The sequence below is a fragment of the Phoxinus phoxinus genome, assembly GCF_949152265.1.
Source record: "Phoxinus phoxinus genome assembly, chromosome: 23".
NCBI classification, from domain to species: domain Eukaryota; kingdom Metazoa; phylum Chordata; class Actinopteri; order Cypriniformes; family Leuciscidae; genus Phoxinus; species Phoxinus phoxinus.
In genome coordinates, this window is record NC_136898.1 from 1,800,056 (window position 1) to 1,944,234 (window position 144,179).

The window sequence follows — 144,179 nt, forward strand, 5'->3', positions numbered from 1 at the left end:
CCTCAGTGCGTGGAATTCACTTTTGTAGAACAAAACGTCGAAGTAAGCTATCGTCAATTTGTTTACCGGGGAGACCAGGGACAGTTGTAACACTTTTAGCAATACATCAAAAACCATTTATACTGGAATAACCAATTTATTATATTATAAACTTCAATCTGTCAACTGCTGAAACAATGTATTTAAGTGGTTTTATGAAATATGTACAGGTTGCAAAATTTATTTTAATACAGTCTCTCCACTGTTACAACCGTGTACAGGGACGGTTGTAACATGTCTATAATATACATAATGAATCAATCATATACGCAAAATGGAAAATATTATTTATCAATCATGTTATTGTGACTATTAATTTCATGTTTTTAAGTAATGATTACCTTTTTTTCATATACATGACAAAAAAAGAGGTGCAACCGTCAAATTATAATGCAAGAAAATGATTTAATGGGTAGAACACCTCAAAAAAGTTTACATTTAAACTTTTACATTTCATTTGCAATGCACAGTGCTCATTTTACTTTTAATTAGCAAATTAAAGGGATTTTTTTTTTTTTTGCTTGATTAGTTTTTAAAATATAGGCCTAAATGACACTTGGTTGGTGATACAGTTGTAACGGGCGTTACAACCGTCCCAGTAACACCAGCCATGTTTTCATCTCATGTGAGCTAGCTTGACTGCAAGTTTGACACTTGTTAGCCATTTTTATTTTTAGCTTACACAACAGTGATTCTAAATAATACTTGTTTGAATTCATAGACATTTGATCTTATAACAGTATCCAAAAAAGTTCATCAGAAAGAAAAGTATTTTTTTTTTAACTCAAAAACAAACTTTTGTAGATAACTCCGTCAGGAAGTTTCAAATGTGGCTCCTTTTTGGCCAGAATGGAGGGAAACTATAAGCATGAGCACAGTGAGTGTCATCACTCTAGGTTGTTTCTGATGGGAGGAATTCAAGGTGTTGAACAGAGTGAGCCAGCAGGGGTCACCAAACTTTTTTCTCTGGGGGCCACTTTATGTTCCTGACTGTGCTGGGGGGCGGGGGACGGGGCCGGGTCAGCTATATAACATAGAATTGTATGACCCAGACCAAAATGACAACCAGCAGGCCTCATCTAACCTTTCCATGGGTAGCTAGGTGAGCAACCTTATAGCTAGCTAAGGACAGCAGCCTGGTTGCAGCCAGTCCGCCTTTCATTCTCCGAATCCTGTCTTCTCTTGCTTGCCCTCGCAAGCTAGCATACTGTTAGGGGGGGCTAACAGTTATAAGACCCGAGACCAGATATGTAGAAAAGATGACCAGGAGTCATGAGGTTCAATCAAAAAGATAAAAATTTACTGAAGAATAGTTTGCAGTTTCATTGGTAGAGCGAGCGTCAAAGTCTCACGAGGAGGTCGCAAGCCAACTCTACCTTACACAAAATCATACACCAATTATACCATTTTGCAAGGGCAAGCATAGCATCATCATACATCTGATTGGCTGAGAGAACATAAAACCATAAACAATTTAACACATGTGAGCAGATAAAAGGTGCCTATCGCCATTAGTTAGGATAGCTGTCGCCAATCCTCAGATTTAGGTCAGCGTTGACCTCGCAGGTTAGAGGAGAGCGCCAGTATGGCTGAGCGTTGTGTCCCCAGTGCCTATGTAGAAAGTCAAACGCACACACACACAGAACAACACCAAATAACATCACCAAGGCCAAAGAGTGCTTGAGCTCTGCATTATCAGTTAACCAAAACATAGCTCCTCAGGAAGAAAGGGAGAGAAATTGCATTGCTCTCAAGAGAAAAATATAATTTCACAAGCACCAAAGAATATAGAAATGATTATGTGATAATGCATATACTTGATTATTGATTATTATAAAAGTAATGTAAGCATTCAAAAGGATATGGAATGAAATATATATATATAACTGACTGAAGAGACAAGGGATTTTGACCAACCCTTCAGTCCCCCGTTTTAGACCTATGTGGGGCCCAATACCGCCACGTCTGGTCTAACAAGTGAGGTCACTACGGAAGGTGGAGTGGTGACAAATGCTTCCCTGGCGGGTCACAAAACTAAAAATTCCAGTCCCCATTCCGAGGCTCTCCCACCTTCCACTCACAACAGGGCATCAATGTTGTTCTTTCTCAGTTTATCGCTCAGGCGGTTTGTCAGCTTTATCAGTCTGCTTTCCTCCTCGGCAGGATTCAACTTACTGCAAGAAGACCTGCAAATATATGAGAAGAAGAAACGAACACACATACACACACAAAAACAAAGAAGAGCCAACCCACGCCTCCACTTCTATCCCACCAACCTTTCTGCATATTGAGGGTATTACAGGGATAATTTGGGGAGTGACCAAGCCAAAAGGTCACCGTCTCATTTCCGTCCAAGCGATAGCAGCGATCATTAACGTTCTGATACATGGTTGGAATTAAATTTAGACCCTCAGTTGAATTTAGGCATGGGTATTGAACCCATGATGGACGGTTATCAATCTCCTCACAATCCCAGTGAGTGGAGAACGCATGAAGTCTACCGGTCCAAATTGAAATCTGAATCCATCAGGAATGATAAGGCTATTATAATCAAAGCCACAAACGAGAGAGGGAGTGCCAATCGAATGATGGCCCACCTCACTTTCAGTCGTTTGGTATTTCGCACTTCTTCCTAAAGAATTAGCAGCTTCAATATATCGCCGGATTCCGCCATCTGTAATGATAAAACATTGTTACAGAATTTTACACTATCACACATATAAACGACAGACTGTTTACGAGATAGTTCGTCATTATGATGCGGTGATTTGGTTGGAACCTTTATCGAGTGGTTTCACCTGTGACCAATGTCTCCAGACAATACCCAGAACCCCTCTGTCAAGTAAAACAGATGTATTAGTTGTCAAGAGCACCTGGTAAGGTCCATCGAATTTTGGACCTAGAGGAGAAACAATCTCTCTTTGCAACATTACATTGTCACCTATTTCAGGCAAGGCAGGCATGTAACGACCTGTCATTATTTCACAAGGGCTGATCTGAGTAGTTTTGTTAGGACTGGCTCTCATACTTAAAAGAATCATTGGAACAGCTGCGTGCCACCCTTTCCCCCACTCCAACAATCTCTTTCTCAATGACGTTTTAAGTGTTCTGTTTGTACGTTCAATGGAGCCGCTAGACTGAGGCCTAAACGGGATGTGGAAGTGTTGTTTCACTCCCATCAATTTATGACATTTTTCATTACCTTTCCCGTGAAATGTGTACCCTGATCTGAATCAATTTGTAAGGGTAAGCCCCATCTTGGGAAATTTCATTCAACATTACTTTTGCGGTTGCGTCTGCGGTGCAGTTTCTCAGTGGAAATGCCTCCAACCATCTGGAGAAAAGATCAACAATCATTAGAATGTATGTGAACCCTCCACTAGGGGGCAATGGACCTATGAAATCAATTTGGAGGTGTGTCCACGGACCCTGAGGTCGAGGGGCATGTCCTAAGGGAATTTTCAGCTTTGAGGAAGAATTAACCTTAAGGCATACTAAACATCTCTTACAGAAATCATTGCAAGAAGCCCTCAGCTTTGACCACCACCAGGTTTTTGAAATCATTGCATGTAATTTCTCAGGCCCTGCATGTGCCAACCCATGATACAAGGACATAAGTTCAGTTCGAGCAGAAACAGGGCAAACAAAGCGTCCATTAAATTTCCAAAGTCCTTCAGAATTTTTCTGTGCTCCTAACTTTGTCCACTGTTCTATCTCTTCAGGGTCATCCTCTGCATAAAGTTCAAAAATGTCTCTGGAAGTTTCATTCTCCTGAAGGGAAAGAGTCATCACACTCACACATGATTCAGTCAGTTTTGCAGCCTTTCTGGCAGCAGCGTCTGCAGCGTGGTTCCCTTTGGCTTCCGGGGAGCTGTCAGTAGCGTGCCCGGTGACTTTGATGACTGCTCCTTCTGCGGGAAGATCACAGGCATTCATAAGTTCTTGTACCTGCTGTTGATGTGAGATAGGAAGTCCTGCAGTAGTCAGAAATCCCCTGCGCCTCCATACGGGGCCGAAGCGTGTTCCCTGCTCATGAAAGCTGGAGCCGTCCACGAACAAGTTCATAGCATTAGACAGGGGTTCAGATTGAAGAGGGCTTTGGCTGTCCGCCTCGATCAGTCGGGCACAGTTGTGTGCAGTTCCTTCTTCTGGAAGCAAGGAGGCAGGATTGATAGCAGTTTCAATGTCAATTTGTATGTCCACATTTTTACTCAAGAGAGTGGTCTCCCATTTGGCTCGTCGTTGATTAGAGATGGAGCCTAAACGGGTATTTGTTAACAGTTTCAAAATCTGGTGTCTGGTGTGCAGTATCACCTTTTGATGTGTCACAATGTCACTGCCCACTCTGCACAGTCACATATCAACAGGCACGGATGTTGCCCTGCCATTGAAACAGAAATAGGAGCAGAATAATATCCTACCATCCCATACGAGTTCCGGCCCAGAACCTTTTGACCCAGAGCAGCGGAGTAAGACCGGGTCCCCACCCATGTCCATAGGTGGAAAGGCCTGCTGGCATCGGCATGTCGTAATGCTGGGGAGGAAGCAAGAGTTTCTTTGATACTCACGAAAGCCTCCTCCATCTCCTCAGTCCAGTCGATCAAATCCGATCCAGGTCTTCCTCCTTTCAGTGCCTCTGTGAGTGGTTTAGAGAGTTTAGTCTATTCAGAAACATACTGGCGGCAGTAATTCAAAAGACCCATCACTTGCCTTAAACCAGTGACAGTGTTTGGCTTTGGAAGTTCAATAATAGCTTTAACTCGTTCGGGGGGGATGCGTCGGCCACGCACCCCCACAATCTGTCCCAGATAAGTCACTTCAGGTAATGCTAGCTGTGCTTTCTTCAAGTTCACTTTGACTCCCCCGTTTTGGAGGGCCTTCAAAACAGTCTGAATAGTTTCAGCTCCCTCTCGTGCTTCATTTCTCAAAGGGTATTGTCTTTTGGCTTCATGCAAGGGACCTGGAATGCTCAGAGGCTGAATCTGTGCCAGACCACAATCATATTTGTCTTTTGCCCATACATTTGGGAATTTAGAAATTATAAACTTCAGCGATACTCACAGAATCAGCCACTGCACATCTCTCCTCATGGTGGGGGCCAGTCTGAGATAAGCGAATTGTTTCATTGCAGCCAAGCACTAGCTTATTTTTAGAAAGCTACAGTGTTTTCTCCTACCCAAAATTCAGTCTAATATACATTTTCAGAGTTAGAAATGGTTAGAGGGACAGAAACAGATTTGTGATACACCTGTTTGCCATTTAGACCTTCTATATACAAAGTTTCAGAAGTGATTTCAAGATCGATTGGTTACAACAGCCACATTCAACAGTCCGCGCACCTCAGTATAGGGTCCATCATACTGGTTCTCAGTCTGACCGGCTAAAGCTGCCGCCTGAACAGTCTGAGAAGAGATGGTGGGGGCGGAGGGAGCACGAGAGACCGTCTCACATTTCGCAGCTCTCTCAGCCTGATCACACACTGCCTTTAGACCTTCACTCAAACTGCACAGATCAGATCCTATCTCTCGTCCGATAATTTTTGTCATCCTATCACGTTGAGCAATCAAGCTGGACCACCCATTAATCATGTTAGGGATTGTTTTTTTTTTGTTTGTTTTTTCAGGAGTTATTGGTATACCACCCATCTTACAAATCCATGAATAGGCAAACACAGATAAAAATTTGACTTTATCAGCTTCTTTTTTGTTTGCAGCCAGTCTAACTGCTGTGTGATTTTCCACTCAGAATCAAACCCCTGACTGACCATTTTCTTAATGAGCTGTGCGTATTTCTTTGATCTGAGCTCGTCAGAGCAGAGCTGTTTACAGCGTTCGCTCTCTTCCATTTGGTCAGTACTTTTTTCTTTATCAGTCATTCTTATTGGTCACAGATGAAAAACCACCACAGAAAACGATTTAGCAGCCACAACAATAAATTTGGCGGAAAAATACGTTTAGCAACAATAGTGAGACTTCTACACAATGAAACTGCAAATTATGTTTCGCTTCCCAAGTCACATAAAACTGGTCTATGCCAATTTGGGTCAGACTATATATATATTTATATGTTTGGGACCGTTCCTGATGCATCCCTGGCAAACAACCCTATATTTTACTATTTTAATTTTATTTTATTGATTTAACTAACATCTTGTTCCCTATCTGCCTGAATCACTAACTTCGGGGATCCCCTATCTGAGATGGAAGAGATTGATCAGGTTTTGCGGTGCCACTGGACCTAATCCAGGGACGCCCTCTGCTGGGGTGGTGTACCACACCAGTATTGCCCCACTGGGCCCCCACAGAGTGCGTTTCACTTTTGCTGTTTTAACCAAAACAGCGACCCTTTATACTCTCGTAGTATAAATAATCTTCACTCGCCTCGTCGGAGTGAAGCTCTCCCGTTCCCCTTCAAAATCTCTTCCAATCAGACAGCCCTAATACTTAATAAAATCTTTCTACCTTGTTTGCTGATTTGCCAGAGATGTCACCACAGAATGGTTTCCCGCCAATCCTCCACCAAACTGTTAGGGGGGGCTAACAGTTATAAGACCCGAGACCAGATATGTAGAAAAGATGACCAGGAGTCATGAGGTTCAATCAAAAAGATAAAAATTTACTGAAGAATAGTTTGCAGTTTCATTGGTAGAGCGAGCGTCAAAGTCTCACGAGGAGGTCGCAAGCCAACTCTACCTTACACAAAATCATACACCAATTATACCATTTTGCAAGGGCAAGCATAGCATCATCATACATCTGATTGGCTGAGAGAACATAAAACCATAAACAATTTAACACATGTGAGCAGATAAAAGGTGCCTATCGCCATTAGTTAGGATAGCTGTCGCCAATCCTCAGATTTAGGTCAGCGTTGACCTCGCAGGTTAGAGGAGAGCGCCAGTATGGCTGAGCGTTGTGTCCCCAGTGCCTATGTAGAAAGTCAAACGCACACACACACAGAACAACACCAAATAACATCACCAAGGCCAAAGAGTGCTTGAGCTCTGCATTATCAGTTAACCAAAACATAGCTCCTCAGGAAGAAAGGGAGAGAAATTGCATTGCTCTCAAGAGAAAAATATAATTTCACAAGCACCAAAGAATATAGAAATGATTATGTGATAATGCATATACTTGATTATTGATTATTATAAAAGTAATGTAAGCATTCAAAAGGATATGGAATGAAATATATATATATAACTGACTGAAGAGACAAGGGATTTTGACCAACCCTTCAATACTCTTTGTGGCGGGTTTCGTGGTGACGACGCAAATTATATTCTTTGAAAACTGCCACACTTTCTTTACTACAAACTGCACGGTCCTTACACTGAACAAAAAACTAATCGTTGGTCCACTGTTCTTTGAAAACTCTACACTCTCTATCAACTTTTCGTTTAACGCTAGCCATTTTGCTGTCCTGAACACTGACAGTTCTCTGCATGTGCGTTGTCTGTCACTGCTTGATCTCGAGCATGTCGGGTGACAAAAATTTGACAAATTCATAAATAAATATACATTTTTAACTGAAAAAAATCAACAAAATACCAGATGCAGACATGTTATTATTTTCCAAAAAGCAATAAAAAAAATAGGCCATGACGACTTTTGGGGATTGCCTCATAAGGCCGGTTCAAGTAGTGGGGGGCAGAGGGGCTGGGGGGGCAGTCAAAGGGGGGTGAGGCCTTAGTTTGGTGACCCATGCACTAAAGGGACATGGATGGTGAAGAAAAAAAAATGAGTTGGGAGAAAAAAATTAATCAATGTTTTTGCGTTATCTCGCACAACTTTGCATTCCATTGAGAAACTTTGCGTTCGCTCGCAAAAAAACGTTTTGAGCTCTTTGCGAGAGAATTAAATGTCGCAAAAGCATTAAATTATTATTTTCTGTAAAGCTGCTTTGAAATTATATATTGTGAAAATCGTTATATACTAAACGTGAATTGATTTTAATATTTTTTCCCCACCACCATATCCATAGGCCCGGAACCACAGACCTTATTTTACTCATGAATTGGAAAATCCCATAGGAGATGGGACAAAAATCTGTTTTTCAATAATGTTACATTATGATTAGAATCAAATTACATCAAGGTAGGACCCTGTTTAAAAAAATTGACAAAATTCATCCTCAAAATAAATCAGAAACAACGCAAAACACACATAAACAGTTGGAAAGTGGCAAACTTTAAATTTGTGCAATTATATTAAAAAACAGATATTTGAAATTGAAAAAAGTTGAAGGGGGGTGCGAATGGGTGTCCCTTATTTTGCCACACTGAAGGTGGCAACCCTACACGTGACACACCTTATAAAGTTAGATCTGTAAATGCAAAGCGAGAGCCAGACTTCAGGAGGAGGAAGACAACTCTGCGATGATGAAGATGATGAAGACTCAAGACTGGATCGACTCGTCGATACGAGCGTTTTTCTGCTTGACTGGCATCACGGGAAACTTCTGGCTGGGTTTGCGTTCCCTTCCCAAATCCAAATCTCAAATGCGTCCCAATGACCTCCTGTTCATCAACCTGGCCGTGTCCAATCTCATCACCAACTGCCTGGTGGACCTGCCCGACACACTGGCACAGTTCGTCAACAGCTGGTTCATGGGTACGGGCTACTGTGGCGTGCTTCAGTTCTCCTCCGACCTCTCGGAGACCAGCAGCATCTTCTCCACCATGTTCATCACCGTGTACTGGCACCAGAAGCTGGTCGGGTCCATCAGACGCGGAGGCGCGCCGGTTCCGATGGACAACCTGAGGCTCGTAACCGCGTTCCTCGCTGGGAGTTGGTCCGTGTCGTTGATGTTCAGCGTCCCTCACTTTTTCATCGCGGAACATGATATGAATGAGAGTTTAGAAGTCTGTGAGGAACGTTTCCCAACGCTCGCGGAGAAACGCACGTTTGACGCGCTGTATCTTATCCTGGCGAACGTCGTTCCTCTGGTCGGGATCACGTACGCCAGCGTGCAGATCGTCTTAGTGTTGCTGCAGAGCCAGAAACGGGTTCTGGATCTCTCTAGTAGTGGAAGTAATAGTTCGGGAACGCAAGGAACGAAGGCGGTGAACGGGCAGGTGCGCGCGGTGAACGGGCAGGTGCGCGCGGTGAGCGGCCAGGTGCGCGCGGCGAAGAGCGTGGTGGCGGTGGCGTCGATCTTCATCCTCTGCTGGCTCTCGCACCTCGTGCTGCGCGTCTACAGCAGCTTCAGGAACTCCGTCCTGGCTGTGAAGCTCACCAACTTTTTTGGAGCATCTTACACTTGTTTCGTGCCGTACGTGTATCTGCACGGGGTGAAGAAGCTCGACTGCTCCTGCTGGTAAGGACTGGTGCGAAAAAAAAAAAAGAAAAAAAAAAAAAAGATGTTCTGTGCAACATAATAAAGGCAAATTGTCTAAAATGTAATATCAGGGTTCGTATACGAAAAATGTAACATCCAAAACTTTCAAGGACTTTTCAAGCACCACTTTTTTGGTTTTCAAGGACAACAATCAGAGATCTCACTTATCAAGCAATATCTTTATTATCTTTTAAATGATAAAAAAGGTAAATCGATAAATAAATAAAAAATAATACAACAAAAGGGTAGGCCTACACATTAGGTAATAATGACTAACCATTAAAAGGATACTGTGACAAAGATTTCCTTTTTTTGGATATATATATATATATTGACCTGAAGCTCGACTGCTCCTGCTGGTAAGGACTGGTGCAAAAAATAAAAAAAAACGAAAAAAAATGATGTTCTGTGCAACATAATAAAGGCAAATTGTCTGAAATGTAATGTTTAAATATCAGGGTTCGTACAGATACTGTGAAAAATGAAACATCCAAAACTTTCAAGGAGTTTTCAAGCACCACTTTTTTGGTTTTCAAGGACAACATTCAGAGATCTCACTTAGCAAACAATATCTTTATCTTTTAAATTATAAAAACGGTAAATAAATAGAAAATAATACAACAAAAGGATACGCATTAGGTAATAATGACTAACCATTAAAATGATACTGTGACAAATATTTCCTTTTTTGTATATATATATATTGAGCTGAAGAATGAAAGCTGTATAATATACTTGAATAATTTCAGGTGAAACTCGAAAAGTTCATTTATTTCAGTAATTCAACTTAAAAGGTGAAACTAATATATTATATAGACTCATTACATGCAAAGTGAGATATTTCAAGCCTTTATTTGTTATAATTTTGATGATTATAGCTTACAGCTTATGAAAATCTTTTCACAATATTCTAATTTTGGGTTTTCATAATCTGCCATAATCATCACAATTATAACAAATAAAGGCTTGAAATATCTCACTTTGCATGTAATGAGTCTATATAATATATTAGTTTCACCTTTTAAGTTGAATTACTGAAATAAATGAACTTTTGCACCATATTCGAATTTTTTTTTCGAGTTTCACCGATCAATTTCACTCATAGATGGCTCTATGTCAATATGGGTGTGAAAAAGATTGTTTTTATCAATAAAATGAAACTATTTATAGCCTATTTTCCTCCAATAATTCAAGCACCTTTCATAAATATGTCTGTTTTCCAGCAAAAAAGTCAAATTCAAGAACGTCAAGCACCTGAACTACGAACCCTGAAATATGCAAAATGTTTTAGGAATAAAGTGTTGATGATATATGAACGAACCCCTCAGTAAAAACCTTCAGATTATAGATAACACTGTAAAGTTTGATGTGTGTAAAGCTGCTGAAGTGGAGGATATTTTTCTGCATATGAAATATACAGATGCAAATAAATAACGTGCAATAAAATGTTTTCTTTCCAATAAACACGTGATGAAAAGCATTTAAAATTGACCAATGCATTGAAAAAAAAAAATCTAACGGCATGAACATGTAAATAAAGTTTGAATAATTAGTCGTGCATGTAAATAAATCTGTTATTTCACATTTTTGTATGAATTGCGTGTGAATATATATAACTGCTGTATCATGTTTCCACCACCAAAGCAAAAACCTGAAATGATTGTCCCTCCTGCGCTTTAATAATTGCTGCCAGCAATCACAGTAATTATGTTCGCTATGCCACTTAACAAATTATAATCTGCATATGAATGCAATCCTCCTCATGTTATTTTTTTGATGTGACATCAGCATAAAAATCTGTTAAAGACAAAAGATTATACAAGACATCAAATTATACAAATATATTTACATTATACAAGTAGCCTATATAAAATTAGCAAATTACAAATAACAGTTAATGAATTGTTTATACATCGTTTATAATTTGCCATTTTCAATTGTGTGTATATATACCTTTTAATAATTTGTAAGAAAAACATTTAATTTATAACAATATCTCTCTATAAATACAATTAAATTAGACTAAATTAAATAATACAATTAAACTATAAATACTATTTACAATTAGCAAATTACAAATAACAGTTAATTGTTTATATATGTTTATAGCCTACATCGTTTATAATTTGCCATTTTCAATTGTGTATATATATATAATTTTATAATTTAAAATAATTTGTAAGAAAAACATTTAATTTATAACAATATCTCTCTATAAATATATATATACACTAAAAAATGCTGGGTTGTTTTAACCCAATTTTGGGGCAAATATGGACAAACCCAGCCGTTGGGTTAAATTTTTAAATTGCATATTTGACCCAAAATTGGGTTAAAACAACCCAGCATTTTTGAGAGTGTTTATATATATATATATATATTTAAATAATGTAAATTATTTATAGATGATGTAAATTACAAAGAATATAGTAAAATATTTCAGAAAAACAAAACAAAAATTCAGAAAATTATACATTTTACACAATTGTGATTTAAAAGAAAACTTTTATTATTTTCAAATCATTTGCAATACATATTACACAAAACTAAATGGTGGTTGAAAACGATTCAGACTTTCATAAAAATGAGTAATTTTCATAAAACAGTCCCGCTAGTACAAAACGCCCGAGAGCATGATGTGTCCATTCAGAAGTGTCATAACTTAAAAGAAAACAGCATTGATGGGAAATTTGCCATAGATATGGTGAATATTATAACGGGCCTGCTTCATCCTCAGCGTTTGCACACGTAAAAAAAAAGTGTCACCGCACTCTCAGAAAGTGTTTTATCAGTAGAAAACATCTAGAATAAGGGAGTTTATGAACAAATACTGTACAGATACCAATGATTATCGATAAACACGAGAAGATTTACCCTCATATCTGGAATTCTCAGCACAAAAACCTCCGCAAACCCAAGAATGCACATCTGAAGAGTTTATTCTGCCGTCTGTCGGGCATTTCCAGAGCTGGATGAGTGAACATTATTCAATTTCTGGCCCAAAGGCAGCAGTAAATCTACAGACTGAAGCCCTGCTGTGATGAGAAGTCCATCAAGCGGACACGAGAGCTGTAAACACTGATGAGGATCCGCAAGCGTCCTCAGTGGAGCTTCTCCAGTTTGGCCTGAAGGGATTTGAAGTTGCGTATGATGTCCTGCAGGGCGGCGTTCGGACTCAAGGACTGCAGCTCCACCAGATAACCACAGATATTATCCAGACAAGCGTTCGTAAACCTCCGCCTGAGAGAGAGAGAGAGAGTGTGAGAGAGAGTATGATGTGAGATGTAGGAAAGATCTGGAGAGGATGTGTACCTGTCATAGGTGGGCACACGGCTGGGATCGTCCACGTATCCCGACAGGAGCACATGGATGCACTGCACCAGATGCAGAGGTCTCTTCAGGCGCTGCCAGCACGGGTCCTGCAGAGAAACACACATTTATTGCTGAAAAAAAAAAAAAATTGTGTGCCTATACACGGGTTTCTGTGCAACGTCATCACACAGATGCGCGCGCATCTAAGAGGCAGAAAGCAACAGTCTTTACGGCTATATCCAGCAGAAGCAGAGATGACGCGGAGCTGTTGTGCTGTAAACTAACCTAAATGCATAGGGTATGTCATGTTTTTATGATTCGCAAACTTAGTTGGACAATTTCATTCTAGTCAAGTAACTAACGTTTTACATAATGTTATATTAATATGCAAATGAAACACAAGCAAACAGATCCAACTCTGAAATTGCAGTTTATTATTGAGTCAACAAGAATTTACAAACAATGCGAAATCTACGTTAATTACAATGTTCTTTTACAGAACTCGGCATAACATATAGCGGTCTTGCCTCGTGGATGCGCGCGCATCCGGTATTGTTTGTATACAAGAAACCTATGTATATAAATATATATATATTTATATTTGAGTGAAAGAACCAAAAAATCATTTTTTAATACATTTTAGGGTTAATTATTTAATATTTTTTTACAAATAAAATATGATATTAAAACAAAATAAATAAACTTTAAAACTATAATATATAACTACTATATTTAAATAATTTATATAACTAGCATTAAGCAATCCTTAAAAGTATTATGGATTAATTACTAAATAATAAAAAATAAATGTTTTTAAAAGTAAATAAATAAATAACTACCGTTAAGCAATCCTAATAGGATTATGGATTTATAAATAATAATAAAAATACTGATTTTTATATATATATATATATATATATATATTTAAAAGTAAATAAATATACGTTAAGCAATTTTTTAAAGGATTATGGAGTAATAAACAAATAAAAAATCCTAAAAAAATATAAACAAATTAATAAATAAATAAAAAGTAAATAAATATAGAACTACCATTAAGCAATCCTTCAAAGTATTATGGATTAATGTATAATAAAAAATACTGAAATAAAATAAAATAAATAAATAAATATATATAGGTAAATTTTTTTTATATATATATATATATATATATATATATATATATATATATATATATATATATATATAAAAAAATGGTTTTCTTTTTTTAAAGAATATTAATTAAACAAGTACTCTAAAACAATCCTTAAGAGGATTATGGGAAAACCGAATGCACAAACTGAAGAGAGCTTGAGCTGGTGATCTGAACGGCGCAGTGGTTTTGCAAGTTTTAAAGGCGCTATATATAAAATAAGTGTATTATTCTCATTCTCGCACCCGTGTCTTGAAGAGCTGGTCGTAGACCTCGAGCAGACGCGGCAGCTGGACGCCGATCTCCTGCGTGGTGAAGGTGACGAAGCCCACGTCCCAGTTTAGCCGGCACACCTCCTGCTCCAGGAACTTCACCAGGAAATCTGAGGAGCACAGCGAACAGCATCAGATCACGTGACCTTCACAAACACAGCGGAGTAGGGCTGGGTATCAACGGTTCTCCACACGATACCATGACCAGGGTTCCTGAACCATACTTTTTTTACAATACCAATTTTATGAACAGAAAATGTTATAGCGGAGGCTGAGGCTGTACATTAATAAGATACAAGATACCTAGTTTAATCTGAGTTAATTTCGTTTAACCCGTTTTAATTTTTCAGGATTCAATATTTTTTTTTCCCCGTTTTAATTTTTCTGGGTGGTTAAATTAAGTTTTATTAATCAAAAAGCATATGTAATGAAGGAAGTTTCAATCATAAAACTTTTTTTTTTTCAATTTTTTTTTTTTTACCAAGTTCTGTGCTTTCCTTTTTATTCAGTCTATATTCCATTTTAATGGTTTAATCAAAAACATATCTAATTAATTTAATTCATAAAAACTATTTATTAATTTGTATACAATAATAGGGCCCTAATTAAATAATTTTGTAAAAGTTTTTTTTGCATTGTGTATTTTAATTTTTCTTGTAATAAAATGAAGGCATAAACATTAATGTATCTTTCATTCAAATGAAAATTAAACAAGTCCTTTAATTTTTGTAACAAGTGATGCACAACAATTCTACTGTTAAAATTATAACATGGAAGAAAATTAGTTTTAATAATAACTGTATTATTATATTAGCAGTATTACGATATACATTATAATGTACAAGAGTAATATATTTCTATTACAGTTTTTTTTTTAAAAGTTAAACCAAACTTTTATTTTGACGGGTTGCCGTGTAGAGCTTCTTCTGTGATAGTTTCTCTCAACTTAAATATTGTGAGAATCAGTCAGTGCCTAACAAGTGTTGACCTCGACACCCAGCCCTTGACCTCTGAACTGATCGGGGAAGCGGTACCTAATGGAAAGTATCGTGGCGTTCCAGCGTACAACTTTCCCAGCGACACGAGCTTCAGGCTCAGCGCTCTCATGCGGTCCGCTGGGCTCATGGCCACACTGTCACTCAGCTCTGAAACACAAAACAAGCCGTCACACACACACATCCACGACACACACACACACACACACGACCTGGAGAGGTTTTACCAAAGACACTAGATGACCAGCATGCAACCTTTAGCCAAAGAAAGGGTAAGAGAGAGATAGATAGATGTCTACGCATGTTAAAGTATGTGAGATAAAGTCTTTTACATTGAAGGTAAAGCGGTGGTATAAAATAAACCAGAACTGCACACACATTTAAATATAATAAATGTTTGTTTTATTTAGTTATTCACACCAGTGTTGGAAGCATCCTTACCACAGGTCATTAAGGATTGTATTTGAATTTTGAATGTGTATAAATTACATGTTAGTTTTATTCTATGATTAGTATTAATTTTTTAGAAAAGCCTTTCTAGGGACCCGAGATGCAAATTAGCTTATGCTATACTCTCGATGTGCAATACAATTTGTCCAGTTTTTGACTGGAATCATGTTTTTTTTTTGGTACTGTCCTTATATAAATAAAATCTCCCCAATATAAGAGCATCTCTGGTTTTACCCTTCTCAATGATCTCCTGCCACAGCGAGTGCACCAGGATCGGATCCGAATGTCCCGCACAGTGAATGATGGCCAGCTTACACTCCGACAACCGGAAGTGATCCGCAAACTCGCCGTACAGCTTCAGAGAGGAAGACAACAGAGGAGATGTTAGCGGTGCAGCGGATCACAAGATCCACGGTCCGGATCATTCACGGTTATTGAGCCACGGATCGGCTTTTCATTTATTACTTAAAGCTCGCCTGAAGTTCTTCGATACCACATCAAAAACTACTAGCCTAACTTATACAGTTCAAACATTATTAAAAACAAGTGAACCGTCAGTAATAAAATAAGAACAAGCAGAGATAAATACTAAATAGCAAAGTTAAAGTCTTAACAGTTGTACTCAGGTACAGAAATGAATAATTAAGCCTGAATGTAAAAAAACCACTTTGTTCACTGTAGAAATTAAATATAGGTTCATCTTTGTTAAAGCTTTATTCTGTTGTTTTATTAACATTAACGACAGACAACAGCAGGAATATTAGGCTGCTGTCTCTTTAAGAACGCATAAACTGACAAACATCCGGTTTCTTTCTCAACTGTTCACTGATGACAGAACCGAGAGAACACTTGCAGAGATATTTAGGGTATTAAGACATAATTGTGTGTATTTTCAAGGGCAAGGAAACGCGAATGAGGAATCAATTCTGTGTTTGAGCTCTTGTCTGAAACACACCTCTCTCTCTCTCTCTCTGTGTGTGTGTGTGTGTACTTGTACAACTATCTTTGTGAGGACCAGTTTGAGTTTAAGACCATCAGAGTGAGGACAAAGAGAGTAAAGTGGGGACATTTTGGCCGGTCCTCTCTTTCTGAGACCCTTTAAAGGCCTGTTTGAGGGTCAAGACTTTGTTTTAGGGATCAGGCTATGAGGTTAAGGGTCGGTTTAGGGTCAGGGGTCGGGTTAGGCACTTAGTTGTGTTGGGTAAGGTTAGGGTAAGCTGCTAGAGATTGCATTGTGTCAATGAATGTCCTCATAAAGATAGATGTACAAGAAGTGCCAACTAGCCTCTCCCTATGGAGAATCCCTTTCCCACTCTACACAAAGCGTTGTCGGGATGATTTCAGTTTCGCGTATCTCCCCCGAAGTGATAAAATTCTGTCTAAAAATGTTCAAGGCCAGACAAGTAGTTTGTTAAGGCTTTGAATTACAAGCCTGCGCACATATATTCAAACGCGCATAACTATAGAATTAATTCTTGATGCGCACGTGAGCGGCATCAGTGTTTCTCACAGGTTCAGTTTAAAGTCTGTGTAGAGAAAACGGTGTCGTCTTAGCGGTCTCTAATTTAATAACTAATGATTTTTTCGACGGAAGTGAATCAATCAAAACTATCTTTAGCTGGACAATATCTTTATTCAAGAACCGCTATAAAGACAAAACAATCTGTTACCTTAAATTATACGTTTATCTCTGTAAAGCAGCTTTGAAACAATCTACATTGTTAAAGCGCTGTATAAATGAAGATGACTTGACAAGAATGTGTGTGTATGCGCACAGATAACGCGCCAGTTACGAGTTTCGCCTCTTCTTTTGTGTTTAAAATGGTTTGAATGTGTAAATTGTGAAGACAAAACACATCCAAATGATAAACTTTCACTCAATGAGGGTTAAATGTATCAGTTAATCCACGAATCACACGCGTGCCGATCCGTGGGACCCGATCCGTACGGACCAACTGCGATCCGTTGCACACCTAGGAAATGTTCATACAACACAACAGAAGCTCACATTGGCTGAACTGAACCGTCGTCTTCGCTTACCTTGGTAATGTCCATGAGCTCAGAGTCGAGCTGTGTCATGGCTCCCTGCACTGAGGGATGCTGGGAATACTGTCTGCGCAGGGATTCCTGGATCTGCACCTGAATCCGCACCACCTGAGGATCACAGCAGCATTACGGCTCTGCAGGACTCATGACGCTGCATTAAAGACCGGTTTAAGGCCTTTAAAAGACCAAGAACAGATTTTAAGGAATAAAGTGCATATTTTCCGGACTATAAGTCGCACTTTTTTCATTGTTTGACTGGTAGTCAGGTGTGACATCAAAATTAATTCATACTGACTGAGATGAACCAAGAGAAAACATTACCGTCTACAGCCGCGAGAGGGCGCTCTAGTTAGCGGAGTTGTTCAGAAGCGACACCGAGGAAGAACTCAATGGATTCAGTGTTGAGGAATGAGATCGGGAGCTTGGTGAACTTGCTTACCGGTAACTTGTTGGACTCGCTGGCTAATGTTAGTTTAGCCTATTCAGCCTCCCAGATATATGTTCTTTATGCTGTTGTGTAGCTGAATAACTGTGAATGTGTTACGCTAACACACCGGACACTGTAGTCAGTAATTTCATCCCTTAAAACTCATCTTTAATCAACAAAATGACACATGTAAACGTTTTTCCTTGAAAAACAATGTTAAAGTCCCCCCTGTGGTGAAAATCCAGCTTTTAATGTTGTTTATGTGGTGTTTTTAATATGTTTTAACGATGTATAAAGTCGACAGCATTGCTGAGTATTTTCTGCTTAAAACTGCAGTGAACCAAAGACAGTCTCAAAAACACGCTTTGAAATCGCTGGTGTTTCTGACGTCACAAACTACCTTGTAACCAATCAGATCAACGTGTGATCGTCCACCAGTGGATCTCTGAGTGAGTGAGTGAGTGGAGGCGGGGCTCATTTGCATATTCATAGAACCGCGTATACTAAATGAGGCAAGGGTGTCGAGTTACATTCAAGATATTATAAGGCATGACGAAGAAAAATGCCTTAAAAAAAATGACTCCATCTGAGTTAAGGGATAAAATGATTGACAGCAGTAGGTGAGTACTTAGTTTGTCACCCATGGCTTTTAAATTTTGGCTTTATTTTTGTTCAATAAATAATGACACAGTATAATATGTCATGTGTTGTTCATCTGAGGTTGTATTTACCTAATTTTAAGACCTGCTAACGACCAGACGATTTTTTTATTATGTCCTGATAAATAAAACCATAGAATTGGAGGTGTCCATTCTTTTTCACATGACTGTATATATATATATATATATATATATATCATTGTAAATAGTATGTGCTAGGATTGTACAAACAAAGTTATGCTTATAGAAGAATGACATTTATGACAAGTGAGTCATCCATCATTCCTCCTAAACTGTAAACAAACAAAGCTTCAGGGTTGAGTGCTGGACACACCCTTACACACAGTTGTGTTTGTACGTTTTAAATAGTAACGTGGCAGATGTCGAACAGGTCTGGCTCCATAGCTCAGTGGTTAGAGCACTGGTCTTGTAAACCAGGGGTCGCGAGTTCGATCCTCGCTGGGGCCTGGGAATCAATTTTGCATGAGTATCAAAAACAAATTTATACAACTTTTAACAAGAGAAACACTTATAAGTCATCACATGTGTGTCTGACTCGTGTGTGCTGAAGACCTGCAGACTATGTGCTGAGCGCCTACAAAAACCTAAAAGGTATCTATTGTCTATATGTAGTATCAGATTTATATACAAAGTTTTTAAATTTAAGAAATTTAACTATACAAATTAAAATGTTAATATTAGTTTTTAAATATTATTATAATATTTCTTAAATAACCATTTAAAATGTTACAGTACAGAGTTACATTAGCTAGATTTCAGACCCTGGAAATCCAGAGTTCGCTCAGCGGGTTACTCTGGCGTTGAGTAATGATGCTCATTAACTATGCCCTTGTAGCCGAGCTGGACCAATCACGTTGGGTTATCTGATATAGGCGGGATGACGACAGCGCTGTGACGTCGAAGTCATTAGTAAACGGTTATGGATGAACACCAGTCGTTTGAAACAGCTTTAGCCGCTACAATGAACGAGTTAGACGTGGCTTTTCATCTAAAAGAGGAACACAAGATGGCGCTCGAATCGTTCCTTTGCTAGAGGACGTTGTTGCCGTCTAGCCGACCGGATACGGCGAGAGTATAATCTACCAGTTAGCTCCGCTGGTAGCTAAGCGTTTGTGATTGGTCGTAGTGTTATCCAATTGCGTGCAGTGAGATTTTCAAATGCATGCTTGGTGCCGCCCCTCGAGTTGGCTGATTTTCATTACTCAATGCCAGACCCTTAGGCCTCATCCACACTACTGCGTTTTAGTTTACAAATGGAGGATTAAAACGAATACGATCTCCGTCCACACCAGAACGACTGAAAACGCGGATCACGTGACCTCACCAACACTGGGCATGTGCGTGCGGTGTAAACAGGCGCATGTAGTCAGTGTTAGCATTGTAAAATGCAGAATTTACTTGCACAACAGCTGCTAGCAAAGACATCAACGTCAGTAACGCTTGTAATTCGTTATCAGTGTTGCAGTCACTAACGTTACGTAGTCCAGGCTGGTTTTGTATGCTTTCTTACGGGGACGGGTCATGTGATGGATGACTGACGAATCAGAGAAGGATACGCCATGACTGATGACACCCAATCATAGAGCCGAGCGTGAGCCTCTGCGTCATCGTTTCTATAGTCCTCTGTTATGACCGTCTTCACTAAAACGCCCTCCGGAGATTCAAAACGCAAAACGGGGTCGGCCGCGTTTCTAAACTTCTCCGTTTTAGGTTTTCTGTAGTCTGGACGGGAGGTGCAAACGTAGCATAAGGTCTCCGTTTCTAAACGAAAACGCAGTAGTGTGGATGGGGCCTTAATCTTTCGGATTTGGGTCTGGATTTTCAGGCTAGCTTCAAAAACCCTGGAACCTTTTTATTTACCATAAACGTCACAATTAGTTTACACAAATGGCTCATTCAGTGAACACATTGCTTCGGTGTCATTACCTCCATCTTCTCCTCCAGTTCATGCAGGAACTCTCCGTCGGCTCCCAGTGAAGACGCGCAGGACGAGCTCTTGGCCGAGAGGATGGCCCTCGAGATGTACTCCAAACGCTGCTTCAGGGAGATCTCCGTGCTACACACACACAGAAGCAACACTGACCACTCACGTTCATCTGACACCAACGGATCGAGGCAAATTGAACCTTTATGGGTTCATATGAATGTAAAAAACAGGAATACCAAAAATAGAAACATTAAAATAAGTAATGCTTGAAAAAGCATAATTATTTTTAAGCATTTTTTAAATAAAAAGTAACAAAAAGAATTGTTCATGGAATTAAGAAATCAACGGTTCACAGATAATTGAATTTGATTGCAATAATTTAATTAAAATAACTTTTTTCACTAAATAAATATAAATAAATTAACTAATATAAAATGCTGGAATGAATAAAAAAACAAAAACAACGTTCAAGTAAAAACAACTAAAAACAGTAAATAGCAAAAATAAAAATATAGACAGATAAACATAGAAAAACCTAAAAGAACTAAAGTAAATAAGTAAATAAAACTAAAAATGAATTAAAAAAGCCGGAAAAAAAAACAAAACAAAAAAACTAATAACCAATTTAAAAAGTCGATAAACATTTTATAAATATAAAAAATGCACGAAAAACTAAAAATTAAATTGCAAATAAGCTAAATAATAAATATGTGCACTAAAAACTAAAGAAAAATACCTAATTAAAAACAGATTCCTTTCCCACAAATGTTTAATAAATGTAAATGAAGAGTGATTTTGAACCAGTAAGATGTCAGTGGGCGGGGCTGACCTGTGCATGTCTGCCAGTCGCGCCAGCACGTGCGCCGCTTTGCCAAAGCTCCGGTTCTTCTCGTAGTATCGCCACAGAAGGTCCATGTTACGCACTTTACTCTGGTCCTGTTTGATCATGTGCATCAGGTGATCCTCGAGGTATGGGGAGTTCACCTGCACCGGAGGAGAGAGGCTGCTTAACACTCGCAGCAAAGAGACCTTAACCGATGTGGCACAACTCTGCATCATTTCTGTCATACCTCCAGAAGTTTGTCGGTGAGATCGGCCTGGATGAGCCAGTTATAGAGAGCGATGTGGAAGAGCTCGTCTTGAGACCTCTGAGCGAGACCCAGCATCTGCTCAAACTGTGGGAGGAATCAGTGCCGTTAACATTAAAGATCCTGTTCTTTCACTGAAATTAGGCTGGAAATAACATAACACAAGTACTAGGGGGAAAACGTAAACTAAAATTAGAATTAAAAAAAATAAAAAAAATCAATTGATTATTTAGTTTAATTAGTTTTTCTAAGTCTGTTTGTTAGTTTTAGTAGCAATTTACTTTTCAAGTTTTCGTTTTTTACATTTAATTTAAATAAAAAATTGATATACACTACAAATAAAATCACTAAAGCAACTAAAGTAAATAAAACTAAGTAAAAAACTACAATAAATGAACTGAATTAAAAATAAAATAAAAAAGCAAAAACTAAAATTTGGAATTAAATGAAAAACAAAAATATATACACTGAAAACCTAAAAAAATTAATAAAAAATTATTTATTTTCAGTTTAAGGTAACTATAATAACCTTGGTACTAAATTACTAAAACAGACAAATAGTAATATAAAATAAAAATTGCAATAAAAAAAAAAAAGTTAAAGTTTCTAAAAACAAAATAAATTAAGGCTAAATAGAAACAAAACAAAAAACATTTGCACATAGCAAAATTACTAAAACTTCAACCAAAATGAAAACTGAAAATATATAAAAAGATAAAAGCCAATTGAAAATATTAACAAGTACTTCCATTGGAAAATTAAAATATCACGGCATCAAACAGTTTTAAACTGAAGTTCTAGCAGGTGGCGTGTAACTCACATGGGCGGCAGCGTCCTCATTGCTCAGCATGTTGGGGTCAGAGGTCATGACGGGCGGCCCGGGTTGTTTAGGCACGCTGGGAGACTGAGGGGCCGCTTTACTCTGGTTCACCAACTCCTGCATGGTGTCCGTGATGCATTTATAACAGGACAGTCTGGACAAAAATGTAATATATGGCTTTTATTATTTATTTATGGCCGGATTCAAACCTGCAACTCCCACCTGAGCACCTCAGGATCCAATATGAGGAGTAGGGCTGTCACATTTTTTTTTTTTCTAATTTCGAAATATTCGTCGAATAAAAAAGAAAAAAACCTGCATATTTTGAATGCAAAAAAACTGCACATCGGCCAGAGCTGAGCGTGTGTGTTCATCAGCTGGAAACACTGTCAGCAGAAAGCGCTCCGCACTCGCTCAGATCAAGCCGAGCGTCCGGTGTTTCTGATGAACTATATGTAGATGTAGTGAGTAGAAGTGTGTTTCTGAATGCCAGTTTGCTATTTAGTGTTCATGTAGTTCATTACGCGTCTGTTGAAGAGTGTTTTCTCAGGTTTTCTGATGCACTAACACACTTTATGCACGATTGTAACCTAATTTTTCTTGCATGCACATGATTATATTTTATTTAAGAACAATTGTTTCAAAAGTGAATGCACTTTAAAAAGTAAATGTCATTTCAATGAAAGATGCGATGCTGGATTTGGGTTATATTTGCTTATTGCGCTCGCTTGCGCCCTCTCGTGGGCATAGGAGACAATACAGTACTTTTTTCCTTTAACACAATATTGCCTTTAAAATTCAAATATAAATTTAGGTATTTTACACTTAAAGCCCTGTTTTCAGATCGTTTCTGATGAAATAGAACGGTTAAGTTTAAAATTTGGACACATGCTGCTGTCCCGAGAATTTTCCTTTTCTTTCGCTTTTCAACGATCTGAAAACAGGGCTTTAAGTGTAAAATACCGAACTTGTCCTTTAAGAAAGAAATTTGAATTTAAATTTTCAGCCATTTTGACAGCCCTAATGATGAGTATGTGTATGTATGTGTGTGTGTGTGTGTGTGTGTGTGTACCGACCTCTCCTGGAAGGCCTGCTGGCCGGTGGAGTCCTCCTCTGGTTCTCCGTTCCTGTAGAAGTGCGGCCCCAGTTTCTGAGGGTCTTTTTTATCAGCGGCCGTGAGACACAGCTCCACCACTCCCTCATAGAAACGCACTGAACGGGAGAGAAGGGGGTCAGTTTGCAATATAAAGATCGTACAGTTCCTCTGCATTTTAGGGATGCAACGATACCATTTTTTCAGAATCGATCCGATCCGATACCAAACATTCTGAGTATCGACCGATACCAATCCGATACCAGCACAGTTTTTTTCTTTTTAATCAAGTAGAATTTCTATAACTCTGTGTGTTGAACTGATAATCACTCTTTTGTGTGTTAAAAACAATCTACTTAATACAGACAACTTCATTATAAAGAAAAACAACAAATAAAAAAAAGATATGATCATAATCTGTGACAAAAATGCTATTATAAACTAGATAAGTGGATAATTCAGTAGTAAAATTTAGTCTAGAAAAAATCACAAGTGCACAATAATTGTATTAAATCTGAACATGAAAAAATATTTAGTGGGGAACAAATATGAGACAATAAGTGTAACAATAAATTTGGTAAAACGTTACACATTACTCTTTGTATTGTTGTAAAATACATTCATGAAAAACAAGATAACAAAAATCAAAAAGATTAATTATTTTATAGCCTACTATAAAATTGAGACATGTTTTAAATGTATAGCAAAGCGGTTTAATGAGGCAGCAACATATGATATATACATAGGACAGAACTAGAAAAGCTATTAATAATCGTTCATTGCGTCACTGTATTATGATATGAAAGGCTCCAATACAGTGCGGCACACAGCGCTTATGCGCATCCCGAGCGCAGAATGATGCGCTTGAAGCAACACGAGTCACAGCGCGCAGCGCTTCGAGTCCGCATTGAAAAGTTCAAATCACAAAGGAAAGACATATTGATGCGTAGTGTATTATACAGAATCTATATATGCAATAGTTTATTGAGAATTTTCTTTTAACAGTTTTAAATGTCAGTTACTGTGCGCGTGAAGAACAATTATAGTGCTCTGACTCCAGTGTTGTGAGAGACACCCGGTAGAAAGTAACATGATGCAGCAATAAAGTCCAGCAAGATAAAGTTGTTTAATGCAAAACTATAGACCTTTATCTACAGATCAAGTATAATTATAGTAACTTTGAATCATCTTGGAGAGAGTTTTTCATCGTGTTGACTCGTAACCGAACGCGACGCTGTTTGATGATGAATGGAGAATGACTGACAGCCGCAGCGGAGGGAAAAGTGTACGTGATCTTGAATTTAATGACTTAAATATTCATTTCTATCTCACATTATACTATATAATGGCTTTCGAACACTTATAATATAGTGCAGGACAACTTTATGGTGCTTTATAATGTTTTTGTGCCTTTTGTGGGGCTTAACAATAGCACAGAATAGTATACGCACAATATCGGATTTGGATCGGCCTCGTCTGACCGATACCCGATCCGGCAAAAATGGCAGTATCGGAGCCGATACCGATACTGAATATCGGATCGATGCATCCCTAGATAGTTCACCCAAAAATTAAAATTAACCCATGATTTACTCATCCTGAAGCCATCCTAGGTGTGTATGACATCCTTCTTTCAGACGAATACAATCTGAGTTATGTAAAAAAATATCCTAGCTCTTCCAAGCTTTATAATGAGAGTGAATGGGTATATTGGTTTGGAAGTCCATCTATCCATGATAAAAGTGGCACTTTTATCATAGATAGATGCACTTTTATGATGGATAGATGCACTTTTATCATAGATAGATGCACTTTTATGATGGATAGATGCACTTTTATCATGGATGGGTGCACTTTTATGATGGATAGATGCACTTTTATGATGGATAGATGCACTTTTATGATGGATAGATGCACTTTTATCATGGATAGATGCACTTTTATGATGGATAGATGCACTTTTATGATGGATAGATGCACTTTTATCATGGATAGATGCACTTTTATCATGGATAGATGCACTTTTATCATGGATAGATGCACTTTTATGATGGATAGATGCACTTTTATGATGGATAGATGCACTTTTATGATGGATAGATGCACTTTTATGATGGATAGATGCACTTTTATGATGGATAGATGCACTTTTATGATGGATAGATGCACTTTTATCATGGATAGATGCACTTTTATCATGGATAGATGCACTTTTATCATGGATAGATGCACTTTTATCATGGATAGATGCACTTTTATGATGGATAGATGCACTTTTATGATGGATAGATGCACTTTTATGATGGATAGATGCACTTTTATGATGGATAGATGCACTTTTATGATGGATAGATGCACTTTTATGATGGATAGATGCACTTTTATGATGGATAGATGCACTTTTATCATGGATAGATGCACTTTTATCATGGATAGATGCACTTTTATCATGGATAGATGCACTTTTATGATGGATAGATGCACTTTTATGATGGATAGATGCACTTTTATGATGGATAGATGCACTTTTATGATGGATAGATGCACTTTTATGATGGATAGATGCACTTTTATGATGGATAGATGCACTTTTATCATGGATAGATGCACTTTTATCATGGATAGATGCACTTTTATCATGGATAGATGCACTTTTATCATGGATAGATGCACTTTTATCATGGATAGATGCACTTTTATCATGGATAGATGCACTTTTATCATGGAAAGATGCACTTTTATGATGGATAGATGCACTTTTATGATGGATAGATGCACTTTTATGATGGATAGATGCACTTTTATGATGGATAGATGCACTTTTATGATGGATAGATGCACTTTTATGATGGATAGATGCACTTTTATGATGGATAGATGCACTTATCATGGATAGATGTACTTTTATCGTGGACGGATGCACTTTTGTCGTGGATGGATGCACTTTTATCATGGATGGATGCACTTTTATCATGGATGGATGCACTTATCATGGATGGATGCACTTTTATCGTGGATGGATGCACTTTTATCGTGGATGGATGCACTTATCATGGATGGATGCACTTTTATCGTGGACGGATGCACTTTTATCGTGGACGGATGCACTTTTATCGTGGACGGATGCACGTTTATCATGGATGGATGCACTTTTATCGTGGACGGATGCACTTTTATCGTGGACGGATGCACGTTTATCATGGATGGATGCACTTTTATCATGGATGGATGCACTTTTATCATGGATGGATGCACTTATCATGGACGGATGCACTTTTATCGTGGACGGATGCACTTTTATCGTGGACGGATGCACTCTTATCGTGGACGGATGCACTCTTATCGCGGATGGATGCACTTTTATCGTGGACGGATGCACTTTTATCGTGGACGGATGCACTTTTGTCGTGGATGGATGCACTTTTATCATGGATGGATGCACTTTTATCATGGATGGATGCACTTATCATGGATGGATGCACTTTTATCGTGGATGGATGCACTTTTATCGTGGATGGATGCACTTATCATGGATGGATGCACTTTTATCGTGGACGGATGCACTTTTGTCGTGGATGGATGCACTTTTATCATGGACGGATGCACTTTTATCGTGGACGGATGCACGTTTATCATGGATGGATGCACTTTTATCGTGGACGGATGCACTTTTATCGTGGACGGATGCACGTTTATCATGGATGGATGCACTTTTATCATGGATGGATGCACTTTTATCATGGACGGATGCACTTATCATGGACGGATGCACTTTTATCGTGGACGGATGCACTCTTATCGTGGACGGATGCACTCTTATCGTGGACGGATGCACTCTTATCGTGGACGGATGCACTCTTATCGTGGACGGATGCACTCTTATCGTGGACGGATGCACTCTTATCGTGGACGGATGCACTCTTATCGTGGACGGATGCACTCTTATCGTGGACGGATGCACTCTTATCGTGGACGGATGCACTCTTATCGTGGACGGATGCACTCTTATCGCGGATGGATGCACTTTTATCGTGGACGGATGCACTTTTGTCGTGGATGGATGCACTTTTATCATGGATGGATGCACTTTTATCATGGATGGATGCACTTATCATGGATGGATGCACTTTTATCGTGGATGGATGCACTTTTATCGTGGATGGATGCACTTATCATGGATGGATGCACTTTTATCGTGGATGGATGCACTTATCATGGATGGATGCACTTTTATCGTGGATGGATGCACTTTTATCGTGGATGGATGCACTTTTATCGTGGACGGATGCACGTTTATCATGGATGGATGCACTTTTATCATGGATGGATGCACTTTTATCATGGATGGATGCACTTATCATGGACGGATGCACTTATCATGGACGGATGCACTTTTATCGTGGACGGATGCACTTTTATCGTGGACGGATGCACTTTTATCGTGGACGGATGCACTCTTATCGTGGACGGATGCACTCTTATCGTGGACGGATGCACTCTTATCGTGGACGGATGCACTCTTATCGTGGACGGATGCACTCTTATCGTGGACGGATGCACTCTTATCGCGGATGGATGCACTTTTATCGTGGACGGATGCACTTTTATCGTGGACAGATGCACTTTTATCGTGGACGGATGCACTTTTATCGTGGACGGATGCACTTTTATCGTGGACGGATGCACTTTTATCATGGATGGATGCACTTTTATCATGGATGGATGCACTTTTATCATGGATGGATGCACTTCCAAAAAAATATACCCATTCAATCCCATTATAAAGCTTGGAAGAGCCAGGATAGTTTTTTGAATATAACTCTGATTGTATTCGTCTGAAAGAAGAATGTTATACACACCTAGGATGGCTTGAGGGAGAGTAAATCATGGGCTAATTTTAATTTTTGGGTGAACTATCACTTTAAAGCGTCAGATGTGGCTCAGACGCTCACCTTGCCGGTACTGTGAGCACACGAGGGGCAGGTCTGTGTGGTGGCTGATCTGCTGATAGAGACGGAGAGACTCCTTCAGCGTCCGCTCCTTCTCCTGCTTGTTCTGGATCTGTCTGGAGCTCTGGAGAAGCTCGTTGGCCTGCGAGGAGCGACAGAGATGTGATATCAACCTTATTCTCAACCGGTTACAGGTTATAAAACACAGAGACCTTTAGTTGCATACTGACTGGTTGCTCATACGACAACATGTAGATGGATAAACAAAAAAAAGAAACATTAAAATGCTTATGCTTGAAAAAGCATGATTATCGTTAAGTATTTTTAACTTCAAAAGTAAAAAAAAGAATTGTTAAGAAGGCATGGCAAAGAACCAAAGTGGAAATAAGATCATATTGAATTTTATTGAAATAATTGAATGCAGAATTTAAATTTAAATTAAATAAATAAAAATCTGACTATTTCACTAAATCAATGTAAATACAAATTAACTAAAATTAAATTAAAAACTAGAATTAATTAAATAAAATAAAATGAATAAAAGAAAGTTAAAAACTAAAAACAATAAATAAAAATAACAAAAAACTAAAATAAAGTAAACAAAACCCATTTTTTTAAAAATATATATTTTTTAATGAATATTAAAAATGCACTAAGAAACTAAAATAAATAAAACGAACTAAATAAGTAAATAAATAACAAATACATAAAAATAAGCTAAACAATAAATAGGTGCACTAAAAAACTAAAGAAAAACACCAAAATGAAAATTATCTAAATAAAACTGTGTATGATTCCTTTTCCACAAATGTTTTAAAAAAAAATTGTTTAATAAAAAATGAAAAACTGCAATAAATAAATAAGGAAAAAAAAAAATAATCAAATAAATATAAAACATATCATTACAGACAGACAAATCCCCCAAAATAACTGAAGTAAACTAAAACTCTAAATAAATTAATAACCAACTAAAATAAATAAATAAAAAAGAAAATAGGCTAAATAATAAATGCATACTCTAATAAAAACCTAAAATAAATGAACTAAATAAAGCAGTGCGTGCGATTCCTTTCCCACAAAAAAAACTAAAATGAAAAACTGGAAGTAAAAAAAAAAAAAAACACCTGAATAAATAAACATAAATACAGACAGACAAACAAAGATCCCAAAATAACTAAAGTAAATAAATAAATGAAAAATATAAAAAATAATTAAAACTCTACATTAATAAAAAAAAAAATAATAATAATAATAATAAACGAAATAAATAAAACAAAATAAATTAGGATAAATAATAAATAAATACACACACAAAAAATTATAATGAATCCTTTCCCACAGTTGCCTCAAGTATTTTTTCCATCTCTGTACTGTGTGTTGTGAGGATGTGCGGTACCTTGGAGCAGGTGCTGTCGTCACTGCTGTACAGCAGAGGGCAGATGTCCCTCAGGTGAACGCTGACCGTGTCGACACACGCGCTGTCTTTGATGTACACGTTAATGAGCGCGGTGATGAGCGCGCCGCTCAGCTCGCGTCCATACACAACCACGTCCTTAAAACTCACGCCCTTAATCTGATCCTGAAACTCCTGGCAGCGAGGGGAACGATAGGAACGTTTCAATATAGGGCTGCATGAAATATATATTTAAAAAAATTCTTAAATTTTGCTATCGCAATATGGCTTGGTATTAATTAATTAAATAAACATATGCGCTACCAGTTAAATTAAAGGGTTAGTTCACCCAAAAATGAAAATAATGTCATTAATGACTCACCCTCATGTCGTTCCAAGCCCGTAAGACCTCCGTTCATCTTCGGAACACAGTTTAAGATATTTTAGATTTAGTCCGAGAGCTTTCTGTCCCTCCATTGAAACTGTATATACAGTATACTGTCCATGTCCATAAAGGTAATAAAAACATCATCACAGTAGTCCATGTGATATCAGTGGGTTAGTTAGAAGTTTTTGAAGCATCGAAAATACTTTTTGGTCCAAAAATAACACAAAATAAGACTTTATTCAGCATTGTATTCTCTCCCGGGTCTGTTGTGAATCTGCGTTCAGGACTCCGCAGTGACGCTGCTGACGTAAGACGCTGATGACGTGTTATCTGGTGCGCCCGAGCTTCGTTTACAGTCTGAGGGAGACGCACGCTATATTCAAGCTATTCTACATTGTTTGCGTGGATATCATTTTTTTTAATGGTGCGTAAATGTGCATGTCGCGGATGAGACACTTTTACAGCGTGCGTTTCCCTCAGTCTATAAATGAAGCTCGGGCGCACCAGATAACACGTCATCAGCGTCTTACGCCATCAGCGTAACTGTGAAGGATTGACAACAGACCCGGGAGAGAATACAATGCTGAATAAAGTCTTATTTTGTGTTATTTTTGGACCAAAAAGTATTTTCGATGCTTCAAAAACTTCTAACTAACCCACTGATGTCACATGGACTACTGTGATGATGTCTTTATTACCTTTATGGACATGGACAGTATACCGTATATACAGTTTCAATGGACGGACAGAAAGCTCTCGGACTAAATCTAAAATATCTTAAACTGTGTTCCGAAGATGAACAGAGGTCTTACGGGCTTAGAACGACATGAGGGTGAGTCATTAATGACATTATTTTCATTTTTGGGTGAACTAACCCTTTAACAGTGCCGTGCTTCATTCTGAAACGAGCAGTGCATTTTTTTTTTCTGCCCGGCAACCCATCAAAATAAAAGCTCAATAGTTCACTGTTTGAAAATTAACAGTAAAAACAAAGTTTTTTTTGTTTTACAGTACAATTATATTATTATTTTAATTATTTGAATCCCCCTGTAGTCAATCATTTTATACCTTAAAACTCCAAAATGACATTTTAAAGTTTTTTTCCTTGAAAAAAATTCTTCATTCCTTAAAATATCTTGAATGTAATTTGACACCCTTGCCTCATTTAGTATACGCGGTTCTATGAATATGCAAATTAACTTGCATATTCAGCGTGATTTTCTTTGACTTTAAAATAATAATGATTTTATTGTGATTATTATTAGAGTCATATTGAATTGGTCAAAAACACTGAACTTGGCCTATGAAAACTTTCCTCTTTTCATATTGCACAAACACACAATTTTATTTTTTTACATTATCACGCACCCCATTTCAATATGAAAGCATGAGAGCGATGGGTCGTACCTTGGGCATCTCAGCGATGATGAGGCTGAACTGATGATCGCACAGAAGTTTCCAGAGCGCCAGCGTCTGACACGAGCGATGGATCAGCTGCTGCATGGCCTGAAGAGACGCTTTCTCATGCGCCTGCGCCTCCGCTGAGGAACAAACATGAGAAGATGGAGAATATCTGAACATCCAGACACACAAACCTACAGACAGGGGCTGCACAATATATCGAAACTATCGAATATATATATATATATAACGGTTAGTTCCAATCCTTGATTCTAATTGGTCAATAGCCGTTTTATTCACGATAAAACACGGCTACACTGAGACTCACTGTGGTACTTCCGCTGAAGCTCCTGCTGTACTTGTTGAGAGCTGGAACCATCCGGTCGCATGAATCCCAGAAGTCTTTGCTGTAGGTTTGCTGGTGAGCTGAAACTGAGGAGGTCGAGTAAGTTAGAAAACCACATTTGCTATAAGAAACATGCATTACGTCCACATTAGCGAGACGAGAGGAGGTGACGGGGACCTACTTGGCCACACCCAGGGAAGTCGGACTAAACTGGGAGTTTTTGTCCAGGAATTCCTTCAAACCCTGAAGCTCCATGAGGACGAGCTCCAGATCGGATGAACTAGCTGTGCTCTCCAACTGAAGATCAGACGACATTATCAACGAACCACGCAAAGAGGCGCTGAGATTTTACACCAGAGACATGTCAACCTGAACCTAGTCTCAGATTTGGCTGAACGTCTGATCAATATGGCACACAAAATCATTACGGAAAATTCGAAGTTGAAAGCATGTTAAGAATGTTTAGACTCTTTAAAATACGTCCAAGAGTTTTACAAGACAGTCTGGTATTGTAGGGATATTGACTTTACATTTTCACGCCCCTAAACATAACGCTGAACTGTGATTGACTGCTTTACATATACGTTAGCTGGCTTCTGGGGCAGTTCTTGGCCAATGAAAGACATTATGACATATCAAACTAAAGGTCTGGCAACGCGAAACTAACCTGAACCTAAACACACAAAATGATTGACAGGTAGAGAACTTTTCTGATTGGATAAAAAGTTGCTGGAAGTGATGCACTACAAAAACTCGAACGTAAAAGTAAAAATGCTCCAAAATCTGTCGTTACTCACAATACACAAAAATAAAACCACATTTTTTTAACCAATAAGACCAATAACTTTTTTGTAAAAAAAATCCAATATCTGTCATTGCGCACAAAAAAATAAAATACCCAAATTAATTAATAAAACAAAATACACGATTTGTATAAAAAAACTCCAAAATCTGTCATTAATCACAAACAAAATCAATAAAAACTAAATACAGACAATAAAGCATTAATTTCTCTAAAATCTGTCATCACTAACAATAAAAAAATTATGAATTAATAGAAACATTTATAAAACGCACAAATGTTTTACAAAAATGTAAAAATGCTCCAAAATCTGACATTACACATAATACACAAAAATAAAAACAAAACGCATTTTTTGTAAAAAGAATTATCCAATATCTGTCATTTCTCACAATAAAAAAAATATATATAAAAAGCATTTTTTTGTAAAAATGTTCCAAAATCTGTCATTAAAACAAAAAATCAATAAAAACTAAATGCATACATAAAAGCAATTAAGCTTTGAAATTTCTATAAAATCTGTAATTACCCACAATAAACAATACAATAAATAAAAACAAAAAGCACTGCTCCAAAATCTGTCATTAGCAACAATATAAAAAAATTATGAATTCATAGAAAACTTTATAAAACACACATTTTACAAAAATGTAAAAATACTCAAGAAATGTCTCATTACTCACAAAAGTCACAGTCTGACTCCCTTTGTTGATGATGGTCTCCATCGAAAGACTCCCGTCCCAGATGTTCCTGTTTCAAAGCATCAATATAAAGCAAATCTTTATTAAAGAAACAGACTTTATTAAAGAAACAGACTGTTATGAGCTTTTGTAACGTCAAGGCAAGCATGTATTAAGCGTAACGCTGACTGACCCCAGTATACGTGTGAAGTAAATACAGATGCCGTTGTGTTTTCCAGAGAATATGACCTCAGGTCCAGAGGACATGGCTGTGAGAGTGGCACCGCTGTGCATCATGGGAGTAACCGGCATGTAAGGGGTCGACATGGTTGGCGGGAACATGCCTGAAGAGTCAAACACAGATTTTAAAGGTGCAGTGTGTAAATTTAGCGGCATCTAGTGGTGAGGTTGCGAATTGCATCTAACAGAAGTTACAGTGGCCGACAGGAAGTGATGTCGTCGTCTGAGACAGCAGAGAGTAGCCAGTTAAACAATGAGGTTTCTTTACAAATATAAATTAAGAAATGTATTCAGTAAAACGATGTTATTGCGAATATTATTGTTCCTTGTTCATCATTGTGTCTGTGTTTTATTCGCTGTCTTTAGCTTTAGCTTCTTATCACGAAGAACAACATAGTGACGAAACGCGTTTGTCCGCTCAGGGCCACCGTAGAAACATGTCGGTGTAAGCGGACCCGCGGTGTGTGTAGAGAGAAATGCTCATTCTAAGCTAATAAAAACATAACGGTTCATTAAGTAAGGTCTTTATACACCACTGACAACAGAGTTATGTATATGATATTGCATTTCTGTCAACAGATCCTCCTAAATATTACACAGTGCTCCTTTAAAAACAATATTCAGCAGGAAGTAACAAGATAGGATACATCCATCAGGATTATTCGACTGTGATATTATTGGATTAAATTCTTCATTTAGAATAACATGCAAAACAACAAGACAAAGACAACAATCAGATGCATTATGGGCCTGGAATAGAGACAGACACACAAACAATTGATTTCTTGTGTAGAATGATTGCATTAAAGAGGACCTATTATAATTTATTTCATGTTCATCTCTTTAGTGTGTTATGTTTCTGAGTTCTTCTCTATATCAGTGTTTCTGAACTCCTGAAACGCCTCCATTGTAGTCTCGAGTTTCTTCCGGGAATGAACACGTCACAATATTCCTCATTATAATAATTGATACGCAGAATAAAGGGGCGGGGCCTGGTTGAGTTAGTTAGTAGTGTGTTAAACTGGCGGTTATGGTAAGGGGCGGGACATTTCCCAAACACACTCGAATCGCTCGACCAATCACAACACACTGATCCAGCCGACCAATCAGAGCACAGTGTGCTGTTCAGAAGGAGGGGCTTCATAGAGACAGGAAGTAAACAGAGCGTTACTGACAGACTGGGAAGAGAGGAGCCGCAACAATGGAGAATATGAGGAAAATAATCAACATTCAAGCAGGAAAACCTGTTCTAGTAGAGCATAAAAACTAAATAATAGGTCCTCTTTAACATCAGAAATACCAGTACACAGATTAGAGAAGCGGTCACTGGTCTGAGGGGTAGTTTTATACCTGGGGCAGGTGTGGCAAGAAAACTGGGGTTTGGTAGGGGGCTGCCGACAGGCATTGGGGATCCTACAATCACATCAGACTACAGATTAGACATTAGTCAACACTGACAGCTTCTAGTGTGATTTGACAGGGTTAATGGTTACCACTAGACCTGTGTGGCAGGTTGAAATGTTTCTCACCTGGCACGGGGGAGCCGAAGAGCGGGCCGACGTTACTGGGAGCAGAAATGGCAGATGGGAAACGCATCTGAGCCTCTCCACCGTACCTGAAAAAAAACACCTTCTGTGTTAATGCATCACGTCAGATCACCAAATCAAATATTTCCATGATTTTGTTGGCTGTAGAGTTGTCAAAGTACTGACTTCTGTTCCAAGAAATTTTAAAATTGTGACGCTTTGAGCGCTGTTGAGCAGAATCGTAAACACCTGATTGGCTGTTGTGTTCACGAGCTCATCGGATACGTCTATGATTGGCTACAATGATCAGCGCTTCAAAAACATGTTGTTAATATACATCAATGACGCTCTTCAGATGGAGTGTTTGGAAGCAGGGCCTGCTTGTGCTTTGAAACCCTCCATCTCCTGTTTTTTAAACACTTCCGTGTGCTCTCAAACGCTCCCTTGCGTTGAGCATTGTAGCCAATCACAGACAGACCCGATGGCTAATCAGAGGCGTTTACGATTCCGCTCAACGCTCAAAGCGTAACAATTAAAAAATTTAAGCACCAACTTGGTACTTTTTGACAACTCTAGTTGGCCGTATATTCACAATTTGTGAATTTGCAATGGTTTTAAAGTAAAATTGTTTTATCCATTGAATGAACTGGTAAAATGTACCATATTTTCCAGAAAATAAGTTGGACACGGTCAAAATTACACTGAGAAATTAAACACATAAGTCGCATCTGTGTATAAGTCACATTTTTTAGACTAATTCATTGAAAAGCGAAACTAAAACTAGTGCAGTGTGGGAAATGCGTTACACAAATAAACTTGGCTACACTTATCTCTCATTCGCATGAATCTGCATGTTTTGCGTGCTTGACGTTAATTTAATTATACAAGATGCTTTGGAATAAGTCTCATCACATTTTAGATTAAAAAAAAGAAGAAGACATATATTCTGGAAAATACGGTAAACACTGATCGAGTCGCTGTGGAAAGCATCAGCCAAAATGCATAAATTGAAATGTAATGTACATTTCCTAACGAGTGTGCATTTCAGTCAATCAGAAAATTCAGCTTTGATCACAGGAATAAATTACTTTACTATATATATATATATTCACATAGAAAACTACTGTTTTACATTGGAATAATATTTCAATTTTTCAATTCAATTCAGTTTTTACTGTATTTTTTTATCAAATAAATGCAGCCTTGGTGAGCGGAAGAGACAGTAGTGTGTGTGTGTGTGTAATTATAGTGCTGTTAATTGCTATACTGGTGCAAGTAAAATTAAGAGAAAAAAGAGAGATTAGATATTCTCTCATGTGTTCACTTGATTTTTTTATTATTATTTTAACACATTTTTTTATATTTGTCTGCTATGACTGTAACAAAAAAAAAAGGTTCGTCTGATTTAAAAACAGATAAATCATAATATCTGACCTGAAGAACGCTCGAGTGGCCCATACAGACACTTCTCTATCACACGCTGCAGTGGAACAGGCCAAGATCAGCGCCGTGGCACACGCCTGCTCTTCCTGTGAACGGACATCAATATTTATTAGCTGTGTAACGATGCCCTCATGTCACGATTCGATACATATCACAATACAATATTATTGCGATACTCCAAGACATATGATTCAAGTTTAACAAAAAGTGTACCTTGATTAAAATTTGATATTACATAGTGTGTGTAAATGAATAGGATGGACTTGGTGTTGATAACCCAAAGCACAGGACAATAGAGACACCAGAATAACAATATTCATGATTCTGAAGCTGAAAATACAGAATTATTTTAAACAAATATTCTTGCACTGTTACTGACTAGATATATTTAAAATAATTTAGGCCACAATTTATTGGTAACATCAGACATTTGGCATTATCAGGACACACAAATATTCCCATATTGCATTATTATACATTATATTCAACATTGTATATAGTAGTTTAATGTAGTACTGACGCTAAAACTCTTACAGAGTCTTTTTTTTTTTATATATAACTACAGGTGAAACTCGAAAAATTATAATATCGTGCAAAAGTTAATGTATTTCAGTAATTCAACTTAAAAGGTGCAACTAATATATTATATAGACTCATTACATGCAAAGTGAGATATTTCAAGCCTTTATTTGTTATAATTTTGATGATTATGGCTTACAGCTTATAAAAAAACCAAATTCAAAATTAGAATATTGTGAAAAGGTTTTCATAAGCTGTAAGCCATAATCATCAAAATTATAACAAATAAAGGCTTGAAATATCTCACTTTGCATGTAATGAGTCTATATAATATATTAGTTTCACCTTTTAAGTTGAATTATTGAAATAAATTAACTTTTGGTCAGTATTCTATTCAAATTTTTCGATATATTGTGACACGATATATTGTTACACACCTAATATTAATTGACAAATGCATTGTTAGGATATTAAAGGAATAAGCATGACGACACATACCCTGTGCAGCTTAAAGAACCTCTCGATCTCCTCGCTCTCGCCTCCAGCGCTGCTCACCAGTAGGTGGCGCAACTGATCCACCGGCCTCAGCTTGTGGAAGATGTGACTCCCCTGCAGACGGCAAAGCCAACAGTAAGAGAAGGAGAACGTGAAGAATATCACAGAGTGTCATCAACAGGAAGATAAATCACACCTGAGCGGACAAGAGGATAAATTTCTGTGGCGGGATGTTGTGTTGCTGAACGACTAAAGGAGAATCAGTGACTGGAATGAAATCTTTATTCAGAGGAGTGAGGATTCTGGGAGATTTCGTTTCCTCGATTGAACACAGAGCCCACGAGTGACCGTCCACATTCACGATCATCTGAAGAAAAAGATAAAAAACAAGAGTGCTGTCTTAAAAAAACAGACTAACAATAAAGAAAGTTTTTCATAGCTATAAGCCATAATCATCAAAATTATAACAAATAAAGGCTTGAAATATCTCACTTTGCATGTAATGAGTCTATATAATATATTAGTTTCACCTTTTAAGTTGAATTACTGAAATAAATTAACTTTTGCACAATATTTTTCGAGTTTCACCTGTATATATATATACAAGACATTTGTTTCATAGCGTTATAACATATTGCACATATGCATTTCTATTTACATCGTTTTTGTTTGTTTGTTTGTGTGGCTGTTTTTATTTTAAACCATACAACGCCACAATTCTCAATGCTGTAGACATTGTTAAACAGGGTCTCTCTGCATGGCGTTTAAAATCACATTTAAGGCTTTTTAAGAGCTTGCAGCAAGATCTGTGGAAACATTCAAACCATAAAATGACAATCTAAACATCTTTGCAGTTCAAATCATACAGATTTTGACAAGAACAAAAAGTTATATGAAATTATACAACTAAAATTTTAGTTTAAGCCATTTTTTAAGAAAAGGGATGTCAAAATTATAAAGGATTATATTTATATTCATTTAATATGGTTTAATATTCACATTAATCCATTTCATGATGCTGTTTTTCTGTCTCCAAATTTAAGACCTCTTGAAATTATAATTTTCTCATACCAGTTACGGTATTTAACATAGGGATGCACGATATATCGGCCACCATATCGGTATCAGCCGATATATGTTCATTTTTAATGTTATCAGCCCAATAAGAAAATTTGGCCGATATATTAAAGCCGATAAATGTATTATTTCCTTCAGCTGAGACTCTTCAGATGTGCACTGTTCAACATGATGGTTTTGAATTGCTTGAAATATGATAAGAATCACTTCAAAACAGGAAAATACAGTTCAGTGCAACATGTGCAGCGCTAGTCTGTCATATCGGCTACATAACATTATAATGAGAACATCATAATTGTGTGTTTGGGACATGGCTTTTAATGGCGAGACTGTTTTTGTAATTAGGCTCTCAAAAATGATTAATAAAAAATTGGATTTAGATTTATCGGTCAATATATCGGTTATCGGCTTTCAAATATAAAGAATTATTGGTTATCGGTATCGACCTAAATTTTCATATATCGATGCATCCCTAAACTTAAGACTTTTTATGGCCTTAAATTAGCTACAACTTAATTTAATACTTTAAGGACGCACAGGGACTTTGCTTAAAATAAAGAAAAAGAAACCGATCGGCAGAAAGTGGCTTCATCTCTGACCTGAGCTTCCATGAGGGGCTTTTTAAAGGGAAAGGAATCGTGGTTGATGCACCACAGAACATCGCTGTCTTCGGTCTCAGACGAGGCCATCAGCAAAACACCTTTACTGTACAGGGCCTTGTGGACTTTAGCTGGTTTCTGGAGTGTGGAGGACGCAGAGAATCCGGGCGGCAGACGCACATGAACCAGTGAGAGGATGCTGGGTCGGGCCGGGACGTGTTTGGCGTTTGGTGGAGCAAAAGGGATGCTGCTAAAGTAAAGACGCACACCTACACAACACACAGAAACACAGCTACATTCAAACCAACATGTATTCGGACACTTTCAACACTTCTCACATTATCACAGTTTATTTGCTATAGTTTAGTAAATGGTAGTAAAATATGAGCAGAACTGATATTTGACTGGTTTTATCCATCCTTCTGTTAGACTGTCTCACACATGACTTATGTTGAATATCTGTCAGCTGTTAAATTTAACTACACAATTAGATAATACCAGTTTAGCTCAACCAGTGACCAAGCAATGCTTCATTGTGTTCAGTGTGTGTGAAAAAAAGAGCATTAGCAACTAGATAAAGTTTGTTGGCAAACTTTAAAGCTGCAGTCCGGCACTTTTTTGTGTTTAAAAATATCAAAAAAGACATTTTTGATAAAAAACTTAACCAGCCAGTGTTCAAAACTATCTGCTTGCCTTACCTCGATTCAAAACGGTAAGCTTGTAATAATGATTTTAATTCCAGTGGTACTGGTGGATTTCCGCGGGAATTTCGAGCATGTCTTTGCGTCATTACGTCACTTCTGTACACATAGAGAATGAGTCCCGGCTAGTCGGCTATATAGCGTGTGTGGATGATGGTGGAGATTTAGCTTAGCACTTGGTATGGCGGATCCCTAAAGTTTAAAGCGACAATCACCAGTGACAACTGGAGAGTCACCAGTTGTAAAACCCAAAAGACTTCGGACTTCAGAGTGGCTACAGAAAAAAAGAGACTGCAACCGAGCCCAAGCTAAAACAAGGATAAACATCGACAGGGCTTTTGAAAGGTGGCGTGAACTCCGTGTTTTAAAAGGGGTTCGAAATGTATGTGAATAAAATTTGATTATATTACAGTTTTAAATAAGCATTTGATTACACATACGTGTGTGTTTTTTATGTCAAAGAGGAACAGTTATAAGGAACATTAATTTGTTGGTATGACAATTAGAATTTATACTGCACAGAAATGAAAACTGAACTACAGGTAGCCCTAATACACATTAAATGTAGTCACGCAATAATGATGTAGTTAACATTAATAATTTGAGAACAAAATATATTTTTCACGTTTTGACGTGATATAAGCAATCGTTAGATTTAATCAGCATGATATAGCCTAGCCAACTGCAATGCTTCCCCCCACCCCCCGAATTTGGTCAGAACAAAAGTGAATGTTACTTACTGTTCAGATGACATTTACCGATGAAAATTCTAATGTTGGTTATACACTTTCAAAAAGTATACTCTGACATTGCTGATGACAGTACAGTATCCACAGCGACGCGGCAGCGACATGTTCTCCTCAATACATTGTGTTCATCCGCGCTGTTTCATGCCGATTTACTACCCATGCACAGTTAATAATTCCGCGAATAACTGCAATTGCAGATTTCGAACAGAGATGGCGACAAAGAGGAAAAACAACGGACTGCAGCTTTAAGTTGGCTTGAAAAAGCCTAGCCAGAAAGTTTGAAGGCAATACAGTCCGATAGATAGATATATAGAAAGAAAAACTAGGTAGAAAGAAACAAAGACAGACAAAGAAAAGAAAGAAAGAAATAATGAAAAAAGATTAGTTAAAAAGAAAGAGAGAAAGATTAGTTAGAAAGAAAGAAATATTAGTTAGAAAGAAAGAATAGTTGAAAGGAATGATTAATTAGAAAGAATAGTTGAGAAAGAAAGAAAGATTAGTTTGAAAGAAAGAAAGATTAGTTTGAAAGAAAGAAAGATTAGTTTGAAAGAAAGAAAGAAAAAGAAAAATTAGGTAGAAAGAAAGAAATATTAGTTAGAAAGAAAGAATAGTTGAAAGGAATGATTAATTAGAAAGAATAGTTGAGAAAGAAAGAAAGAAAGATTAGTTTGAAAGAAAGAAAGATTAGTTTGAAAGAAAGAAAAATTAGGTAGAAAAATTCATTAGAAAGAAAGAAATTAGTTAGAAAGAAAGAATAGTTGAAAGGAATGATTAATTAGAAAGAATAGTTGAGAAAGAAAGAAAGAAAGAAAGAAAGAAAGAAAGAAAGAAAGAAAGAGAAAGATTAGTTAGAAAGAAAGAAATATTAGTTGGAAAGAAAGAATAGTTGAAAGGAATGATTAATTAGAAAGAATAGTTGAGAAAGAAAGAAAGAAAGATTAGTTTGAAAGAAAGAATAGTTGAAAGGAATGATTAATTAGAAAGAATAGTTGAGAAAGAAAGAAAGAAAGAAAGAAAGAAAAGTTTGAAAGAAAGAAAGAAAGAAAGAAAGAAAGAAAGAAAGAAAGAAAAAGAAAAATTAGGTAGAAAGATTAGTTAGAAAGAAATATTAGTTGGAAAGAAAGAATAGTTGAAAGGAATGATTAATTAGAAAGAATAGTTGAGAAAGAAAGATTAGTTTGAAAGAAAGAAAAAATAGGTAGAAAGAAAGACAGAAAAGAAAGAATGACAAAAAAAAGATTAGTTAAAAAGAAAGAGAGAAAGATTAGTTAGAAAGAAAGAGAGAAAGATTAGTTAAAAAGAAAGAGAGAAAGATTAGTTAAAGAAAGAGAGAAAGATTAGTTAGAAAGAAAGAGAGAAAGATTAGTTAGAAAGAAAGATTAGTTAGAAAGAGAGAAAGATTAGTTAGAAAGAAAGATTAGTTAGAAAGAAATATTAGTTAGAAAGAAAGATTAGTTAGAAAGAAAGATTAGTTAGAAAGAAAGATTAGTTAGAAAGAAATATTAGTTAGAAAGAAAGATTAGTTAGAAAGAAAGATTAGTTAGAAAGAAATATTAGTTAGAAAGAAAGAATAGTTGAAAGGAGGAATGATTAATTAGAAAGAATAGTTGAGAAAGAAAGATTAGTTAGAAAGAAAGAGAGAAAGATTAGTTAGAAAGAAAGAAAGAAAGAATAGTTGAAAGGAGGAATGATTAATTAGAAAGAATAGTTGAGAAAGAAAGAAAGATTAGTTAGAAAGAAAATATCTGGTGTCTGAATAATTTTAAGTTTGACTGTATATATACAGATCGATGCTTCATTAGGGCCCGAGCACCGATGGTGCGAGGACACTATTGGAATTGCTCTGTTTATTATTATTATTATTATTATTATTATTATTATTATTATTTTCCGCATTTGATCGCATTTTTGAGGGCCTAAACATGCACGAAAACTCACGAAAATTTGCACACGCGTCAGAACTGGCGAAAATTGACATCTGATATGCGTTTCAGAATTGGGCGGGGTAAAATGGCTCGATAGCGCCACCTATAAAGGTTCAACGGAGTGCGCCTCCCGCTACGTTTCACGTACGTGTACGAAATTCGGTACATACATGTAATGACCCAATACCTACAAAAAAGTCTCTTGGAGCATAGCCTTAAACACAACAGGAAGTCAGCCATTTTGAACTTCCTCTCTGATTTTTGTGCAGTTTTTGGCATTTTCAGGCCTCGTACTTTAACGAACTCCTCCTACAGTTTTAATCTGATCATCTTCAAATTTGGTGAGTGTAATCTTAAGGCCTTTGCGACGTTAAATTGCGAAGATCTAGAGTTTTCGTCGAAGGGCGTGTCCTCGGCGGCCTGACAAATTTTGATGTTTCGCCATGAAACAGGAAGTTGCTGTAACTAAGGCAAACAATGTCCAATCTGCCCCAAACTTCACACGTTTGATAAGCGTTCTGTCCTGAACACATGACCATGCTCAAATTCAGTTACAGTCATAGCGCCACCTGCTGGCAACAGGAAGTGACATGTTTAACACCGTTTTGGACTCCTAATTAACATATACAAAATTGCCAGCAAGTGCTAAACATGTTAACACCATACTAGAAACATGCTAAAACATGCTAGCAAACATTAGCTAAGTGCTAAAGCATGCTATTACTGCAATTAAATAGGAATTTGCTGTAACTCAGGCATTGAATGCCCAATCTGCCCCAAACTTCACACGTTTGATAAGAGTTCTGTCCTGAACACATTTACATGAGAATATTCAGTTATAGTAATAGCGCCACCTATTGGCAACAGGAAGTGACATGTTTAACACTGTGATGCTGTACTAGCAACATATTAAATAAACCATTGAGTTATAAACATGTTAGAAACATGTTAAAACATGCTAGCAATTCTTAGCTAAGTGCTAAAGCATGCTAATGCAATGAAACAGGAAGTTGTTGTTACTCAAGTAGGCAATGTCCAATCTGCCCCAAACTTCACAGGTTTGATAAGAGTCCTGCCCTGAACACATCTACATGAGAATAATCAGTTAGAGTAATAGCGCCACCTGCTGGCAACAGGAAGTGTCATGTTTAACACCATTTTGGACTCCTAATAACATAAAAAATTGCCAGCAAGTGCTGAACATGTTAACAACACACGGGAACCATGCTAAAACATGCTAACAAACATTAGCTAAGTGCTAAAGCATGCTATTCCTGCAATTAAATAGGAATTTGCTGTCAGGCATTGAATGTTCAATTTGCCCCAATTTCACACGTTTGATAAGAGTCCTGCCCTGAACACATCTACATGACACTTTTCAGTTATAGTAATAGCGCCACCTACTGGCAACAGGAAGTGACATGGTTAACACTGTGATGCAGTACTAGCAACATATTAAATATGCCATTGAGTAATAAACATGTTAGAAACCTGTTAAAACATGCTAGCAATTCTTAGCTAAGTGCTAAAGCATGCTAATGCAATGAAACGGGAAGTTATTGTTACTGAAGAAGACAATGTCCAATCTGCCCCAAACTTCACATGTTTGATAAGAGTCCTGCCCTGAACACATCTACATGACAATTTTAAGTTAAAGTAATAGCGCCACCTACTGTCGACAGGAAGTGACACGTTTTAAACTGTGATGCATTGCTAGCGACATATTTAATATGCCATTGAGTTCTAAACATGCTAGAAACATGCTAAAACATGCTAGCAACACTTATCTGAGTGATAACGCATGCTATTATACCCATGATAAAGGACATTTTTGTAACTGACTTTGACATACTACTCCTATTTTTACCTACTTAAATGCACATTGCCCACCGTGCTCTGTCTTCCTAAAGCCACCGGGTGGCGGTGGCACGGGTGCGAGGGCCCTTTCATCGCTGCTTGCAGCTTTAATTAGTATTAGTCTCCATTTATGACTGAAGTGTTCATACCAGCATGAGTGACGGCCATCAGCTGACAGTCTGACGACTCGGAGCGATCGATCACTGCGATCTGAACGATGGGCTTGAACACGGAGCGATCAATCGTCCTGCAAAAAAGACACACACATAAAATTATAAAAAAAAATGTAATCATTCAAATTGTAAACTCATATTGGTTACCGGTTATCTATTCATCAGCCAAAATGTTTCTCTAAGCGCATCCGTACAGAAAACGCAGGTGATTCTGTACCTGGCGATGTTTCCAGCCGCTGAGACGACAGAGCTCTGAGACATGGCAGCGACTCGACTCATTCCCTGCCCATCAAACCCGAGATCATACACCTGACAGACACCAGAGCACATCAGAACCACACTCATAACCATAAACCCCACAGAGCACGATTCATTATCAGAGCACACACCTGCAGGACACCCTTCTCCGAGCGCGTGTACAAAATGTTACGGGAATTGTCAACAGCAATTTGGACGACAGGATCTGCAACAAACAACATAGTTTCGATAACACTATACAATAAGGTTCATTAGGTAACATGAACTAAGAATTAACAATACTTCTTAAGCATTTATTAATCTTAGTTAATATTAATTTCAACATTTACTAATACGTCATTTAAATCAAAGGTTGTGTGTTAACATTAGTTAATGCACTGTGAACTAACATGAACAAACAATGAACAGCGGTATTTTTATTAAATAACATTAACAAAGATTAAGAAATACTGTAACGTATTGCTCATTGTTAGTTCATGTTAGTAAATACTAGGGGTGCACGATATTGACAAAATGTGATATTGATAATGAATATTGCGATATCGATATTAATTTCGATATTTCAATTCCGATCGCTCAAACCACTTCTGGAGGTCTGGGCCGGACAAGTGCATCTGGTTGTTGAAACCACATGTAAATTTTACTCCAAACAAAAATGCTAAAAATGAAATGAGTGAGAGCGTGTTATAGGCTATATGTCATGTTATAGCCAGATATGGCGACGCTACTGCAGCCGCATCACCGAAGCTGAGCATCGATTCATCAAGCCAACGTGCAAACTATCGCAAATCAAAGTGAAAGTAAGTCGCAGACGCTCAACACACAATCATCATTCAAGTGAAGAAATGATCTTACCAGGGCTGTTGCCGCTCTCTCTTATTGCCGTCTTTGATTTAGAAATTTTAGCTGATGATCAATAAAATGCAGCTCATAACTGTTGCTTTCGGTGACGCGCACTCCATTAAATCTGCATATAGCGTGGGAATTGAAGATCGGATTTATATAATAGACTTTCGATATAATATCAGGCAACGTGATATCGCGATAACGATATTGATTCGATATATCGTGCACCCCTAGTAAATACTAGGCTTGCTACGATAGTCGGTGTTCAGAAGCAACACCGGTTACATCACTTGCCCACCGCCACCCACTGTTGATTTGATTTTTTTTGTAAACTCATTTAGTTCAGTTAGAGAACAGACACTACAATTAAAAACATAACGTGTCTGCTTAATAAATCATGAGCCGAACGAGAGACGCAGCACAGATCACCAGCAGGAGTCAGATTTCATTCATCACGAGAGCGAGGAACTGACTGACAAGATGGAGGAATATTTGGTGTCAAAGCGAAATGTAAAAGTGCCTATTTATTTTATGTTTTTCATTAAGAATAATAGACTAATGAACTCACCACTTAAGCAATTCTCCCCCGAATTGGCGACAATTTGAAAGCGAAACTAAAATGCGCACATCTATTCATAATGGTGCGAGTCCACGGCAAGGATCGAGCAGAACAGAGAGAGCGTTTTTAGTTAATTATTATCCAGAGGAATTAACTGAAAATGCTCGCTCTGCTCCGCACCATTATGAATACCCGTGGACGTGCGCATTTTAGTTTCGCTTTTAACCCTTAAAAGACCTATACGGCCGCCGCCGGCTAAAAATAACTATTGTTCTTTAAATGTTTAATAACTTTTGAACCGCTAATCCAATCTGTATGCTTTTTTGTGTGGTATCGGGTTAATCTCGTTTGGACATTCAGAGGCTCCGTAGTGAATGTGATTGCGTCATCAGGTTTTGATCAGCATTGATTCGTCAAAGAAACCATGCGGTTTGTTTCTCTAAGCCAAACAGGAATGATTGTTGATGCTTAGTCCTAGGGCTGGGCGATAAAACGATAACGATAATTATCGCGATATAATTTTTCTCGATAAAACGATATCAAGAGCTCGATAAATGTTCGATAATGTTTTTGCGCCAAAAGCGGAACGAATCTCATTTGAACCGCGCGCGCCACACACGGACCGTTTATCCGCTCGGCTCAAAGTCCAAACGGCAGCGCAGCGCGAGCTCACTAGAGCAGACGCGTTTACTCTGATCGGCCTCGGTCACGAGATCCAGTGAGAAGCGCTTGTATTCAGCGAGGAACACACGTCTCAGTGATTTAAACCAGTTTAAAGGCAGATGAGACCGCGCTGACGAACAGGAGAAACACTGTGCGCAACGATACAGAGAAGGCTTTTCCGTCGACACATTCCCATCATTTACCACGGATTTAACGTTACTGTAACGTTAGCCTAGTAATGTTAACTGCACCATGAAATGTGGGATATATATATATTGAATTGTATAATATTATTAATGTAGACAATGTAAGGACTAATGGAATATAATTACAGTTTTTAATAATGTATTTAGGCTACTGGTTTTCATAGAAACCATAAAGTTACATTTTATCTGTGGTTATGATCTAAATGCATGATGCTGGATGACCAATGGTTAATTTTAATAAAACTAAAGAATATTACATTTTACCAAATAAAAATAATGTTGTTACTTTTTTTTAACAGATGTAAGGCTACTGTTTTTGTTAATGAACATACATTGTATATAGTTAAATCTGCATCCTAACTCAAGCTAATACTACTGAAATAAAGATATTTATTTTGTTAAGGAAAAATGTCAAATGTTTGAATGTTCTACCTCAGATTTGTGAAATGTTCGCCTGTTTGGCAAGTGTTTGTCATGATATGTTCTGACAATAAAGAGTAGTTTAAAAACACAACGCTCTGGTTTCTACAGCTTTCACATAGGAGTACAAATCTGTCTTTAAACTTGAAATAAATAAAGATTTGACATTTATCGATAATTATCGATATCGACTGATATAAAAAAAAATATCGTGATATTTTTTTGGGGCCATATCGCCCAGCCCTACTTAGTCCCATCCTCATGCCCAGATTGGTTCATATATATATACATGTCACTTTTGCTTCAGTGTTCTATTACAATGTTTTCTATTTATTTTACTTCCTGAACTTTTTTGGACACATCTACATTGTCAGTAAATTAAAAAAAAAAAAAAAACCCAGCTTTTCACTGAAAATCGTCTATAATAATGTTGTAATAAATGGCTATAATTTACTTAGGGATTGTTACATGTAGTCAAAATTAAATCTGGATATCTAGAATATCCAAAGTAAAACTTTCTAAATGAAAAAATCAAAACTTCAGGAGAATTTGTTTGAATTGAGTAAAAAAAAAAAAAAAACACTAAAATTGTGCTACCGGTTTTTTTAAATCTGGTAAATTCATCCATTCCAAGACAAAATGAATGTCAAATTGGGAATTTAAATGAGCTAGATGGAAACTTCAAGTTCTCCTGTTTAAAATGAAATATGGCACTTGATGCTGACCGCTATAATGGGTTAGAAAAACAAGGAAAGGAACAGGCGAGTCAGGTGCTCCAAAAATGTTCTAGGTCTTTAAGGTTTAAATTAGCACCAATTAAGGGGCAAATTGCTTGAATGGTGAGTTCATTAGCCTATTATTCTTAATGAAAAACACAACAACAATACAGAAACAAAGACAAATTCACTTAAATAAGCGCTTTTATATTTCGCTTTCAAATTAGCGATTTAAAAGCCCCCGTGGTGACACCGGTGTGTTCTCACGTCGATTAACCGGTGGGAAAATATCTTCACCGTCACATCCCTAGTAAATACATTAACTAGTGTTAACTAATAAACCATATTGTAAAGTGTTAGCCAAGATTCATGAGATAAAAGCACAAAGCAGGCAGTTTTCATCTTCTGACTGGCGTTCTCACCGTCCTCAGAGAAGGAGAACTGCAGCAGTGAGGGGATGAGGAAGGACAGGCTGCTCTTGGAGTGGTTGATCTTCCTGCAGCGCTGACTGAACCAGCCCGCCTCGGCCTGATATGCGATCTCGTACAGGCAGCCGTCTTTACCCGCCATGAAGATGCGGCCCACGTCCGTGGAGGTGATGGCCAGCAGGTACGTGTTATCCGTGGGGATGGAGTACAGAGGATCCGGCAAGAGCTGCATCGCTCCTGACATGCTGTCATTCAAACCTGCTGGAATATAAACACAGATAGGGCCGAGAGTAAATTAAAGCTTTACAGTCAAACCAAAATTTATTCAGACAATTCTTACATTATCAGTTTATTCGCTATAGTTTAGAAAATGGTAATAAAATATGAGTAGAACTCAGTTGATATTTGACAGGTTTTGTCCGTCCTTCTGTTAGACTGTCTCACACATGAATTATGTTGAATATCTGTCAGCTGGTAAATTTAACTACACAATTAGATAATACCAGTTTAGCTCAACCAGTGACCAAGCAATGCTTCACTGTGTTCAGTGTGTGTGTAAAAAGAGCATTAGCAATTACAGACAAAACACTTCAGCAGAACATGAACATTTTACTGGTAGTCACTGTTTGTAAAAATATTTGGGTATAATATGTCACAGTTTACTTTATTTTGCTCTCCTCACTTACAGAAATGAACTATAGTGTCCTGCACACACTAGTGAAGAAATATCAAAAATAAAATCTGGTGTCTGAATAATTTTTGGTTTGACTGTAATTGCTGTCTCCTAAATATATCCTGCTAGCACAGTCCTAAAGTTATTAACACATTAGAGTGATAAAGAAACATGCATGAATAAGAGCACTTAAAGGGCCCTATGAATTCCGAGATGCAGAATCCAGTCATAAAAACTGAATTTATTAAATTTTACGCAGAATTTTCAAAATTTTGATGAATGAGTAAAAAGCAGGTCAGTACACTTAATTCAAGACAAGTGTCTGTGAATATTAAAAAACAAAAATACTTTTTAAATATGAATCCTGTATGTTCTGCGTGCCTTTGTGTGAATGAATGGCTCAAGGTTTAATTTACCACATGCACGCACGCTATGCACACATACACACACACGCGCACACACACGCAGTGTTTTCAGCCTCTGCCGCCTCACTATATGAGGACATGAACTTAATTTCCAGAGTCACTTCAAGAGCATTTTGCCGTTTAATTTGAGAAAAACTATCTAAAACTATCAAGGTCTTCACAGCAACCCGTCAAAACTTGAAATTGTGACAGAAATATATTACTGCCGTACAGTAGAATTGAGCTACGTCTCAATATAATAATAAATTATTATTAAAACAAATTTTATATAAAAGTTTGTTTCATTTCATATGATTAAAAGATAAATTAAATTCATGTTTTATGCCTCCTTTATTAGATTGCCAGAAAAATGTAAACACACAACTAAAACAATTTATTAACAAATTGTTGTTTTTATGAATTCAATTGATTAGACATGCTTTTTGATTATTAAAATGGATTAAAAACAGAAAAATTTAAATCGAAAACAGAATTTTGTTTAAAAAAAATAAAACTTATTTCATAGGGCCTTTAAATAAATTGCTGTTAAATTGTATAAGTTTCATAATTTAAATTTATTAGACAAGCTTTTTGATTACGACATTTTTAATTTAACCATTAAAATAGGGTCCAAAAAAACAACAACGTCAGCTTTTAATAAGAATCAATTTATAATTCAGACAGTGAAGACTAGGCAGTGTTTTATTTTTTACATTTGATCATTTAATTTCTGAAGTATTTCTTAGTGCATGTTTAATAAAACTGAAAAATGTATTTGTCCTATTGTTTGTAATTTACTTTCCTTGTTCAATATATATCATGATCTATATCGTTAAATTAAGATTTTGGTCATAATCCTAAGTGAAAACATGCAAATGTCGAACAAATCCAAACATGACACTCACCTGTCTGGACTTTTGGGAAGCTCAAGCCCAGGATCACAACATCCACCGGTGTGGCCAACACTAACAGGAAGTGGATGTGAGGCTGAAAAATACCTGTAACAACAAAAGTCAGTCCAATATTTATAATATGAACACAAATCAGTGGTAGATCAATAAAAGATAATTCCATAATCTCCAGAAGGGAATCTTTTGATGCATTACAGGTGTGTTTTAAATTGTGCACAACAGAAAAACCAACTAACCTGGCTTTGGTTTGACCAGTCCAACTGACAGTATGGTTTCACTGAGGCCGTCAAAATACGCCACATCACTCCTGAACAAGACAAATAAATCATGTAATCACATAAAACATCATGCATCTGAAATATCTGACTGATATCCGACCTGTCGATACTCACCCATCCTCATAATTCCACATGAAAATGTCATTATCAATAGTGAGCCACGCCCTGGAGATTTCAGGGAAAACTCCCATCATGCAGTTGCACTGCATATCTGTTCAGTGTCAATTAAGGCATCGCAAACAACTTAAAAGTCGGCATGAAACAAAAGTTGCGCTAGTGTTCTCTTCCCTAATGTGACGTACAGTCGAGTAAAGCTGCTTCTGGAACAAGAACAAATGTGGGCGGGGCTTGATTGTGTCTGTGGGGAATTGATTGGATGGTTGTGGTTTTCTATTGGTGGATCTAATGTGAGTGACAGGTTGCCCCGCCCACATCAAGAGGAAGTTATTCTGATTCATGATTACCAGGAACATGATTTTAAAGTGCCCCTATTATGTTTTTTTTAAAATATTCACTTTCACGCAGTGTGTAATATACTGTAGCTGTTTGTGAATGTAAACGTCTGCAAAGATGTAAAGTCAAAAGCACACAAAGTTATAATCTCCCAAAAGAAAGAATCAACTCTGAACCGCCTTTACGAGTGTTTATTTAGTTTCGAATCCCACTGCGTTACGGTTCTACGCCATTAGAAAATACATTTGCATATAAAGCCCGTCTATGTTGTCCGCCTGCGAACTTGACCGCCATTTTACTGACGACTGCTTCTCAAATCAACGCGAGTTCTTCCAATGTTTCGTCATTGGACTCACGCTCAGATTGACATGGTAAAACCAAGTAATCGGTCCTGTCTTTACTGTGTACAATCGCTGAGCTTTAGAAACCTCCGGAGCTGAAGTTCAATTATGGTAATGGACGTTTTGCTTCCAACGGTAGACCAATCACAACAGACTGAGCTGTCTAGCCAATCAGAGCAGAGTAGCTCGTGGAAAGAAGGGATTTAGAGAGATTGATTCATCAGAGGAGTCGTTTGAGAATCATTGAACAATGTGGTTGTGTTCAATGCATGTTGTGAGAAAATGAAAGTGTTTTTTGACTTTTGATGCATGTAAACCTGCAGGAGACACCAAAACAACATTAGGAGCCTTTAAAAGGATAGTTCACCCAAAAATTTAAATTAGCCCATGATTTACTCACCCTGAAGCCATCCTAGGTGTGTATGACATTCTTCTTTCAGACGAATACAATCTGAGTTATATTTAAAAATGTCCTGGCTCTTCCAAGCTTTATAATGGCAGTGAATGGCCGTTTGTCTTTGGAAGGCCATTAAAGTGCATCTATTCATGATAAAAGTGCTCCACGCGGCTCTGCGGGGGTTAATAAAGGCCTTCTGAAGTGAAGCGATGCGTTCAACACAAAGACAAACGGCCATTCACTGCCATTATAAAGCTTGGAAGAGCCAGGACATTTTTTAATATACTGTATTTTCCGGACTATAAGTCGCACTTTTTTTCATAGTTTGGCTGGTCCTGCGACTTATAGTCAGGTGCGACTTATATATCTAAATTAATTCATACTGACTGAGATGAACCAAGAGAAAACATTACCGTCTGCAGCCGCGAGAGGGCGCTCTAGTTAGCGGAGTTGTTCAGAAGCGACACCGAGGAAGAACTCAATGTATTCAGTGTTGAGGAGTGAGATCGGGAGCTTGGGGAACTTGCTGACCGGTAACTTGTTGGACTCGCTGGCTGATGTTAGTTTAGCCTATTCAGCCTCACAGGTATATGTTCTTTATGCTATTGTGTTGCTGAATAACTGTTAATGTGTTACGCTAACACACCGGACACTATTCAGCTGTTGTGGAGCTGAATAACCTTTCCAGATTAAATGTCTGTTCTTGGTCTTGGATTTTGTGAAATAAATTTCTAAATAAATGCGACTTATAGTCCAGTGCGACTTATATATGTTTTTTTTCCTCTTCATGACACATTTTTTGACTGATGCGACTTATAGTCCGGAAAAAACGGTAACTCTGATTATATTCGTCTGACAGAAGAATGTCATACACACCTAGGATGACTTGAGGGCGAGTAAATCATGGGGTACTTTAAATATTTTGGGTGAACTATCCCTTTAAGCCAGCACAATAGGGCCACTTTAAAACAATAATGATGTGCACGGATCAATAATTTATGATAAATACTTGTACAAGACACATTCTTTGCAGAGATCATCATCATTAATAACCGTTTGGATGGTAGGATACGACCGAACTGCTCCACGAGCTCCGGGGGCAAAGGAACCCTGCGGATGGTGCTGAGCTCGGGAAGACTCGGCACGCTGATCAGACCCGGTCCTTGAAGAGGGTAATCCATGTCCGACACGCCCGTGAGAGACGGCATATCTGCCAAACACCAGACACAAGCATGAGGAGTGTTCGCTTGTCCCCGTAGGGACAGTAGTTTGCAGCGAGCTCACACAGACATTTAAAGAATCACAGTTGGCCAATACAAACAACAAATTAAAGGAGCACTGTGTAATATTTAGGAGGATCTGTTGACAGAAATGCAATATCATATACATAACTATGTTGTCAGTGGTGTATAAAGACCTTACATAATGAACCGTTATGTTTTTATTAGCTTAGAATGAGCATTTCTCTCTACACACACCGCGGGTCCGCTTACACCGACATGTTTCTACGGTGGCCCTGAGCGGACAAACGCGTTTCGTCACTATGTTGTTCTTCGTGTAAAGAAGCTAAAGCTAAAGTCAGCGAATAAAACACTGACACAATGATGAACAAGTAACAATAATATTTGCAATAACATCGTTTTACTGAATAATTACTTAAACCTAATTTCTTAATCTTTCTAAAGAAACCTCACTGCTATCTCAGACGACGACATCACTTCCTGTCGGCCACCGTAACTTCTGTTAGGTGCAATTCGCAACCTGACCACTAGATGCTGCTACAAATTTACAGTGCACCTTTAAAACAAATAAATCTAATTTAAGATAACCAGACCAGCTGACCATCAATCAACACTAGAGGAAGAAGAATTAAAATAATTGTTTGGGGGATAAAAGATCGTTTGGACGTGTTTTTCATGCATCTGGGAACACAGTACCGTCCGGCCAGATGGCAGTAATTCAAAAGCATAAGATAAAGGATGCCCGTATCATTCACAATAATGCACTCTCTTTATACTTGTTAACTTAATTCCCAACAAGTGTCAACATGCAGTGCATTAACTAGAGGCAGTTTAACAGGAGGAACGGTGACTCTTACTGTGTGACGGGACATTGAGCAGCTCTGACAGGTCTGGGAAACAGCGGTCCTCCTGCAGATGCCTGTCAATCAAGCGTCCCGAGTTTTCCAGAGCCTCCTGAAGAACTGCAGCGGGACCGCTGGGGCCCAGACTGGACGGCATGATCACTGGACTACACAGACCACCTGGAGACAGAAGAACATTCACATTAGCGTTATTATACATCGGATGTTGTGCATATATATCACCATATTCATGAAAATATATACATATTTAGTAAAAACTTTTTTTTTTATAGATTTTTATTTATTTTAATCAATTTATTTAGTTAATATAATCTTATTTGATTTATTTTTACACTTATTTTTAATTTATCTAAATAAAGTTAATTTATTGTATTCAGATTTTATTTATTTAAATCAAATGTTTGATTAATTTATTTTATTTAAATTAAAATGTATTTATCTTAATAAGTTTAGTTAGTATAATCATATTTATTTTTACACTGCATTCCTTATTTTTATTTATCTAAGTCAAGATTTCATTTTAATCAAATGTTTAATTTTTTTTTAAATTTAAATTACATTTTATTTACCTTAATCAATTTAATTAGTATAATCTTATTTATTTTTACACTGCATTCCTTATTTTTATTTATCTAAGTCAAGATTTCATTTTAATCAAATGTTTAATTTATTTATTTTATTTAAATTACATTTTATTTACCTTAATCAATTTAGTTAGTATAATCTTATTTATTTTTACACTGATTTTCTTACTTTTATTTACCTAAATCAAGTTAATTTATTCATTTTAATTTGAATCAAATGTGTTATTTAAATAGAATTGTATTTATTATTTTTAAAGGGGGGGTACAATGGTGTTTCATGTATTCAGAGTTGTTTACAGTGTTAAAGAGATGGATTCTCATGCTAATAATGGCCAAAGTTTGAAAAGTTATTTTGAACGAATAACAGAGAATTTCTGTGCTGAAAATCATACTTCCGGGTTGCAACACGTTTCGGCTGGTTTTTTTCTATCGTAGATCTAATGACGTAGACCAGAGTGGAACTCCTTATATGAGCATTGCTCTCGGAAAAGCGCGTTCACGCACACGTCGACCAGAGGAGAGAAAGACCGCGCTCATCGACGGGCTACTACTGGAAATCATCATCAGCAGCGCTAAATAGGAATGGTTGATGTCAAGAATGTCTCCAAAAAAGTGTGTTTTGTGATGTGAGGGAAAGTTTACCTTGTTCAGCTTCCCAAAGAACCCAGTGTTACTGGAACAGGGGATGCAGTTTGTATGTTGTGGATGCTCCCGCTTGACTCTATAGCTCCGCCCACGCCCAGAATCAAGGACCTCGGCTTTTTCCGGATAGAATCGGAAAGCTGTATTTTTATTTTATAAATATGATGAAACTAAAGACTTTTTGGAGATATGAAGGACGCACTATTACTCTATAGGTACTCAAGATTAACATGAGATTGACTGAAACTAAGTATTTTACCCCCCCTTTAATCAATTTGTCTATTTAGTTATTTACACATATATACAAAAACAAGGAGGTAGATGTCTGTATTCATTCCAAAAAGATGTAACGTTAACCCAAAATGAAGAATATTAATCTGTGAAGCTGCTTATGGCTAACGTTATATAACGTTAGTGTAGAAAGTAACATAAATAATAATAACCAAAGTAAGTCGTGTCATTGTCATCACATAATTTCTTTATATAGCCCGCTAATCACCCGTGACTGTAATAACAGCCATATCCAAACATAATACTCACATAATGTGGTTTTATTCACCTGATTTGAAAGTAAACACGTATGATTATTTCACATTTAACAACATGAGTAACGTTAGCTTTAGCCGTACAGCTAATTCAAAATACACAGCGCCCGAAAGACTGACGACATCCTCTGAACAGCTTCACTAGAGCTCTGATTAAACATAAAAAAACACAATAATCTTACCTCTGATTGAAAACTATATTCATAAAATATCAGCTGAAATTGGAAGAGGAAAGTGAGTTTGTGAACTTCAATGACTCCCGCCAAGCGCGTGCGGCTGCAGCAGTGAGTGTGAAGCGCGCTGAAACCACACACACACTCACACACACACACACAACACGGCTGCATTTCAAAATAAAAGTCACCAGTTTCTCCTGCCATATACAAGATGTTAATTATTGTTTAATTATTTAAGTTGTGATTCATATTTATATTTAAAAGGGCAGAGCGCATGTTCATTTACACATATAAAGTGTGTTATTAAATATATTTGAAGATAAATAAACTTTTCTTTATTTATAAATCTTTATTTATTTAAACTTTTTTTTACAGTGACACATACTTTATTGTAATAATATAATATATAAAATATTATATAATATTTATTGTATAATACAATAAATACAAATATAGCATATAAAAAAACATAATTAATTCATAAATGATAATTTAATATAATGTAATTAAACCTTGAGATATCATACAAAAGAAAACCATAAATAATTAATAAATTATAATATAATATAATATAAAAATAAAACCTTGAGATACCATACACAATTAAACAATAATTAATTAATTATAATATCATATAATATATATAAAAAAACGTAAGATACCATACAAAATGAAATCATAATGAATGAATTAATTAATTATAATGTAATATAGCATATAAAAAACTTGAGATTCATAAAACCATAGTTAATTAATAAATGCTAATATAATACAATGAATAATAATATAGCATGTAAAAAACGTGAGATACCATACAATATAAACCATAATTAACTAATAAATGATAATATAATAAATACTATGTAATATAATATATAATAATTATATTACATTTTATAATAAAACATTGAGTCACTATATAAATAAAAATGTAATTAATTAATTAATTATTACAATACAATATAATCTAAATAAAACAATATAAATAATACTAGCCTATATCATATAAAAATAAAACTTTGTGTCACTATATAAATAAAACCTTAATTAATAAAATTATAATATAAGTCAAGTCACCTTTATTTATACATCGCTTTTTACAATACAGAGTGTTTCAAAGCAGCTTTACAGAGATAACAGGAAAATAATGCAACAAAGTTTGTTTCTAGAAGAAAATAGCGTTCAGTGATGATTCATTTTGAATGAATAATGACTCTTTTTTTTTGTTGTAAAAAAGTTATTAATTGACTTCATTTATATATATATAGCCTCTCTGGAGCTCAGTTCAGTTCTCTTATAATGGTGTCAATGCAGGCAGATCAATAATATTGTTGAATAATCCTATAAAACATTTATGCGCTTATATTAGCATAATCACATGTTGTACCTCCTCCCCTGACCCCTGCAATAAATGAGAATATGCAGGTATATTGTGTGATATTGTGTTATGTATGTGTTCTGCCACATGTGTGATTGGCGTGTTTCTCCAGATGATACATTAAAGTGGGCGTGGCCACGCCGTATCTCTGCTCGCGGATTGGCTCTCGTGCGACCAATCACAGCAGGTTGTACCGACACCCATCATAAACATCATCCTAATGTACTAGAGATCGTTAGTCTCTCTAAACCACAGCATCCCTGCAGAGATCGGATCGAGACAGACAGGTGATGATATCAGTCTTATGATATATATATATATATGTGTATAAGTATCGGTAGCGGTGTCGGTTATTATTGCGGCTCGCCACACCCTGCGCGCGCAGCTCTGACTCACGAGGACACACTGTCATCCTGCGCACATTCACATCCACGAGCAGCGCAGCACCTCGGCACACATCACAGCAGACATGGGAGGTAAGAAGACATTCGTGCTCATCTGTGGAAATACAGCAGTTTGTGTGGATGACAATCTGTGTGTTTGTTTGCAGAATCAGAGACGCGTCAGAGGCTGCTGCGCAACGTCAAGAAGGAGGTGGGAGATTTTCTGGATCATTGTTTATCAAATATGCCCTAGATGCCCAAATATAATCATCCTCGTGCATCCTGAAAATTAAAAGGCAGCTGTAAAGACCCTATTAATACTGTGAAACATTAATATTAAAATATTTAGTTTCTAATTACGTTACATCAGTACGTTTTTTTCTACTTACTGTAGGTGTATTTTTATTCATTTAATCAAATTTTAATGTAATGTATTATGTATTTATTTAAACCTAATTTCAATAATTTATTCATTTGGTTTAATCTTATTATTTTCTTTTCATTTAATCTAAGAAAAGATCATATTTTTTATTTATCTATTTTAATTAATGTTTTTTTATAGTAGCTATAATCTTTTTTTTGTACATTTTTACAGTGCTTTTCTTTTATTTACCTACATCAAGTTTATTAAATCATCATATTTATTTATTTAAATCAAATGTTTAATTTATTTGTTTTTTTTAAATAGAATTGTATTTATTTATTTTAATCAATTTATTTAGTTAGTATAATCTTTTTTAAAACATTTTTACACTGCTTTTCATATTTTTATTTATCTGAATCAAGTTTATTTTATTTTAATCAAATGTTTTTTTAATTTTAAACAATTTATTTATTTAGTTAGTATTATCTTATTTATTGTTTTAATATCTATACTAAATAAAGTTTAAATGTATTTATTTTAATTATTTTCAAATAAATAAATGAAAATTATTTAAATAAATAAATGTAAACTTTAATAATAAAAAATAATATATGTTATTTGTTTAAATAAAATTTTATTTATTTATTTCAATCAATTCATTAATTTATTCATTTGGTTTAATCGTATTATTTTCTTTTCATTTAATCAAAGTAAAGATAATATTTTTTATTTATTTATTTTATTTAATGTTTTTTTTTATAGTATAATCTTTCTTGTAAATGTTTACAGTGGTTTTCTTTTCTTTACCTACATCAAGTTTATTGATCTAAATCAAGTTTCTTTTAATCATCATATTTATTTATTTAAATCAAATGTTTAATTTATTTGTTTTTTTATTTAAATAGAATTGTATTTATTTATTTTAATCAATTTATTTATTTATTTAGTATAATCTTTTACATTTTACACTGCTTTTCATATTTTTATTTATCTGAATCAATTTTTCATTTATTTTAGTTAATCATTTTATTTATTTTAATCAAATGTTTTTTTAAATTATTTATTTCAAACAATTTATTTAGTTGGTATTATGTTATTTATTTATTTTAATTCTATAGTAAATAAAGTTTTAATTTATTTATTTAAATCATTTTCATTTATTTATTTGAATCATACATGTTATTTGTTTAAATATTTTTTTTTAAATATTTTTCAATCAGTTTGTTAATTTATTTGGTAAGTTAAATGTTATTTTTATATATTTATTTTTACATTTTCCGCATGGACCCCTAGCACTCCCATGTGTCCCCGGACCCCGCTTTAAACCCCAGCTCTAGATGGTCAGGCTGTGGGTCACTCAATCTGACAGGGAATAGCTGGTAAAAGTGCAATAACAGCACACCGCACGGACACTCACCTGTCCGATCACGATAATGCAGCGTTCATCATCTCTCATTCAGATAGCACTATTGTGTACGCTCTATTTCTTTTTAAAAGAGCATCTAAACAAGGTCATTCTGGTTTGTGCTCTTAGTACCAGAACAAATCACATGTCATCAGCCATTTGCCTTATCTAAGGAGTCCAATATGATGAAGACGCGTCATATTGATTCGCTTTTATAAGAAGTATTGTGATTGTATCAGATAAAGGCACAGTACGTCACGTGCTTAATGCATTATTTGTTACAGTCCTGAGCAACAACTCATTCATTTTAGTCAATTATATTCACATTACAGTGCTTACAAAAGGGGTAGCTCACCCAAAAATAAAAATTCTGTCATCATTTACTTAATATTTCTTCTGCTGAACATAAAATGAAGAATATGGAGAACCAAAGAGTAGATGGACCCGGTTTGGTGTCCAATTTTCTCTTAAAAATATAATCTTTTGTGTGTCAAAATATCATCAACTTGAGTAAATGATGACCGAATTTTTATTTTTGGGTGCACTGTCCCTTTAAGAGCGTAACTCTGCTGTGTTCAATAGAAAGTCAATTAGTGTGTGTTTTCCTCCTTAATGTAATGTTATTGACAATGAAGCACTGTAATGGTACATTGATAGTTGCACATGATAATACTATAATTATAATTAATCAGCTTTCAATTGATTTCAAGTTTTGTTTCCGTCCCGCTCAGAAACAAAGTACTGTGATGGTACCATGATACGATAATGTATCAGATGTTAATATTAGGGATGCACAATATATCGGCCATCATATCGGAATCGGCTTATATATATTAATTTTTAATGTTAACGTTATCTGCCCGATATATTAAAGCCGATTAATAATGTATTATTTCCTCCAGCTGAGACTCTTCAGATGCGCACTGTTCATCATGATGGGTTTAAATTGCTTGAAATATGATTGGAATCACTTTAAAAAAGGAAAATACAGTTCAGTGCAACATGTGCATCATATCGGCTACATAACATTATAATGAGAACATCATAATTGTGTGTTTGGGACATGGCTTTTAATGGTGAGAGTTTAGTTTTTGTAATCTGGCTCTCAAAAATAATATAAAAATTTGGATGTAGATTTATCAGCCGATATATCGGTTATCGGCTTTCAAATATAAACAATTATTGGTTATCGGTATCGGCCAAAATGTTAATATCGGTGCATCCTAGAATACTGTGAAGCTTTTAATATATATATATATATACCATGGTACATGTGCAAAACGCATGCTTTTAGAAAACTAGAATGGTAGTGATCTGAACCATCAAGATCTGCGCCACCCAATCGACAGTCTTTGGTAAATAAACCAAACTATAATGATTAATTATAATAATTTACTGATAGTAAAAACTTAACAAGTGTGATCACTTCTACAGCTCAACAGTGGAGCATTGCCAATGTCACGGGTTCGACTCCCAGTCAGTGCATTGCCTGATCAAAACCATACTTTACATGCGATGTAAACTGGTTTGGATAAAAGTGTCTGCCAAATGCATACATGTAATGAAATTTTGGGATGCACCGATATGAAAATTTTGGCCGATACCGATAACCGATAATTCTTTATATTTGAAAGCTGATAACCGATATATATTTGCCGATAAATCTAAATCCAAATTTTTATATAATTTTTGAGAGCCTGATCACAAAAACAAAAGTCTCATGTCCCAAACACACAATTATGATGTTCTCGTTATAATGTTATGTAGCCGATATGATGCACATGTTGCACTGAACTGTATTTTCCCTTTTTAATTGATTCTAATCATATTTTAATCCATTCAAAACCATAATGTTGAACATCTGAAGAGTCTCAGCTGAAGGAAATAATACATTATTTATCGGCTTTAAGATATCGGCCAAATTTTCTTATCAGGCCGATAACGATAACATTAAAGGGCACCTATTATGACATTTAAAATGTTCCTAATGTTGTTTAGGGAGTCCCCAACAACAGTTTTACATGCATGCAATGACAAAAAACACTTTTGTTTTCGTATAATATGCATTTATTTTTACCTGATTTGCTCACCGACTCCCAAATGATTCGTTCAACGACTCGTTTTTCAAACCCCTCCTTTGCGCGACGCTAATCTGCGTTGATTGGTCAGATGACCCAGCAGTGTTTACAGAGATAATACTTATTTTTAACACGGAGTACAATGATGCTTTTATCAATTAAATTGTATTATAATAATGATTATAGTCCACTGCTTTATAGTTTGTAGTAAAAAACGAAAAATAAGATAAATCATTTAATGTTATGTTAGCGAGCATAGCCCAGAGTTCATATTGTAAAAGCACAATCAGTCTTTGTTTGCGTTAGCCCGATGCATAAACATAACGTTTTTACAAAACAAAAAAAATGCAGTTACGTTACTACGAGGTATTACTCTATTCTTTAGACAACTCCGAAAACGACGACAAACACTTCACATATCTCAATACAATTGCCATTGAAGACCTAGAAGCTAAACGGTGCTTACACAACAAACAAAATAATTATTAAGCATGCTACATAAAATATAAAAGCAAAAATTATTAATAACACTTACAGGTTGTGATACGGAGGAGGAAGCTGATGCAAATACACTTGGAACTGAACCTTCCTTCAATATCAGCGAATCCAAGTTTGATTGCATTTAAAAAGCAATCGTCTTCAAAATGACGCGAACAAAGCACAAGGCTCGGACTATACTTCTGTGGTATAGTGAATTGTAGCCACTTAGTCTTCAAATGCTCCTCCTTGGGCAGATGAAAAAAGTTTGCTTTTGAGCCGCACTTCAGAACACAGCGTCTCGTCGCCCTGATGTTTCCCTGCTGGCCTTGGAGCGCAATAAGTGGGCGTATCGTATTCAAATAACTTGACAAGTTGACGTCATCTAGTCAGAGAAAAAGCTTCGGTCTTCTAACGATTCATAAAAATGACTCAGAGTCGACTCTCACTTTTGAAAGACAATAACTTTATATACGGTGCACTTTCATATTTCAAACTTTGCAGGATGTTTTTGTTCACTTAGATCTATGTTACACACTACATGAAAGGTACATTTCAAAATTCCATAATAGGTGCCCTTTAAAAATGAACATATATCGGCTGATACCGATATTAACATATATACGGTGGCCCTAATGAAATGATTGGTGCTTTTAATTCAGGAGTGATCATCCTTGTGCCATATTGTAGGGAAAATCAAGACTATTTCTATTGATTTTCTAATCAATAATATTTCTAATCAATACTATTTCCTATGAAATTGTAGGTAAAATCCAAAAGAAATCCTTCTTCTGAACTTCTGATTTGAATGACCCTGTCGTGATTGATAAGGTGCCGTTCTGAATGCACCATATGAATATAATTTCAATAATGCGTCAGAAAGTGAAAGCCGCTCTGATCCGAGTCACACACTCGCTTCTGTTTCCCCGAACGCATCCGCACATATGTCCATCTGCACAGTCATGATGAAGGAGCGCAAGTCAGAAGCAACCTATGAGTAAGAGAGCGCGTTTTATTCCCCGTCCTTCACGACACCCCCGTTACCCATGATTCTCAGCGCTTGAACATCATCACAATGCTGCCTGTGAGATTCTCAGATGTTGGTTTGGGGTTTCAGGTCAAGCAGATCATGGAGGAGGCCGTGACGCGCAAGTTCGTACATGAAGACAGCAGCCACATATTCTCTTTCTGCGGTAAGATGATCTTCAAAACCACTCAAACATTAAAGATATCGGTAACACTTTACAATAAGGTTCATTAGTCAACTACCTAACTAAGAATGAACTAGACTTCTACAGCAGTTATTAATATTAATTTCAACATTTACTAATACATTATTCAAATCTAAGGTTGTATTGGTTAACATTAGTTAATACATTAGTCAATGAACAAACAATGAACAGCTGGATTTGTATTAACTAATATTAACTAAGAGAACAGTAACAAATGTATTGCTCATTGTTAGTTAATACATTAACTATATTAACTAATGAACCTTATTGTAAAGTGTTACCAAAATATCAACGAAAAATATCAAGAATTATTCTATGCCAAACTCTTACTTAATGTAAATTGCATCAATTTAAACCGTTTTAAAGAGGATCTATTGTGTTTTTTTACATGTTCAACAGTTGTTCTCCTCTATGTCAGTGTCTCTGAACTCCTGAAACGCCTCCATTGTAGTCTCGAGTTTCTTCCGGGAACGAACACGTCACAATATTCCTCATTATAATAATTAATACGCAGAATAAAGCGGCGGGGCCTGGTTGAGTTAGTTAGTAGTGTGTTAAACTGGTGGTTATGGTAAGGGGCGGGACATTTCACAAACACACTCGAAGCACTCGACCAATCACAACACACTGATCCAGCCGACCAATCAGAGCACAGGGTGCTTTTCAGAAGGAGGGGCTTCATAGAGACAGGAACTAAACGAGTGTGTTTCCCAAAAGCATTGTTAGCCAATATGGTCACAAGTTCTGTTTTCATCAGGATAGTTCAACGAATCTGTGTTTCCCGAAAACACAGTTCCAACGAACATTCGCAAACAGCATTAACACAGCAAAGTTGTGTAGTTGGAATGACAGCTCTCGATCTGTGGTTAGAAGCAGAGTTTCGTGGACTTAAAGGTCCCGTTTTTCGTGTTTTTGAAGCTTTGATTGTGTGTACAGTGTGCAATATAACATGCGTTCATGTTTCGCGTGTAAAAACACAGTATTTTTCACAAAATGTACTTATCTGTATACCGCTGTTTTCACTGTGCTAAAAACGGGCTGATGACTTCCTTGTTCTATGAAGTCCCTCCTTCAGAAATACGTCACGAGTTCTGATTGGGCCAGCGGTTCCTGTGTTGTGATTGGACAGCAGATTGGCGCACGTTGCCCGGAAAGGTCACGCCTCTTACCGTAACGTGGAGACGCACGCGCTCAGTGTTACTGTAAACATGGCCAAACAAAGATGATTCGACTCCGGGATGAAAATAACAGCGTCTCGACGACCTGCGACACACACACACTCTACAAACGCAACTCTTCCTCTTCTCTGTACGAGATCACGCAGCAAGACCACGCCCCCTTTTTTGTGTATTCCTGTGGGCGGAGCTTAGTCAAAAAACTGTTCTAGTGACGTCATTAAAGCAGGAAGTAGAGGATGTAGTCCGAACCGGCCGTTCGCTGTAGGCTTTGAAAGGGGACTTCTGTTAAATCAAATATCTCACTCGGCATTGAACTTTGAGCTTTATCATTTTACAGGTATTATTTATTCTCTAGCAGCAACATTACACACTAGCTAAAGTTGAAAAAATGGGATCACGAAGAACAGGACCTTTAATAAATAATTTCCTTGTGCAATATAAGCAAGCTGACATTCAGTGCAATCTATATATTTTATTTAGAAATAAATAAAAATGTCCTTTACGTCTTTTAGTTTGTCAAGAGATTTAAAGCTTCGTTTTTGAAGAGTGCGCGTCTGTGAACGAGCTCTAGTGCGTAAGAACGAGTCTATGAGTGAATCTGGAAATAAAGCAAAATAACTGAGAAAAATGAGCAATAGTCCTCAGATGCCATATTCATAATCTATAGCAAAACATCTAGCATTAATTCGATCTCAAACAGTTTCATTAACAGTAGTTATTACTCCACCTCCTGCGTGACGTCATTAACCAACGTGGTTGAACGACTAATTTGCGACAATATGGTTCAGGAAACAGTTAGCTAGTTGATTTCCTCAATCATGCATCGGACTATGGTAGTTAAGCAGCGACTTACGCCCGGTGTTGGGGAAATGCATTACAAGTAACTTGAGTTACGTAATCAGATTACTTTTTCAAGTAACTAGTAAAGTAACGCATTACTTTTAAAATTTACAACAAAATATCTGAGTTACTTTTTCAAATAAGTAACGCAAGTTACTTTGTTTTCCCATTTATTGACTGACGTGTGTGTGTGTGTGAACATGATGTTTATTGTAGTTCTAGACTAAAAGTGAGCATTTATCTCACTTGCACAAAAAAATATTCAATATTCCTCAAAATGAATAAAATCAGTGAAATGCAGAATCAGAGTACTATGCAAACCTCCAAAAAACTAAATATGTTATATAAAACATAATTTTTATGCATTTAATCTCACTTTATTGACCAATGTGCTTGCTTCTGACCTTCGATGATTCAGTTAAATAAGCAAAAATTACTAGAAAGGTTTGCTTGTTTGTTTTCCTCTACTGTACACATTTCCTTTATTTCACTTTTTGTGTGAAAGGGTCTTTACATTTGCCCCAAAATAGAACTTTTGTGTTATAAAAAAACAAGCCCAGTCCAGGTGGGGAAAAAAATAACGCAAAAGTAACGTAACGCATTACTTTTCTAAAAAAAAGTAACTAAGTAAAGCAATTAGTTACTTTTTAAGGGAGTAACGCAATATTGTAATGCATTACTTTTAAAAGTAACTTTCCCCAACACTGCTTACGCCGTTGTACGGGAAACACAGAGCGTTACTGACAGACTGGGAAGAGAGGAGCCGCAACAATGGAGAATATGGGGAAATAATCAACATTCAAGCAGGAAAACCTGTTCTAGTGGAGACCAAACACAACATCAAGACTTTATAAAAAGGCATAATAAGGTCCCAATGCATGTGACAAAAGCATTTCCCTTTTAAAATGCATATTTTAGTCTCAACCTTATTCACCTTGAGCGTCAGTGTGTTGTATCTGGTGTGTCAGTATGGTGAGTGGGCTGGTGAAAGGACACTAATTACTCGGGTTATCACTGATGGCTCACATCATATCCGTTTGCTTCAGTGAGCTGTCAAACCACCTCCACCTAACAATCTGTTCATGATGCTGTCGGAGAACTGCGCTCTGCCATCGAGCAGATAAACACTGAGGGCTCTAACACACACACGGTGCAATGCAGCGCCAGGCGCAAGTGTGTGATGCTAGTTTCAGCCTGACGCAGTTATCATTTTCACGTCCTGCGCCGCGTTGTTTAAATAGCAAACGCATTAGCGTCCATCTGAGCGCCCATGGGTGTTCTGGTCTGTGAGCGAGTGTGTGTTCAGGCACGTTGCTATTTTGAGGAACTGAAATAGACTGAGCCGTTGACCTACAAGAACCTGGTCTAAAGTCAATGGCGCAGTATTTTTTGTTGTTATTTAAAGGGGTGGTTGATTATGATTTGACTTTTCTAACTGTAGTTAGTGTGTAATGTTGCTGTTTGATCATAAACAACATCTGCAAAGTTACAACGCTCAAAGTTCAGAGCAAAGGGAGATATTAGCTTTTTAAGGACCACAACAAATGGCTGGTAGGGACTACACGACATTCCTCCCGGGTTAGTGACATCACCAACCCTAAAATTTACATAAACCCCGCCCCCGGAACATAATTTAAGATCATCATGACAGAATATGCTAATCAATGACTAGAAGATAGTTAACTCCACATCAGCTACATAAATTTAAACAAACAAAAAAGTTTTTGGAATTTTCAGGACACAAGCTGTTGTAGCTCCGCCCCCTGTGCCGGGAGCAGCAGCTCATTTGCATTTAAAGCGACACACACAAAACGGTGCGTTTTTGCTCACCCTCAAAAAGTGACAATTTTAACATGCTATATAAAAATATCTGTGGGGTATTTTGAGCTAAAACTTCACACACATGGGACATCAGAGACTTATTTTACATCTTATGAAAAGGGCATTATACCCACCCTTTAAAGAGCGCGTTATAGGCGGGTCCACAAGGAGCGTATATTTTGTCCCGTAGATGGCAAGATACGTTTCCTCGCTAGAGAAGCGTTCAATTTTTCTGCATGCAAAGTCCACCATGTAGATAGCGAATCCGCCAAGGCGCGAGCGAAACTGGCTTTTAAGGGAATGGGAGATGAGACTTTATTGCACGTTACGCCCAAAACACCCGTTACCCATTAAGAGAATAAGGACGACCATTTTAGACCATGCACCGGGAGCGCCGACCATTTTAGACCATGCACCGGGAGCGCCGACCATTTTAGACCATGCACCGGGAGCGCCGACCATTTTTCCCGTCGTTAAACCAGCAAAAGTGGATTCGGACTCTTAGTGGATTTTAGATCCTTAGAATAGGGCCCACTGTGACTACACAGTTTGAATGGAGGTGTATCTGCGGTGTGTGCAGGTGTGGTGGAGGCGTGTGTTCTCCACGGGCTGAAGCGACGGGCCGCTGGATTCCTGCGCAGTAACAAGCTCGCGGCTCTGTTCATGAAGGTGGGGAAGATGTTTCCGCCGGCGGAGGAGCTGTGCAGGAAGGTCCAGGAACTGGAGCAAATCATAGAGAACAAGTGAGTTTCTCTGAGTAATGGGGTATTTCAATGAAAAATATAACAAAAAATATTATTATTAGTAAGATAATACTATATAATTAATTGTATACATTTTATTCTATTATATTCATTTTATAAATGCAATTATTTTATTTGAAAAATTATATTATTATTATTATTTAAGCTTTGGTCAAATTCTCAGAATTCTAGAATTATGTTGTTTTTGGTGCTATATAAATGAAACGATAATAATAATAATATGTTTAATAAATAATATTTTTTTATTTTTAATGACAAAATGATTGTAATTTAGATTAAATTATAAATTTTTATCATTTATATTAGATTATATTTTTGATCAATTACATTTCTAATCATGTTTTATAATTGATAATTATATTTTATAAAAAATTTTATAAGTTATATTATTTATATATGTATTTATTTATAATATATTCATATATTTTTATTATTCTCATTTTATGAATAGTAATTAATTATATTTATTATTATAAAATAATGAGTAATATAAATATTTCTGCTGGTTTGAAAGCAAATGATAATTATGCACTGTTGATATTTAACAGTGCACAATGAGAGTTTGTGGTAAAAAGGTGCATTTGAGAGTTAAGAAGGTAAAAAGGGTGAATAATATAGTTGATTTTCATTCAGTGTTATTTTACTTTTCACACCACAAGACAAAACCAGAGCCAGACGAGTCAAGAGAGCGTCCGGAAGCATCCGCGGCCGCCCAACCTGTCCCCGCTGGCCATCAAACACCTGTGGATCCGCACCGCGCTTACGGAGAAGATGCTGGACAAAATCGTACATTATATGGTGGAGAACAGCAGGTGAAGACTTCATTCATTACATATATTATATATGTGACCCTGGATCACAATCCCAGTCTGGAGTCGCACGGGTATATCTGTGGCAATATCCAACTATACATTGTATGGGTCAAAATTATAGATTTTTCTTTTATGCCAAAAATCATGAGGATATTAAGATCATGTTCCATGAAGATATTTACTAAATGTCCTACCGTAAATATATAAAACATGTATTTTTGTGAGTGAATGCAGCACAATCGTGAACATAAATGCACAACTTTAAAGGAGATTTTCTCAATGTTTACATTTTTTTGCTCCTCAGATTCCAGATTTTCAATAGTTGTGTCTCGACCAAATATTGTCCTATCCTAACAAACCACACATCAATGGAAATATTATTTATTCAGCGTACAGATGATAAATAAATCTCAATTTCATCAAAATGACCCATGTGACTGGTTTTGTGGTCCAGGGTCTTGAAAATGCTTCAACGGCTTTGTTGCATGTTTAATTCAGCGAGAGCCATTCAATTATCACCTCAAATTAATATGGCAATTTTGTATATGCAATCCAATTTTGTGTCCACATTTTATAGCTTCATAGACAGTCTGATCAAATAATAAGACAAAAAAAAAGGTGTTTAAAAATGAACCTTCTGGTTACTTTGTTACACTTACATCCATGAGTATTGCATGCATACAGAACATTTACACACTAGCTCAGAATGCAAAGTGCAGTATTATGTTATTCTGATCCTGAATGCTGAATTTACTTTTACTTGTATTTTTATTTGTATTCCAGCAAGTTTTACGAAAGAGAAGCGCTTCTGAGAGATCCAGTTGACGGCCCAATCCTCGCATCTTTGCTCGGTATCAGCTTTGATATCTTTAAACATGTTCAAGAATTTATACATTGTAATGTTTTTATTGTTGGTTTAGGCAACCTTAGACCGAGACCTTATAGAGGTTATGCATTGACGTCACTCTGAGTGGCAGAAGAGCTGCTGAGTGACTGGATTTAACAGAGGAAACTGAGAAAATGCAAATAAAACACACGATTATCAGTTTAAACTAAAGCTTGGACTCGATATTGTGTTACAACTCACCACAGATCCAGTGATCATGGATATTGACACGCAGCAGGAATCGTGTTTCTTCTCATTTATATGTGATTTCAACACCAGAGAAATACATAAAGCAAATTTGCCTGTGAACACTTTATATAAATATAATATAGCTCTAAATCCATGTGATCACTTATATCACTTATCAACACTGTGCAAATCTTACTTAGTATTTTTGTCTTGAATATAAGATATTAAGTCTTGTTTTCTGGGGAAATAAATCCAAATTAAGTGAGTTGTTGCTTTAAAAAAAAGCGCAATTATCTGCCAATGGTGTAAGAAAAATAATCTTAAATCTCAAACAGAAACAATATAATTTTTCTTACCCCATTGGCAGATAATTTAGCTTGTTTTAAGCAAAAACTCACTTAATTTGGATTTATTACCCCAGAAAACAAGCCTTAATATCATATGTAATTTTACTCATCTAGTAAATGCGTCTTGATTTAAGAATTTTTAGATATTTGGACTGGAAACAAAACTAAAATACTAAGTAAGAAAAGCATTTTTTGCAGTGAATGTTATATATATCATCATATCGTCCAGCACTAAAACTTGTGTAGTTTGTTATTTAAAAATCATCCAATTATGCAGAATATACAATGGTAAATATGTAATTGATGAGTTGTCAATACAATATATAACAATACAATATATAGTGTGTGATTTTACCCATAAATTCTGCATATTGACACTAAATGATAACAGTAAATCCAGCTCTGGATCCAGTTGTTTCTGTGAGTCGCAGGATTCATTCGCTTCTCTGTTCTGTGTCTTTCATCAGTCTGTGAAAATATACCTCAGATTTCTTGTTAAATATATTTATACAGTCAATCTCAAAGCTCTTTCCCGGTTTAGATGTGTTTTTAACGGCATTCACACTGAAAACAAATACTGCCGCTCAGTGTGTGTGTGTGTCACGTGACCTCAAGCAAACCCTCCAAGTGTAACTGAAATTTTATGTATATAGAAATTATGTATTTCTATTACATAGTTGTAACATTTTCTATTACATAGTTGTACTACAATGTAGTTCTAATTACATGTGTATTTCTATATGACGTTTTTTACTGTGTATTTTTGTGTAATTGCGATATTCAATTCACATTTATTTGTAAAGCACTTTTCACAATACACATCGTTTTAAAGCAGCTTTACAGAGTCCACATTACAATAGAGTGATGTGTGATCAGAGGAAACGGTCTAAGTTATGTATTTCAGAAATGTCACAATTAGCTAAAAATGTATTAATTTAAACAAAGTAGTAATTTAATGCAGATATAATGAGCTCATTGAAGTAATGAATACTTTTTTGTTAACAAATGATAATGACATTCGGAGAGTATTCTGCTGTGTTGAGGTACAGATGCGTGTGTGTGTGTGTGTGTGTTTCAGTCGGCCCGTGTGCTCTGGATTACACTAAAGCCAAGACGGCCAATCACTTCTGGACGGACCCGTCGGCTGACGAGCTGGTGCAGAGACACCGCATCCACAGCGGACACTGCCGGCAGGACTCGCCCACCAAACGCCCCGCGCTCGTAAGACTTTAACACTCATGCATGAGATCATACAGCGCTCGCTTCTGCAGTCACACACTCTCTACTGTGTGCTGAGACTCCCTGCTCGCTCTTAGGGGTTATTTATATTTCTTGTTTTGTCTGTCTATCTATCTATCTATCATCTGTCTATCTATTATATATCTGTCTATCATCTGTCTATCTATCTATCTATCATCTGTCTATCTATCTATCATCTGTCTATCTATTATCTATCTGTCTATCATCTGTCTATCTATCTATCTATCTATCTATCATCTGTCTGTTTATCTATCTATCATCTGTCTATCTATCTATCATCTGTCTGTCTATCTATCTATCTATCATCTGTTTATCTATCTATCTGTCTATCATCTGTTTATCTATCTATCTGTCTATCATCTGTTTATCTATCTATCTGTCTATCATCTGTTTATCTATCTATCTGTCTATCATCTGTTTATCTATATCTATCTATCATCTGTTTATCTATCTATCTGTCTATCTATCATCGGTCTATCTATCTATCATCTGTCTATCTATCTATCTATCATCTGTCTATCTATCATCTGTCTGTTTATCTATCTATCTGTCTATCTATCTATCTATCTATCTATCATCTGTCTGTTTATCTATCTATCTATCTGTCTATCTATCTATCATCTGTCTATCTATCTATCATCGGTCTATCTATCTATCTATCATCTGTCTATCTATCTATCTATCATCTGTCTATCTATTTATCTATCTATCATCTGTCTATCTATCTATCTATCTATCTATCTATCTATCTATCTATCTATCTATCTATCTACTTTGCTTTTATTTTTTATTTGTTTGTTGCACATGTAAAATTCTAATAATCTCACATGCTATACGAGGGTAATGCGATGAAACGAGACTTGATGTCCATCTCTCGCTGTGCAGATTCAGAAGAGGCAGTCGAGCGGCAGCATGGACGACAGGCCTTCTCTCTGGGCTCGCGATTACGTCCAGTCTCTCCATCAAAACTCCAGAGCCACGCTGCTCTTCGGGAAGAACAATGTCCTCGTGCAGCCGGTACGTCAGCTGTGAAATATTACTGTAACGTGCGTGACGATACTGTAGTGATACTGTGTTTTAAAGGAGCATTGTGTAATAGGAGGATCTGTTGACAGAAATGCAATATCATATCCATAATTATGTTGTCAGTGGTGTATAAAGATCTTACTTAATGAACCGTTATGTTTTTATTAGCTTAGAATGAGCATTTCTCTTTACACACACCGCGGGTCCGCTTACATCGACATGTTTCTACGTTGGCCCTAAACGGACATGTTGTTCTTCGTGTAAAGAAGCTAAAGCTAAAGTCAGCGAATAAAACACTGATACAATGATGAACAAGTAACAATAATATTTGCAATAACATCGTTTTACTGAATAATTAAGTAAACCTAATTTCTTAATTTATCTTTGTAAAGAAACCTCATTAATTAACTGGATACTCTGTCCCTGACGACGACATCACTTCCTGTCGGCCACCGTAACTTCTGTTGGGTGCAATTCGCAACCTCACCACTAGATGCTGCTAAAAATTACACAGTGCACCTTTAAATAAAGAATGGCAATAAATCGTCTCTGGTCTTTTAGACAGACGACACTGAATCTATCCCAGGATACCTCTCTCTACATCAGACGGCGGATCTTATGACACTGAAATGGACACCGAACCAGCTGATGAATGGAAACGTGGGCGAGTTTGATTATGAGAAAAGGTGTGTTATGATTGTAACATCGACTATGTGGCTGTGTAAATGATTTTTTTTTAAAGTCAACACTGACGTCTCTTTATTTTCTCCCATAGTGTGTATTGGGATTTTGCGATGTCCATTCGTCTAGAGGAGATCGTCTATTTGCACTGTCATCAGCATGGTGAATATATCAATGCTGAGCATCTTTAACACTGTAAAGCCAATAACACTCAGAATTATTAGATTTTTTATCAGTTTATTGAAACTTTAAACAAAATATTTGCATTTGCATGGAATATTTAGACAATTTGCATTTGTTTTTTGAGTGTCATAATTGATTTATCAGGCTTTTATGGCTCATTTAGTATGATATAGTGAGAAAATGGAGGGGAAAAAACTGAAACATTTTATTTAGAGACTCGAAATTAGCAAAAAGATGCAATTTTGTGCAAATTTTTATCTTTTTGTGGTCAAAAAGGGATGAACGTCTGATGCTTGTAATGTAAATCACTGAGATCTTTATAACAGTATAAGCAGATACTGACATAAAATGCATATAGATATCAATATCTGCCAATAATATGTTAAATTTTTTTATTTAGGATAGTCCCATTGAGATATAAAATCTCTTCTTCAAGGGAGTCCTGACCAAAATGGCAGCACAAAAAAGTTTCACATAAACAACATACAAACATAAAACGCAAAATCTTACATAAAATTTTATCCAGCACTCATAAAAAAAAAATACTTTCCTTTAGATTGGTCAATAAGAGATTTTTAAAAACGTTTAAAGAGGGGAGTGTTTCTATCATTATGTCATATGTCTTAGTAAGTTGATATTCAAATGCTTAGTGTTATGATCAAAGCTCTGTAGTTTTAAAACATAATGCAATGATGATCGAGAGATGAACAAATAAACTTTCCTCAAAAGCCTGATGATCATATTTGATACTCATATTTGATAAAAACTGATGCATGGATAATTGTAAATAAAAGTAGCTTTAGTCTTCATCTTGAAATATCACTAACAATATCAAAGTTATTCTTACATTTACTTTATAAAAACTAGTAAACGAGCTGAAGATGGATGTTTGTACAATTATACTAAACTAATAAAGGTAAAGTCTAAACTCTCAATCAGAAGAGAGTTTACACTGAACAAAATTATAAACGCAACACTTTTGTTTTTGCCCCCAATTTTCATGAGCTGGACTCAAAGATCTAAGACTTTTTTTATGAACACAAAAGTCCTATTTCTCTCAAATATTGTTCACAAATCTGTGTTAGAGAGCACTTCTCCTTTGCCGAGATAATCATCCACCTCACAGGGTGGCATATCAAGATGCTGATTAGACAGCAGGATTATTGCACAGGTGTGCCGTAGGCTGGCCACAATACACAGATGTGCCTTAGGCTGGCCACAATACACAGGTGTGCCGTAGGCTGGCCACAATACACAGGTGTGCCTTAGGCTGGCCACAATACACAGGTGTGCCGTAGGCTGGCCACAATACACAGGTGTGCCTTAGGCTGGCCACAATACACAGGTGTGCCTTAGACTGGCCACAATACACAGGTGTGCCTTAGGCTGGCCACAATACACAGGTGTGCCTTAGGCTGGCCACAATACACAGGTGTGCCTTAGGCTGGCCACAATACACAGGTGTGCCGTAGGCTGGCCACAATACACAGGTGTGCCTTAGGCTGGCCACAATACACAGGTGTGCCTTAGACTGGCCACAATACACAGGTGTGCCTTAGGCTGGCCACAATACACAGGTGTGCCTTAGGCTGGCCACAATACACAGGTGTGCCTTAGGCTGGCCACAATACACAGGTGTGCCGTAGGCTGGCCACAATACACAGGTGTGCCGTAGGCTGGCCACAATACACAGGTGTGCCGTAGGCTGGCCACAATACACAGGTGTGCCGTAGGCTGGCCACAATACACAGGTGTGCCTTAGGCTGGCCACAATACACAGGTGTGCCTTAGGCTGGCCACAATACACAGGTGTGCCGTAGGCTGGCCACAATACACAGGTGTGCCGTAGGCTGGCCACAATACACAGGTGTGCCGTAGGCTGGCCACAATACACAGGTGTGCCGTAGGCTGGCCACAATACACAGGTGTGCCTTAGGCTGGCCACAATACACAGGTGTGCCTTAGGCTGGCCACAATACACAGGTGTGCCTTAGGCTGGCCACAATACACAGGTGTGCCTTAGGCTGGCCACAATACACAGGTGTGCCTTAGGCTGGCCACAATACACCGGTGTGCCTTAGGCTGGCCACAATACACAGGTGTGCCTTAGGCTGGCCACAATACACAGGTGTGCCTTAGGCTGGCCATAATACACAGGTGTGCCTTAGGCTGGCCACAATACACAGGTGTGCCTTAGGCTGGCCACAATACACAGGTGTGCCTTAGGCTGGCCACAATACACAGGTGTGCCTTAGGCTGGCCACAATACACAGGTGTGCCTTAGGCTGGCCACAATACACCGGTGTGCCTTAGGCTGGCCACAATACACAGGTGTGCCTTAGGCTGGCCACAATACACAGGTGTGCCTTAGGCTGGCCATAATACACAGGTGTGCCTTAGGCTGGCCACAATACACAGGTGTGCCTTAGGCTGGCCACAATACACAGGTGTGCCTTAGGCTGGCCACAATACACAGGTGTGCCTTAGGCTGGCCATAATACACAGGTGTGCCTTAGGCTGGCCATAATACACAGGTGTGCCTTAGGCTGGCCACAATACACAGGTGTGCCTTAGGCTGGCCACAATACACAGGTGTGCCGTAGGCTGGCCATAATACACAGGTGTGCCTTAGGCTGGCCACAATACACAGGTGTGCCTTAGGCTGGCCACAATACACAGGTGTGCCTTAGGCTGGCCACAATACACAGGTGTGCCGTAGGCTGGCCACAATACACAGGTGTGCCGTAGGCTGGCCACAATACACAGGTGTGCCTTAGGCTGGCCACAATACACAGGTGTGCCTTAGGCTGGCCACAATACACAGGTGTGCCTTAGGCTGGCCACAATACACAGGTGTGCCTTAGGCTGGCCACAATACACAGGTGTGCCGTAGGCTGGCCACAATACACAGGTGTGCCTTAGGCTGGCCACAATACACAGGTGTGCCGTAGGCTGGCCACAATAAAAGGCCACTCTAAAATGTGACAATATTTGAGAGAAATAGGCATTTTGTGTACATAGAAAAAGTCTTAGATCTTTGAGTTTGGAAAATTGGAGCAAAAAAAAAAGTGTTGCGTTTATTATTTTGTTTAGTATTAGATTGTGTACAACAGGATTTTCAAAGTTCTGATCATGTCGATAATTTAGAAATCAAATATGATACAGTATCTCTACAGGGTTAAAGGAATATTAAAGGTGTGTCCGAATCTGCTTGTGTTCAGTGGACAGTGGTGGCACTGTGGTTTTGGTCAGCCAAGACGGGATCCAAAGACCTCCGTTTCGATTCCCAAAAGGAGGCCACATTCTCCAGTTCCTCACGTGTCTGGAGACCGGCCTCCTTCCTCATGGCCAGTTAGATCCTCCTCTGTGGTCCCAAAGAGGAAAGGTTCGCCAGAAACCCATTCGTCAGCAGTTTGAATAACAAACGTTTTCTTTTGTAGACCTTTTTGTGTTCTTTCCACAGGGAAAAGTGTTCCCAAAACTGCGTAAGAGAAGTCCACATGGATCCTGCGAGTCATTCTCGGACAAAGATGAAGATGAAGCCACGGATTATGTGTTTCGGATCATATATCCAGGCAGTCAGGAGTTTGGTAAGTTAACGTGATGTTGGTGTTTCATTAAGTTCACAAGCAAGATTATGGTGAACGAAGAAAAAAAAAATTTATTTACAATTTTGAATTAAGGCGAGACACGGCAGGCAAAAACATATTTTTTTTTCACTGGTAAATTTTGAGATTTTGGGATATTTGTCTTCAATAACATGTCTTCTTTCAGACTTGTGGTGAAAAAAAGTCTAAAATACACATTTAGGTCTTTATTTTACTGAACTTTGTCTGTTTGCGTCTGTAGATAAATTCATAAATTCAACAAAAGTTATCGTTGTAAATCATCCTCGCGATCTCTGTCTACACCGTCATCACACACACCGTTAGAAAGCTCTCTCTCTCCTGTACAATGCTGTCGGATCCAAATATGGTAATTTCCTTTTTATCAGCAACCAATCGTGAAAGTAAAAAGGCTGAATGCACAATCTCATTGGCTGATGATAAATCTTTAACGACCGTTTTCTCAAAATGACTTTTCTCTCATTCTCCAAGTCCGAAATCTCCTCTTCAGTCGCACCGATATACACCAAACTTTCCAGTCTTGTACCTAGTTATATTATGAAGACATTTACAGAGGGATTTGTAAATATATTATTCCTAGCCTGATTTATATAACATTTTATTCCAAAAAACATGGCGAAAATCTATTTTTAAGGCTATTGACAGTATATTCTGATTTACAGGATAACAAAAGTAGATATCCATAAATCCCTCTGTCATTTTTTTCCCATCTAATATGTGAACACAATGAAAAAATAATTTTGAACCTGGCTTTATCCAATACTCAGATTTAGTTTTTTTTAATATATGCAAATTAGCGAATATTTACTTAGATATTGCCTAATTTGCATATTTAAACATTAAATTACAGAAAACTTGTAATACATTTTTTTCTCATCTTAATGTAGGTAATCAACTGGGAAAGTTTCATGGTGATTTCTGCTAGTTAAAAATTGTACCCTATTCACCTGTAGTGTCTCGCTTTAAACTGAACTGACACTTTCCTGCATTGCTTCAAATCTAACTAAAATAAAATAAAATACAATGGTAACAAAATATTTTAGTTTGACAATGTTCTTTTTAAAACCTTTACTATGTTTAGTCTAGACTCAATAGCATTAAAGCTGCATGTTTGCATAAAACAGCACAGAATGTAAAAATCGAGTGTAAAATATAGGCGTATGAATTTTCCATGTGTTGTTTCTATTCTTAACACACTAATTCGGTCATTTTTTATCTAAATATTGTACTTTGTTTTTTTTTACTTCACTTCAAATTAGACATGATTCGAAAAGGTTTAATGGTCCTGAAAAAACAGTCACACTTGGAAACGAATGGGAGAGGAATTTCATTTAGTCATAAGTTGACCTCAGACAACCATATAAAACAATTAAAAAAGCCAGTTCATGACCCCTTTAAAGTTCAAAAAGTCAAATTCAAGTACGTCAAGCACTTTAAGCACCTTGTACGAACCCAGTAAATATGATGCTAATTGATATTCTCGATAATAAAGCTGCACCAGAACTGATCGACCAGACTGTGAACCTGTGGCAGCCCACGCCGAGGAAGTCGTCTTGCTCCTCATGTTCGCAGAACGGCTTGTCGGACGGTGGACTTCCCAACGGATGCAACCACGACAGGCTAGTCTGGATTTCTGATGTTTGCAATATAAAATAACCAAATATATGATGACCCAGGATCACAAACCCAGTCTGGAGCCGCACGGGTATATCTGTGGCAATAGCCAACTATACATTGTACGGGTCAAAATTATCCATTTTTCTTTTATGCCAAAAATCATGAGGATATTAAGATCATGTTCCATGAAGATATTTAGTAAATTTCCTACCGTAAATATATAAAACATGTATTTTTGTGAGTGAATGCAGCACAATCGTGAACATAAATGCACAACTTTAAAGGAGATTTTCTCAATGTTTCGATTTTTTTGCTCCTCAGATTCCAGATTTTCAATAGTTGTGTCTCGACCAAATATTGTCATATCAAGTGTTCAAATTATACCGTGAGCTTCGGGGGGTACAGCTATTTCAACTGGTGACGTCACTCTCCATTTCATATCTAGACTTACACACATGATGAAAACAGCGTTGTTAATGTGTCTTGTCCCCTCACAATGACAGTTTAACTATTTATCTACATTACATGAGTCATGTTACATAGGCCTATTTTCAGTTCAAAATGGCAAAATTAGACAAAAGTTCGCAAATACGAATGCGAAAATTTACGCCAGAACCACTTTATACACGATTTACACAAAAATTCGTTCTGCTCGTGTTTCATCATGAATGAGACCCAATGTATAAATCTCAATTTTAAAAAATTGACCCATGTGACTGGTTTTGTGGCACATGTATGGCTTTAGACTGACTCCAGATGTCTGTGTGAAACAGGGCGCCGCTGAAGCTACTCTGTGAGACGATGAAGCACCAGATCATTTCCCGGGCTTTCTACGGCTGTATGTATCGCATGACATTTATGGTTTTGTAACGCACTTTCTTATGCACTTTCTCACGAGCGGTCGTGTATCTTCAAGGGTTGGCGTACTGCCGTCACCTGTCCACCGTCCGCACGCACCTGTCGGCTCTGGTGAACGCCACTATTGTCGAGACGGACGTCCCTCATGATGCCACAGGAGGTCTATCTGCAGAAGTGTGGAAGATGTTCCTACAGGACAGTGCTGTACGTGACCTTCACTACCTAATGTACTTACTCCATAGCCACATTAATAATCAGAAGATATCTTGTGTATAGTAGGGCTATTATAGTTAAGTGAAACCTTATTTTCCTCATATTCTCCATTGTTGCGGCTCCTCTCTTCCCAGTCTGTCAGTAACGCTCTGTTTACTTCCGGTCTCTATGAAGCCCCTCCTTCTGAAAAGCACACTGTGCTCTGATTGGTCGGCTGGATCAGTGTGTTGTGATTGGTCGAGAGCTTCGAGTGTGTTTGGGAAATGTCCCGCCCCTTATCATAACCGCCAGTTTAACACACTACTAACTAACTCAACCAGGCCCCGCCCCTTTATTCCGCGTATTAATTATTATAATGAGGAATATTGTGACGTGTTCGTTCCCGGAAGAAACTCAAGACTACAATGGAGGCGTTTCAGGAGTTCAGAAACACTGATATAGAGGAGAACTGGAGCTTTTTCATGTTCAAACAGCAACATTACACACTAAAGATGGACATGTGCAAAAAAACTATTTGTGGAAGCTTGTTTCCGCCACAGAATAAAACATTTTAAACGATAATTGCAACATTTTATCTCACAATTGTGTTTATATGTCGCAATTCTGACTTTATTTCTCGCAATTGCAAGTTTATATCACGCAATTTTGACTTTATACCTCACATAAGATGTAAACTCTCAGTTGTGAGAAAAAAAGTCCAAATTGTGAGGAAAAAGTGTCGCGAATACCTTTTTAATTCTGTGGCGGAAACAAGCTTCCATAATTTAAAATTAAAGTGAAAATGGAAAATATAAGCATAAATTAAAAAAAGTCTAATTTGTTTTTAAAATGTTTAAAAAACTTAAGATTAATAAATACTGTAGAAATAGTGTTCATTGTTAATTCATGTTAATTTTTTATAGTAAAGTGTTGCTATAAAAACATAACCAGAACTATAATAGTATCTCGATGATGCTGTGCAGGCGTACGAGGAGGAGGAGCTTCTCCGGCTGGTGTATTACGGAGGCGTGGATCCCGCTCTACGTAAAGAGGTCTGGCCGTTTCTCTTAGGCCACTATCACTTCACCATGAGCCTGGACGAGCGCAAAGAGGTGAGCGAACGTGACTGATCGCCAGAACGAGACCACAGCAGAACTATAGGGCTGTCAAAATGGCTGAAAAGCTCATTTTAAATTTCTTTGTTAAATATTAGCATTTTTTTTAAACTAAAGGCAATACTTAATTTTAAGGCGAGACACGGCAGGCAAAAACTGTTTTTTTTTCACTGGTCAGTTTTGACATTTTGGGCTATTTGTCTTCAATAACGTGTCTTCTTTCAGACTTGTGGTGAAAAAAAGTCCAAAATAAACATTTAGGTCTTTATTTTACTAACTGTGTCTATTTATGTCTGTAGATTTCTCAGAAATTCAACAAAAGTTGGCGTTCTTAATCAACGCGCTGCTCCGCGATCTCTCTCTGCTTCCTTTAATCTCACACTTCTGGAAAGCTCTCTCTCTCCTGTACAATGCTGTCGGATCCAAATATGGTCATTTCCTTTTAATCAGCAACCAATCGTGAAAGTATAATGGGCATTTAACTCTAAAAGAGAAATCTCATTGGCTGATCTCAATGAGTGATTTCTCAATGAAATCTCAATTTCTGACGACGTGATTCGTTCAGATGCATCACGTGACGCGCTCTGACATTCAGATGTGTGTTTTTGACTGTTTTTCTGCTCAGTTGAAGGCCATAAATGCTGTGTTTATAAGTTTTGATGTGATTTAGGGGGTTTGTATTGTTGTTGCTAATGATTTGATAAGATATTGTGTCAGTAAATAGTTGTTTCCACTAAAAAAGTATGATTTTTTACATTACAAATCTTTAAATGCCTTTTTCTCAAAATGACATACATGCCTATGTAACACCGATGTACACCAAACTCTCCAGTTATACACTTAGCAGTATTCTGAAGATACGTTCAGAGGGATGTGTTAATAAATCTGATTTATGTGACATTTTAATAAAAAAAAATATGTCGAAAATCTTTATCATATGTTCAGATCTATCTACCGAAAATATATGCAAAATTGCACATATTTAATGAGATAATGCCTAATTTGCATAATTAAACATACAAATTTCAAAAACTTGTAATACATTTTTTTGATGAACTTGTGTAAGTAATCAACTGAGGAAGTTTCATTGTGATATCTATTATTTTAAAATTTTACCCTATTCACCTGTAGTGTCTCGCCTTAAAGGAGAACTCCGGTCAATTTTAACATTGAGCTAATTTTTTTGTAAATTTGGAGTGCTGTCAATACAGATAACAACGACAAAAATCAGTGTTACCTACACCGTGTTATCCTCTTTTTAAAATGTGCACCCCATTGACTTGAATGGGGTCTAATTTTAAACCTGCTTTTATCCTCTTATCATCCTTGATGTGTCATACAAGTGCCCAGCCATGTTGAGTGATTCCTTCAGAGTGAACACGAGTGAATCTGACTGCAGTAGATGTGAAAGATATGAATAAAAATGATGTTATTTATACCTGTTATTGAATACCTGTATTTACTTCCTGTTTTCGGTCGAAGTCCAAAGTAGTCGATTGTCGAGTTCACGCGCGTGATCATAGGTAACTAAACCTATGCCCGTGAACTCGACAATCGACTACTTTGGACTTCGACCGAAAACAGGAAGTAAATACAGGTCTGTGCGCTGGCTGAAATAACATAATTTTTATTCATATCTTTCAAATCTACTGCAGTCAGATTCACTCGTGTTCACTCTGAAGGAATCACTCAACATGGCTGGGCACTTGTATGACACATCAAGGATGTTAAGAGGATAAAAGCAGGTTTAAAATTAGACCCCGTTCAAGTCAATAGGGTGCACATTTTAAAAAGAGGATAACACGGTGTAGGTAACACTGATTTTTGTCGTTGTTCTCTGTATTGACAGCACTCCAAATTTACAAAAAAATTAGCTCAATGTTAAAATTGACCGGAGTTCTCCTTTAAGAGAAAGTATTGTATTGTCTCCTATGCCCACAAGAGGGCGCAAGCGAGCGCAATAAGCAAATATAAACCAAATCAAGCGTTGCATCTTTTATTGAAATTAAATGACATTCACTTATTTAAGGCGAGACACTACAGGTGAATAGGGTATTTTTTTAACTAGCAGATATCACCATGAAACTTTCCCAGTTGAGAAAAAAAATGTATTACAAGTTTTCTGTAATTTAATGTTTAAATATGCAAATGAAGCTATATCTAATTAAATATACGCTAATGTTTAAATATGCAAATTAAGCTATATCTAATTAAATATACGCTAATTTGCATATATATAAAAAAACGAAATCTGAGTATTGGATAAAGCTAGGTTCAAAATTTGTTTTTCATTGTGTTCACATATTAGATGGTAATAATTACGGAGGGATTTATGGATATCTACTTTTGTTATCCTGTAAATCAGAATATACTGTCAATAGCCTTAAATTTATTTTCGCCATGTTTTTTTGGAATAAAATGTTATATAAATCCGGCTAGGAATAATATATTTACAAATCCCTCAGTAAATGTCTTCATAATATAACTAGGTGCAAGACTCGAAGGTTTGGTGTGTATCGGTGCGACTGAAGTGGAGATTTCAGACTTGGAGAATGAGAGAAAAGTCATTTTGAGAAAACGGGCGTTAAAGATTTATCATCAGCCAATGAGATTGTGCATTCAGCCCTTTTACTTTCACGATTGGTTGCTGATAAAAAGGAAATGACCATATTTGGATCCGACAGCATTGTACAGGAGAGAGAGAGCTTTCTAACGGTGTGTGTGTTTACGGTGCAGACAGCGATGTTGATTTAGATCGCCAACTTTTGTTGAATTTAGGAGACATCTACAGACGCAAACAGACAAAGTTAGTAAAATAAAGACCTAAATGTGTATTTCAGACTTTTTTTCACCACAAGTCTGAAAGAAGACATGTTATTAAAGACAAATATCTCAAAATTGACCAGTGGAAAAAATGTTTTTGGCTGCCGTGTCTCACCTTAAAGTGCATTCACTTTTGAAACAATTGTTCTTAAATAAAATGTAATTTCCTTTCCAGCTGATGAACACACACGCTCAGCTCTGGCCGATGTGCAGGTTTGCTCAAGTGTGTCGTTGCACGATTTTTGCCTCCATCTGAGAGGGTTTTCATCAGCAAGAAGCCTTTTCCCGACATTATCTTTAAATTAGCAGCCGCAGCGCTGTATACTGGATAAGCTAACAAAAACACACCGCATCAGTTACGTCATCATGTCTCGCGCGCCTCTTGACACACCAAAAATTAAAATGCACGGTTTTTGCATTCAAATATGCAGTTTTTGTTAAAAAATTCGACAAATATTTAAAAATTTGACAGCCCTACCTAGTAATCGTGAATCAGAATAACTTTCTCTTCTCTGATGATGTGGGCGGGGCAACCTGTCACTCACATGAGATCAGCCAATAGCAAACCACAACCATCCAATCAAATGTTGTAGTTTTTTTTATTGAAGTTTGATTGACAGCCCTATTATACTCCCTCTAGGTGGACGAGCAGATTCGAGCGTGTTATGAGCAGACCATGAGCGAGTGGTTGGGATGTGAAGCCATCGTGCGCCAGCGAGAGAAGGAGCAACACGCCGTCGCTCTGGCCAAGTGCGCGTCGGGCGCTAACGTGGACAGCGGATCACGCCAGGACTCCACCATCAGCACGGATGTAAATGTTTACGCTCGAGTCGCCTACGCATGTGATGTTATGATGTCTGCATGCAGATTTATTGTGTTTCTCTCTCCAGTCGTCTCAGAGCAGCGGCTCCGATAAACAGAGTCACGCAGGATCACACAGCGACTCCAACAGCAGCACTCGGGTGAGACGGCATCCCATTAAACACCACGATTAATAATAATAATAATTAGTGATGCTCCGATTGATCGGCCGCCGATCATGATCGGCCGATATTGGCTAAAAATAGCTTGATCGGCGAACCCCAAAAGCGCCGATCAAAAAAGCCGATCATGTGACGTAAATTACTCGCGCGACTTTTTTCCACCTGAGAAATATCAACTTCAGAATTCAGCAAAAGCGACTAAAACTTCTTTGTCGTTGTGGAGAGCGCAGTGCATGGTTGCATAGCAACGACAGACGCCACGGGAAAATCGGACTGAATTTTTCTATTAATAATAAAAGATAAGCTAATGTGCATTGCAAATGTCAGTCATTTTATCTTTTTTTGACTCATTCTTTTTATAAGAAAATTATTTAAAGGCTGAAATATGAGGTTTATCTTTTTAGAAAACCTTTTTTGTCAAAACTTTATTTGCACTTGTACATGTTAGTAGATAACATGTTGCAAGACACTCTTAAAATCTAGCCATAATTTATGTTATTATTTTAATGCTTATGTAAACAAAAAGTGCATATTGATGCTAATTTTATTTGTTATTTGCTGGTTAATACGTCGTGTAGGTCTTAAATTTCAATCTTTATGATCTTAAAATGTCTTAACTTGACTTACAAAAGTTATTTCATGAATTTTTGTCTGATTTTTCATAATTGGTTGTTCCAGATTTTTTTTTCTTGCCACCTCATAGTTACCGGTAGTTTAATTTCTACAAATGGTGCAAACTCTGCTAGATTATGGATAAAAGATTCCCATTCCTCTGCCATTCTATGATCGGCAGTGATCGGCAATCGGCAGATCATGATTTTGGTGATCGGTAATCGGTGATCAGCCCCAAAAATGCTGATCGGAGCATCTCTAATAATAATAATACATTTTACTTATAGGCGCCTTTCATGGCACTCAAGGACACCTTACAAAATCAATAAAGCAATGACATTAAACAATAAAAGTACAGCAACAAACATTAAATCACATAAAAGCCTGGCTAAACAGATACGTTTTAAGACGAGATTTAAAGTCCGAAAGACTAGAACTCTTGCGAACTTATACAGTATAAACCGTGGGTCGTTATAACTGACGTTCTCAGTTACAACTTTCTCCTGCCCGCAAAAAGGTTTCTGTACCTCCATGAAATACCTTCAAGTTACGTGTCGCCACCATACACATCAGCATAAATGCTCCTGATAAATGATTTGTTATTAAAGCATTAACATTCACAATCCACTGTTAATTTAGCATAAAAGCAAGCAGGGTGGTTTGCCATGACTGAATGCGCGCTCCATTAAAGGTAGGGTAGGTCAGAATTGTCTAAAAACACTTTTATTCAAATTTGTTTAAACTGTCTTTATATACCAATACATAATTAAAATGCAAGTACTCTGAAATAGAGAGTATAAAAAACTGAGTGACTCTAGTGTATTTAATCTTCAATAAACACAGCTCATTAATGCCATTCACTCCCACCTAAGCACGGGTGCGCGACTGCACGCACGTGGGCGGAGCCAGTAATAGCGGCGGTAGTCATGGCGACGGAGAGTGACAGTCGCGCAAGCCAATCACTTGTTTCGTCCCGGTAGGAATTAATGAGCTGTGTTTTTTGAAGATTAAATACACTAGAGTCACTCAATTTTTATACTCTCTTTTTCAAAGTACTTGCATTTTAATTATGTATTGGTATATAAAGACAGTTTAAGCCAATTTGAAAAAAAGTTATTTAGACAATTCTTACCTACCCTACCTTTAATAATTCCTAAAAAGCTGACATCAGTTCATCGCGATCTCATACATCTCTGTTATTATCAATGAAGCTGACTGCATAATGAATCTTTCATAATATCTTTTATAATCAGAGGATTTGCCATTGCGTTCCAGAAATCAACACGTATGTCTGTGATTGGCTACATCGCTCAACGCTGCAAACATGTTACAAATAGAAACTCAGGCCTGTAAATCGTTTCTATTTTGTTTTAGTTGTTCTTGTTGCTTTTCTGCAACAGATGAATAACAATTTATTCGTTTTTATATGTTTTATTCATAGATATTTCTATTTAATCGTTTTAGGCGTGTGTTATTAGGCGGCTGCCTCAGTTCCAAAGTGCTGCGGGAAACCCTGTTACGCTAACACACCGGACACCTTCCGCCTGTTGTTCTGTGTGCTGTTGTGGAGCTGAATAACCTTTCCAGATTAAATGTCTGTTCTTGGTCTTGGATTTTGTGAAATAAATTTCTAAATAAATGCGATTTATAGTCCAGTGCGACTTATGTATGTTTTTTTTCCTCTTCATGACGCATTTTTTTACTGATGCGACTGATACTTATAGTCCGGAAAAAACGGTAATTATTATCTGAAAATAATGATAATAATAATAGCAGTTTAATAGAATACCTGTGTTGTTATTTGCAACCAATATTATAGTGCACCAAATGAGAGGGTTCTCTGTATAGTTTGCAGCATTATTTGGGAGAGATTAATTTTTTACCATAAGAAAAAAATTATCGGAATCGGTCGATATCAATCTGAATAATCTGCTATCGGTATCGGCGGAGAAATTTAATATCGGTGAATCTATGTATTATTGTTGTGTCTTTCAGCTGTGCTGGTTTTAGGTTTTCTGATTTTGCTTCTGTGTGTTCTGGCCATCCTCAGGTGTTTGGGTCTGTCGATGAGGTCGACCCGATTGAATCTGAGCCCAAACCAAAAGACGAGAAGCCACAGCCCAAAATCCCCAACGGCACTCTCCCGAACTGCACCAGTTCTCCAGACTCCGGGCACCCGTCGTCTCGTAACTTCTCCGTGACGTCAGCGCTCTCAGACGGCTCGCCGAGCACAGAGGAGACGTCCACACAAGAGCCCAAAACCACAACCCGAGACCCGCCGTCACAACATCAGACCGACCTGGAGAAGAAGGCCAGCGAGGATCCTCCAGAAAACAGCTCGACTTCTCGGGATACGGTCAAAGATGCTGTGGTTTCACAAACGGAGAGTGTGCGTTCAGAAGGAGAGTCGGTAAAGCCTCTAGAAAGTGAGACTTCTGGGACTGAAATGCATCAGGAAGTCGATTCAGTGAAAGATAAAGACACAACTAAAGAAAACACAGAAGTTGAAATGCAAACCAGTGCAAAAAAATCTGGAGAAATTGAAAAATGTGAACTTGGTTCTTTAAAAGATCCTGAGTCCAAATCCTCAGAGTCAAAGGAGGATGAGATTGAAGTCGATTCAGTGAAAGATAAAGACACGATTAAAGAAAACACAGAAGTTGAAATGCAAACCAGTGCAAAAAAATTGGAAGAAAATGAAAAATGTGAACTTGGTTCTTTAAAAAATCCCGTTGAAGAAATTACTAAATGCTCAGAGTCAAAGGAGGCTGAGATTGAAGTTGATTCAGTGAAAGATAAAGACACGACTAAAGAAAACACAGAAGCTAAAATGCAAACCAGTGCAAAAAAATGTGAAGAAATTGAAAAATGTGAACTTGGTTCTTTAAAAGATCCTGAGTCCAAATCCTCAGAGTCAAAGGAGGCCGAGATTGAAGGATGTGCGTCTTCAACGTCTGGAGAGGAAAACTCAAAATCAAAGACTGATAAAGAAACAGATTTGAAAGTAAACGAAGATCCAAAACCTGATCAAGAAACTAAACAAACTGATGAATGTTCACAGAATCTGCCCGAATGTGAAGCTGAAACCATCAGCACACCGCAAACCATCCACTGGGACTCCACCATTAACAGATCATTAATCAAACAAATCACCGAATCCGAGTCGGAAAGCTGCGGCCCCCTCACTTCCCAATCGAAACAGTCTCCGGACATGTCTGACGACTCGCCGTCGGCTCTGGAGATGGAGGAGATCGCCTCCTCCGTGGTCTACATGTCGTCAGAGACGCACATATCCCGGACTCTTCTGACGCTGGCTCGTCCGATGGGAGCGCCGGCGCTGGAGCTGTGCACGGAGCCGGGCGTCAACACCACACCCGAGGGAACCGACTCCGCGCTCTCCGACGAGGAGCCCGAGAGCGACGGCTTATTCCCCAAACCAGACTCTCTGGCGGTCACGGGGGACAAGCTGGACGTCGCGTCTCCGGTGTCGTCCATCGGCACAACATACTCGGTGTGTCACCCAAAGCATTCTCAGTTTAAACTTTAAAGGCTTGGTCTTCCATAAAACATTAATTTAGTTTAGTTTATGACTTACATTGTTTTTCTTTCTTTGATACTGTTATTTTTGTTTTGTTTGAGAACTGTGTTTTTGGTCTTTGTATTTGGTTACTGTATTTTTTATTTGCTCTCTTGTATTTTTGTGTTTGTTTACTGTGTTTTTTTGTGTCTTTTTGTATGTTTGTGTTTCTTTACTTATTTCTGGCCTTTGTATTTTTATATTTGGTGCCAGTTTTTTTGTTTGTTTTTTTGCTCTCTTTGTATGTTTGTGTTCGTTTTCTAGTCTTTGTATGTTTGTGTTAGTTTACGATATGTTTTGTGTTTTTTTGTGTATTTTTTATATTTACTGTTTTTTTATTTGCTCTCTTTGTATGTTTGTGTGTTAGTTTTCTAGTCTTTGTATGTTTGTGTTAGTTTACTATGTGTTTTTGTTTTTTTGTGTATTTTTATATTTATTTACTGTTTTTTTATTTGCTCTCTTTGTGAGTGTTAGTTTTCTAGTCTTTGCATGTTTGTGTTAGTTTATGATGTGTTTGTGTTTTTTGCATATTTTTTGTATGTTTACTGTTTTTTGTTGCTCTCTTTGCATGTTTGTGTTAGTTTATGATGTGTTTGTGTGTTTTTTGCATATTTTTAGTGTTTAGTGTTTTTTGTTGCTCTCTTTGCATGTTTGTGTTAGTTTATGATGTGTTTGTGTGTTTTTTGCATATTTTTAGTGTTTACTGTTTTTTGTTGCTCTCTTTGCATGTTTGTGTTAGTTTATGATGTGTTTTTGTGTTTTTTTGTGTGTTTTTTACATTTATTTACTGTTTTTTTATTTGCTCTCTGCATGTTTGTGTTAGTTTTCTAGTCTTTCTTTGTATGTTTGTGTTTCTTTACGGTGTGTTTGTGTGTGTTTTTTATATTTGTTAATTATTTTGAATGTTTTTTTTTTGTATGTTTACCGTGTCTTTGTAATTTTGTGTGTTAACAGTGTTTTTTGGCTGTGTTTTTAATATTTGTTTATGTTTTTTGCATGTTTGTGTTTTTGTTTACTGTTTTTTTGGCCTTGGTATTTTTGCGTTTGTTTTCCTTTTTGTATGCTTGGTTGTTTACTTTTTTTTTGCTTTGTATGTTTTTTTGTTTACTGTTATTGTCTTTCTATGTATTTTTATTTGTTTATTATTATTTTGTGTTGTGTTTGTTTTTTTGTCAAAAACAGCATCATTAAAGTAGCTTATCTGGCTCATAATACTATATTTCAAGTCTTCTGAAGTCATATGATGCGTTGTGTTAGGAACAGACCCAAATTTTGTTAATCTTTGCACAATTTAAACCTCCTTTTGTGCTCCAATGAAGAAAGAAATACATTTTTGGGTGAACTGTTCCACTATTAATGTGTGATCTTTGAAGACATTTTTTCTTCTCGTCTCTTTCACAGCAGGAGCTGGTAGACCTGTACACACTCAATCTACATCGCATTGACAAAGACGTCCAGCGATGTGACAGAAACTATTGGTATTTCACCCCCACAAACCTGGAGAAACTGCGTAACATCATGTGCAGGTAAAATATAAAGCTTATATTTTTGATTAATGTATAACATTAAAATGTTTGGGATCAAAGTCTATTGAAATAAGTCTCCTCTGCTCACTAAAGCTGCATTTATTTGATTAAAAATACAGTAAAAATAGTGAAATATGATTAGAATTTACAGCTGTTTTTATGTGAATATATATAGTAAAGTGTAATGTATTCCTGTGATCAAAGCTGAATTTTCAGCATCATTACTCCAGTCTTCAGTGTCACATGATCCTTCAGAAATCAGAATAATATGATATGATGCTTAAGAAACATTTATTATTATTATCAATGTTGAAAACAGTAGTGCTTTACATTTTTTTCAGGATTCTTTGATGAATAGAAACTTTAAAAGAACATAAAGAAAAAATATTTAGTAACATAGTTACAAAAAAACGCCTGTCACTTTTGATCAATTTATTGCATCCTTATTGCTAAATTAATTAATTACTTTGAAAAAAATACTTTTGAATGGTAATAAATAAATCTGCATTACACTTATTTACTTCTCATCTGAAATCAAATGATTTTTTTGTGTCCTAAGTTATGTGTGGCAGCACCTTGACATTGGATACGTCCAGGGAATGTGTGACTTACTAGCGCCCCTGCTGGTCATCCTGGATGATGGTACAATAACCTTAAGTCTTACCCTATTTATTACTCCAGTGACCCATATGTTCGGTTTAATTATAAAAATGAACATTTTCCCCTCTAAAATCTGATTGGACTTTATGTAACTTTTTTGGGAAATTATTCATTGTGATTTTTAATATAATTATTTGTTGAACAATAGTGTATTATATTATATTGCTGTTGCCTGTATTTAATAAAAGCATTGGAAGGTTTTTAGGCACTATGATTCATGTTGTGCCTAAAAACAAAACATTTAAAACATTGTGATTTAAAGTCCCCCTGTGGTTGAAATCCAGCTTTTAATGTTGTTTATATGTCTATGTGGTGTTTTTAATCTGCTTTAAGGCAAACCATGTGTAAATTCATAAGTTGACAGCATTGTTGAGTAGGACAGGGGCGGTTATCCCATTACTGCAATACCGCGGTCACTGAGCTTGTCACCGTCATCACCGCAAAAAAACATTGCCTGCACGTTGTGTTTAATGACATGGATTCATTGATTCTAATGACATGTAATGACATTGTGTCTTTTTCTAAAAAAAAACTTATCAAAAGATGGAGCTAATCCGACCTTTCGCGAGTTGGGGAGCGCAATGTTCCATGACACATAATAACATTCCATTCGTATTAGATATGCGCAGATGGGCTATTATTTCATCCGCAGACCGCAACAACCGCATCACAAAACTCATCATCCGTCCCCCATCCATCCGCACCAACGTGTTTTTGACCAATTTTCAAAACCGCACTCGCCATCCAGGGCTCCAAACTGCGACTAAAATGGTCGCATTTGCGACCAAATATATTTATTTGCGAGTGAAATTTCTGCCAAGGTCGCCATTGGCGACAATACAAATTTACTCCCTTTGATTGTAAAATCTGCATCATACATGCATGTTTTATAACCAGTAGCCTATCGCTTCATTTGTTTTGTTAACGTCATGAAATGAGACGCTTTGTGTGAACTGAGTGAAAGCGCCAAAATATGAGCGGGTAAAACGAATGTCACCTTTCGCGGCAGAAAAAAATGTCAAAGCGAAAAATATTGGACTTCTTCAAGCAATCCTCATCTCTGTCAATCACCATACACATTATACCAGACCAGACTGCATGACACACCTGCTAACAAAAAATATGCGATATTTTAAATGCGTCATTCTGTTCATAGAACGCTCCATATGAAAGTTTTTTTTTTTTTTTTTTGCAAAGCCAATCTAGCGCTGGCTCCATGACGAGCCAATAATCAGAGTTGTTCCCTGCACCGCACAGCTTAGTTTCTAGATGTAGAAACTAGAATGTTTTGCCGGACTGGACAAAAGCGAAGCGAACTGGACGAGATGAGACAGAGTGTCTGCGCGCGAGCAATAGTGCGCGAGAGAGACCGAGGGTGTCTGGGCACGAGCAATAGTGCGCGAGAGACTTCAAATAACAAGAGACCTTTCAAATAACAACTACAGAATTTTATTAACTGACATCGGGATCCCGCTTACATGGGTACCTTCCAAATAAATCAATAATTTGACAAAATATTGATTTAAAAACGATTGTATTGCTTCCGTGTCCATGACAACGCTCTGTTTTTCATGGCAACTGTGTCTTATCAAGAAATAATATACTGCATTCTACATTAGAATTTAACCAAGCCATGTAATAATAGGTAATAATAATAACAGAAGATAATATCTTATACAATGTATATAAAATATAAATACAATTTAAAATATTAATAAATTATTTATTTTTATTTATTCTGGAGATGCACTGAATTTTGGTGAATAAGAATAATAACAGAAGATAATATCTCTAGTCTATCCTAATAATTATTATAAATACAATGTATATAAAATATAAATACAATTTAAAATATTAATACATTATTTATTTTTATTTATTCTGGAGATGCACTGAATTTTGGTGAATAAGAGAACCCATTTTATTTTGATGCACATTAGCAGGAAATGTAGCACAATATGAATGTAAAAAGCAGTTATAATTAGGCTATGTGACAAATCAACAAATAATCGTGATACTTAATCGTGATATCAATATTGATCAAAATAATCGTGATTATCATTTTGGCCAAAATCGTGCAGCCCTACTGAAGTATGATCACGAGACACAAATTTTTTTTTGTGACTTTTGTTCAAGAGCGGGCAAAGAAATAGTGGGGAAAACGGAGTTCATTACAGGAACTAACCATTTAAAAAAAAAGACACTGTGAGAAAACACGGGGACAGTAACAAGCATAAAAATGCACGCGATCACATAATCGCGAAGAATGCTCCACAGACTGCACCGTTAGCACGTGCAGTTTCTCGTGCATGCGAGCTGCTGGAATTTATTATTTATTATATAAAAAATAATATTTGACTGTATAGTTCATAAGTCGGAAGTGATATTCAGTTCCCAAATAAGCTTCAGTTCCCAGAACATTCACAAGATGAAAATGCTGAAACTAAGAAGAGGAGAGACATGCACACAACAGGGTGACTAAAAGTAAATGCATTGTTATGTGGCTCTTAAAAAAATTATTTGGCGCCTGTTTTTTTCCCCTATAGGAGCCAATGGCTCCTTACTTGATTTTTTTGTTTGGAGCCCTGCCATCCGCTGATTGCTTTAAGGTCTATGTGCGATGGCTATATGTTGTATTCCCAGAATTCCAATCGGTGCACAGGGACAAAAATACATTTATTGCCTAAATAAAGCGCACATCGGCAAACCTGACTAGGCTACTGTACAATTTTATCATTGTACTAAAAAAACGCAATTTGGCACATCATTTCAACATGCTTCCTATTTATTTCTCTGTGAGGCAAGTAGCCTTTACGCTGAGTTAACCTATACGCTGAGTTAGCCTATACGCTGAGTTAACCTATACGCTGAGTTAGCCTATACGCTGAGTTAGCCTATACGCTGAGTTAGCCTATACGCTGAGTTAGCCTATACGCTGAGTTAGCCTATACGCTGAGTTAGCCTATACGCTGAGTTAGCCTATACGCTGAGCTTCGGTTCATTTATGAGACGAGCTCCAGTTCACGTGCAATGCAAGAGATCGCACCGGCGCCTCCGCGTCCTCAATATGTCTGCTATATTTGCTTCTTATTTATTAGTTCCAGACAATTGGTTGATGAAACAGTGATTAAAATTAAGATACAATTTATACAAAACGAAATCCGATTTAAAGAAAGGCTTTCTACCAAACAAAACTTAATAAAGTGGTCAAAATCATCTCTGACCCATCTTACTCATGCTGTTCACTTTTCATATAATCAACATAGATTAAATTAAAAAAATTATAAATGTAAATATGGAATATATTTTTTGTAATTAAGACATGTTGGAAAAGGTGTCGAAAGGAGGGGGGGGTGATTTAAAGCGGGTAAAAAAAAAATGCATACCGCCCCAGAGTATTTTCTGCTTTAAACTGCAGTGAACCAAAGACAGTCTCAAAAACACGGTTTGAAATCGCTGGTGTTTCTGACGTCACAAACTACCTTGTAACCAATCAGATCAACGTGTGATCGTCAACCAGTGGATCTCTGAGTGAGTGAGTGAGTGGAGGCGGGGGTCATTTGCATATTCATAGCGACGCGTATACTAAAAGAGGCAAGGGTGTCGAGTTACATTCAAAATATTTCAAAGCATTATTAAAAAATTAAGTAAAACCATTTAAATATGTAATTTTGGTGATCAAAGATAAAATGATAGACTACAGGGGGACTTTAACTAAAGCAATGTGACTGTTATATTACCAAGTGAAAAATATTTCTGAATCGTCTGGTTTAAATTTAGAGGCCATGGCTTTCAGCTGCTTCACTGAGCTCATGAAACGAATGAACCAGAACTTCCCTCACGGAGGAGCCATGGACACACACTTCGACAACATGCGTTCCCTCATCCAGGTTTCACCCACAATCACACACACTTATCAAACACATTTGTGACCCTGGACCACAAAACCAGTCACATGTGTCAAGTTTTTGAAATTGAGATTTATGCATTATCTGAAAGCTGAATAAATAATCTCTCCATTGATGTGTGGTGTGTTATGATAGGACAATATTTGGTCGAGACACAACTATTGTAAATCTGGAATCTGAGGAGCAAAAAAATCTAAACATTGAGAAAATCTCCTTTAAAGTTGTGCATTTATGTTCACGATTGTGCTGCATTCACTCACAAAAATACATGTTTTATATATTTACGGCAGGAAATTTACTAAATATCTTCATGGAACATGATCTTAATATCCTCATGATTTTTGGCATAAAAGAAAAATGGATAATTTTGACCCATACAATGTATAGTTGCTATTGCCACAGATATACCCGTGCGGCTCCAGACTGGTTCTGTGATCCAGGGTCACATTTCCGCTGATGTTTTAGTGAGTGAGTGTGTGTTTCTGTTTGATGATTCTGTCAAACCTCTTCAGATCCTGGACTCGGAGCTGTTTGAGCTGATGCAGCAGAACGGAGACTACACACACTTCTACTTCTGCTACCGCTGGTTCCTCCTGGACTTCAAGAGAGGTGAGCGCATCGACAACACACTGCTAACACATCTGGAAAACAAAATTAAAGCACTAATAAATAATCAATATTACATGCTTAATAAATAAATATTAAATCCTAAATCGACATACTAAAATACTCATTTTAAGACGAGACACTACAGACAAAACCAGTCAATTTGTTGATTTTTGGAATATTTTGCTTCCATAACTTTCAGACTAGTGGAAAGCAAACATCCAGTTTTTATTTTATTGCATTTTATTAATTTGTGTCTAGATTTCAATTAAAATGCATATCTTTAAATAGTTTTTGTCTCCACATCAGTATCACATACACACACACCCAACTTTACAGATTTATTCCTATCTATATTTTTTTCTGAGTGGTTTGTTCATACTGGTGAAACTGGGAAAATTAGAATATGGTGCAAAAGTTCATTTATTTCAGTAATTCAACTTAAAAGGTGAAACTAATATATTATATAGACTCATTACATGCAAAGTGAGATATATCAAGCCTTTATTTGTTATAATTTTGATGATTATGGCTGACAGCTTATGAAAACCCCAAATTCAAAATTAGAATATTGTGAAAAGGTTTTCATAATCTGTAAGCCATAATCATCACAATTATAACAATTAAGGCTTGATATATCTCACTTTGAGTCTATATAATATATTAGTTTCACCTTTTAAGTTGAATTACTGAAATAAATGAACTTTTGCACCATATTTGTCTGATTTTATACAATATTTTATTACTAAAAACAAGGTTAAAAAAAAAAAAAAAAAAAAATCTGCCTTATTATCTTTTAAGAGTTTTTTTTTCTCCACTTCAGCATCACTCACACACACCAAACTTTACAGTTGTATTCCTATCTAGCCTATATTCTGATTGTTTTTACTGAGGGTTTGGTCATATATCATTTGCCTGATTTTATTTTTTATTTTATTCATAAAAATTGGCTGAAAATGTTTTTTTGTTTTTTTCTGACTGTTGATAGTATCTTCTGATTTATATAGTGATAAAAAGAGAAATCCAAAATCCCCTCAGTAAAAACCTTTAACTCTAAATAAAATTAACAAATGTACCAATTCATTTTAATGCCACTAGTGCTGCAAAACTTCCCATTTAAGAAACCTGATGCACTTAAAGTGAGTGAATCCTTTTTTTACCTCTTTTTTTTAAAGAAATGGTGTATGATGACGTGTTCTCTGTGTGGGAGACGATCTGGGCCGCCCGCTACGCCTCCTCTGAGCACTTTGTGCTCTTCATCTCGCTGGCGTTGGTTGAGCTGTACCGAGACATTATCCTGGAGAACAACATGGATTTCACAGACATCATCAAGTTCTTTAACGGTGAGCTGACTATTAAAGGGTTAGTTCACACAAAAGTGTAAACTCTGTCAGTAATGACTCTCCCTCATGTTGTTCCCCGTCAGACTTTCCTTCATCTTCGGGACACAAATGAAGATATTAGTGATTTAATCTGAGAGCGGTCTCACTCCTCCATAGGCTTCTGTTGTAATTGAAACTTGCCGGCCCAGAAAGTTAGTAAAGACAATTAGGGAGAGTAATTACTGACAGAGTTTACATTTTTGGCTGAACTATCCCTTTAATCGTCTATCAAATGCAGTGGTAGAAAATCCCACAATAGCGGTTTTGGGTTAAATAGATTTTGGGTTAAAACCGCAGGATTGAAATGCCAAGATTTTTTTTTTAAAGGGCACCTATTATGACATTTAAAATGTTCCTAATGTTGTTTAGGGAGTCCCCAACAACAGTTTTACGTGCATGCAATGACAAAAAACACTTTTGTTGTCGTATAATATGCATTTATTTTTACCTGATTTGCTCACCGACTCCCAAATGATTCGTTCAACGACTCGTTTTTCCAAACCCCTCCTCTGCGCGACGCTAATCTGCGATTGGTCAGATGACCCAGCAGTGTTTACAGAGATAATACTTATTTTTAACACGGAGTACAATGATGCTTTTATCAATTAAATTGTGTTATAATAATGATTATAGTCCACTGCTTTATAGTTTGTAGTAAAAAACGAAAAATAAGATAAAGAATTTAATGTTATGTTAGCGAGCATAACCCAGAGTTCATATTGTAAAAGCACAATCAGTCTTTGTTTGCATTAGCCCGATGCATAAACATAACGTTTTTACACAAAAAAAAAATGCAGTTACGTTACAGTTATTACTCTATTCTTTAGACAACTCCGAAAACAGCAACAAACACTTCACATATCTCAATACAATTGCCATTGAAGACCTAGAAGCTAAACGGTGCTTACACAACAAACAAGATAATTATTAAGCATAAAACATAAAATATAAAAGCAAAAATTATTAATAACACTTACAGGTTGTGATACGGAGGAGGAAGCTGATGCAAATACACTTGGAACTGAACCTTCCTTCAATATCGCGAATCCAAGTTTGATTGCATTTAAGTTGGTAAAGCAATCGTCTTCAAAATGGCGCGAGCAAAGCACAAGGCTCGGACTATACTTCTGTGGTATAGTTGTATATATGAATTGTAGCCACTTAGTCTTCAAATGCTCCTCCTTGGGCAGATGAAAAAAGTTTGCTTTTGAGTCGCACTTCAGAACACAGCGTCTCGTCTCCGTGATGTTTCCCTGCTGGCCTTGGAGCGCAATAAGTGGGCGTATCGTATTCAAATAACTTGACAAGTTGACGTCATCTAGTCAGAGAAAAAGCTTCGGTCTTCTAACGATTCATAAAAATGACTCCGAGTCGACTCTTACTTTTGAAAGACAATAACTTTATATACGGTGCACTTATATATTTCAAACTTTGCAGGATGTTTTTGTTCACTTAGATCTATGTTACACACTACATGAAAGGTAAATTTCAAAATTCCATAATAGGTGCCCTTTAAACTAAAAAGATGATATGTGCATAAACTACGATTAAAACACATTTACCAAATAAATGCCTCGGATGTGCAAATTGCAACAAAACAAAAAAATGCACGACTTTGCGATCAGATTACTGGACTAACCAGTGGACCAATCGCATGGCAGCATCTCAAATGTGGGTTTGGTCATTCTGAAATGCCTTTGCCAAAGTCTGTCATCTGCACGATTGAGTATAAATTTCCTCCCAGAAGCGTCCGAACACAAGATAACATGACGTCACGATTAACTATTTCGTTCCCTTGATTTGCAATATCGTGAGCACCAAAATATTTTGCACCAAAATAGTCACATGTAGTTAAAACCCCTTATATTGGCATAGCCACAGCCATTACATATTTAAAACAGTAATATCCTATCCTAAACCTAAACTAATCTTGACAAAATATATATCATTTGAAAGCTTACAATCTCTAGTTTACACATTTTGTGACAGATGTTCAAAATAAATTACAGAGGAGCCGTTATTTATCAATTTGCAACAAGAATATGTTCATACTCCAAGGCGTGTTCAGACCTTTATTTTGAAATAGTGATGAACATGAAAAATCATGAAAGAATGGTAGAAACCTCAGTTTGTTTTAATGCCAAGAGTTTAAAAGATAGCATCCATTCAATGCATTATCCATTCGAAAAAAAGCTCTAAAAATGTTTTAAATATAAATAAATAAATAATAGATTCAGCATTAGTGATGTGTCAGCGAGCTATAATGCACATACGTGATCTTTTGTGTTTCTTAGAGGTTGAATTCATTAAAAAATCTGCCAAACTTCCAACACTACTTCTGAATAGGATGTCTACTTCATAAATTGTATGAAAATTGTAAAAATAATGGTTCAGACTCAAGCAACATATGGAAATGGAGGCGCGCTTATATGGGCAGTAATGTCCACTAGTGGAGAAGTGTGGTACTGCGCCCAAACTAAATCTCACTGAACGCTCATTTCAAGAGATATCAACCTAACATTTGAAACACAACTTGTTCAGATTTGCATTTTTAGAGTCCTTCAGGTTTTGAAAATATATATTTAATATAAAATCTGAATAATTACATTTTTAACATTGTACATTTTCATAAACTCAAACTTCTATAACTTTTTTTCTGTTTAACTTTCTTAATTTATTTAACTTCTACAAAAATCTGCCATATGTCTTCTTTAAAACAAGACCAATCTTACATCTATATTCCAAAGCATTCTTGAATTACAACCATTTAAGTTCTGAATCTGCATTTTCATGTCTATTTAAAAAAAGGGGTGCCGCTAAACACGTGGGATTGAAACTCCTCCTCCAATGTTTATTGCGATTATCCAATTTTGTGTATATGTTAAACTCCCAACTTTGGATAGAAACATAGCTAACGACTAGGGCTGGGTATCGATTCAAATTTCAAGAATCGATTCAATTCCGATTCTCAAGATCTTGAATCGATTAGCATTATTCGATTCGATCTGATCCGATCTTATATTTTTAAAATCAAAAGTTTTAACTGTTCATGAACAATCAAGTGTTTGTATTAAATAACATTCACAAACATACATTAATGTTGTAAAAATGTATTGTTCACTCAATGTGTTGATGTTAGATAAGGCATTAATGTTAATGAATGGTATCTCATTGTAGTGTTACCAACTAAACAGGAGATAAAACGTGTTTTATTTGACTTGACTGTCCTTTTATTTAATCCAAAACTGGTCATATTTAAAAGGCCTTTTAAACTAGATACAACCGCACACGATACCACTTTACGGGCCGTTCACATATCGCGTTTTATGCGCGTGCAAATTCAGTGAGAAGCACTTCAATGCATCTCAACAGGTCATGTGTCAAAAACCAGCGGCCTTTCCGTAACGACATGGAAAGCTCGGCCGAACAGCTGATCATAGCTGTACAGGGCGGCTTTTTATTTTATTTCTGTATCTATGCAACCATGAACAGAGGCGCGCCTGGAAAACGAATTTGCACGCGCAAAAAACGTGCTATGTGAACGATTCATTCCTCCTTTCTAGTCAACAAGTGGATTCAGAGCCACCGCATTAGCAGTGCCGCCGGTCGCCATGTCTGTGTGTCAGGCCCGGTTCTACGGGGGTGCTTGAGGGTGCTAAGCACCCTCAAACAAAAGTGAAAGCACCCTCAGATGAAATTATTAATAGCACACATGTAAACGAGATTTTGCCGACAATAGAAACACAGACGGATTCACACTCTTACATACACAAAATAAATCCATTAACACGTTACACATTATGCTTTCATGTTTAATGCATTTGATTGGTTGTGTCCTTTCGCGATCGTGATACGCATAGGTGAAGATGTCTCTTTAATTGCCCACTTTGTTTGCGTGTGTGCGTCCCGCTCAGGAAATTCGTTTACGCTAACAAAATGAAACCTTATTATAAAGTGTTACCATTTTTTTAATAAAATGCCTAGCGTTTTTGCTGTTGGTTTGAAGCTTTAAAAGAATATTTAGTTGCTAGGCAGGCAACGTGAAACCTTTGAGCTAGTCAGCGTCATGTCAGTGACTAAACTTCACTGCGGTAGAGTTACTCAGGACACTGCACTTATTCGCAATCACAAAAGTTCATTATTTGCTCGTGTTTTAAAGCTTTGCCGGGTTAACATTTCATTGGCGTTCTGTTCTGACATGATGCACTTTTTCTGAGCGTGTACGCACGCGCGCGCACTATCAAATGATTTGTTTTGGGTCAGACCCATCTGCTGGCGCTGGGAGGCCGAGACTGAGAGAGCTACATGGCGCCACATGGAAAAATATGCACCAAACAAGCCACTTTGAAATTTTTCTATTTTCATGAATACAAAAAAAAAAAACGGTAGCCTACAATATGAAATTTGGGTGACCCTCCCCCTGGACTAAAAAAATGTTGATGACCCTACGTTTATGTAAGCACCCTCACTATTTTCAGAAGCACCCTCAGTGATTTGGTTCTAGAACCGGGCCTGCTGTGTGTTTATGGGGAAAATGTAGGCCTATTATTAAATCGATCCTCTGAGTTACGGATCGATCTTTAGAAATTAATATGAAAATCGATTCCGAATTGGTGAATCGATTTTTTCAACACAGCTCTACTAAAGACATTATGTTGATCATTATGTCTTCATACAGAAATGGCAGAACATCATGATGTCCCGAAGCTGCTGGTCATGGCCCGAGACCTGGTGCACAAGGTCCAGATCCTGATCGAGAACAAGTGAACAACTTCCTTATCATTCTGCCTACCATTACCCATCTACAGACGCTATGTGTCGGTTTGAGAAAACCAAACCTTCAGCTACGGTGAATGCCAAACCAGTGTTTTCATCTGCCCAGATCTTAATATTATAGTATAGAGTATAAATATTGAAATGGGAAGTTGGGGCGCGATATATCAGAGTTTTTTAAACACCCCCAAAAAAATTAGTGTAAGCTGAGAAACTTTTAGTTAAAGTTTATTTAGTCAGATTAGCACTAACATATCAATGGACTCAGACATAATCTACAAGCCACAAAACACTGATTTTGATTTTATGGGGTCTGTAAAAGTAAATATGATATGTCAAAAATTAAGAAAATTATTTAAAAACAAACTTGGAGAATAGTTTTATACAAGGTCGTGGATGTAAACAAATGGCTATGAAATATATAAAGATGATCTATGAATGGTAGTGATGTGTGACTCAGATTTTCTAAAAGCACAAAGTATTCAAAAATAATGCTGTATATTTATTTATTTTTTAAAATGTGTGAAAATTAGACATTTATTATTGCAGAGATGTTTAGCGTACTTCACACATCACTACACGATATTTGCACGGAAAACATTGACGGCACCTTCTGTCAGGGTTTATCAGACGGATGAACGTGAATTATTGTAATTTCCAGCAGGGTGAAAAATCAGATCATGTTTGACCTCTAAATACAAAGAAATTAAATTTGCATTCTACTTTTAGGAGCATTAGGATTATTGTACATTTGCAAAAAAATATTGTAAATCATTATTGTAATGCATTTTTATTTAAATTAGCAAAAAGGCTAAACAATAAATACTATCTTGGCGTATAAATCGAAATCATATTTTTTTTATGTATTCACATTTACAGTAATGAAAAATAAATCATACAGGGATGCACCGATATGAAAATTTTGGCCGATACCGATAATTCTTTATATTTGAAAGCCGATAACCGATATATCGGCCGATAAATCTACATTTTTTTAGTCATTTTTGAGAGCCTGATTACAAAAATAGAAGTCTCACCATTAAAAGCCATGTCCCAAACACACAATTATGATGTTCTCATTATAATGTTATGTAGCAGATATGACAGGCTTGCACTGCACATGTTGCACTGAACCGTATTTTCCTTTTTAAAAGTGATTTTAATCATATTTCAAGCAATTCAAAACCATAATGTTGAACAGTGCGCATCTGAAGAGTCTCAGCTGAAGGAAATAATACATTATTTATCGGCCAAATTTTCTTATTGGAAGAAAATGATAACAGTAAAAAGTAACATATCGTCCGATACCGATATGATAGCCGATATATCGTGCATCCCAAAAATTGTACAACACACACAAAGGAAAAAATGTATCAATTCAATTTGCATTCTACTTTTAGGAGCATTAGGATTATTGTACATTTGCAAAAAAATATTGTAAATCATTATTGTAATGCATTTTTATTTAAATTAGCAAAAAGGCTGTACAATAAATACTATCTTGGCGTATAAATCGAAATCATATTTTTTTATGTATTCACATTTACAGTAATGAAAAATTAATTATACAGGGATGCACCGATATGAAAATTTTGGCCGATACCGATAATTCTAAATATTTGAAAGCCGATAACCGATATATCTAAATGTTTATGTCATTTTTGAGAGCCTGATTACAAAAACAAAAGTCTCACCATTAAAATCCATGTCCCAAACACACAATTATGATGGTCTCATTATAATGTTATGCCGATATGATTTTATGATTTTATGAATTTTGGCCGATACCGATAATTCTAAATATTTGAAAGCCGATAACCGATATATCGGCTGATAAATCTAATTGGAAGAAAATGATAACAGTAAAAATTAACATATATCGTCCGATACCGATATGTTAGCCGATATATCGTGCATCCCTAAAATTATACAATAAACAAAGAAAAAAATTTATACATTAAATTTGCATTCTTTCAGGAGCATTACGATTTTTTGCTCATTTACAAAACTATAGTAAATCATTATTGTAATACGTTTTTTATTTAAGTGAGCCAAAATGCTGATCTAAATCATAAATGTATATTGCAGTAATGAAGATTTTATTTGTTTTGACGGTAAAATTGTCTTAAAAATAGGCAGAATTTTCTTTATGCAAAAATGTAATTTATTTCTTTTGATTTGGGGGTAAAATATGACCTGGACACGTTCACTCATTTAGCATCAGGTTTTTTTCCCCGGCGTCTTCGTCACTCAGATAATCAGTTGTGCTGCTACACAACGACGAGCCTCACTCAGTGAACCAACTTTACTGTAAAAACAACCGATATTTTCATTTATATTGATCTTTTTGCCTTAAGTTTCTCTGATCAGGGACGTGTGTGGTGGGCGCTTGTCATGAAGTTCATGTTTATCTGATACAGTACAGGTTAAACTCGAAAAATTTGAATATCGTGCTAAAAAGTTCATTTATTTCAGTAATTCAACTTAAAAGGTGAAACTAATATATTATATAGACTCATTACATGCAAAGTGAGATATTTCAAGCCTTTATTTGTTATAATTTTGATGATTATGGCTTACAACAAATTCAAAATTAGAATATTGTGAAAAGGTTTTCATAAGCTGTAAGCCATAATCATCAAAACTATAACTAATAAAGGCTTAAAATATCTCACTTTGCATGTAATGAGTCTATATAATATATTAGTTTCATCTTTTAAGTTGAATTACTGAAATAAATGAACTTTTGCACCATATTCTCATTTTTCGAGTTTCACCTGTGTGTGTGTGTGTGTGTGTGTGTGTGTGTGTGTGTGTGTGTGTGTGTGTGTGTGTGTGTGTGTGTGTGTGTGTGTGTGTGTGTGTGTGTGTGTGTGTGTGTGTGTACAGATGTGCTCTACTACCAGCAGCCAAACTTTTTGTATGGTGTCCCAAACTTTTAGCACTTGTTAGATTTGATGTGATTGTAGTAATCCGCTAAAACACGTGTAACCCAGAGCGGTCGGATGAGGAGCCAGTGTCATCAGCACTAATCCCCCTTCATCATGTGATCTCTTCATCATCTATCTCTGTATGTATAACTGTTTAATGCCCTGTAACATTAGCTTACATTGAATGATGCTGTATGTAGCTCACAATATAACAATATCTACAAATGTTGGACGTGTGAATTGTAAAAACTGATCGATGTATTCAGTGACACGAACTACAGACAACATTAGACACAAAAAGATTTGTTGAAATTGTATTGGAAACCTATATATTTTTATTGTACTCTGTGAAACTATATAGTATATTGTCAGAACTGCGTGATGCATATGATATAATCTGTATTATAATATTTAATAAATGTATGTGTTGACTGTTTTTCGTGATGGATCATTCTTTATATAAATGCATACATAAGTGCCAGTATTAGAAACATTTAAAATATACAACATTTAATAACCAACCTATTATGAAATGATGAGCATGATACTAATGAAATATTAATGCATAACATCACAAAAAAACTCATTCAATATTAACCTTCAGCTTGTTCCTATTTTTATTTATTTATTATTTTTCTGAAGAATTAAATGGTTCTACTTTTTCAATAAATATTGACCTTCAGCACTTTCCTATTTTTATTAAATATTTATATTAATTTATTATTTTTCTGAACAATGAAATTGTTTGAATTCAGTAAATACTGACCTTTAGCACTTTCCTAATTTGATTACATTTTTTCAATTTTATTTATTTATTATTTTTCTGAATAATTAAATTGTTCTATTTCTTCAGTAAATACTGACCATTAGCACTTTCATATTTTTAATTTCTATTTTATTTATTATTTTTCTAAAGAATGAATTTTTTCTACTTCAGTCAATGCTGACCTTCAACACTTTCCTATTTTTATTAACTATTAACTATTTTATTTATTTATTATTTTTCGGAATAATGAAATTGTTCTATTTCTTCAGTAAATACTGACCTTTAGCAATTTAATATTTTCAATAACTGTTTTATTTATTATTTTTCTAAAGAATTAAATTTTTCTACTTCAGTCAATACTGACCTTCAGCACTTTCCTATTTTTATTAATTATATTATATTTTATTTATTGTTTTTCTGAATAATTAAATTGTTCTACATCTTCAGTCAATACTGACCTTCAGCACTTTCCTATTTGTATTAACTATTTTGAAGAGTTAAATTGTTTTGTAAAAAGATCTAAAAGATGACTCACTCAGCTATTGATTAACAGAGACCGTCTAAAACTCACATATTATATATATTTTTTTATTGATTTTTACACATATCTATTTATATTTTATTTAATTTCCAAACATTAAAATCAACCGAGTCCCGTTTTGTCCTTGAGGACTTTTATTACGCGGCGGCGGCTGAGTGACGTCATCCTCGCGCGCCACGCGAGCCCAAAGTCAAGAAGAGAGATTGCGGAAGATCTCCTCTCTGACAGACAGACAGCATTAAACCTGTGAACTGTTGTCGTCTCGTTGGGATAGGAAGATGAACAGTGTCGGCGAGGGCTGCACGGAGCTCAAGCGCGAGTATGATCAGTGTTTTAACCGCTGGTTTGCCGAGAAATTCCTCAAAGGAGACCGAAGCGCAGATCCATGCAGCGAGTTATTCCACAAATACCACACGTGTGTTCAGGTACATATGAACAGATATATATGTGAATCAGCCCACGGACGTGAGAAAGCACTCGCGACGGAGTCTCAGAACCCATCGAGCTTCCTATAAATCAGCTGTCAATCACTGATGCTCTGTGTGTGTGTGTGTGTGTGTGTGTGTGTCCACAGAAAGCCATCAAGGAGAAGGACATCCCCATCGAGGGTGTGGAGTTCATGGGCCCGAGCAGAGAGAAGCCGGACAGCTGATGGGTTATTCTCTGCTTTATATGAACGAGGACATATAGTGTTGCGTCAGACACACAGACTGCATCGCTGACTCTGATGGACACGTGTTTTTGAGACTGTACATTGCTTGTTAACTTATTAAATAGGGATTATTTGGGCATGTTTGAGCTGTCAGCATCACTGGGGCTTGTTAAACATGCGAGGAAATGCATGTGTGCATTAAAATGTCTTTTAATGTGCCTCAGAAAATGTGTGTTAATAATAATGTGCATTATTTTTTACTTTCAGTATTATTTTAAACGCAAGCCAACAATTATTGCACTTCTGTCCTTAACTTGGCCATTTTGTTTTAGGAGGGGGGGGGGAGTGTAATGGTATTTAAATAATTAAAGAATATAAATGGATTTCAGGTAGTGATGCATCATGGGAGAAAAAAAGCGTTGGTTCAAGGGGAAATGTATTCACTTTTTTTTTTAAGGTTTTGAAACGCTGTAAATGCAATGAAAATATGAATAAGAAGCACGGTTTATAAACTAATTGCAAGTGTAATTCTTAATGGCCGCTAACAAAATCATCTAATGTCGTTAAATATGAAAAGTCTGTATATTAAGTGTTATTTATTTATTACTATAGTCTTGTTTTTGTTTTATGTAGAGCTTGGTTCAGGCCAATAAGAGACTAATGAAATGTCTACAAATTTATTTAACTGATTAGATGAGAATCCATAAACCATATATAGACACTGATTTTTTTTATTATTATTTTTACAAACAACATATGTATCACACAAAAAAATAGGGTAAGAAACTCAAGGTAAAGCAAGAGATAGTCTACTAAACCATTTTTTTTGTATTAATTGACATTTAAATAAATAGTAACTAAACACAATAAATTAATACAAATAAATAACATGGGAAAGAAATACAAACATATATATAACGTTAGACATGGGTTCAGAGATTGTGAACCGTTAAACCCATAGACAGTAAAAGAAGGTTAAACCATAGACTTAAAAAAAAGTGTAGAAACAAAGCATCGTTTACAAAATCACGTGACTCATTTGATCGATATGCGCATAGAAATACATAATAAAGGCCTTTATTATGTATATCTATGGATATGCGCTCTGAATCAATCACTGGGTCGAAAAAATTATTCGCAAAGGTTTCGAAGCTTAACAAAGGAACGTGCCCATCAAAAAAAAAAAAAAAAGAGTAAAGAATCAACCATATTTGCACTAACCCAGCATGGGTTCAGAGAGATCAATCAATAACCGTTAAAAATGTCGAAAACGTTATGACGTAACGAAGCATAATTTACTGAAATCACGTGACTTTGGTAATTTGATTGAAATTCGCTCTGAATCAGAGTCAATTTGAACTATAAACAAATAATAAATGTATTTTACGATGTATACACATTGACTCTAATTCGTACGGTAACGTAAATGTTTTTCTTGTATTAAATGATTCAGCCTATATTTTACATTCAACACGAAATTTAAGAAAGTATAGTAGTTTGCATCACTGGATATGACTGTTGATCGTTTATCATTTATATAGTAAAACATTTAAATCTTACCTCTGATTCGCACTCATTCACCGTCAAGCACTGAAGGCGAGCTGAAATTCCCGCGGTTTCAATAAAGAGTGACGGCTAAACTAAGCCTTTGATTTGATTGGCTATCAGTCATTTCTTTATGTTAATGAGCTATTTTATTTTGTTTTTATTAAACGTTTATTCCAACAAAATATACATGTAACATTTCGAAAGATACAAACGTTTCACATATAATGCTCTAAAGAACTCCATAGCATCATAAAAACATTTTTAACATCGGGCATTGATTGTATATGATGAACTAAGGATATCATTCAAAGATATTAAAAAAAAATATATCCACATATTGAGGAAGAAGAAAACATAACGAAAAAAATAACAAAAGGGTATACACGCATGCTCAAAATAAAAAGAGAAATGTATTTATTTGTAAATTAACATGTTTTATCTATGTTCGTGTAATCTTACACTTCTGTCAACACATTGTGTTATTTATTGAAACCTAATGAAATCTGTGGTGTCACATCAGTACACTAATTGAAAATATCTATTGGGACTAATTAAAAAAGTCTGATTGTGCCAATTAGCCTGTAATGGGCTTCACTTGCGATCATTTGGTACTAACCCTGGAAACTAAAATGCTTAAAGTTTTTCTGTACAAATGGCTCAGATAAGACAAAGAACATTTAATGTTTTAAAAGAGCAATTTCTCAAACAAACTCAGCTCAGGGCATAACTGATAAATATATATTAATATATTATATATAAATACATAATAACTGCTATAGAAATATCCATAACAGACATAAGTCACATTTGATGAATCTTAATTAATGCTCATTTTAACATTTACTGACAATGCCTGTTAACATTAATGCATCATTTTAATTAATTATTTTAAAGTATTACTGATAATTCAATGACTTGATTTAAAAAAAAAAATTATTGTTTCCGTAATTCCTGCAAAACGGCAGTGTGTAAAAATGACTCACGATACATTGTGGGAGTAAATTTGATTTGATGCTTTAATTGAAAAAAAAAAAAAAAATGGTATGCATACAGTCATCACATGATACAAAAACAAACAGAAAAGAATGAAAAAAAAAAGATCACATAGGGGGAAATTCCAGAAAGAAACATTTTAAAAATTCCAGCCTTTTATTCAAATCATAAAAAAATTCTCATGTTTATGAAACGGACCAGATAAAATCACAAACAGCACGTCTTTAAAGTCACCTCATGTCAATCACAAAGGATAAAACGGGTTATTCATCAACACCGCATCAACATCTGTTCTGAAAACACACACGCATCATCCACATGATCATTTACATATTCGCATGAACTGAACGGTGAATAAGGCCATTCGGGTTCCTAAAAATGGAATGTAAATTACAAAATTGAGAAAGGAAAAGAGGGCGTGACGGCCGAGAAAAGGAGCTGGCGCTCATCGATAGTGGCGTGGCGGCGGGCTGTGATGCTGGACGGGGGGGCGGCGGGAGGGCGGGCTATGGCGGGTCATGTGACGCGGCGGCGATCGGTAGCGGGGGGGCGGAGACCCTCTGCTCTGGTACGCGGGTGAGTAGCGTCCGCGAGACCTGGACCGGGAACGCGAGCGACCCCAGCTTGAGCCTCGCTCCTCCATGACTCTGATGTAGGACGTCTCTCCCTGCACAACAAACAAGATGGATGAACATTAAAGCGGTGGTAAAATGCCATTTTCACAAGATGTAAAATAAATCTCTAATGTGTCCAGAGTGTGTGTGTGAAGTTTAAGCAACAAAATACCCCACAGATATTTTTATATAGCATGTTAAAGTTTCACTTTTTGAGGATTTTCAAAAACGCACCGTTTTGTGCCTGGCCCTTTAAATGCAAATGAGCTGCTGCAGAGGGCGGGGCTTCAAGAGCTCGTGTGTTAGCAGCTGCAATTGACCGTTCGCAAAAGCCACGCCCCTTAGTTATTGTTACTACGCCCGTCAAACAATTGAGAACCATAGCAATGGCTGGGTTGAGATCCATACATTAAGTGATTGGTTTTGGAGTAATGCAGCAGACATATCTTCCAGGGCACGACAGAAAGTATAGACAGAATAGCGCACGGGAGCACATGCACAAAACACAGTTTTGTAAAATTATATATTAATCATTTTTATTTGATCATATCATTTTACAAAACTGTTTTGCGCATGTGCTCCCGCGCGCGCTATTCCAGTCACAACACTGCAATCAGAGGACGCGCTGAAACCATCAACTCTCGATGCGGTTCTCTTCATTCGTATAACTCAGCCGACTGAGAAGGATATATTTGTGAGAATAGTTGTGCAACTGCGCGAACTTTGTTTTGAAGTTTAATGTTTGAGTTCCAGAGGAATTTGTGACTGTGTACCTGTTCAACCACATCAAAGTTTCGTAATTAGTAAGTCCGTGCTTTTTCTCTTTTTCCCCTCTTGTTTGCTGACTGATGAGGGGGCTGCAGTGCCGCAGTGAAACGGTGTTTGTACATGTAGCCTATTTTTTTAATAATAGTTGCAAGCAATCATAAAATACAGCAAGTTTTAAGCCCGTACAGACCTCACTGCCATAGGCGCATCGTTGCACTATCTTGCTGAAATCGGAATGTTTGACGGAGGTCCTTCTCCTTAGTTACAGTTGCTGAGCTAGGATTGGACGAGAACCGTTCGAGGGCGGGGTTTTGCGAACGGTCAATTACCTCTCCCACACACACAAAAATGACAGAAACTGTTCTGCCTTTAATGTTAAACCGGAGTCAGACAAAGATGGAAAGACTCAAGAAGAACAACAACATGTAGAAGAACAGGACGTCTCTGAATGGTTAGTTGATGAGTTTATGTCGCTGATGTGGAGTTAACGATCTTCAATTAGCATATTCTGTCTGATAATCTATAAGTCGCTCGTATAGGAACTGTTGTGAGACGCACACAGAGTGACTTTCTATTGCATGTGAAAAGACGGATGCTAAAGTTTGAGCCGACTCACAAATGTGCTCGACTACAGCAACTCTTCCTCTTCTCAACATGGACTGCGTGTCCCGGGGGCGGGGTTTATGTAAATTCTAGGGTTGGTGATGTCACTAATCCGGGAGGAATGTCGTGTAGTTCCTACCAGCCGTTTGTTGTAGTCCTTTTCTTTAAAAGCAAATATCTCCCTTTGCTCTGAACTTTGAGCGTTGTAACTTTGCAGATGTTGTTTATGATCAAACAGCAACATTACACACTCACTACAGTTAGAAAAGTCAAATCATAATCAACCACCGCTTTAATCAGGGGTATTATTTTTTGCTGTATGCAGAAACGGGCACAAGCGCTTTTGTTTGAGGAAACGGTCTTATTTCAACATTGACAAAACTAGTGCTGTGTTGAAAAAATCGATTCACCAATTCTAAATCGATTTTCATATTAATTTCTAAAGATCGATCCGTAACTCAGAGGATTGATTTAATAACAGGCCTACATTTTCCCCATAAACACACTGAGACACGGCGACCGGCGGCGCTGCTAATGCGGTTTCTCTGAATCCACTTGTTGACCAGAAAGGAGGAATGAATCGTTCACAGCGCGTTTTTTGCGCGTGCAAATTCGTTTTCCAGGCGCGCCTCTGTTCATGGTTGCATAGCAACGGCAGACGCAACGGGAGAGCACGCGCTTGTGGAGAGGAGAAAGCGGTGCAAACTCGTGCAAACTGCGCTCTCCATGATGACGAGGAAGTATCATCAAATAATGAATTGATTTCTAGCCCTTGCATTAGCTTTACTACTAGATATATTCATTGAGATGAGAAATAAAAAGCCACCCTGTACAGCGATGATCAGCTGTTCGGCCGAGCTTTCCATGTTGTTACGGAAAGGCCGTAACAGGCTTGTTTTTGTCACATGACCTGTTGAGATGCATTGAAGTGCTTCTCACTGAATTTGCACGCGCATAAAACGCGATATGTGAACGGCCCCTAAAGTGGTATCGTGTGCGGTTCGTTGTAACTTATCTAGTTTAAAAGGCCTTTTAAATATGAACGCAGTTTTGCATTAAATAAAAGGACAGTCAATTAAGTCAAATAAAACACGTTTTATCTCCTGTTTAGTTGGTAACACTACATTAAGACATCATTCATTAACATTAATGCCTTATCTAACATCAACATTGAGTGAACAATACATTTTTACAACATTAATGTATGTTTGTGAATGTTATTTAATACAAACACTTGATTGTTCATGAACAGTTAAAACTTTTGATTTTAAAAATATAAGATCGGATCAGATCGGATCGAATCGAATCGAATAATGATAATCGATTCAAGATCTTGAGAATCGGAATCGAATCGATTCTTGAAATTTGAATCGATACCCAGCACTAGACAAAACCATGATGGTCTTACTCTACCGTGCTTTAATTAAATAAATTTTATCTTTCTCCTTGGCGTCATGGTTTGGGAATCTATCATTAAAGGGTTAAAGGGTAAATGTAGCCAAAATTTTACCTAGGCTCTTTTTGTTAATCTACCCGAGTTAAACTTTCATGTAAAAGCATAGTTAGAATGGAAACGCCACTTTTAAGTTTGATCGTATTTTCGTTTTCGGTCAAAATGCCTTTTGAGTGGGAGTGCTAGCGGCACTACAATGATAGCATCAAAATCGCTTTAAATCAAAATCATTTAAAACACTAATGCGGCTCGACACAACATGAAACTGTGCTGGAAGTGTCACCAGCGGCTCTACACATGAACTCCAGCATTGACTACAGTGTTTGTGTACACAGTTTACTAAAAAGAAAGATTTTGTCCGACTCACTTTATCAGTTAGTGTTTCCGGTGGCTGGAATTTTGTCAGTCAAAAGTAGTCGATCTCCAAATGCAACGTAACATGAGGACAGTAAAGATGGAAAGCTCAGCTTAGTTCCATATAAAATCTAAGTATCTGAGTTATAATGCTTTTCATTGGAATTACAAGTTCATGACATTTCCTCATATGGAGTCAGTTCATTACTTTGCATTCGGAGATCGACTACTTTTGACTGACAAAATTCCAGCCGGCTCGGTAGATTAACAAAAAGAGCCTAGGTTCAATACCCTTTAAAGAACAGAAACTCCCTAAATCAAATTGTTAAATGGTTTAGTAAAGCTGATTGTTGTATCACAGTTTAGCCCAGTGTCACAGAGCATAACTGGCTCAATTTTAAATGATGATGCACACCTGTTGCACAGTGAATTTCAGCTTCTTCCTTAATCTAGACGAAGGTATATAGTCCCAAAGTGCAGAACAAAGCGGTGTAAGCTTTGTTCCAGCAGCCATTACTCAGAGGAACAAAATGCACAGATGATATGTCATTTATTAATTTAATTGTCTTTGTTTGTTACTTTGTTTATAATGTTTATAACTCTGACACTGCAAAACAAATCTACCTTCGGGTACAAATAAAGGAACCTGAACCTTATCACTAACTAAAACTGGAGCTTTTAATGTTTATATGCAATGTTGGGGGTAACGCATTACAAGTAACTCGAGTTACATAATTAGATTACTTTTTCAAGTAACTAAAGTAACTCATTACTTTTCAATTTACAACAAAATATCCGAGTTGCTGTTTTCAAATAAGTTATTTTGCTTTCCCATGACTGACAGCTTTTCTGTCCCAGCGCTGAGAAGAATCGTGAGCAGGGTCCGAAATTAACTTTTTGGCTCACCTGCCACGGGGACTGGTAGATGAAAAAATCCACCAGCCAAGCATATTTTTTACCGGCCAAAATAATAAAACAGCCTTTTTGTGTCACATATACATGTACATTTACATTTATTCATTTAGCTGACGCTTTTATCCAAAGCGACTTACAAATGAGAGCAATAGAAGCAATTAAACTAGCAGTAGGACAACAGTATGTAAGTGCTATGACCCTTCGCAGTTTAATCTAACAAAGGATTTTTTTATATTTTTTTATATAAAGATAGAATAGTGGAGAAAGAGTGTACATTAATTTCAGTACATTAAATTGAGATAATAAGGTATTATGTTGAATACAAACATAAAAAATTGTCCAGAGCAAAATTTGAAATATATAATAAATAAAAAATCGATATATTAATTTAAACAGTATCTGAAGACATACATTAACTTAATATTACAGAGCCATAGGAAAGCATGGAGCTCTCAATGTCAGCATCAGCAGGCCTATTATTTTACTGTATTTACACAATTATTTTGAAGTAAACCAAAAGCTTAACAAAATCTGAGAAATAACCAATACTGGCCCACGTCTGCTAAATAGTCTTTAAAACTACATACAAAAACACTAGTCTAGCTACAGGAGGAAAAACATTAGGTGGGCGTACACGGTGCGATTTTTGCGTCATGTTATTTTTGTAGCTCTGAACAATCTGATTATCCCGGCAGCTAGGAGGACATCCCACAAGATTTGTGTCAACACAGAAAACATTTAATCACTGGATAGTTTTTTTCGTTTATTTAAAGTGTGGTTTATGTCAGCTGAATGTGCGGAACGCTTTTCATAGAAGAAGGTGTTTTAGCACAATTCACACCCAGCGGTAATTCAGGAAAAAAAAATATCCGAATGCTCCACAAGAAACTATGGTCTTCCGACCTTTTACCATCGTGTTGATTTATTTAGATTAATATGTGCCAGGGAGAGAGAGCAAGACAGCGCTTAGGAGACGGTAAAGCCTTTATACTTTCGCCTGGCTCCACTGAGAGAGAGAGAGCGCGCGACCGGGGCTTGCTCTCGCTCTCTCTGCTCGTTCTTCAGTTAAACATGCGCCCTGTCACACGCGCAGCAGTTCGTCTACATTCGGCTACTCACCGACCAGATAAGACTATGGCGGGACAAACATTGTATTAAAAACATTTTATTACATTACTGTTTTGGTATGAACATTCACCCGCCAGTGTGGCGGATAGCCTTTTGAGATTTACTCGCCAAACGGAAAATCTACCCGCATTTGGCGCTTGGCGGGTGTTAATTTCGGACCCTGATCGTGAGTAAGTGCAGAGGCGTTGTTTTAGAAAAAAAATGATGTTTATTGTAGTTCTGGACTAAATATGAGCATTAATTTACTCATCTCACCTGCACAAAAAAAGGATTCAGTTTTCCTCAAAATGAATAAAATCAGTGAAATGCAAAATCAGAATACTAAGCAAACCTCCAATAATTAATGTTAAATAAAACAAATATTTGTATGCATTTAATCTCACTTTATTGACCAATGTACTTGCTGCGGATCTTGTTTTTATTGGTGAAGTAAGTGTTAAACTTTCTTCTCCTGCGTCCTATTCACCTGCAATTGTTTGAGCTGCGCACCTCACACACATAAATTTGCATTTCCTTCAGCCTTATTATTAAATTTTTTGTGTGAAAAGGCCTTTACATTTGCCCAAAAATATAACTTTTTTGTTATATAAAAATAACGCCCAGCCCAAGTGAGTAACGCAAAAGTGACATAACGCAATTACTTACTTTTTAAGGGAGTAACACAACATTATAATGAATTACTTTTTCAAAGTAACTTTCCCCAACACTGCATATATGTCTATGGGGTGTTTTTAATCTGCTTTAACACACACCATGTGTAAATTCATAAGTGGACAGCATTGCTGAGTATTTTCTGCTAAAAACTGCAGTGAACCAAAGACAGTCTCAAAAACACGGTTTGAAATCGCTGGTGTTTCTGACGTCACAAACTACCTTGTAACCAATCAGATCAACGAGTGATCGTTGGGGGGCGAGGTTTTGAAGCCCAAAAAATACACCCATCCATCATAATAATGATTATCCTATAAAAATCCAAACCTGAGGGACGAACCGAACATGTCTGAATTTGCACACTCAATCAGTGCACGTTTCCTCACCTGGTGTGATCTGAACTCTGTGCTGTCCAGACGCCGCAGCGCGTACTCCATGTCCTCCCGTCTGAGGAACTCGACCACGCCCTCGCCGTCGCGCTGCACGTCAGCGAAACACACGTCTCCAGCCTCACGCATGTGGTCTTTGAGGTCCTGCCAGCTGCCAGTGGGAGGAAGACCTGCAGGGAAAGGTTTTTATTATGTTCATCAACCCACCTACAAAACACAGAGTTAAGTGCTGTAAACATGTGACCCTGAACCACAAAACCAGTCACATGGGTCAAATTTTGGAAATTGAAATTTATGCCTCATCTGAAAGCTGAATAAATAAGCTTTCCAGTGATGTGTGGTTTGTTAGGATAGGACAATATTTGGTCGAGACACAACTATTGAAAATCTGAGGAGCAAAAAAATGTAAACATTGAGAAAATCTCCTTTAAAGGACAAGTTCGGTATTTTACACTTAAAGCCCTGTTTACAGATCGTATCTGATGAAATAGAACGGTTAAGATTAAAATTTGGACACATGCTCCTGTCCCGAGAATTTTAGTTTTATTTAGCGTTTGTGGACCTATTTTGCCAAACGCGTCACACCCAGATTCTTCCGTTGAGAGCTTGAATAATAGACACCAGTTGGTGGCGATAATGCACCTTTGCCGATTGCAAGCAAACCGCTGGCATTTCATTTAATACACAGAAGAAGCAGAAGAAGAAGCGGCGGAGGAATAACGTACCTCACACAGCACATTCAATACAAGTCAATGGAGGTGGACAAAAACTACGATAAAACCTGTTGGAATGCATCTTTTTCAGCGATTTTTTTTGGGCCCGTATCAGTGAACACCCCTGACCACTCGGTGAGTTTCACGTCTTTGTAAACGAAAGTTGAATGTGTTTTAGGAAGGAATCTTCCAGTGGCCATAGACAACCATTGTGGGGGTGTGGGGGGGAAGCGAAATAAACCCAAAATTCTCGGGACTGGAACATGTGTCCAAATTTTAAACTTAACCGTTCTATTTCATCAGATACGATCTGTAAATAGGGCTTTAAGTGTAAAATACCGAACTTGTCCTTTAAAGTTGTGCATTTATGTTCACGATTGTGCTGCATTCACTCACACAAATACATGTTTTATATATTTACGGTAGGAAATTTACTAAATATCTTCATGGAACATGATCTTAATATCCTAATGATTTTTGGCATAAAAGAAAAATGGATAATTTTGACCCATATAATGTATAGTTGGCTATTGCCACAGATATACCCGTGCGGCTCCAGACTGGTGCTGTCATCCAGGGTCACATGTGTGTAATATGCATGCAAACAAATTAACATCCATTTGCAAAAATTAAAGTCAAGCATTCACAATCCATTATGATTATCAGTAAATAAAAAGTAAACCCTTTTCACATTTCTATGGTTCTCAGAAGCAGAAGTCGTCATAGTTGGGTAAACTTCTGTAGTGTTTAGGTTTAGGAGTGGACGGCTGACTCCTAACGTTTTTGATATTCCTTATATTTCTGTGTGGTGGTCAGTGACAGAAATCATGTTTTCCAAACAAATGAAATCAACAAAATTAATATTTGCAGATGAAACGCTGCATCTGAAGTGCATTTACACACCGTTTAATGTTACATGGACAGCGAGTCACTGTTAATGAGTCATTGACATTCAACTGATTCATTCAAACGGCTGATTCGTTCAGAAACTAATCATTTGACTGAGTCATTGCATCATTCATTTAAGCGATTCGTTCATTCAGTAAGGAAACACCTGTGTGTTGCTCAGAGGCACAAAACTGTCATGTGGTTTTGTTTGGAACTATTTTTGTTGGCGAAATGGAGCAAAAACAGGCAATACTGCTGTGTCTAAAATGCAAATCACTTAATATTAACAACTTGTTTATTGAACTGTTGTATAAAATCAATATCACTTGTAATCATGCTGATATTTAGAGAAAAAAACTGCACTCTTTGTGTGACGTCGATTAGTCTCCCGTGGTGAAAATCCAGCTTTTAATGTTGGTTATGTGTCTATGTGGTGTTTTTAATACGCTTTAAGACAAACCATGTGTAAATTCATAAGTGGACAGCATTGCTGAGTATTTTCTGCTTAAAACTGCAGTGAACCAAAGAGTCTCAAAAACACGGTTTGAAATCGCTGGTGTTTCTGACGTCACAAACTACCTTGTAACCAATCAGATCAACGTGTGATCGTCAACCAGTGGATCTCTGAGTGAGTGAGTGAGTGAGTGGAGGCGGGGCTCATTTGCATATTCATAGAAACACGTATACTAAATGAGGCAAGGGTGTCGAGTTACATTCAATCTGTTTTAAGGCATGATGAATATTTTGTCCAAAGATGTGTCATTTTGGTGATCAAATGATTGACTACAGGCGGACTTTAACTCCGATATAAATATAAAAGACATACAGAGGTATTTTTGCCCTTATCCTTGAATATTGAGGGCATTATAAATGCATTTTATTAGAGTAAATCATGCAGTGCACAAGCACACTAGTCTAACCTACTAGACTACATGTGTTTTTGTAACGTGAGGGACATTAAAGGATTAGTTCACTTTTAAAAAAACTTTTGCTGATAATGTACTCACCCCGATGTCATCCAAGATGTCCATGTCTTTCTTTCTTCAGTCGAAAAGAAATTAAGCAATTACGCTGTAAAGGTCACGCTTCTATGAAAAGTAAAACATTTCGGTCCTGACGAAAATTTTCTTTTAGGCTTTTAAATATTACAACACCCAGGAAACGCACACGAAATGGGCATTTTAAACGATAAACTGACACAAAGACATTTGAATATGTGTGTATGGTCTTAGGGATGACGTGATCGGAAATCGGGCCCGATCACGTGGTTTCAGACTCGATCGGAATCGGACGTTACCTCCCGAACAGGACTCGGATATATATGTATATATATGCTCATTATTTTTTAACACATCTATAGTTATGCGGTGGCACAGAGTTAGACCCTTTTGACTCCACACAGAAACAGAAACACGTGCGGCATGACATCACTTTGTTGACATCACCAAAAGTGAAGAATTTATGTTATTTATTACTTGGATTGTTCAAGCTACCTCACAGAAGTGCTCTGTTTGTTAACAGAGTTGTTGAATGTTAAAATAAGGTGAAAAAAAAAAAAAAAAGGAACATCCTGGATCTGTTTTTTTGCTCTACTTTATTCTTTTTTTTATGTTTTATAGACGTATCGGATTGGGACTCGGTAGATACTCAAAATTAAATGACTCGGACTCGAGGGCAAAAAAACCTGATCGGGACATCCATATATGGTCTTCCTACCGCACATTTGTAAACACTGACTCGGTACATCAAGTGACCTTTTCAGCGTAATTGCGTATTACGTGACGTCACGAACGCGCATCACAGAACAGAGCAAGGCGAGCGCTTGTGCTTATAAAACTTAAACTTTTCTATTTATTTTTGAAATGACGATGGTTTCGCTAGATAAGACCCGTATTCATCGTCTGGTGTCGTTAAAGCCCTTTGAAGCGGCGCTGAAACCTTAATTTCTTTTCGACTGAAGAAAGAAAGACATGGACATCTTGGATGACATGGGGGTGAGTACATTATTAGCAAAAGTTTTTTTTAAAAGTGAACTAATCCTTTAATATCAGATCACACACCCCTAATTGAGAAGATTCCCTCTTCCATGTAAAGCGCTTGGAGTACCCAGAAAAGCGCTATATAAATGTAACGAGTTATTATAATGTCATGTTGATTTAAGTCAGGGGTCGGCAACCCAAAATGTTGAAAGAGCCATATTGGACCAAAAAAAAAAAAATCTAATCTGTCTGGAGCCACAAAAAATGAAAAGCCTTATAATGAAGGCAACACGTGCTGTAAGTGTCTATATAGCTTTATTAGCCCCCTAGTATCAAAATGATAAGTAGGCTACAAATACATAATGAGCAAGGCGACCGTTGTTTCGAATCGGTCACTTTATTGTTTCCATGGTTACGCGTCATTGCTTGTCACGTGAGACAGCGCAACCACAACACAGCGCTGAATGAATGATGATCTGCTTTTATGTAATTTTTCATTTTTTATTAAAAATATTCACACATTTATTAGCTATAGTATGAAACACTGATATTCCGATTGTCAAATATGTGCATGTGGATGTCTTTTGTTGTATAAACACCTTTATAACGATCGCGTTAGTTGAGCTGTATGCGCGTGATGGGCGGCGCCATGTTAGTTTGTGCCACAGTTCAGAGAATCGGATCTGTTGGATTTACAACACAATTCATCCACTTCTCCCGAAATACATGAAAGTAAGTGGCTGGTGAACTGGATTCTTTAGAAGAATAGGGTAACATGTAAAGCTACTTACACAATGTGTATCTGATATGAATAAAACGTGTCGTCTTTTTATATTAAAAAGGATTATTATTGCCGCTTCCATAGACATCAGTGTATATTTTACAACATCAAATTCATTGTTTTTTTTAGTACTTATGTGATTCTTAAATGTCTTAAACCTAAAATAAACATTATGTGGTTGAAAACACTGAATTAGTTGTGATATATGACAAGCACTGAGCGCGGCTCTAGAGCCGCGGGTTGCCGACCCCTAATTTAAGTGAAGGTGCCACGGTCTCAAATCTCTTAACTCACCGGTTACAATAACACGAAACTCAGATCTTCGTGTCGGGGGCCCAAACCTTCCCCGTGGCCCTCCTCCTCCTCCACCACCTCCTCCGCCGCCGCCTCCTCCTCCTCCTCCTGCGGGTCCACTAAATTTGGATCCGGAAGAACGAGGGTATTCCACACGCAGCTTACAGTCTCCAAAAGCATATCCATTCCTTCCAAAGACCGCATCCTCAGCATCCCTAGAGGAAGAGAGGAAAGTGCTCCTAATTTTCGTTCTACACCTGAAAAAGCCTCGTCCACGAGCTCTCTCTCTGAGGCCGCGCGACTCACCGTGGATCCTCAAATCGCACGAAGGCAAACGGGATGGTGCCTCTGTTGTTCTTCAGCTCAATATCCCGAATTTTTCCGTATTTGTAGAAGAGATCCTCAATGTCCCTCTCCTGAACTTCCATGGGAAGGTTTCCCACGTAGATCCGTCCATCCGACATGGCTTAAACCTCGCTGGACCTGCAGCCTTTCGAGGAAATAGAGCGTTTTTTTTTTTTTTTCCCGGGTCAGGGTGCTTAAAACATCCGAACTCTAGTCCGTTCTTCTAAAAGCCACTATTTACAAGTCTAAACTCTGAAGCAGTGCATGTCGAGCTCAAGTAACCCAGCAGAGGACCTTCTCCAGGACCACAGTCTGAAAACTTAGAAACACAGGATAATCAGTCAATAATGAACATACATGAGGGTCAGGTGAGGAACAAGGGACTGAATAATGCTTCCAGTCGACCACAAAACATTTGAATAACGTCTAAGAAGCACATGTGTGCATGATTTAAATGGCGATTTACATTTTGTAGGGAAAATATAATGTCATTTTGACATAGAACACGTGTTAAGCTCGCATACGTTCTGCCAATATCTAGAAAAACTACTTTAATATGTTAAATGTCATTCAACACACACATTGTAAAACATTTTATAATGAGTAGGGCATTATGAGTGACTCTGGTATTAGCTTATGGGCTTTGTAAAGAGAATACCTACGCAAATATGTGAAAAAATATGATTAATAAAGGAGTATATGTTTAATAAAGGAGTCAAATGCAAATGACTGGAGGAGCCATGACAGCTGCTAACAGTGCTAACATCTCTAATCCCTTCTAATGTTGTTAATTCCCCACGGAATTTAAAATGTAAACCTAGATTCGTTCGTTTATACTAGTATATATAATAATCACACAAATCAAGCATAAAAGTGTCATATTTACGTATTGTTTAGTAACAATACAACACAATGACATTAGCATGCTAGCTGCTAGCTCCTTTGTTGAGACCAACTGCTCAGAGCAAAATGACAAAACAAGAGCAAATAACGAGGTCTGCCTTTTTCCTCGTGCGACAATGTGTTTAAACTTTAAGGGTCAGATATAAGGGGGATTAATAGTTTGATTTACCTTAATAATTTGCAGCTCGTAATAAAAAACCGAGGATAAACAGGCGCACGCGCTTCCCCTCCCCGGATCAGGAAGTGAGAGAATTAAAATTGCGCCCCTTCAGGCGGAAACAAGCAACTGCAGAAAACCGCTCAACCCTGCGAGCGAGCACATCCGTGTATCAGGGGTACATAAATAAATAACTTTATATTATGTCTAGGGCTGTCAAAAGATTAATAGCGATTAATCGCATCCAAAATAAAAGTTTGTGTTTGCATAATTTATGTGTGTGTACTGTGTATAATTATTATGTATAAATACACACACATTCATGTATATATTGAAGAAATATTTGCATTTATATACTGTATATACATTTATATAATTTATATTATGTATAAATATGTTATATATAAATATAACCAATTTTTCTTAAATATATACATGATTGTGTGTGTTTTTATACATATAAATAATTATACACAGTACACACACATATATTATGCAAACACAAACTTTTATTTTGGATGCGATTAATCGCTATTAATCTTTTGACAGCCCTAATTATGTCTAATTTTATATTTTATTATTTTAAATACATGTCTATATTTTATATTATTTTAACTATAATAACTTTATTTATTTTAACTATAATAACTTTATTTATTTTAAATAAAATGTTATTATATAATGTAAAAATACTTTTTATAACTGTCATTAAAGTACCATAAAGTTAAAGTTAAAGTAAAATAAAATGTTATAGTTAAAATAAAATAAAATTATATTTAAAAAATGTCATTATAGCTTAAAGAAAAGAAAATAATAAAATTAAAATTAAATTAAATTAAATGTTATTAGGCTATAGGTAAAATAAAATAAAATGTTATTATAGTCAAAATAAAATAAAATAAATGTTATTATAACTAAAATGAAAACATAAACAAATCTAATCAAAATGTCAAATGCCATTGGTAAAAATATCGTAAAAAAAACATAAAACGTGTTATTAGTTAAAATAACTATTTAAAAAAAGTAAAATGTCATAGTTAAAATAAAATAGAAATGTAATTATAGCTAAAATAAAATAAAATTATATTATAGCTAAAATTAAATTAAATCTCATTATGGTTAAAATAAAAAATAAATACATAAAATGTCATTATATCTAAAAAAAAATAATTTGTTATATCTTATAAACAAAACAAAAAATATTATAGTCAAAATAAAATAAAATTCAGCTATTTAAAGTATATCATTAACAATGTTTTGAAAAAAAAAAAGTTTAATGTCCAATTAAATCAAATTGTCCTGATTGACATTTCAGAGTTATTCTAGTTATAACTCAAACTAAACCAGAAAAAAAAAATAATAATAAAAAAAAAAAAATTGGAAGAAAAAAAAGAAATCAACATTTCTCATTTTTATTTTTGTTGTAACATGTACTAAAACAAATAAAACTGAAATATATATGAATAACTATTAATTATTTCGAGGTTTTAACACAAGTCTAATGTTCACTGTATGCCACAATTTAGCGTGACTCAACATGAGCCACATCATGTTACACAACATCGTCTGGTGTTGACCACCAGACGATTCACAAAACAACAATTGATGAAACAACATCTTTTCATGGTTTTATGAAATAACAGATGGGTGTGACCTTCCATTGCTCTGACAGTTTATCATTTATAAACATCAAACCAATCTATCTAGCAGAACACAGAACAGAGAGTTTGTTCTCCGTCAACAGCAGAACCGGTTCCCGAGCGCTATAGGCCTATACATCATTTCGATAAACTATTGGGCGCTGGTAAGGTTTTTTTTTTTTTTTTTGAGGGCTGATCAGGTATAAGCTGCACTCAAAGCCTTTATGATGACATCACATGGAACGATGACATCATATTTAGAATGTCACATTAGCGCATGCGATTTCGAACCAAAGCCTTTAAAAATGCACGAGTGGAGAAAGCGTTGAATGTGTTATTAATTAACTGCATGTCTAACTAACACATCTTTCCGAAACTACATAATTCAGGAAGGACTTAATTTTCATTTACAGATTTGTGACCCTGGATCACAGCACCAGTCTCGAGTCGCACATATATAGCCTATTTATAGTCAACTATACATTGGATGGGTCAAAATTATAGTTTTTTTCTTTTATGCCAAAAATCATTCATTCATTCATGTTCCGAAGATATTTAGTAAATGTCCTACCGTAAATATATAAAACATGTATTTTTGTGAGTGAATGCAGCACAATCCTTTTAAATAGACTCGAACATTATGTTGGCATTAGTGGAATTGCACTAGCATGGTTTAAATCATACTTATCAGACTGTTATCAGTTTGTAGCAGTAAATGAAGAGATGTCTTATCAATCACAAGTTCAGTATGGCGTACCACAAGGCTCAGTACTAGGACCGCTGCTGTTCACTCTGTATATGCTACCATTAGGAGATATCATTAGGAAGCATGGCATTAGCTTTCACTGTTATGCCGACGATACTCAGCTGTATATTTCTTCAAAACCTAACGAAACCTGCCAATTCACAAAATTAACGGAATGCATAGCAGATATAAAAAACTGGATGACTAGTAATTTCCTACTACTAAATTCAGAAAAAACAGAGATTCTAATTATTGGACAAAAAACTTCCACACGTAATAACCTAGAGTACTGTCTAACACTTGATGGCTGCTCTGTTAAGTCTTCGTCGTCGGTTAGGAACCTGGGTGTGCTCTTTGATACCAATCTTTCATTTGAAAGTCATGTGTCTAGTATCTGTAAAACCGCTTTCTTCCATCTTAAAAATATATCTAAATTACGTCATATGCTCTCAATGAATAATGCAGAACAATTAGTTCATGCGTTTATGACCTCAAGGCTAGATTATTGTAATGCTCTACTGGGTGGTTGCCCTGCACGCTTAACAAACAAACTACAGCTAGTTCAAAACGCAGCAGCTCGAGTTCTTACCAGAACCAGGAAGTATGACCATATTAGCCCCGTTCTGTCAACACTGCATTGGCTGCCTATTAAACATCGTATACATTTAAAAATATTGCTGATCACTTACAAAGCACTAAATGGTTTAGCTCCGCAGTACTTGAGCGAGCTCTTAACTTATTATAGTCCTTCACGTCTATTGCGATCTCACAACTCCGGCCAGTTAATAATACTTAGAATATCAAAATCGACTGCTGGCGGTAGATCCTTTTCCTACTTAGCACCAAAACTTTGGAACAGTCTTCCTACCATTGTCCGGGAAGCAGACACACTCTGTCAGTTCAAATCTAGACTAAAAACACATCTCTTCGGCCTAGCATACACATAACACATTACAGACTTCTATAACTCAATGTTAGGCTGCATAGTTTAGAAAAGCCGGGACCGGGAACACTTCCCGTAAATCCTGATGTACTTGGTACATCATAAGAAGGATGGCGTCTACGCTAATATTAGTCTCTCTGTCTATCCCGAGGTTTACTGCTGTCCACCGGAACCAGGCCGTATCCAGATCTGATGAAGGACCAGCGCCAGGACACGACGACGACGCCGCTGACCTGAAGTGTCCACCAGTCTCTCCTCCTCTCCACTCCGACTTCACCCAACCGGAACTGGACAAATACTCTGATTCATTCTGAACTTCATACACTGTTCACTCATTGGCCAGAGGAGAACTGGCCCCCGACTGAGCCTGGGTTCTCCCAAGGTTTTTTTCTCCATTCTGTCCCTGATGGAGTTTTGGTTCCTTGCAGCTGTTGCCTTGCCTTCTGGCTTGCTTAGTTGGGGACATTTAATATTCAACAATATTATAGATCTGCCTTAAAGGTGGACGATGATGAAATAGTTTTTTGTATTATTTTCATGTTATCACTGTGAAGCTGCTTTGATACAATCTGTATTGTAAAAAGCGCTATATAAATAAAGATGACTTGACTTGACTTGACAATCGTGAACATAAATGCACAACTTTAAAGGAGATTTTCTCAATGTTTCGATTTTTTTGCTCCCTCAGATTTTCAATAGTTGTGTCTCGACCAAATATTGTCCTATCATAACAAACCACACATCAATGGAAAGCTTATTTATTCAGCTTTCAGATGATGTATACATCTCAATTTCAAAAAATTGACCCATGTGACTGGTTTTGTGGTCCATGGTCACATATTACTGACGTTTGGTATTCTGTAAACTCGTAGAATGAGGCAAACATAATTAGTTTTAACCACTTATTTAGACATTTCATCCATATATCAATTGATATAGCTAGTAAATGTTGGATTTAAGGTGTGTTGGAATGAGATTAAGGCAACTTTGAAACAAGAGTTGTACAGTAAACACTGGCATACGCCTGTTTGATGTGTAAACACAGAGCAAGAAACACTTTCTGTACAAATATGAGACATGTGCATACAAATCCACCACACTATTTAAAACAACAATGCATATTCTAACAAATATAGACAGGTAAACAGAGCGCCTCTCGTCTGTAAATACCAAACAAAATCAAAACATGTCAAAAAAAATTATTTCCAGGGAGTGTAGATCTGATATCGGGGAAGTTGCATAAACACTGCAAGTCTTAAGAACTAGTTTGACCAACTAGCAGTCAGCGAGGAGTGTTCAGTCTTGTTTTTGGGTTCTCGTAAAACTAGTCTGCGGTTTATGCAATCGGAAACATGCATATAGATAAAGTGATCTTAACCATAAGTTCCTTTTAAGGATCAAGAGAGTTTGGAAGAATGATGAAGCGAGTGGCACAAAAGATTTTTTTAGGAGCTTTTGTGATTTGCATGATTGGATTCTATTGTTTTATTGCTCCAGCCCACCTGGATACACACAGGTAAGCACACTTTGTTGTTTCTTTACATTTAGCATATATATATATATATATATTAGGGCTGTCAAAAGATTAATCGTGATTAATCGCATCCAAAATAAAATATTGTGTTTACATAATATATGTGTGTATACTGTGTATAATTATTTAGATATATAAAAAAACACACAATCATGTATATATTTAAGAAAATAAAATATTTATATATAATATAAATTATATAAATGTATATACAAAATGCAATTATTTCCTAAATATATACATGAATGTGTATTTATACATAATAATTATACACAGTACACACACATATATTATGCAAACACAAAATTTTATTTTGGATGCGATTAATCGCGATTAATCTTTTGACAGCCCTAATGTATATATATATATATGAAGACTTCAGGTGCAAAAGGCTTTAAGTCCGTCTAACGTTTTTCTTTAATATTAACATTTTTATCAGGATTCTGATCAAATCTATACACTGTAAAACCCAATAAGTTAACTCAACTCAAACCGATTGAGGAAACTGATTGCCGCAAACCATTTAAGTTTAAAAATAAATACATATGAGAATTGTGAACTTATATATATTGAGTCATATGCACTCATAATTTAGTGTTGGTTTAGTCAATCATTTTGAGTATATGTAACTTGAATATTTTAAGTTCATTCCATTAATTTAAACTAACTGGTTTGAGTTCATTTAATAAATCTAATCAAGTCTAAACAACTATATAGCTACTCAAATGGTAAAAAATAAAATCTATAGGTTTCTAGCCAAGTACTGGCATTTTTTAATGTGCTGAGGCTGGGATTTAGTGAGTTTAAAGTGAAAGTATTTGATGAACGTATGCGGAGAGCATTCACTCAATACTATCAACTCATTTTTGACAGAGGCTTTTGCATCGGACGTCTTCAAATTCCAGTGAAACTCGAAAAATTTAGAATATTGTGCAAAAGTTCATTCAGTAATTCAACCTTAAAAGGTGAAACTAATATATTATATAGACTCATTACATGCAAAGTGAGATATTTCAAGCCTTTATTTGTTATAATTTTGATGATTATGGCTTACAGCTTATGAAAACCTTTTCACAATATTATAATTTTGAATTTGGGGTTTTCATAATCTGCCATAATCATCAAAATTATAACAAATAAAGGCTTGAAATATCTCACTTTGCATGTAATGAGTCTATATAATATATTAGTTTCACCTTTTAAGTTGATTTACTGAAATTAATGAACTCCTGCACGATATTCTAATTTTTCGAGTTTCATATAGGCTGTAAACCCGAATAAGTTGGCAGAACTCAAAACATTTAAGGCAATCAATTGCCTCAAATATTTTAAGTTTTGAAATTCAAAGTTTAAGTAAGCAGAACTAGCAGTTTTTTGATTTTGTACTTTAAAATTTCAAGTTAATAACAATTAAAATGTATGAGTACATTAATTCATACAATTAACTTAAAACTTTCATGTAATCTCAATGTGAACACTTTTATTAGTATAAATTTAGTTAGCTATAACAAGCTAATCCGCTACTAATTTGCTAACATATTAGCAATAGTATGTTATATAGAAGCACTTGCATGAGTGCAACAATATTAAGGGATTATTTGCTCTCAAATCAAGATCATGCTCCACTCGTCACCATGATCCTAAAACCAACATTAACAGAATTATTCTAAATTAGCATAACAAAACATTAATCACTACTAAATCTGCCACTTCACATTAGTCTGGCACAAAAAAAACCCCATTATATTACACTTCATTTTAGCATTTACTCTCCCTTTCGAGTGCCATCGGCAAAGCATGCTGGGAAATAGATATCCCAGCCGTTTCAATTAAACTTAAGTTCGTCTAAATTAAAAGAAATAATTTCATACAACTCAAAACAATGAAGCAGTTCAGTTTACTTAAAATATATCAGTTCTGTGAACTTGAAAGAAAAAGAAAGTGCTAAATACTCATTAAAGTTAATTTGACTGAACTAATTAGTTTAATTTAAGTTAACAAACCAATTAAAAAACAGCAGTTTGATGTACAAAAACAATCAATCATATCATGAAAAAAAATCATATCAGAACTTTTGCAAAGTTTAATGTTAAAATAACAACCTAAGCAATGCCGAAAACCAAAGTGACACATTTCTGAGAGAATAAAATGAAATAAAAACTTGGAATAACGAACTGCATAAGTCTACACACCCCTGAACTAAAGTTGAAGAACCCTTTAATCTTGAGTCTTATCAGCATGATTTATCTTTGTTTCATTTTATTTAAATTTTTTTTATTTACAGTTGTTTTAACGTGGGTGTGCGAGACTTGTTTACATCCACTGTAAGGCACGAGTCAGCAAGAAATCAGATTATGAAATCAGCAAATTAACAGATTGAGCGATAAGAAACGATTATAGCGATTGGAGCACACTTATTATTATGGTGGTTATCATAGTATTTTACGGTAAAAAGCTGATTTTGATATGTTCAAGTAGATTGATATAGGCTATAAAAAAATTTCATGTGGTTAAAAGTTGTAAAATATATAGACCTGTAATGGAAACATCATATTTTAAATTTCTGGCAACCACAGCTTGTTTATCATTAATTTAATAGGATATTTTTTAAGTTTTATTTATGCCATACACTGTAAAAAAAAAAAAAAAAAAATTACGGTAAAATATCGGCAGCTGCGGTTGCCAGACATTTACTGTAAAAATACAGTACAGATTAAACATAACTGATATAATGTTAATTTACCGACCTATTGAAGTGCTGATATCTGTTCTGTGCCTTTGTAATACCTTTGTAAAAGCTCATCACAGCAGCTTTAGCACAAGCTGAGAAGGTCAATGCTAATATATAAAAGACACTCATTCACACACAACACTAAAGTTATGCAATAAACATTAATTTAACAACATGTAACATAAAAACCATAATATACACTGATTAGAACAAACTAGGGCATAGTTATTTCTGAAAAAAGACATCACATTTTTGAAGTGTCACACAGGGAATTCTGGGAATGTCAAATTACGGGTTTCACTGTAAATTATACAATGACGTGTTCTTTTTCACTTCTGTCAATTTAACTGTATTTTACTGTAAAATAAAGTTAGATTACAGTTATTAACCATTTATCATAAGGAAACTTACGGTTAACCAATAAACAGGATTTACCGTAGCATTTTTACAGTTATTAACCAGTAAAAAAAAAAAAATTATTGTGTATTCCGTCTCAATGTCCGGCACGGGTAAATAATGATAATGCGGATTACAAGGTATTGTTACGACCCCTTGGCTCAAGGAGGAGCAACACGAATGGAGAGGCCATAACAAGTAATCAAATTTGCCCAAATATGTGTTTAATCAGAAAAAAAGTGAAGTCAAAGCATCTTGACCTCTTGGGGTTTTTGTGAGAGGATTTTGATTTTGAGATAGCGGATTTTTGGTGATATAGTGACATTTATTTTTTGCCGTTTTTGCCTTTTATTATGATAGGACAGTTAGTTGACAGGAAGCGAAGTTGGAGAGGAAGAAAGGTACGCTATATGTCTGCCCACGAGGCTATTTGCGCCGATATATAGTGACATTTATAGTCCGATTTGTTTAGATATATTTAGGCTTACATTTAAACTTACACATGAATAGATAGATTAATAGATAGATACATATACATAATACATAGATACATATACATAGATAGATTAAGATAGATAGATAGATAGATAGATAGATAGATAGATAGATAGATAGATAGATAGATAGATAGATAGATAGATAGATAGATAGATAGATAAAAAATAACATTATGCACAGTGAGGAGCCCACAGATTACAAGCTTCACATATTAGAAAAATACAATAATAATAAAAACTGATTTTTTAATGGCTCGTTGTCAAGGTTGTTTCAGATCAACATCTGCGAGTGACCACTAGGTGTCACCGTTGAGACGGGTGTCGGATTGTTTGAAGCCTCGACACAATATGGCACATTTGCTTCAACGGTTTCATTGTTTCACAAAGCCTCGACCTGCCCACCACTACCGAGCACCCAGATCGTCCAGCTCCCCGGGGTCGTGGTAGACCTCGGCGCCGTCGTCATCATCTTTCCACCCAGTCGCCAGGAGCCGCCCATGGAGGAGGGGGTACTGTCACGGGCCGGCGCCACCAGATCTACAGACTCCACCCACTCGTTCACTCTCCCCTGATTACTAATCCCCACACCTGTACCTCGTCGTCACCTGTTCGCTATATACATTCAGGCCATGTCCACACGGACACGGGTATTTTTATAACCGGAGTTTTTCCTCTTGCGTTTTTGAAAAAATCTCCGTCTACATGAAAACGCAAAAACACGCTATCAAGCGCCGTCAAGAGCATTCCACACCAGCAGGCGGCGATATAACCCTAACCGTAAAGCCACGTTGGCCAATCAGAAGCCGTCAGCGGCGCACAATCTGACGTCAAACACAGCGGATAACGGCGCACACTTTGACGTCGCAAGGCAAAAACTCCGGTTTTACTGTCTACACCATAGACATGTATAAGGGCTAGATGGCTTACCGGCGCTGAGAGCCAATGGGACCCGACGACGTCACACGGCGGCCATCTTAGGACAGCACCGCTCGTCCAGTTATAACATTAAAGTCTATTGTGGATGTAGTGCTGAAATAACTATATTTTGCTCAATTTTCAACCGATTTTCAAACGGCTTGGTGTGTCATAAACGTCAGGGATGCCATGAAACACACAACTACGCTGCAATGTTAAGCGTTTCTCAAAACGTGAAGCTACAATTTAAACATCGGCATCAGCACAAATCATAGCCACGTTAATAAGGTTTGTAATAAACCAAACCGTTTGTAAATCCGTCAAGAATTCAGCAAGTCCCTTGGGGTGACACTGCGGCCTTGCTCTTCAATAGCTATTTTTGGAGCTCCCAGTGACACTGTAACCACTACCTTAACTGTAACCCAGAGGGACATTATTGCTTATACTTCTCTATTGGCCCGCAGAAGAATTTTGTTAAGTTGGAAATCCCCTACCCCTCCTTCTGCAACAGTCTGGCTAGAAGATGTGATGTTCTTTTTAAAATTAGAAAAAATAAAATTTACATTAAAGGGATCTGTGGACAGATTTTATTCTAAATGGGAACCTATTTTGTCATATTTTAAAAATTTGAAAGAATTACCCAGTTGTTAACTTATCGCTTATCGCATGTATCGCTTTCTCTATACACCCTTTTTGTGATGTTTTATTTGCTGCTTTGACTTCAGTCTGTCTCGCAGGATGGCAAGGGGGAGAAGAAGGGAGTGATTGGTTTTCCTTTTTTTTTTTTTTTTTTTTTTTTTTTTTCTCTCTCTCTCCTTCTCTCTTTTATATATGCCTTTATGCTGTAATAATGATACTTTTATCATTGGTACGTATGTTTCGGTATGCATGGGTACATGCCTTGAAAAGGTGTAATGACATAATTGTTATATTTTGCCTTTGTAAACAGATGCTATGTTATTATATTGTACTTAAGCCGCCCAGGGAAGGGATGTTCCGGGGGTGAGGGGGGTTGGTATAGTAAAAACAGAAGGAAGGAAAATGTAACTTTCATGGTTTTACTGTATGTTGTTCTACTCCTTTCAATAAAAAAAAAAAAAAAAAAAAAAAAAAAAAAAGAATTCAGCAAGTTACGAGCATTTGTCACTCACCTTCCGTCCACAGCAGCAGGGAGCAGCAGCGAAGTCTCCTGACCTAAGATGGCCGCCAAGTTGACAACACAGCTGACTCCGCCTTGAGCCATCTAGCCTTTATACATGTCTATGGTCTACACGACAACACTGCAACCGGCGTTTCTGAAAATCCTCACCCTGTCAGGGGTTTTCAAAAATGTTCGGTTTCAGTGACTTGATACTGCGTTTCCGTGTGGACGAACGGGCGAACCGCGTAAAAAAAGTCACGGTTATAAAAATACCGTGTTCGTGTGGACAAGGCCTTACTTGCACCACTCTTCATTGACTGATCTCGTCTCTCCATGGACACAGACTCTACCTCGATCCTTACCTCGTCATCCGATCCCGCTCCAAGAACCTTCTGCCACCTTCAGTGACTCTCATCTGTGTTTAGCATCAGCCTCGCTCCGATCTCCATCTGTAAAGGACAATACTGTTGTTGTTCCATTCATCAATCTTCATTGTGTTCAACTCACCATTCACATCTGCTGGTTTCCGTGCTTCTGTTCAAAATAAACTTCAGTATTATTTTACTCATCACCTGTCTGCTTCATCACTATCCGTGACATTAATGTTAAGTGGGAGATTTAGTAGTGATTCATGTTTTGTTGTGCTAATTTAGAAGAATTTCTGTTAATGTTGGTTTTAGGATAGTTACATCATGGTGACGAGTGGTGCATGACCTTGATTTGAGAGCAAATTATCCCTTAAAGGGTTAGTTCACCCAAAAATGAAAATAATGTCATTAATGACTCACCCTCATGTCGTTCTAAGCCCGTAAGACCTCCGTTCATCTTCGGAACACAGTTTAAGATATTTTAGATTTAGTCCGAGAGCTTTCTGTCCCTCCATTGAAACTGTATATACAGTATACTGTCCATGTCCATAAAGGTAATAAAGACATCATCACAGTAGTCCATGTGACATCAGTGGGTTAGTTAGAAGTTTTTGAAGCATCGAAAATACATTTTTGTCCAAAAATAACAAAAACTACGACTTTCTCTTCCGGGTCTGTTGTCAATCCGCGTTCACGACTCCGCAGTGACGCTGCTGACGTAAGACGCTGATGACGTGTCATCTGGTGCGCCCGAGCTTCTTTACAGTCTGAGGAAGACGCACGATGTAAACAAAACAATCTTCGCAAACATGTCTAAGGATTTCGACACAGAGGAAGACTTGCATTTTTTTGCCCATCCATATTTATTTGAACCCGAATACACGGCGCACCAGATAACACGTCATCAGCGTCTTACGTCAGCAGCGTCACTGCGGAGTCCTGAACGCAGATTGACAACAGACCCGGGAGAGAATACAATGCTGAATAAAGTCGTAGTTTTTGTTATTTTTGGACCAAAAATTTATTTTCGATGCTTCAAAAACTTCTAACTAACCCACTGATGTCACATGGACTACTGTGATGATGTCTTTATTACCTTTCTGGACATGGACAGTATACCGTATATACAGTTTCAATGGACGGACAGAAAGCTCTCGGACTAAATCTAAAATATCTTAAACTGTGTTCCGAAGATGAACTGAGGTCTTACGGGCTTAGAACGACATGAGGGTGAGTCATTAATGACATTATTTTCATTTTCGGGTGAACTAACCCTTTAATATTGTTGCACTCATACAAGTGTTTCTGTATAACATACTATTGCTAATATGTTAGCAAATGAGTATGTTAGTAGATTAGCTTGTTAAAGCTAGTTAAGTTTATAATAAAAGGGTTCACATTGAGATTATATGAAAGTTAATTGTATGAAATAGTGAACGAAAACATTTCAAGTTAAGAACAATTCAAAAAGTACAAAATAAAAATCTGCTAGTTCTGCTTAGTTAAACTTTGAATTTCATAACTTAAAAAATTTGAGGCAATTGATTGCCTTAAAGGAACACTTCACCCATTTGCATTAGACTTTGTATTTTTAGAAACCCAGTCACATTTTCGAATGGTCATGGTTTATTCCCTTATTTTCCCCTGAGATGGGAGAAATAAGGATTTAAGTGTTCCACTTCCTGCTTTTTATGACGCAAAAATCGTCAATTTGCGTCATAAAAAGCAGGAAGTCAAATTTCTTTGAATAAGGGTAAGACTACAAACACTAGCTCATCATTTATCCAGTAGAAGGCGCTGTTCCGCATGTTTTCAACCCGCCCATAGAGGGATCTCACTCACAGAATGTACATATAGTGTCAGCCATTCTTTATTTGGAAGCTAAAGCTAACAGTTTCTTATTCTGTGGAGAAAGCTGAGTAGTAGCGGTGACCATCCTCTTTTTCCCGGACATGTCCGGCCGTCGAGATCGTCCAAAATGTCCAGGATTTGGCTTTTGCTTTCTGCAGTCGCATTCATAGTTTACATGCACACCTTTTGTTTCAATCTAACTGAATTCATTCCGATTGGTGAATCTGAATGTAGTGTTTACATGAACGCTAAACAAGTGATCGTTTGATGTGCGTTTTAACATTGCTAGGAAAATTCCCGCTCCTCCGTGAGAGATACGAGACCGGTGCGTCTCACAGGCGCCGGCGCCGCTCATCAGTAATCACGCCACCGGCCTCGCGCGCCGTTCTCCCGCGGCCGTCAGTCTCGTTCCTGCTCGTCACAGTAAACATGAGGAATGGCGACTGAAGAACGCAAAAGCCGAATCCTGGACATTTTGGGCGACATCAAAATACTGGGCAGACTCACGGAGACTCACTAGTAGCATAGCCTTGTTGTTTACTGCGATCTCTTACCGGTAGGCGTGGCCTACTAGGGCAGCGAAGCAAGTGCATTCTGGGAGTTGTTGTCTTTCATCCCCATAAGCCAAAAATACATTTTCTGGCTTTTCTCAGTCTAGAAGGCTCCAAATTCAAAAATAATTTCACATTTCTTCTTCATAAATGACCAATTTTAAATACACATTCATCTTTCCAGAGGTGAAGTGTTCCTTTAAATGTTTTGAGTTTTGCCAACTTATTCGGGTTTACAGTGTTACATTTAAAGGACCATTTTCGCTTCTAATCCAAAGTCAAATCGACAGTAGTCAACATTTGAAGTGAAAAAGTCAAAAACGTTGTATGTATAACTTTGATGAAAGGTTTTGATCCACTTCAAATTGTGACTACTGTATAATAATTCAGTGTTTATCTTTTCCAGTGCACTTCTGGCCCCATGTGCACCAAACATTAAAGTGTGGAACAATTCCCAAAGCATCAGAGAAGATGTGGCCTGTGCGCCTAAAGTGAACCTGATGTTCATGAAGACCCATAAGACGGCCAGCAGCACTTTAATGAACATCCTCCTCCGCTTTGGAGAAAAGCATCAGCTGAAGTTTGCTCTCCCAGACAGCCGTAATGACTTCTCCTACCCATCCAGCTTCTTTCGAACTCAAGTGAAGAGCTACCAGCCGGGCACGTGCTATAACATCGTGTGCAATCACATGCGATTCAATGCGCCCGAGGTGAAGAAGCTACTCCCGGCGGACGCCATCTTCTTCACCATCCTACGAGATCCCGCAGAGCTTTTCGAGTCAACGTTTCACTACTTCAAAGCCTACATACCCCAAACATGGAGAATACCTGGAGAAAACCAATTTAAAGAGTTCCTCGCCCACCCAAACCGCTACTTCAACCCAAAGGGAATCAACGCGTTTTACCTCAGGAACCTACAGTTTTTTGACTTCGGCTTCGAGAACGATTTAAATGCTGGAGATCCGAGAGTTCAACAAGGCATTGAGTACGTCGAAAGGCATTTTCAGTACGTTTTAATATCGGAGCACTTTGAGGAGTCGCTCATTCTGCTAAAAGACGCTCTATGTTGGCAAATGGATGACTTGGTGTTTTTTAAGCTTAATACTCGAAACGCCACGTCCGTAGCTCTCATGAGCCCGGAGATGAAGACTCAAGCCCGGCAATGGAGTGGCGCTGACTGGCAGCTTTATCGACATTTTAACGCCACTTTCTGGGCCCGCGTGGAGGCGTACGGCCGGAGCCGCATGGAGAAGCATGTGAAGGAGCTACGCTTGAGAAACGCGGAGATGGAGGCCATTTGCATTGATGGAGGGCGAGCCGTGGAGGCCAAGGACATCACAGACGGACACATGAAACCCTGGCAGCCCATTGGAAAAGCCTCCATAATGGGGTACAACCTGAGGACCGATATTGACCAGCGGTACCAAGAGCTCTGCCGAAAAATGCTGACACCTGAGATCCAGTATTTGACTGATTTAGGAGTCAATTTATGGATCACTAGATTATGGGGCTGGTTTAAGGATAGTATTATTCAGTTTGGGATGAGTTCATGACTTCATATAGATTTTTATATTCATACTAAATTAAAGTTTATGTAATTTTGAATTCTCACTGTTTCATATTTAGTAGCTATAAGTGTTAATTTTGAATAAGTGTTAATATATATATATATATATATAGTAAAAAATGCAAGTAATATAACTGAAAATCACGACTCCTATTTTTGTAACATTATTTACCATTGTTCTGCGAAATTTTGCGAGTGAAAATCCGTTTCAATCTAAAGTTACTCTAAAAATATTAATGAATTACTAGCTTCATGTCATTATTAGATATAGCTACTTTAATTAATCTCTTTAACGAAGTATAGCATTAATTCCTTTCTAAATCCCTATTTACCTCGAGCAGTTGAGCAATACAAGGATAGACGTGAAACTGCTCTTTAAATTCTTTCAAATAAATAATAAAAAATTGCATAAATTAGTCTTGAACTGATCGAGTTATTTAAATGGAGGTTACATTAAAAACCATACAATTTAATATTACACATTAAATGTTGGTGTTAAATCCACTATTGTTTTATATAGAATTGTACTATAGTCTTTTACAGTATTTAATGCACCTTAAACCCGCGGGAAAAACCCGCGGCAATAATTTATAAGTAGCGAATTTGAGCCAATTTTGTTTTCATTTGTCACGCGTCACCTAGCAACTAGGCGCGTGTTTGTTAAGACAGGTGTCCTGCACAATCAACGGTTTTCTCACGAAGCTCACTTACAAGTCGAGATATTTAGTTCATTTTAACTAACTAAATATACCTGAACTGAGAAGTGTTTCCATTTCATTGAAATTGTTATTGCTTACTAGCACAGTGCAGTTTCACATTATTACTAGTTCAACACGTAGACCTCATTATAAGCCTCAACTGAGGAATATTAAGGATTTACATTTAAATTCAGTTTGTATGATTCCACCGAGACTTAAAAAGTACTGTTTTAAACCTATGCAAAATAATACGCTTTCGTCTCCTTCTTCACCATATTGAGATTGAACTTTGAGATTTTATGGACCTTTTTGGGGACACAATGTTTTAATGTCATATTATAATATTGCTTTCGTTTCACAATTTTAATAAAGAGTTTTATTCAAACAACGAGTGACACTCAACGGACTTTTCAGGCGTTCGCCAATCACTCTCAAGCACATGTTCCTTGCTTGGCTCTTATTGGACAGCAGCGCGTCATCTATTCCCAAATGGGCGGGGCTTATAGGCCTCGCCTCGCACAATTTCCTCATTATTTTGCTTCTATTTTAACTTTTCACTGTTTATTTTAATTTAATAATCGCTAGTAAAGTTGAACAATAGCATAATTTAGATCTAAATTATGGACTGATAATTCACTGCTGCTGAAGAGACGGAGTGGTCAGGTCTCTGTTACTTTTCACCGCGATGGACATAATGGATCAATCACATCCGTGCTTGATAAAGACTTTTACATCGTATTTTATTGAACTTTAACGAGCAGATTTATTTTTTCTTCCGAGGCGTATATCAAATGAACATGTAGATTTAAAAGATTATCTTTGCTAGAGAAAGCCCTCAACAATAAATAAAAAACTCCTAAAGGTTTGAATGCGCCTCAATGAAAGACTCGGCATTCTGGGCCACCAAGCGCCCACACACACCAACTATGGCAAGCCATTTTGACTTTTATTAATTCCCAGGATATGCATTCTTGATAAATAGTCACTAGTTAAAATACTAATTCTTGATATCAGGAATTACATTTCCACTAGTAATTTTTTTTTTTTTTGATATCAATAGGCTGCCATTCAAATTCAGTTGTTGAGATCAAGAATTGATTTCTTATAGTTGAAATTCCAATTTCACATATCAGAAAAATGCGGTGAAAAAAATATGTGCTGGTTGCGTCGTAAAACCGGCCTGAGACCTGTAAGCATATAACAGTGAATAGATCTTTTTTGAAGTGATCGACCCGAGTTCGAATCCACCTTTTGCCGAACTTGTTCTTCTCCCTTTGCATATAAGATTGGAAAGACATTTATTTTCAATAAATATGAAGAAAATATGTGAAAAGTGGAATTAAAGTGCCTAAACGGTTATTTAATAATAAAGTGTTAGTGTTTATTGGGTAGGTTTAGGTGTAGGGAGGGATTTGTTGTCCAAATAATACAGCATTTTAATAAATATAATAATTTACACTCATTATGTTATTATTGCATTCTGTTTTGTAATGCACTAAAATACTAAGGTGCAAATAGTATCTATTAACGCTTAATGCAAAGAAAATACTGCAATTTTATATAGTGTAAATAGAAACTATCGCTATTTTCACTTAGTGTAAATAACATCTATCGCTAAGAAAATATGCTATTTTCACTTGGTGTGAATAGCATCTATTAACCACTGACATATTTTCTTTCCCCAATATTATTAGGAAATTATTAGGAAAGGCTTTGACACAATTAGATTCAAACACTGATTTTAACAAGTGAAAATAGATCTCAATAAGAAAGCAAGAAAGAGTTGTCATATCTTTAATGAATAGGCCTACAGATTTTTGATGAATGAATCAATGTTTTGTACACTCTGGGATGTTTTGTTTTTGGATGTATTAAAGGGGTGGTATAATGCTTCTTTTTACAAGATGTAAAATAAGTCTCTGATGTCCACAGGGTGTGTGTGTGTGTGAAGTTGTAGCTCAAAATACCCCACAGATATTTTTATAGCATGTTAAAATTGTCCTTTTTTGAGGGTGAGCAAAAATACATTGTTTTGTGTGTGTTACTTTAAATGCAAATGAGCTGCTGCTCCCGGCACAGGGATCGGAGATTCAAGAGCTTGTGTGTGTGTGTGTGTGTGTGTGTGTGTGTGTGTGTGTGTGTGTGTGTGTTAGCAGCTTCGATTACCTCTCCTCAACATGTACTCACCCCCTTTATTGCGTGTTCCAGGGGGCGGGGTTTATGTAAATTTTAGGGTTGGTGATGTCACTAACCCGTGAGGAAGCTCGTGTAGTTCCTACCAACCGTTTGTTGTAGTCCTTAAAAAACAACTTCTTTAAAAGCAAATATCCCCCTTTGCTTTGAACTTTGAGCGTTGTAACTTTGCAGATGTTGTTTATGATCAAACAGCAACATTACTCACCACCCGCGGCGCTACCATTGGGCCCATCCATTTTGACCCAGGCCCAGGGGTGTTGCTAGACGTGCCCTAGTAAATCTGAAGTTTGAGTTTAACTATTTATTTTATTTGTCAGTGTATTTAATAGAAATTATATTATAGGGTAATAGAAATGATCTATTTACAGTAATAAAACAATCAACGCGCAGTTTAACCGAAAACAGAAGCTGACCCGTGCGATAGAAATCCATGTCCGCGCGCGTCTGTGTTTCCTAGCAACTGCAACGCGCACACATCTGAGCCGAGCACACCGATGTCTGGTGTTGGTACGCTATTGAGGTATAGGCTATGAAAACATGACGAAACAAAAGTTAGTAAATAATACAAATAATCTTATTTTGATTCATTATTGGCTTCTGTAGATGGACATCAGAAATTTAGAGTCGCTGTCCTCAGTGCCGCAGAAAAACGCTGAAACGGAGATGAAAGGGAACCGGGTTTTTTCTTTTTTTGGCTTATTTTAACTGTCCCATCCAGTTTTCTGGAGGCCCACCTACAATCAAAATCCTGGCGCCGCTAGTGTTACACACTAACTAAAGTTAGAAAAGTGAAATCATAATCAACCACCCCCTGTAATATGTAAAGTTCGTTGGTTAATTAAAAAAAAGAAAGAAAGAATAAATTTCCTGGGAATTAATAAAAGTTAAAACGGCTTGCCATACATACACCAAGATCCTTTGTGTCTCATCAGACAACTTTAACCGACCAATCAATGGCGCCGCACGCACGCGTGCAGAGGGGGCGGAGCCTCCCAGACCCCGCCCATCGCCGGGTAATCAACGGTCCGTCTGAACCGAACTGCAGTGCAGAGCCGGAATGGGGGGCTTGGCCCCGGTCCAGTATGGTCAAAATTAGCTCTCTGTTGAATTACATGCAGTCAGCCATTGGAAGCGGCTGAGTTCCAGTTCTGCAGCCTTGTATGGGGTGTCAGAGCCCCGCAAGGCTGCTGCTCGGGTCTGCCTTCATCCACAGACGTCTTTTCCAGCAGTAACTTTACAGTGAAAGGACAAGAACAAAGGCTTTAACTGTAAGTAAACCTTCACACATTCGCCAAAAGTTAAAAAACGATGAATAATCGGGACTTCTTTAACGCTAGATAGTTATTCTTCTAGTACTGAATATAATGTATGACATTGTGTTTATCTTAGTCCAAAACATGCCTAGACTGTATCTAGCTCACAAAAAGCAGGACAGATGGGAATAAAATCGAACAAACGGGAATAACGAAAGTGCCGCTGGGATCGCAGCGCCTCCTTTGTTCTGTCTGCCGTTGAACAGGAAAGTCTAAACTTGATTTACTAGATTAATAAACGGCCGAAATTACAGTCAAAGACCAGCAGCAGCACAATAACTGAACATACTAATGTTATTTGTACTTAGACACGGACTGACTGTATTCCCCCAGTCTGCCACCTAAACACACAAACACAGCTTTAAAGCATTAAGGGTTATTAATGCTGATTATAAGAAACGATTAAATGTTGCTCTGTTGTGTGGGTTTAAACCTGTTTTTTAGTATCATCAGCAGCACTTCCAAGGGGAAAACCCGACAGCCCCTCGATGCCAAACTCGTTTCTCAGTTCATGTTAGGACAAGGGTGTCTTATTTTCCACCATTTTCACCTCATTCAGCAGCTATACCAGAATGCCTTGTGCTCAAAGCAGGAATACCACATATCCGTGACTGTCTAGGGAGCTCCAAAGCTGTTGCATGCACAGCACAGTCCTAAATTTAGACTCAAAGATGAAGTCATGCATACGGGCATCGTCGGTAGACGTGTCTCCTTTGCTGTTGTACTTATTCCAGCATCATGCAATGCAACTCACCATTGTTTGTTTTCATATGCTTATACAGACATCAAGGGCATTTGATTGCAGTGCTATTTCAGTCATTTGATTTTTTTGCATTGCATGGGATTGATATGCATGCAATTTTAGGGCTTTTTTGTGTGCAATTATGCAATTTCTCATTATTGCATAGTGAATATATATGATTAAAACCCCAGTGTGGACTAGGGTGTCGTTGGCGTGAGCTGGAACCGTGTCAGCAGGGGCGTTTTTCCACAATCAGTCTGTTCTGCAGCAGGTTCATCGGGTTCATGCGCGCTCAGTATGGCGGGGGAAAATGTGACCTCGTTTGACTGGATTTGGAAACGCTCCAAGCTGCAGTCAGGGAAGTGGAATGGGAAGCCAGTGTCTGGCCCCACGATTGCAACCGTGTGCATTTGCTTAAGAAAATAAATGCATATTATTATGCATAGCATTGTTTGTTGCATTTGTCTTCTGTGGTGGTGCATGTTACCGGCTCACACCGAGTATATCAAATAGATTTAGTCGTCGTCTGAAGTCTGTCTGACTCAGCAGGAATGTGGGAGGATGAATGTTTCTTCAGAGCAGAGATTATGACCTTAAATTTACGAGACATCATGCATATGATATTTTGGTAATAAAGTGCAGTCGTCAGGTTATAAGTAACATTTCTACATGTCATTTTATTTTTTTAATAATAACAACTTGCAATGCAAACCTTTAAAGACAGACCTACTGGGAACGAGGGTGTTAATCGATGGTATTTGCTTTTGTTGAAGAAAAACAGCCCACATTATTTCTTGAATAACTCATTTCAATTTAAATAATCGTGTTTAACTGTGAAATTCTTGGTGGAAAACGAAATTCTTCAAAGAAATGTCGACCAATTAGAGGTGTATATATACAATAAAAACTGGCAAATTGTAAATGATTATATATACATAAATACATACATATACACACACACACAAACATTTTGCCAGTTTAAATAATAATAATTTGATTTTCATTTGGTTTGCTTCATATTGTAGTTAAAGACATTAACTAGACAGTCGTGTATATTTGTCTTTTTGTCCAATTTTCAAATCAATGTTTATGATTCATTGCTGGTTCACATGATGTGATGTGCCGATTAATTAGTCTAATTAATCACAAATTAATTGCACATCAAATTTGGCTGAGAAATTAATCCCAAAAGATAATTTAAAGTTATTATTGTGGTAAATAAGAAAAGCATCAAATAGACATAATTAAAAATTAGCTTTAGAAAGATATAGGCCTATATTTTAGAAATAATTTTTTTTTATGATTCGACCTAGAATTTATTATTACACAAACTTACAGGCTACAACGGCCATAACTACTCCAAAATATCTTCTTTTATGTCTCACAAGACATACAGGTTTGAAACGACAAATACATTTTTTTCATTTTTGGGCAAACTATTACCCAAAATATATATTTTAATTAAATGACACTGTAAATAAGAAACTAAAACTGCCAGTAGGTGGCAGTAAATGAATAAGTCATTGAATCATTCACTCGATTCGTTTTAAAAGGCTGAGTCATTCAGGAATTAAATAAATGGTTCTTTTTATGAACAAGTCACTGAATTATTGGTTCACTCGATTGATTCGCTCAAAACGCTGATTCATTCAGAAACAAAGCACTGCTGTGTTGCTCCGAGACACACAACACTTCTGTTCTGGCTTTATAAGTAATATTTCTATTGGCAAAATTGAGCAAAAACAGACAATAACACAATATTAACTTCTTAATAATTTAACTGTTATATAAAATCAATATCACATTTGTACTTGTGCTATTCGGGACAAAAACAGCGTTAGTGTGATATTGCACTCGTTAGATATTGCTTAACTATCATATAATATAAATGAGATAAACTCATAAGGGGCATTTTTGCC

The 144,179-nt window shown here is 36.8% G+C and overlaps 6 protein-coding genes and 1 long non-coding RNA gene across 14 annotated transcripts in view; 5 read left to right on the forward strand and 2 right to left on the reverse strand.

Annotated features, from left to right (window-relative positions):
• Positions 1–8,419: 8,419 nt before the first annotated feature.
• ora5 (olfactory receptor class A related 5) lies at positions 8,420–9,361 on the forward strand (the record flags this gene model as incomplete). Its single annotated transcript, XM_079599052.1, has 1 exon — positions 8,420–9,361. The coding sequence occupies one exon, from the start codon at positions 8,420–8,422 to the stop codon at positions 9,359–9,361; it is 942 nt and encodes a 313-aa protein (XP_079455178.1).
• A 2,502-nt stretch (positions 9,362–11,863) lies between these two features.
• Positions 11,864–56,679, reverse strand: nup155 (nucleoporin 155). Of its 4 annotated transcripts, none has more exons than XM_079600076.1 (34): positions 56,512–56,679; positions 54,553–54,717; positions 53,527–53,664; positions 51,378–51,474; positions 51,222–51,292; positions 50,980–51,072; positions 48,992–49,255; positions 45,291–45,364; positions 45,119–45,210; positions 44,878–44,975; positions 39,497–39,765; positions 38,017–38,187; positions 37,824–37,934; positions 36,798–36,892; positions 35,367–35,452; positions 35,188–35,250; positions 33,791–33,941; positions 33,601–33,667; positions 32,297–32,412; positions 32,098–32,201; positions 31,776–31,909; positions 29,984–30,175; positions 28,591–28,729; positions 23,622–23,757; positions 22,546–22,699; positions 21,708–21,812; positions 21,467–21,621; positions 20,637–20,766; positions 17,598–17,711; positions 15,792–15,912; positions 15,147–15,257; positions 14,086–14,222; positions 12,691–12,797; positions 11,864–12,618 (listed from the first exon to the last, which is right to left on the reverse strand). In XM_079600076.1, the coding sequence occupies exons 2-34, from the start codon at positions 54,692–54,694 to the stop codon at positions 12,480–12,482; spliced, it is 4,176 nt and encodes a 1,391-aa protein (XP_079456202.1). In that variant the 5' UTR covers positions 54,695–54,717; positions 56,512–56,679; the 3' UTR covers positions 11,864–12,479. The 4 variants fall into 4 exon arrangements, with proteins under 4 accessions (XP_079456202.1, XP_079456201.1, XP_079456203.1 ...); XM_079600075.1 differs by having other exon boundaries at positions 48,992–49,258; XM_079600077.1 differs by lacking the exon at positions 35,188–35,250 and having other exon boundaries at positions 48,992–49,258.
• A 1,428-nt stretch (positions 56,680–58,107) lies between these two features.
• sgsm1b (small G protein signaling modulator 1b) lies at positions 58,108–105,426 on the forward strand. 3 transcript variants are annotated; one of them, XR_013796175.1, is made up of 26 exons: positions 58,108–58,359; positions 58,434–58,477; positions 63,708–63,783; positions 68,242–68,404; positions 69,085–69,237; positions 70,021–70,088; positions 71,738–71,880; positions 72,805–72,936; positions 73,507–73,631; positions 73,721–73,788; positions 77,031–77,194; positions 77,273–77,399; positions 78,928–79,054; positions 79,826–79,890; positions 79,969–80,114; positions 81,086–81,214; positions 84,681–84,851; positions 84,931–85,002; positions 87,686–89,146; positions 90,614–90,738; positions 91,298–91,380; positions 95,179–95,288; positions 95,819–95,915; positions 97,088–97,255; positions 101,973–102,143; positions 104,957–105,370. XR_013796175.1 is itself a non-coding variant. In XM_079600079.1 (25 exons), the coding sequence occupies exons 1-25, from the start codon at positions 58,353–58,355 to the stop codon at positions 102,059–102,061; spliced, it is 4,113 nt and encodes a 1,370-aa protein (XP_079456205.1). In that variant the 5' UTR covers positions 58,108–58,352; the 3' UTR covers positions 102,062–105,426. The 3 variants fall into 3 exon arrangements, 2 of the variants coding, with proteins under 2 accessions (XP_079456205.1, XP_079456206.1); XM_079600079.1 differs by having other exon boundaries at positions 101,973–105,426; XM_079600080.1 differs by having other exon boundaries at positions 90,617–90,738; positions 101,973–105,426.
• A 1,043-nt stretch (positions 105,427–106,469) lies between these two features.
• triap1 (TP53 regulated inhibitor of apoptosis 1) lies at positions 106,470–107,673 on the forward strand. Its single transcript, XM_079599683.1, has 2 exons — positions 106,470–106,729; positions 106,879–107,673. The coding sequence occupies exons 1-2, from the start codon at positions 106,583–106,585 to the stop codon at positions 106,954–106,956; spliced, it is 225 nt and encodes a 74-aa protein (XP_079455809.1). The 5' UTR covers positions 106,470–106,582; the 3' UTR covers positions 106,957–107,673.
• A 1,818-nt stretch (positions 107,674–109,491) lies between these two features.
• On the reverse strand, positions 109,492–133,463 carry srsf9 (serine and arginine rich splicing factor 9). 3 transcript variants are annotated; one of them, XM_079600100.1, is made up of 5 exons: positions 122,445–122,606; positions 121,334–121,691; positions 121,028–121,242; positions 116,370–116,542; positions 109,492–110,164 (listed from the first exon to the last, which is right to left on the reverse strand). In XM_079600100.1, the coding sequence occupies exons 2-5, from the start codon at positions 121,489–121,491 to the stop codon at positions 109,943–109,945; spliced, it is 768 nt and encodes a 255-aa protein (XP_079456226.1). In that variant the 5' UTR covers positions 121,492–121,691; positions 122,445–122,606; the 3' UTR covers positions 109,492–109,942. The 3 variants fall into 3 exon arrangements, with proteins under 3 accessions (XP_079456226.1, XP_079456228.1, XP_079456227.1); XM_079600102.1 differs by lacking the exon at positions 122,445–122,606 and adding an exon at positions 133,337–133,463 and having other exon boundaries at positions 109,497–110,164; positions 121,334–121,517; XM_079600101.1 differs by having other exon boundaries at positions 109,497–110,164; positions 121,334–121,517; positions 122,445–122,595.
• On the forward strand, positions 126,829–137,398 carry gal3st1b (galactose-3-O-sulfotransferase 1b). The gene is made up of 2 exons (XM_079600099.1): positions 126,829–127,276; positions 136,151–137,398. The coding sequence occupies exons 1-2, from the start codon at positions 127,176–127,178 to the stop codon at positions 137,295–137,297; spliced, it is 1,248 nt and encodes a 415-aa protein (XP_079456225.1). The 5' UTR covers positions 126,829–127,175; the 3' UTR covers positions 137,298–137,398.
• Positions 137,399–141,186: 3,788 nt separating this feature from the next.
• Positions 141,187–144,179, forward strand: part of LOC306991866 — a 7,501-nt gene continuing 4,508 nt past the window's right edge. The window contains exon 1 of the long non-coding RNA XR_013796176.1: positions 141,187–141,473. This is a non-coding gene — a long non-coding RNA (uncharacterized lncRNA). The remainder of the gene's footprint in view (positions 141,474–144,179) is intronic.

Excerpts from the sequence above, each read along its gene's own strand:
- nup155 (XM_079600075.1), bottom strand. The coding sequence starts at position 54,694 with ATGCCGTCCAGTCTGGGCCCCAGCGGTCCCGCTGCAGTTCTTCAGGAG. Across the intron at positions 15,258-15,791 it reads GCAGGAGATCATTGAGAAGG|AGCTGAGTGACAGTGTGGCC; the intron begins GTAAAACCAGAG and ends TTTGTGTTTCAG. Across the intron at positions 14,223-15,146 it reads GCCACGATACTTTCCATTAG|ATTTCCTGGTGAAGTTCCTG; the intron begins GTACCGCTTCCC and ends TGTGCTCCTCAG.
- sgsm1b (XM_079600079.1), top strand. Across the intron at positions 77,400-78,927 it reads TCCAGGCAGTCAGGAGTTTG|CTGCACCAGAACTGATCGAC; the intron begins GTAAGTTAACGT and ends TCGATAATAAAG. Across the intron at positions 79,891-79,968 it reads TTCCCGGGCTTTCTACGGCT|GGTTGGCGTACTGCCGTCAC; the intron begins GTATGTATCGCA and ends TGTATCTTCAAG.
- triap1 (XM_079599683.1), top strand. The coding sequence starts at position 106,583 with ATGAACAGTGTCGGCGAGGGCTGCACGGAGCTCAAGCGCGAGTATGAT. Across the intron at positions 106,730-106,878 it reads AATACCACACGTGTGTTCAG|AAAGCCATCAAGGAGAAGGA; the intron begins GTACATATGAAC and ends GTGTGTCCACAG.
- srsf9 (XM_079600100.1), bottom strand. The coding sequence starts at position 121,491 with ATGTCGGATGGACGGATCTACGTGGGAAACCTTCCCATGGAAGTTCAG. Across the intron at positions 116,543-121,027 it reads GTTTCGTGTTATTGTAACCG|GTCTTCCTCCCACTGGCAGC; the intron begins GTGAGTTAAGAG and ends CTTTCCCTGCAG. Across the intron at positions 110,165-116,369 it reads CAGAGTTCAGATCACACCAG|GGAGAGACGTCCTACATCAG; the intron begins GTGAGGAAACGT and ends TTTGTTGTGCAG.
- gal3st1b (XM_079600099.1), top strand. The coding sequence starts at position 127,176 with ATGATGAAGCGAGTGGCACAAAAGATTTTTTTAGGAGCTTTTGTGATT. Across the intron at positions 127,277-136,150 it reads GCCCACCTGGATACACACAG|TGCACTTCTGGCCCCATGTG; the intron begins GTAAGCACACTT and ends TATCTTTTCCAG.